This window comes from Dromaius novaehollandiae, chromosome 2, assembly GCF_036370855.1.
Source record: "Dromaius novaehollandiae isolate bDroNov1 chromosome 2, bDroNov1.hap1, whole genome shotgun sequence".
Lineage (NCBI taxonomy): Eukaryota > Metazoa > Chordata > Aves > Casuariiformes > Dromaiidae > Dromaius > Dromaius novaehollandiae.
Window position 1 is genome coordinate 18,084,950 of NC_088099.1, and position 136,782 is coordinate 18,221,731.

General features: G+C 40.5%; 3 protein-coding genes and 1 long non-coding RNA gene across 7 annotated transcripts in view; 1 reads left to right on the plus strand and 3 right to left on the minus strand.

Annotated features, from left to right (window-relative positions):
• BAMBI (BMP and activin membrane bound inhibitor) overlaps positions 1 to 4,061 on the minus strand; it is a 4,382-nt gene extending 321 nt beyond the window's left edge. The window contains exons 1-3 of the mRNA XM_064505862.1: positions 3,779 to 4,061; positions 923 to 1,210; positions 1 to 480 (exon numbers count right to left, since the gene is read on the minus strand). The exon at positions 1 to 480 is cut by the window's left edge and continues 321 nt beyond it. Coding sequence (XP_064361932.1) covers positions 62 to 480; positions 923 to 1,210; positions 3,779 to 3,854 — 783 coding nt within the window. The 5' untranslated portion in view covers positions 3,855 to 4,061 and the 3' untranslated portion in view covers positions 1 to 61. The remainder of the gene's footprint in view (positions 481 to 922; positions 1,211 to 3,778) is intronic.
• A 9,530-nt stretch (positions 4,062 to 13,591) lies between these two features.
• On the minus strand, positions 13,592 to 25,397 carry LOC135327437 (uncharacterized). Its single transcript, XR_010387568.1, has 5 exons — positions 25,193 to 25,397; positions 24,817 to 25,081; positions 24,388 to 24,615; positions 22,098 to 23,666; positions 13,592 to 14,998 (listed from the first exon to the last, which is right to left on the minus strand). It is a non-coding gene; the product is annotated as an uncharacterized LOC135327437 (long non-coding RNA).
• Positions 25,398 to 39,291: 13,894 nt separating this feature from the next.
• Positions 39,292 to 104,269, minus strand: WAC (WW domain containing adaptor with coiled-coil). 4 transcript variants are annotated; one of them, XM_026101646.2, is made up of 14 exons: positions 103,958 to 104,269; positions 103,162 to 103,198; positions 101,541 to 101,736; positions 76,384 to 76,490; positions 75,440 to 75,555; positions 74,903 to 75,015; positions 73,056 to 73,364; positions 62,536 to 62,781; positions 60,185 to 60,307; positions 59,505 to 59,653; positions 54,661 to 54,779; positions 46,864 to 47,050; positions 43,535 to 43,662; positions 39,292 to 40,748 (listed from the first exon to the last, which is right to left on the minus strand). In XM_026101646.2, the coding sequence occupies exons 1-14, from the start codon at positions 103,972 to 103,974 to the stop codon at positions 40,679 to 40,681; spliced, it is 1,917 nt and encodes a 638-aa protein (XP_025957431.1). In that variant the 5' UTR covers positions 103,975 to 104,269; the 3' UTR covers positions 39,292 to 40,678. The 4 variants fall into 4 exon arrangements, with proteins under 4 accessions (XP_025957431.1, XP_025957430.1, XP_025957429.1 ...); XM_026101645.2 differs by lacking the exon at positions 103,958 to 104,269 and adding an exon at positions 103,336 to 103,928 and having other exon boundaries at positions 46,864 to 47,047; XM_026101644.2 differs by lacking the exon at positions 103,958 to 104,269 and adding an exon at positions 103,336 to 103,927.
• A 1,030-nt stretch (positions 104,270 to 105,299) lies between these two features.
• LOC112984068 (microtubule nucleation factor SSNA1-like) lies at positions 105,300 to 105,644 on the plus strand. The gene has a single exon (XM_064508066.1). The coding sequence runs from the start codon at positions 105,300 to 105,302 to the stop codon at positions 105,642 to 105,644; it is 345 nt and encodes a 114-aa protein (XP_064364136.1).
• Positions 105,645 to 136,782: the final 31,138 nt, after the last annotated feature.

Below are 136,782 nucleotides of genomic sequence, written 5' to 3' on the forward strand. Positions count from 1 at the left end.
AGAACCCAAAGGCCTTCAAGAGTTCATAGAGTATGTTTAGCCCAAATTAAAAAATAATTGGTCATACAAATTCCAGCTTCCCATGTCCGCTGTACATTCCCCAGTGGACTAGTGAAAGAATTTTATCATTGCTGAGGTCCGAATGTCTCATTTTATCACAGGTCATGCAGCAGTTCTCGTGACCAGTTACAGGCACCATGCATTCCAAGTCCAACTTTGCCACCTGCCCTTTTTTCGAGTGATGTCCATGAAAACTGTAGTGCAAACGGGAAAGCATTTGCTGTCGTTGATCTTGCAGTCTCTTATTTTCACTCCTGAGCATCCGCAAGGCCAGCATGATTAGGAGCACCAAGATTAGCCCACCAGCTATAGGAACAGCAATTACAGCTGCCCTGAACCATAATTCTTTTGAAGAGGTCAATTCCTGCACCTTGGTGATGAGATTCCTGCTGTTGTCATGTTGATATCTGCTCCCTTGTCCTGCAAAGGGAGAAAACGATGTGAAGCTTATTTCAATTTCAACAACTGCTTTATATTTAAACTACCTCTTAAACCCCACACTGGTTTAAGGAGCCACAGCCACGTGCTCTGTAATTTCTACAGAAATTTCTCCTACAAATGGAAAGACAAGATTCTAAGGGTGTTTATGATGCAGAATTTATTACCCCGCTAGCTGACCTAACTGGGAATGCCACTGCCATTGTTTCTTAAAAGCAATGTCAAGCAGGCAAGACAGACCTCTATTACTAATGCAGACATAAAAGCTATTCAGCTGAGATGCTTCCCTCCATCCAGCCACACGCTTCTCCCGCTGGTGTCTCTAGTTACATTAACAACAAAATCAATAGCAGACATACGAGGTCTTGATTATCACAAGCCTATAGCCTAGAACAGAGATTTCACTGCAACTGCCTGGCCCTACCTGAAGTCTCGCCCCTGGGAGGAGACAGAACATCGTGCAGTCCTCTGTAATTGCACATGTCTTCATGACAGCACTCCAGCGTGGACATGGTGGTGCCCGAGTGGTTTCGTGCCTGTTTCGCTTGGCAGACATCAGCTGTGCTTGCAATAGAGTCCAAGCAGCCGTGCGTAAGTGGGGAATGCGTATTTTGGGGATCCAGCAGTCTGGAGAAGCAGGCACTAAGCTCGGATTTACACATATAGCCAGTCGCAACACAGTGTGCAGCATCACAGTAGCATCTGATTTCACCTAAAAAAAAACAAAGTTGTGCAAGAAAGGTAAGAATTCGGTCCTTTGAAGTCACCTCACTAGCTACTGCTCCCATTAGCTGCAAGCATTACAAAAGTAATCAAACTTAACAGCACCAGTTTTTGGGTACTCCTCTGGACTGTAAGTCCATGAGGGCTGGGATTGTTTCCTTGCCATCACTGTACAGTGCCTACCTCGTTGCAACCTTAATCTCAGCAAATGCCTCGGGGCACTTGTTATAATTACTAGTACCATGGTCCCTTCAATTAAAGCAAGAACATTTCACTAAGCCAGGGATGGGGGGGAGCAGGAAGGTCACCGTGGCATTTTTTTCCAGTCTAAATAACTAACAAGACTGTTTTATAGCTACTTCCACTCACTGTCAGCAGTTAAACCACATTTAAAATTATTTTTTTTAATTAAAGAAATACATACCTTTAATCCTATAGGAAAGTCTCACCTATGCTTTAAATTATTACTATAGGAATAGCATTCTATTTTTATAAAGATAACCTTGCATGCTTTTTTTTCTATACTGGGCACAACACACAAAATCTCTATTTTTTTTTCATTTGTCACACAAATATTTAATCGGAACTGCTGAATTGTTTATTACCTCTCAATACTGTGCCAAGATTTAAGAGGTTTAACTAACACCTTATAAAGCTATTACCTAGCACCATTACCATCTAAAAATCTCCCTGTCGGGAAGGTTTTTGCTGCGTAAAACTGGGCAACTATTTGTAATTTCTCCAGAAAAAGAGAAAATTTTTTAAGTAGCCCTTCATGCAAAAAAGCTTTTTAGTAAAACAAACTGTACAGTTTACAATTAATTTGTTTGCCAAAGTCAATGTTTCTTGACTCAAACATAAAGTTACTAAATGGGCTGAAATCGTGAGTATAAAAGTTGTTCTCCCCCCTCCACCACCAGTTTTGCATGCAATCCAACATGCGGTCAAAAGGGGAAACACTTAGACTGAAAATCCTCTACCGGCTGTATGAAAAATCTCTCAGGAAACCTCAAAAATTTCTGAAGGAAGCGATAAAAAAGTTCCCTTCATAAAACTCTTCATTTTGTGCTCTCCAAACCGCTCTGGTACGAATTACGCATGTCCTGTGCTGTAGGGAAAGCTGAGTCTTTCTAGGCAAGCTGAAACTCAAACATACATCAATTCAAGGATGCAGAGGAAGCCAGGTTTTGGAGCCATCACCTCAGAAGATGTGGACTCAAGCTACTTTAATGTGTTTGGTGTACTCGACATCACAACAGCACCAAGGCTTCAAAAATCGATTAAATTGTCAGATCTTGTCCTTTTACAACTTGCACTCCAAAATGAATCCGTGAGATTCCCTGAAGCCAGCCCATTTCATGGCACTCCCCCACACACACACGCGCCTAAAAGGTATTCTGAAAGATGGGGAAAACCACCTCGATCAAGCCAGCTTGCACTCTTCAGCCTGCCTTATACCTTCCCCAAAATGCTGCTGCAGGCTCCAGGCCTCCAAGTTCCCACTGCTCTTTAATAACTCAGCTTAATAGAAGCCAAATGATGGAGTGTCTCACTGTCTCCTGTCTGCGCTAACGCCCTTGGGCTTTTAGACCGAGGAACCTGATTTTCCTTGGATTCACACACGTTCCCATCCAGCATGCTACAGAAAAGCCTCTTCCTGCTGGAGTTACGCTCAATCATTTTCTGAGCATCCTGCTTTAGGTCTCTCCCCTGCACCCTCTGAAAAAGCATACGGCGTGACAACAACAACTACAAGTTAAAAATAAGATGTGAAGGAGGAACACCACCACAGCTGACACTTTTTTCATGAACCTAGGCACAGCACAGGAGAGAAGTGAAGCACTATGCATGCTTCTTTTTTAACTGTTTATACAAGCCTGCTTAAAATTCTGCATTTTATTGACCTAAGACAATCTTATAAACAAAAGCTGACAGACTAGTCATCAGGCTATTGCAACCGCTAATTAAAACCACATTTTTGGTGAAACAGAATGGACTTTGTATTACTGTATTAAAACTGTATTTCTGTCAATTCATAAAGTTTCTTCCTGTGCTATGCAAAAGGCCAGAAAGGGTATTTAGTATTTTGAAACAGTGAACAATGCCCTTCTGTTCCCTCCTCTTTCTTGTTACTGTATGCGGCTATTAAAGAAAAATGTCTGCTTTTAGTCAAGATGGCTACAGGAGAGACTGCAGGCTTCTCTTAAAGCTTTTGAAGTCAGCAGCAGCCAGAAGTCTGTGATCCCCTAATTATATCATTACCGGGCACATACATAGCTGCAGTATCTGCGACTTCCCATCACTCACTCGCTCGCTCCCCGCTTTGAAGGGCCGGAGGCTCCCTCCGCGCGGCCAGCGCTGCTGCTCGGGGTTAATTACACCCTCCTGCCAGAGCAAACACTCCCCGCCGCCCCCAGCTCCGCGCAGCCCGCCCCGGCCCCGGCCCCGGCCCCCTCCCCGCGCCTCCGCGCACCCCGCGCGCCCGGCGCAGAGGCGGCGCCGCCCGCACAAAGCCCCGGCGAAGGGCTCCGAGGCGGCGCGGCTCCGCCGGCCTCACCTCGGGTCAGCAGCACGGCCATGGCGCACAGCTCCAGCTGCAGCCACACGAAGATGTAGCTGGAGTGGCGATCCATTTACCCGCCCGCACCGCCGCCCGCCCCGGCGGAGCCCCCGGCGGCCGCTCGCCCGCGGGCACCGCTGCGGCGGCCGGTGGCGGCTCCCCGCGCCGCAGCCCCCCGCGCTCCCCAGCAGGCGGCGGCGGCAGCAGCAGCAGTGACGGGGACGGGCGCGGGACGCAGCGGCGCGGCGGGCGCTGCCTCACTGGCCGGCGGCGGCGCCTCCGCGCTGTAAATACGGCCGGCGCCGGGCGCGGGCCGGGCCGCCCCGCGCCGCCCCATTGGCTGCGCCGCGGCGCCGCTCGCGGGCGGGCGGGGCCCGGCCGCGGCCCCGGCCCCGGCCCCGTCCGGCGCCGCTCGCGGATCGTCCGCGCTGCCCCCCCGCGGCGGCGGCGGCGGCGGTGGCGGCGGCGGCGGCGGCGCCCGGAGCCCCGGGCCGGGGCCGGGGCCGTGCGGGGCCCGGGATCGCCCCCGCCTCGAAAACTCCCGTCTAGTGACTTGATTTCAGGGCTCGGCAGGGCCGGGAGGGCGAAGTCCTGGCGGTTACTCAAAATAACCCCGTTACGGGCAGCGACGCTCTGCGAGTTGCATAAACAAATATAATGGCTCTGACTGAAAGTTTGCTGGAGACATCTTTAATGAATAAACAGCACTATAAAAACCTTTCTGCATGGTGAAAGGCAAAGTTAAAACGAAACCAGATTAAATCCTCCATCTCTGGGCTCACTAGCCCGTGCCCGAGGCCCTGCCCTGGGCACGTCCTTGGAGCTACCCCTATTCCTTTCTGCTTCGACACTCACGGCTGCACGAGGATGCAGAGGCGGTGCAATGTCACGGATGCCAGAAGTTGCATTACAGCAGCTTCTCACAAGGCTACGGAAAACCTGCGTTTGCACTGGATGCTCCCAGGAGCTAAAAAAGCCACGTGGTAACTCTGCCGAGCGGCGGGTCCCTGCGCTGGCCTGGGGCCTCCGGCACTTCCCCCCGAAAATCAGTGGTCACGGGGGCTGCGGTGTCCGGGACAGCTGGGCTCCCGCTCCTGCCCGTCCCTCACAGGACCGCTACCCTACCCGTGTCCGAGGTGCAGCAGCAGGCCTGCGGGTTGGGGCACTTAGCAAACACCTCCTACAGCAACGCTGTTTTCCTTTCAACGTTTCCTTTTAGTAACAGCTGTTGGGAATGGAAGTAAGAGGTGATGCTCCATCATCAGACTGACACAGCCAGAAAAAGCTCCTACAGGTCACATCCAGCTTGGACAGTTTTCCTTTGTATATTGCTCCTGAAAGCAGTATGTCCCATAGTTAAAATTTCTTTGCTAACTTAGTTTTCTACTTTCTGCTCTCATTACACATTATAAGACGTGATTTCTACAGTATTTGCATGCCAACTGTTTCCCATTTATGGGCAAAATGCTTTAAATACTTGGGTCTGCCACTAGTATTGAATCTGCTGGACAATGTGTAGATAATAGGTTAATAGCAACAATTATTTTAGAATGTTAATTTGGAATTTTTGTGAGTCTTTAAAGATGGTTCCAGTTCAGGATATAGTATCTTGTGACAGACATTCCTCCCCTGAAAGAGAAAGGAGGAAATATGAAATCTGAGATTGAGATAACTCCAGTTTACTTTGGCAGAGAGGAACAGGCTGGATCTAGAGCTAATTAGTGCTGATGCCATCACGCAGTGTAATGGTTTTACTGCGAGTCTTGCAATTTACGTATGTATAAGATAGATACATGTGTGCTGCACCGCAGTCTTTACGCTTATGCTATACATATTTGCACTCTACCACAAAGTAATTTTCTAATTCTTGTTTCTGTTTAGAAATCATAAAAACAGCGAGATCAGCCAAACCATATCACCCACTCTTGGCACTGGCTATCAGACATTCATCTGCAAACATAAGAAAATATGATTCATGACAATTTATAATCATTATAAGAACATGTGTAATTCTGCAGGTATCATTTCTTCTGCTCCTACCACCAGTGACAAGTGCATTTAGCAGGTCTTATTTGTTACATGTGATACCAACAGACTGGAAATGGATTTATCCATGGAGCCACATTATTGCACTAAGTAACATGAGAGACTCCCTGAATGTTATAAACATCCTGTCCGAGGGAATGTGTACAGACTAACTAGAAGGCAACGTGCTTGAAATCAGTTTTCAGCAGCAAATTTCATTGACAGCTGTCATGTTTGAATCGTGATCTAAAATTTACTGTAAAAAATTGCTAAATTCTGGGTGCTTCAGACATGCTTGAAATGCCACGACTGGAAAAGGAATGGTAGGGATTATTCCCCAACTTTAGTTTCTGTCAAAGCAATTAACTTAAATTCCCTTTTGGGAATCTATGGGACAAGCCAGGATGCCAGGACGGTTCAACTGCCTTACCCCATATCCTCGCTCACTTGAACTTGCTGGTTTTCCACACAGGGAGCTGCGCAAGGATTGCGTGGGGTCCTCTGACAGACCATCATGTAAACAAAGTAATTCAGCTTTTGCAGCGCTAATTTGCTTTTGTTTTAGAAGCAAGAACAAATAGGGCCAGATCGGCCTGTAAAAAAAGGGACAGGAGACAGACCCAGCACAAAGCAATAATAACAACATGTTCTGCAACCAGCAGGAATGTGGGATAATAACTACAAGGAACCAACAAGGGAAGCGTCAGAAGCCCGAGGCTGCATGACGCATCTCCAGCAGCCGTGAGAGCAGCCTGGAGCCTTGACTTGTGATGACTGCACCATCCCGCAAAGCACAGGGCTGCTCAGAAACAGCGAAGGCATCCAGAAAAAGTAGGGGTAGAGGACTTGGAGGGTTGCAAAATCAGCCCCGGCGCTCCTCAGAGCAGGGGACTGCCCTGGGAGGCGTCTCACAGGAGGATGTTCCCTTCTGCATCAGCTCAACACTGTGTCATGCACACAGTGGCTGAAAAGACAAAATTCCCAACAAAAAGAAGAGAACCATTCAAGAGGCACTGCAGGCCGCCCAAATGCCATTTTGGTTCTTCTACTTCATTTTGCAGGCCAATAGTTGCAGGACCAAGTTTCTGCCAGGGACATGAGCACTTCTTAAAGACCAATTTAGAAAAGCATCCAAGGTCCTAAGTTATTCCAAATCCTGACTGCTATCAGGCAAGACACTGCTCAGCACAGGGCTGGCTTCCCCCCCACTTTTGCAATCACATAGAAGAAGAGGCCCACTCCCACATCAGAAGTCCAGCCCTGGAAGAGTTTCCCTCCTGTCTTCAGCTGGTGAAATCCCTCCCATGAAATCCCGGACCACATCCACCATCTTCTCTGGAAGCTCCATTTATTGCAAGACCCAACAGCAGCACAGGAGGGTGGCTGGCATGAGGGGTTTAGTTTTTTCCTAGCTCTAGGAAGAAAATAAAACAAGCCAAGACAGAGGCAGAGCCAGCAGTGCTTTTAGAGTACATTTTTTTGAACAAGAAAAAAGTTCCTCTCTGGCTCTGGGATCCCAAGACTTCCATAAAAATCAACCTCCCCACTTTGTATTACTTCTTTCATATATTCCCTTTCTCCTTTTAACATGAATCAGCATCAGCGCCTCTGCCTGCTGCTGCTCCCTACCACGTATTTGCCACCAGCGTCAATGGACTAAATTAAGCTGAAACTTCAGCCTGCAGGTACCCCTGGTTTAAGGAACTCCCACTAGAAAAGTGCTTTGCAGTGAAGAGTAATTCTTTTATCTGGCAGCTTTGAACATTATTTTGAATTCTTCACCCTTCTTTAAACTTGCCTGGCACGCTGGCAACTCGCCACCGCTTCCCCCAAATGTTTGGATATAACCCTTCAGCGTACCTCTATCGAGACCCAATTGTGCTAACACAATATTCTCTGCTTGTTTGAAACCTTCCACCACGACCACCCTGCAAAAAAAAAAAAAAAGGTTAAAAAAAAAAAAGATAACATTTGCAGTTCACAAATCCACTCTGCATTCCTCTCCAGTCTCTGCATTACAGCAGCCCTGTCCAGGGGAAACCTGCATTCCTGAGGGAGCCCTGGATTTGCATATTTACATATTTGCATGTGCACGCTAACATTTGCCAATACTGCCACATAATACACCGATTTCATCAGCAAAGGAGGATTACTACTACATTTAAGGCATTAAAATTGGTATCAAAAGCAGTGTTAGCACACCATATCCATTCTTTTTTTGCACCTTGCAGTTGTGATTTGGCAGGGAATTGCTCATTTGGAAATGATAGGAAATAAAAAGCATTGAGACTGCTTAAAGCTTCGTTGGAACAACCTTAATCAGAGCAGTATTTTTTAACTGTCCGACACTAACAGATGAACATTTTCTTTTCCCAGTTATTTTCCCACCATTTCAGATATGATACACAAACTAATTCTACCAAATTGCTTTTATTTATGCTAATTATTGCCTTTAAAGAAAAAAAACCATAAGATTTAAGTTAACGTAGCTATGCTCAGCATAAGCTCTAGGGGACAGGGAACATAATGCAATTCCATGAAATTTCCTTAGCATCCCATTCCTGGGACTGGCCAGGGATTTCTCGAATCAAGTAGCTGTTTTGGGAGCGAAGACTCTGCAGAGCCCGAAGCCTGGCTCCTCCGCCAACCGCTCCCCCGGCGACAGACAGGCTGCCGAGCAGGTTCCCGCAGGTTAATAACTCCCAGGTAGTTTTATCCCCCGTGTAACAAGGGCAGTTCAAAGGGGCGGATGGAGGCCTGCTCGCAGCATGCCTGCTCACTCTCAGCAGCAATTAGCATGTCCCAAGTGAAACTCAGTTACCTGCAAACTGGGGGGGGGGGGGGGGGGTGCTGATTTCCAGAGATGCTCAGTGTTACCTGTTCATATAAAAAAAATAGGAAACAAGGCTAGCGCATGCTTCATAAGAACCAGCTCTCCATGCCTGGGGGATGTATCATCCAAGTGGAACCAGTCTGCTTCCCCCCCAGATACAGGACACAAAACAGAGACACTCTAAGGTGCCCAGAAAGTGAAGCATTTGCTGACATATCATCAGTATACCTCTTTCATTTAAAGCTAATCCTTCTCTCTCCCCAAATGAGCTGCACTCCTACTCCTCCAAATCAATAGGACGATTTGCATTTATCCTCCTGGAGGCATCGCTGCTAGGACGGGGGCCAGAGTGATCCAATCGATAGAGAGAAGCTAGAGAAGAAGCAGCAGAGAGATTCCCCCAGGGAGAAATGCAAAACACTGGAGAAAGGCAACAATTATTGTAATTGAAGGTAATGAGGCTGAGGCGCCAGCTCCAGATCTGCTTAACATCATTCAATACAAACGGAGACACACATGAAGGAGACAGCTGGAGCCCAGCTCACCCCGCCACAGCCCAGCCCTGCTCCATGCCTGCAGCCCACCACCAGGCCTGCCCTGCCATAGCCCCAGCTGAGCTTAATCTCCTGATTACAGCCCCCTCCACTACAACCCCCCACCAGCTGTAGCATAGATGCTCGTGGGACAGGTCTCTGTCCCATGCTAATAACTCAACAGCACTGATGTGGACAGATTCAGGACACTCACTCTAGATCTAATTTGTCTTGGGGTTGCAGAGTCCTTATTTTCCTTTCCATAACAGACCCCTGTGTCTGTAGCATCTTCAGTGTATTTATCCTTGCTGTGCACTGGAAGGTCACATACTGAGCACAGGTCACTTGGCCAAGGACTGTGGCAGGGCAACAGATTCAGCCCCAACTTCTTAACCCTCACAGTCCTCAGAGACTGCCTCTGCTTTCCTTCATGCATCCCCCTTTCTGCCATCCCCAGCCCTTCTCCTCTTCAGCTTCCTCAGCATGCAAGGAAAGATGGTAGGAGCAGGATAAATCTACAGGGGAGACAGTGATCGAGGAGTAGCTTCTGCTGCTCTATGGGTTTCTTCTGTGACACTGCCTAGGCACAGCATTAGTGTGTCTATGCCTCTAACACAGTACGTGCCTGCACATTTGCTGGTCTCGGTGCAGAGGTCAGACCAGCTTTTGGTAGGGTCTTTAGAAGTATTTGCATTTTCACCTTTGATTCCTGATGCAGAAATTGCATCGCAGCTTTAATAAAAGGGGGAGGGTTCAATAAACCACTGTGCTGGAAAGATGTCTCTTTAGAGCTTCTTTTCGTATTGCCCCTGCCCAGAAGTACAGCCCTCCAGACCTGGTGAGACCACCCTGGCAGTAGGATTTCTACCAGGCCACAACACTCTGGTTACTGTCTCCTCAACCAAGGACTGTAAGTGCCAGCTGTGCCCAAAGCGGGCTGTCCTCCCCAGCCAGCCCGAGGAGGCTGCTCCAAGGTCCCACAGAGCTTCTCACGCCCAGGAGCATCCTAGCAGCAGCGCCGCAGTGGGAGCGAGGCAGCAGTGCCGCCCCAGAGAGCCCCACAAACATCTTACCCCACTGCCCTCAGCACAGCCAGCTCCTTTCAGGAAGGATTTCTAGCCTGTTTGCATCTGACATTTTCCAGAAGTCACTCCCTTAGATTAATGCTGCCGCGGTTGAAATAGAGGCACCGGAGCCAGAGACGAGGTAACGCAGCAGCCCAGGCGGTGCGTGCGGCGGCGCCCGGCGGCTGCCCGGGCTCAGCGGCGCCCGGCGGCTGCCGCCTGCCGCCTCTTGTCCTCTGCTGGCAAAGCCACCCCTAGCAGGACTGCCGCCCGGCGGCACGCTCTGCCCCAAACCAGCGCAGCCCCTGCGGCAGCGGAGGCACCCAGCAGCATTACAGTAGTCACCAAAGCCCTCTCTTACAGCTAAGCCCGTATGGGAAGATCAGTACAATTTGCCTGGTGCAAATAAAGGTCTAAAAGATGCTAGATAGCACCACAGCTACTTTTGACAAGGGATCAGCCTGATACACCTGCATGCAGGCGCAACAATAACTAATCACAGGTGCCAAAAAAGCTGGAGCACTACATGACCCCGTGGTATAGCAGCACTCGGAGAAACTCCTACTCCCCGCCTGAGTACTGTGCTCAGGAGCTAGAGTCCAGGATTCAGCCATCGCCTTCTGAAATATCCACATAAAGGTGTTATGTGTCAGAATTCATAAACTGTACCTAAAAAGTCCAGCACCATCTATCAGATCTGAGTTATCAGGTGTCTGGAGATAAGACATGGCAAGTATTAGGAATTCACCTTAGATCAGGAGCATGAGAAATCATTAGTTATATCCTGACACTGCAAAGCAGGCAGTCAGGAGAGATGGAGTTAGCTCCGGAATCATGATACAGCCAAAAAAAACCTCTGAAAATTGAACGTCATTGTAGCAGGACAGAATATACAGGTTAAGTAACATTTATTACAAATAGCTGTAGTTTGGACATAGAGCATCTACTGAAACAGTCAAACCACAGACTCTTGAAAAAAGAGCTCATTGCCTTTATAGAGAAGCTAGCATCTCAGGTTCACATTTACATGTGGAAGAGACACGATCCATGATCACACATGTCAGTTCCTTTGAGTACTTTTACCTAGCAGCAAAAACCTGGGATGATCCGCAGAGGCTAGGCAAAGGTATTCTCTGCTCTTGCAAATAAATACTGTCAGCAGCTCCTCTCCCTCCCCCCCCCCCAACAAAACTGCAGCTCTAAAAGCTTTTGATGCAGATAAAGAAACTCTCCAGTGATACGTTACTCAGTATTAGCCAATATTTATTGCTTGACCTCTATTTTCTGAGCTGCATATTTCAGAGACAAATGTCAGAGACAATGCAATCTATAGAAATCAGGAAAGCCTACACACATTATAATAGACCAGTCTCAGCTACTTAAGCAGGCAGTGTTCTGTTACACCAAACTCAGGTTCTGATGGGCATTTGCAAACGTGATAGAAAAAGCCAAAGGGAACGTAGAGCTAGATCTCAGAGCTAAGAAGAGTGGCTTCAAGAGGACATACATGTATTCTGTTAATGCCCTAATAATTCTGCTCCAGAAAGCTGCCAGCCTGACATCTGAGCAGAGAGGTGATAAAAGAGTAAGACCTGACTTCTCACTTTAGCATGACAAGAACAAGGGACAAAAGTATTTGTGAGTTGTGGGACCCAAGCAGCTGTGAGTCAGTAAAGGCTTGTTTAAATTGTAGCGGTGTTTGTTGGTGTGCTCTAAGCTGGCAAGGGAGGCAGCAAAGGGAGAGAGCGGATGCGCCCCTCCTCTGACTCTAGGAGAGGATTGGTAATCACAGCAGGGACAACCTGTAATTCTGATAACTGGAATTTAGAAAATTGTGAAGGGGATTAAAGGGTAAATCAAGCTCCAACAAGCTGTGGCAGATGCACAACAGGCTGGAGGCACAGAAGGCCCCGGCTGCCAGGTAGGACAGTATCTGATGACCCAAACTCACAGTCTCAGGTGGGTCTAAACAGGGAGGGTCAAGGTGGTCATATCCTCAGCTTTCTGCCAACTCTCTGTGAGAAATTCCCATCCTTGCAGTGGGGACTGCAGAAGGGATCATCCATCCCTGCAGTCCACTGAAGCACCTGAGGGGCAGGTGTGGGCACCATCCTGCCACCCTCCAAAGGAGGGGATGATCTCAGGTAAAGGGGAAGGACACTCAATTCTTGCCAGTAACATCTCAAGATGTGACAAGGCTTCATCTGTAGAAGCAAAGAGAGATTAGACAGAGGAAAGTAGGGGTGGAGGGAAGCACAGTGTTGGCAGAAAGTGATACCAAGTGGAACAGAAACACAAATTCCTCACAGTCTGCTGGGAGGCAGTGAGGGGCCAGGACTGAGGAGTGCAGAGAGCTGATAGTCCTGAGGGGGGAAGAAGTTTTCCCCCTGTGTTTTCATAACCACTAAAGGAAAGAGTAAAAGAGACATTAGAGTTGCACAGGACACAGGTCTAAAAACTAAAAAAGTTACAGAGGAAAAGGTAGTCCTGATTATTCTCAGAGCATAATGCTCGTATAGCAGGCAGGACACTAAACCGAGGCCCTCCCCACATAAAAAAGCTTGTGGGCCAGTTGTAAAACATGGAATTTAAATGCCCTTGGGGTGGAGAGTGGGGCCGGGCTGCCCAGCACCCCATACCAAGTGCGATGCAGCCGCCACTGCCAAGCCTTGCCCACAACCACAGCCTCCAACGGTGACTTCTCACCTCCGCGCTGCAAAGCATGGCCAGTGCTTGCCTCTGCCAGAGAGCGCCAGGGAAGACATCATGAAACACGGTGTGAGTAGAGGTGACAGCACTATGAAGACTCCCAGCAATGAGCTGCTCTGTATCAGCAGTGCTGAGCAGAGCTGCCACAGCCCTGCCCCCAGGACGCTGACCCCTGCCTTCCCTACCCTCTGCACTTCCACGGGACTTAGAGTACGCTGCTTTTCCACTTGTGGTGTTCACTACTGCCACGCATTTTGGGAGCGCCTAGTTTTCCTTTGCTTATTATTTCTGCTTGTTGTTTGTAGATACAGTGAAGTTACAACACCGTGGTAACGAGAGGGGCTTGGTTGCAGGCTGCAAGCCAAAGTGAGCTGAGCTGTGAGGATGGAGCTCCTACCTACCAAGTGCAATGACAAAGCTGAAGTATGGACTTCAGCAAAGCTATATAAATCGCTTTCACCATACACTCAATCTGTGCGTGATATTAAGTTAAGTCTATACCCCTTTAGCTCTGCTTGGAGACCCTGGCAGGAAGACTGATACGATACAGAAGGTCCTTCCCCCTCTCACTCACAGATTTTAGACTCATCTTGTTCTAACAACAGAAATAACAAAAGGCCTGATATTAGAAGCCCAATTAAGTGAAACACTGCTGCTGAACACTTAGTGGCCAGCTATTAGCGTGGCAAAAATCAGGCACAACAATCTGCATTAATTGGCATCCCTGTTGTTAGCCCTGGATGCTCACATTTCTAAATAAATGTAAAGAATATTTATCTGGATTGCATTCCCATAAATAAAACTGGGCTCAAGCTACAAGCCACAAGAAAGAGGACGCTGGTGTTGGAGCCCTCTCGTGCCCTGCAGCCGTGCTGCCCCTTTTGGAGCACGGGAGTCGGAAGGGAAAGACAGGCATCAGTTCTGCCTCCTGTGTGACAACCAGCCAGAACTGTTTTATTTGACCTAATCCATTTGCCCTTCCTGAGACCCTCAGGTTAAAACAACATCAGCTGATCCATGATGCAAATGCCAATTGAAATATTTCTATCTCCAGTAGCATGAGGCATCACTTGATTTGGCCCGCAGAGGCCTCACACAGGATTAGTCAGCCTCTCCAGCCTGCAGCTCTGCGCGCACCCCTTTCCACACAGGGCATGGCAGGGAGGCACCCCAAGTCGTCTTGCTTGAACTAGATTACTTTTTTGTATCACGAGAGAGGTATTAAAGCAAAAGGAGAGCACCATAGGACAGTGAAGGAGTCACTGAAATAGGGCAGAAGGAGAGGAGAAGGTTAGTCATGAAGATGTCGGAGCCTGCTGGAAGACGTATCCGCTGCGGCCGTAAGACTGTGCTTTCTGCTGGGTGAGCCTTCCTCTGAGGCACCGCGCTGTTGATTCTCTTTTCTCCGCTCCCTAGGAGTTAGCATAGCACTCTATATTTGAGCACTTACATTCAGTAATTTACTATCAAACAATTGCTTCTCACCTGGCTTACTACTGGACAAATATTCTATGTCGCTACCCTCATGCCTTTTTCTTTTTTTTTCTTCTTCATTTTCTGCCACCAGAGAAATATGTTGAGAAGATCTGTATGATAAAATTTCTGGAGGCTTTCTGTAGCTAACTGGTGCAACACAGATGGCCGGGAGACTCTCCTTTCAGCACGGACACACTTGGCCACAGCAGGGCTCTAGGACTGCCCACAGCTCTTGGACTCCTTTTCTTTCAGTGCCAGCTTTCTGTTTCAGGTAAGGTTGGGGTTATTCTCCCCTGCCGTTAGGAGACAGATTGGGGAAAACGATTAAAAGGTTGCTGCCCTGACAAATGGCAAGCAGCTGAGAATACAAGCAGATCTTTGCACTGTGAATGTCACTCGTGGTAGGAAAGCTTTCCTCAAGGATGAAAGAGTGCAGTGGTCCCTAGAAGCAGTCACACCAAACTCGCCTCATCTCATCTGGTCGCTTTTGTTACAAGATCAACATTGCCTTCTTCCTCTCTCATGAGCTCCAACGTGGATGTTGTGAAGACATTGCCCAGTACTTACTACCAAGCAGCTGCAGAGAAAAGAGAACAGTTGAGACTAAAAATTGGCCTTAGATATTATTAGGGCTCCCCCTTCTTGCTGAGTTAAAGCCCACGCAGCCAACCCTGGCTGCTCTGAATCCCAAACGCTATATAATGCTGTCCGTCTTGCTGGCCTTGCTCTGAACTGTTTTCCATCACAGAACACATTGCAGTGACTGAACTATGCAAACCCCTTCCCTGAGCTGGCTGGTTCCCCATGTAAATCTCCACTCTTCACACATAATCAGCATCAAAGGATCTCAAGAAGATCGCCTCTACTGACTTACTTTTCAAGCCTCTCCTCAAAACCCTGAACTCACCTTCACTTCTCCTCTTGCTCACACTGTTTTTCCTCGTATTTATATCTGCAGCTAGGAAGCAGCAAAGAGAAGATGTACCAAGCCATTGAACAAGGAGGAGCAGAGTGAAAACAGGCCAAAATGGAGAGAAGCCCAACCAGCTTACAGGGAGGAAGCACAAGAAATGAGCCATAAGGATGAAAAGCAGTGAGTGGATCTGAATGCAAACCCCACAGTGAGAAAAGCTGGCCCCAGTACCATGCTGAAGGAACAAGATGCGACTTGCCAGGAAAAAAAGAGGATGTAGTAATGAAGGCTAAGGATATGCTAACTGACAGACACTGGCATCACCCAACATCCACATGTGAGAAATTCTGTCCTTGCTATCCGGCTTTGCAATTTGACAAGCTGACAAGCACAGCTGGGTCTGCAGAGGCACTAGGAGGAACCAGAAATGAGGGGTAGTTGCAGGGAAAGGCACAAAGAAGCCAAGATGCATCTGAAGTCTGAGAAGCAGATTGTCAGCTGGCACAAAAAGGGCATAAGCTTTGCTGTGTAGCACCCTCAGCACATCATACTTCACAGGGACGGTGCTGTTGGTGTCCCTCTGTCTGTGGAAAAGGACCCTCTCCATCATTTTTGGCAATTTTATAATAACACTCTTACTTTCATTCTGAAAACCTGATATCTTGCTCTAGAAATGGGTCATTATTTCCGTCATGCCAAGCTCAGGATTTTTCCCTGTACAGAGAAAATGAGTTTCCCTGTTGCCTACTCCATTCCTTACCATTCTGTAGGAACCTCTGGAAATATTTTACCATGGCTGATTGAATTTTTTCCTTTCTGATTTCAATGACATAATTAAGAAAGCACAAATGACGTGGCTTTTTCAGAAAGTATGCTCCTTCTCTGTTTGCTGGCACATCTGGAACAGTCCTCCACACTGCACTTGTGTCAGAGATTTACTTCATTTGTGTTGAAAGAAGGGGTTGTCAGAAATCTGGAAATGGAAACTATGCCAAGGTCCTACCTTAATCCTTAAAACTACACAGCTGCTTCAGACTCCCTCAGCACAGATTGCTTAAAAATGCTGTGGTACGTAATGACTTGCCATCAACAACGAGCAGGGACTGGCAGATGGTATGCCAGGAGATATCCTTTCTTTATAGAGCATGTTTCTTCCAGAAGATCCCCAAAGCGCAGTACAGAAACCAGTCAAAGTGATTAATTCTCTTGATCTTTGATTAGAACACCTACGCCTTCTCAGCTGTGGTGTGGGTGACAATCCTGAATAGAAATACGCATGCCAACTCTGAAGCAAGTGAAATACATGGTAATTGATTCTCTATAAATTATGAAACATGTAATTCTGTCGCCAGCCCTCATGGCTTTTATCACAATATTAAACTTCATTGGACCATTACCAAGAACAATCCTACAGCTGATTCAGAAAGCACAATAACTCATTCACAAGCTTCTCATTTCTTCCAAACTTAACAATTAAGACTGGGATTCTTCAAAGGAATTTAATAGTGCTAAGTTCCCATTTGCCACAGAAACACCCCTACGTATTACCAAAGAGTGATAGTTACACCAGGCCTGAACATGGCAGACATGGGAAACAGGATAAATAGACGGTACAAGCCATGTAGCACCTACAACCAGGGCCGCTCAGTGTATTTGCACACCCAGCAGTAACACTCATAAAAGAATCCCGATTAGAAAAATCACACTTACTTCAACAGATTGTTTTCTCTCAGCAGAAAACAGTATCCTGAGGATAGAGTGTTATACTATAGAAACTGTAGGAGTCCAATAGACCTCAACACACAGGAACTTCTCTTCTCCTGGCTTTCTCTTGAACAATGTCTTCATGAGAGAAGTGTTAGGAAATATTAGACTTAACCCTATGGAAGTCATCTGATACCATCACGTTTGACCCCTTCAGTGTAAGAGGAAGGGAACAGGAATGAACCATATTTCACAAGCAGGCTTCAGAAAGCATTCAACTATATGAAGTGCTGCCCCCATACTGGATTCCAGCTCAAGTACATAAAATAACGTGTGAGACTTGTTCAGCATCCAAAATTGAAGCCATCAAGTTCTACAGATGTTGTAAGTTCATTTTTAATCATTTGGAAATGACAAGGAAAGAGCTGCAGGCAGCAATAAAGTATCACTACATCCATTATCACTTCAGAACCAGGAAAAAACAAAAGTATTAGGTTGATACCATAAAAATATCATAAAGGAACAGGGCTAGGAAGGCCCTTAAAAGATGATCAGGTTTATTCTCCTTGCCCAGGGCAGGATTAGCTCTCCCTACAGCAGATGCTTGTCCCACACGTTCTTTACAGGCACCCAGTCACCAGGATTGCAGAGTTTTCCAGTACAGCTCTTCCCACTTCTTTACTTACTGTACCTTATTATTAACTACAACCAAAGTCTTCCTTGATGTGGTCTAAGCCTCCTACTCCTTGTACTACCTGCCACAGACACAGAACACATTATTCCTTTCTTCTTGCAACAGCTTTTTATACATGTGAAGGTTTGTGTTTGTATGTTCCTCTCTTTCCTCCTAGGCTTTCTTAGGCTAAGCGACCCCTGTTCTTTCAGTCCTCCATGGTAGGTCATGTTCTGTAGATCTTTGTCACTGTTCTCTGCCAGACTCTTTGCAAACTGAAGTCTACAAATATGGACATCATGTGATACCTCAGGCCTTCTAGTACTAAGTGGAGCAAGGAAATCTCCTTGCTTGATTCTGTGTATCTTTCAGACTAGAACTTGGTTTATACATCTGAGCTTGCTGCTTTTTTTTTGCAACAGCAGCACCCTGGGAGACACCCTGAAAGGTTGTCCTTGTCATAGCAGCTAATTTGCCTTTTGCCAAGGTAGAGGCTTCTCTAGAGGGTGTTTCAGAATAGTTGTCTAGCTAAGGCAGTCCATATTGCTTTTTAAGACACTCCAATAGCTAGAGGGGGTGTTTAAGACGACTGGTATTAATAGGCAACATCTGTGCTTGATGATTACCCCACCAGTGACCGCATTCAGCTTGTGATCCACAAGCTAAACTCACAGACAACCCACAACGACCTTTCTGCACAGTTGTGCCCCCAGCAGTTGCTCCCCAGCCGTTGCTCCCCAGCCGTGTTTCTAGAGTGGGCTATCCTTACTAAATGTGCAAATTTGCACTTTTCGCCAATGAGTTTCATCCCATGGTTTTTTTTCAGAAACCTTCTTCTCATTTTGTGTATGTTTCTTTCTTGTCAAAGAAGAGATCACACCTTAGCCAGCATCTCCTCTCATTGCTTTTCCTGTTGTTCATCAGTACTGAAACCACTTGCACTGGTGCTCTTAGCATTTTGTCTTTTGTCTTTTTTTCTTTTTTCTTTCTTTTTTTTTTTTTTTTTTTTTAAGGATTGCTAGTTCTGCTTTTCTCCTTTTTCCTTTAAGCTTCCTCCCTAAAATTACCTACCAATTCTTAGGTTACTGAAGTCTTTCAAGTTTAGTTTGCTCTTTTCTCACTTTGTATTCCTGAGCAGTACAAACACTATCTTTTATCTTCACATTCTCAACTTGTTTTGTTCTACTGGTTAGAATCAAATCTAGAAGAATTTTTTCTTTAACTACTTTTTCCACCTTCTTTATACATATAAAAAACTCATTTTCCATCTCATTCATATATGTATGTATAAAACTAATTATGGCAACAAGCTCTGGAATTTCTTGCCTTTCTGCATCCCACTCTTCCTTTTGAAGCAGACACACAGATGATTATAGCCCTCCACGAGCACCATGCTCTGTGCACTGGAAGGTGTTGCTAGTTGCTGTTCAGACAGCCTGGTCCACCTGATTTTCATGCAGTAGCACATACTATCACAGCACTCCTTCTGCCTACTTTTGTCATTACCAACAGAGCTAGCAAAGCTTTGTGAAGGCAGTGGAGGTTTTTCTAACCCACTCTTTGTTTCTTCTTTGGTGTAATATCTGGGAATCACACAGAACTTCAGATGTATGGCTTTTCCTTCTGCACCAGAGATGTTGAATCCTCACTTCATGCTCAGGCAGTGATCAAATCATTCTTCCCTGCTACGGAATAGGTATCACCACCAAAACTGTGACTGCTTTATCTTTGCAGAGCAGCCATTTCTTCTTTCTTTAGTGATGGTGCTGCAAGCCTCTAGCTTTCTAGCTTCAGTGCTTGGAGTCCCCAGAATTCATCCTGTCATCCATCCCTGTGACAATGGACCTGTCTCCAGCTGATCCTTCCTCACACAGCTTTTGCAGCCCACTTCTAAAGAATTTCCCTTCCACACCAGATGATGCTGTTCTCCTTACCCTCTCTGGCAGCAAAATGTAGAGCTCAGTGCCTGGAAATCCTGCTGTGGATCCAGGCTGAAGCATGCACGTTTGTGGTGACCACGCAGTCCTGTCCCTCATGGCGGGAGGTCAGGGAAGGTCTCAGCAGTAAAACTGCTCTAGCAGCACCAGGTTTCGTCATTCTTGCTTTACATATTGTGATCTGGTCACCTCCCCAGTAATTAACCTTGTGAAACTCCCTCTTTTTTGCCCCCTAGTTGCCCCCAGCTGCTGAGGCCGAAGGTTCAGACACCCTCACCCAGCCTGGCTGCATCCTGCTCTCTAACTAGGCTGTAAAGAGAGGGCAGATAGACACGCTACCTCTAATTAAACTGGTATAGCTGGAGCAGCCGCAGCAGATGCCTCTGCCCACAGGGATTACGAGGTGGTGCTAGGATTCTTTACAAACTGAGCACAACCCGATCAGTTTTCTCACGATTTGGAGAGACTATGACAGAGAGAATCCTAAAGCAGGTGAAGAGGAAGAATCCTAAAGCAGGTGAAGAGGAAGAATCCTAAAGCAGGTGAAGAGGAAGAGCATTAGAGCGGTGACAAAACCTTTCCGCTGTTCCTGAACAAGGGCAGAGCTTCTGGTTGTCAGTGTGAAATGTGCTGGAGGATCTCCAGAGGGGCTGATGGATTTCAGCATGGGATGCCATGCCACAGGTTGTGATCCTTGGCATCCCTGTCTACTAATGTCTGCGATAGCAGCAGGATGAGGCCATGCTTGCCTCAGAGCAAGGCAAGCTGCACTATCCATAGCAATTCTGGAAAACAGCTCTTTTCACTACAAGATTATCTTGCTGAAAAAGAAAGCTGGGGTTCACTCAGTTGAGCTGTTCTTTCTTTTAAGTAGGCACTGGAGTAGGAGTAAGAGATGCCCAGCATTTTGGACTATGTGTATTAGCCATTAAAAACACTAACATTCAGAAGGAGACTAGTAAAAGGCTTCACCTGCATCAATAAGTTTATCTCATTTCAGCTATTGTTTTTATTCTGTTGAACGTATACTATGTGTCTTCAATACCTCTGAAAACATACTGAGGTTGGTTCTTTCTGTGTTAAAAATTATGAAAGAGATGGTAACAACATCCCTCCCACTTTCTCTACAGTCAGTTCTTCAGGCAGTTTATGTTTTGATCTACTTGAGGCCACCAACTTTCTCCAGTCTAAGGACTGGGTTTAATATTAAAGATATTCCTCCCCAGCCCAACGGTGGCCATGCGGCCCAAGTATAAAGCTAACCAAAACAGGGTCATGCCTAATTCAGTGTTTATCAGTGAATGCTTTAAAATATTTACCAAAGAAACAGAAATAAGTGATTCAAGTTTGTATCTCAACTCCAAGGTGCAGAACACATTTGAAAGAAGAGATTCTACATTTTTAAATACTCTCTAATCAGGATTTGCATTTCTCCCTGGTCCCAAAACCGCTGTTCAGGAACCTCTTCTGCAGGACCTGGGACCTCAGAAGCACTGACCTCTCAGCTCTGTGCTGTGGTAGAGATGAACTGCTGGGGAAAAAGTAGTGGGACAGGAAAGCAAAGGGAGTCTGCAGAGATGTCACTGATAGATAACTTAGATAAAGCTAAGTGGAGATTTGAGGTCCAGCATGCTTAGAAATAAGGAAATATCAGGAAATAAGCAAAAAAAGGAAGTCTACTTCAAAATTCATGACTCAGGCACATGCTTATGTTCTTTCCTTGGAGGAACAAATGAGAGAAAGACTTTTAGAAAAGCTCGCGTACCTAATATCCTAAGTAACCATACAGGCTCAAGCTCAAACTGAATAATCAAGCTAAGATAGCTGCTTATCACAACAACTTCCTCGTTCCTTTCCCAGCGCTTTTAGTTGCTTTTGGTATACCTTGCTTTATAACAGAATGAGGCTTTGTGGAGCGAGGGCCATTTCTTAGTATGTGAAATACCCAAAACTCCTTTGGGAGCTCAGAAGCAATTCTTTTCAATTCTCAACTAAAATTATGAGGATAATTTCCATAATTCTTCCCAAATCTAGATGAGTTTTTGCTCAGCCTGAGCAATTATCAACTGTCTGTGCAACTGAAAGCCACAGAAGACTCCTGAGACCCTTTCAGCTGCTATTGCATGACGATGTTTGAACCAAGAACAAACAGGTAACAAACTGGATCCCACCAAGGTCGCTTGTAGGAAAAGGCTTTCTAAACACTAGTTTATTGTATAGAGAAGGTATTTTGGTGGAAAGAGCAGCTTGTGTAAGAATCCGAGAAGATTTGGGAAGTCAAACATATAGGAGCCAAGCCTCAGCTCTCACATTAAAAATCGATCAATCAGTCAGACTACTTAATCATCTCATTGCAACACTGGTGGTGCTGCCAAGCTGGGCTGGTCAACAGGTTTCCCTTTCCCTCCAATGTACATTTGGACTAGCAAAACAGGCTACAACATCTCACCTCTTGTGGGAGCTGCCAGGGCCTCTTCCTTTGTGAAGATAGGTAGACATAAAACCAGACAGTGAACAGCGCAAAGAGAGCAGGCAATTACAGTACAGCACTCCCATCGTCTCGTGTGAATTTTGCGCCTCTCAGATTGCTAAGGCCTGAAAGAAAACAAGTTTATGCAGGCCTGTAAGAACATTTAGATGGAAATACAGAGGAGAGTTGATGTCAGAAAACAAAGAGCAGTACTGAACTTGAACAACAACGTCCAAGAGAACAGAGCTGTCTCAGCAAGGTCCAAGGGTACAGTCCCTCATTCTACCTAGTGTTGATATTAACCAAAAACACTTTCAAATGCACAAATTAGCCTTTCTTCAAAAAACAAGGAATCCTCACATAACTGCTCTCCTGTATGAGTTGAGGCGCTTCATGAAAATTACTGGGAGTCACTTGGCCTGCAGTTTCCATTTCTCACTAACATTGCACTTAAAAATCATCTTCAGCAAGTATGAGCAGGACCCATGGCCTCACCCTTGCAAAGCCTGAGCACTTCCACATTTTGCCACAAGAATTCAAATGTTACTCTACTGAATGCCTTTGGCAAGGGCGTTTTACCACTATTTAAGGCATTATTGTGTACATTATCAGTGCAGCATCAATTAAAGAAAAATGAAATAAATCAGGCTGATTGCAAAATGAAGCTTACAGAAGAAAAGGGAAGGAGAGGTTCTCTCTCTAAGGTGGTGTAGCTCTGAGTAGAGCTTTCATTCAAAAAAAGTTTGGAAGAAATTGGCTTTGGTGCCTGATCCTGCAAGGTCCTGAACAGCATCGCATCGCCTTGAAGCTGAGCAATAAGCTATGGCACTAATATATAGCACTTTTTGATCTAAGCACATTCCTCTGTGCCTAGATCTCCTCAACATCATGGTATTTTTTCTCTTGGTCAGCAACTACCAGGCTCACGTCACAATTTTTCAGCATGGCACCTCTCTAATGAAACAGGTTGCAGCTGTGCCCAAACATTTTCATTAGTTTAACACAGTGGGAAATCCTGGAACCAGGGGGTTAACATGTCAGAATAACCACAGCCCTTAAACTTCATGTTACAGCCAAATGCAAAAACTGCCAAGTGCTGCGTTCCAATAAAATGCAACTCACACAATCTGTAAGTGTAATAAAATAGCTGTTAACAATTCTGTAACTCTCTCTCTTTGAGCTTGTAAAAGCTTGAAGGTCAGCTGGAAGTCAAGCTGCATTTCTTTGGAAGGAGGGCAGGCCAGTCCCAAATTGACCGTTTTCTGTCCTTTTACCTGATCCTCTTGCGTTTTTGAAGGGAAAGCACTACACCTTGTGGGGTGTTTCTGTCTTACTCCCACCATAAGAAAGCAAATAGAGAAGAAGGGTGTGTTACTGGAGGGTGCCTAAAGGGAGTGGCACTAAACAATCTTGCCATTTCTAAATTGCTCAGATTTGGTTTCCACCAGCAGAAAAATATTGGGCGAATGCCGTCGTTATTCAGTGGTTTGTAAGAAATAAGCTGATGGTTTCCTTTCTTCAGGATTGATGCTGCAGACATTCAAGACCCTGCAATGAAGAGAGAGCTTTGTAAGTTCCAACAACACCTCAAGGTATAATGAAAAATTAAAATTGCACAGTAACCAAGGAGTCCTCACTGGAGTACAAGGGCTGGGCATGCAAACCCAGGCACAGTGAAACGTGCACAACTGAAACGTAAGACCACAGATCAAAGGAATAAACCCACTCTGCCCTGCAAGAAAGTGAAGAAGCAGGACAGATACAGAGAAAGGGAGCAAGAGTGGAGGAAGCAGAGAAAATCCATCACCATTCTCTCGTCATAAGACACTCCATTTCTAGTTTGGCAAACCAAGTATATTTATTTGTCATCTCCAGGGTCAAAAGCCTCCTCATTTAATCAGAGATTTGGAGGGACAGAATGTGTCAACACTTAGAATAAAAACAACCAAAATGAAAACAATGTTTTCCCCAGGAATTTTCCATTTGTGTCCCCAAACATATCAAGTTCTTGAAAGAAAAAGCATCCAGACAGACCAGACAGAGGTCCAAGCAACACCGCCAGAGCAACCCTGAGGAAGTCAACAGTCATTGCAAAAATGGTATAATCAACTCCTGTCAATTAACAGCAGCAAAAGAGAAGGATCCAGCTATATAGTTTTTAATTGTTTTAGCAAATAGTACATAATTGTTTCTATTATATTTCACAGTACAACTCTATTTCTTTCAGCTACAAAAAGAGGGAATCAATGAAAAAAAGAAGAGCACAAACCTGCAGAACAATCCAAGCACAGGCTTCAAGATCAGGCATCTGTTCCAGCATAATTCAGGAGTATCCAAAGTCCTGCTCCTTCCTAACAGGCTTTTGCTTGCCATTATTTTACGGTAGCTGAGGCCAGGGTCTCCAGGGGGCAGATTTGGAGAAGGACACTGAGCAGGAAATGTGAGACTGGATTCGCAGAACACCAGTGGCAGGCACAAGTCTCTGCTGCAAACCCATCTACAAAGAGAAAATTCCGAAATAATAGATACACCTGCAATAGTCAAAGTACTGACAATATATTTTTTTTAAAAAAAAAAAAGAAGCCCCCTTTAGAAGTCCACATTACCCAAAAGATTTTTTTTGCAAAAAGGGTACAGTGGCAGCTCAGATAACAACAGTAAGAAGCACAAAATTCATGAAATGCGTTCAGCCTTTTACCTTTCCTTAGCATCCAGACTGAAGTCTTAAAGTTTAGTTGGGAAACGGGCTGGGTTCCCTGGGATTTTGGTTATGGGAGACCAGCCGTAGCACTGAAGAAACTATGGCACTTTTCTGAAGGGAGTTGGCGGCATTCGTGTCTGGCTCAAGCAATTGGCCACAAAATGGTCCTCTGCATGATCTCTTCTGAGAAATGCCAGGGAAATATGATTTACGGTTTGGTGGTGAAGAAAAGGGGAAACAGCACAGTCGCACAGAAAACCCGCTGCAGAGAGAATGACATCGTTAGAGCCAGCACAGCTCGTTCTTCCGCCCCTTTGGAGAACAAGGGGCGGAAGGGATAAAACCTGGCCCTGAGTAGACCCCATCCACCTACAAGGCCACAGGAGCACTGTGCACACTCCCTCGGCCACAGCTGCACCCCTCCGCACAGTGTCCTGCTTGGACAGCGTGGCAGGAGCAGCTCCCAGTCATGCACAGGGGTTGTGGAGCCTCATCCCTCTCCTAGCCCCAGGGGAAGGCTGTCGAAGCCCGTCTGCTGCTGGAGCCACAGGACGTCCCGAGCCGCCGCGTGGTGCGAGCCTGCGCGGCTGCTAGAGCAGCAGGGCCTGGCCAGACGGTCTCACTGCAACAGGAGCACAGGTGAGGAGATGCCTCAGACATGTACCTGAAATACACAGGCATATACACTTATACAGCCAAAATAACCTGAGCTATTTCTCCAGCACGGGTCAAGCAGCTGCCGCCCCAAAAGAGCAGTGGCATTTCTCTGCAAAGGCTCTGATACTTCTCTTCAGTAAGGCTTTTTTCTGCACCTGCAGCATTGTGTTTCTGGGTCTTGTGGAAGAGAAGAGAAGGGAGGATGGAGAATGCAGCAAGGCAGGGAGGGACCCAGAGCTCAAGAAATTAGCCATGGCATAGGGAAGTCCAACCACTGCACGTCAGCCGACGCCATGGCTCAGGGCCATCACAGGAGCTGTGAGCGTTAGGAGAGCCAAGGGAGGAAGGAAAAAGGGAGGGGGAAGGAGAGAGGGCACTGCTCTTCAATCTAGGCACCCACCTGGGCCTGTTTACTGCTCCCTAAGCACCTGCACAGAGCAGAGCTGGCAGTAGGGAGCGGATGCGCTTGCAACCAAGGACTCAGCTGGCAGCCAAACACCCCGAGGAAGCGCTGCCACTGCCTGGAGCGTGAGCTTCCTCACCCAAAATCGTCAGTGGTGCCTGGCATTGCTCTAGCCGTTCAGGCTATTGTTCAAAGCATCACTCTGTTTCTTTCCACAACACAAAGGAGAGGTGAGCGAGAAGACTGCTGCTGCTGGGCGGAGAAGAGGTCCAGGGAAGAGGAAGAGAGGTAGGGTGAGATGGGATGGAGGAGAGAAAGAGTAAGGCACGGCAGCCGCCTGCCCTTTGCGGCGGAGCTCTCCTGGGCCGGCTGCAGAAAGCTTCACCAAATCCCTAACAAACCACTGACATCTAGCGGTCCTCACTGCCGCTCTCTGCTGCCGCTGCTCTCTGCTTGCACCGCTGCTGCACAGGCCCAGGAGGAGCAGCCCAGAGCTGGGCACTTCAGAGGCTCTCCGCCCCCACCTGCTGCTTTCCCCAAATGATAAGATCCTCAAGGATCTGGCAGCACTTCTCGAGCATCCTTAGGACTTACTGTCTTGCACCCACCTGAAGCGTACCCTGGATTTGCAGCAGAGCAGCAACTGCTTCTTCCTGTACTGTGGTATACCCAGGTCTTTCTAACACTTCTAGTCACTCTCTTCATGCAATAGGAAGTGACAGCCTGCCACACAGCCCAGGTGACCTTGGGAATGACATCTCCCCCTCTAGAGGCCAGCCCCATTTTTCCCATTAGATTTTAATTGCTTAGCACCTCTACACTCCACTAGCTGCTCTAGCTACAGGGCACTAATCAACTGTGAAGGGTTGTGGCCAACCTCTAATATCCAGAGGAGAAGACCAGCACATGGGATACTTTCCAAATACGGGTGCTATTATAAAAGGCTGCTACATGGAACAGGAGACTCTTAAAGAACCACAATATGTTTTATTTCCCGTGTCCCAGCACAGGTTAGCAAGGGCCAAGAGCTGATGGATGTTCACCCTATTTCATACTGACCAACAGTGACATCAGCTTACCTTGGCTTCTCTCTCCCTCAAAGCAATATCATCAGGCTGGAATTTCCCATCATTATAACTGTGAGGAAAGCAAGCTTTAGATAGCTAGAGAAGAGGAAAGTTACTGGTGTAGAAAACCAAATGCTTCTGCAAGAACATTCATTTCTCCATTAAAAACAAAACAGATATAGTGGTAGCAAGGTCCACTCCTGATCTGAGAGTGGGACAGCAATAACCCTTTGAAGAAAAACAGCATGAGGAGCAGGACACTTCTAAAACTCTATGTGACATTAACAGTTCACAAACGAGTAACAGGATAACAGAGGACAGGCCAAGCCTTGTTGATCGTGGCAGGATAGCTGCGATTTGACATTGGCACCACTTGGAAGGCTCTATGCAGTGAGGCGAGGAATATTCAGAAATCTTTAATGCTAAGTGACAAATGCACCAAGTAAGCACGTGAGGTTGGCAACTGGAGATCCAGGGGGTACTTAGCATGAACACACAGTATCATGCACTTCTTGACTGATAAAAGACAGTAGAAGTAATATGAGGAAAACCAAGTGACACTACCAGGAATCATAAGGGGAAGCCCAGAGACTGTATAGTCCCCAGACTTTGAAGCAGATAATGAAGTTAAACTGGAGTCCAAAGATCACCAGCTGTGCTGTTGCCTGCCCACTAAGTCTCCATGCTGGACACAAGCAGGTCTGGACTCCGAAGGAGATAGCAACAGCTACTACCAGTTACCCGGGGCCACCAAGTGAGCAGCTGTCCCCTAGCACAGCAGAGATGGACTGAGGTCTCCAGGGTAGCAAGGAGAAAACTCTGGAAGGACTCATCTTCCTTCTCAGCTGAGGGCATGTGTATACCACATATTGCTGGCAAACGCAAGCTTTCTCTGCTCACACCCCAAGCTGAGGAACGCCACATGTGTACACCAGCGTGGAGCCAAGAAAATAAGCTCTGCTGAAAAGCTTCACCTGCTTTGGCTTGGAGCACAGACAGAGCAAACTCACACTGTCTGCAAAACGCAGCATAAAGCTTACCTGCATGTGAGGCAAAAGTGGGATACTAGTGTTTGTGACATGAAGCCCAAGAGAACTATTCTTTTTCCTTATGCATGTGTCCAGCAGCAAACCAGAATAGGTGATGGGTGAGGAAAGTTTGATGGTATTTCCTAATGCATGCAAAACCAGAAATTGAGCCTAGTTTCTAACAGGGAATATTTCTGGTGCTGCCCAAAATGTTTCAGATACAGAATACCAAAGAATGGTTTTTGTCTATAAAAGCTCACAATTTAAAGGCTGTCAGTCACAAAGGAGAGAAGGAACTATTCTTAAAGTCTAGTATACATACAGTCCACTGAATGCTCAAGAAGAGGTTTAACTGCAGGGTGGAAGGACCAGATGGCAGAAGAACCTTGGTTTCTGTGAGACACTGACCAAAGGAGGTAGCAGGGAAACAAAGGCAAAGGAGGATGAGGCCACCACAGTCAAAACCTAGGCAAGAAGATTGTCACACTACAGTCTGATAAAATCCTACCTGGAAGGAGAGAAATTACATGGCTGAATTATCATAGCAAGATACTTTTGGCACAGGCTTCTGCAGCACACGTGCTGTGACAAAAGATGGAGATTCACTACAGTAGGGGATAGTAGGGGTCTAGAGAGACTTAGAAGTGGGGCTGGAAAGAAAAGCAAGCCTCAGGTACTAAAAAGGAAGAAGTAACATTTTGAATAAAATAGCTTGCATGGTTCAAAATGGATTAAATTAGCAGACTGGTTTCTCAATTGGTTCAAAGAAGTATTTTTAAAGCTGTTGTGACCTACTTCTGCATATGTTAAAAGGCACTAATTACCTCTGAATTTTAGATTAATATTGAAAGGCAGATTCAGTTAAAATTATTTTCCATAATCCCCAAGTCATGTCACTCATCCCAGGGAAGTCTACAAAATGGAAAGGCATTCAGAAAAGATGGTATTATCTTGAAATTCAATCCAATTTCCCTGAAAACTTCTAGTCCGTACAGAATTTAAATATTTGACAAAATGAATAGGCAAATCCGATTTCATTTTTTACTTTTTTTTTCTCCTCAAGAAAGCGATAGGCTTTTTCCTGAATGTAGGATAAGGTTTTAGAATATGCTGCTTATTAAGATATTTTCTCATTCATGTATATACTCTGCTTGACAAATACAAAAAGGATCAAGGCATTACAAAAATACATCACAACTATTTTAGATTGCCAGGTAGAAATTCTACCTCTTGAATAACACTATATGAGTGAATTAAACCCTTCCAGGATAAAGAGAAAAAAATTCGTAAACTGTATTATGAAGAAATTCAAGATATGGGATTATATTAATGTTTCTACTTGTCAAACAAGGAAGCAATTGCTGAAAAATGTGAATAACAGACTTCTCCTTGTAGAAAATCTTGTAATCATCCAATCACACCTGACTTAAACACAGACAGTATGAAAGAGCAGAATGCCAGTAAAAAATGAGAGATTTTTAAACACCTATTTAAAAAATGTTAATAGCATGTTTCCTTTGGGGAATCCTCATGTAAAACTATCTGCAGCTGTACAAGCCTGAGGTAGGTTTAAGCCTCTCTACATCGTGATGTTTCCATACCAGATCCTCCGAAACCTAGTGCCCGTGACTGGGCATACTGAATTGAGCTAAAATTATTCTTGCGACATGAGGCTTAGATTACCTAAAAATACTAACAACTGTTTATATCAATGCATGGTAACGGAAACCGGTTTTCAGAATACAAAATGTTATAATAGGTCTGTAGTATGAATGAAAAAGTCCTTTACTAAGTACTATTCGGTGGTGATGTTTATTATCATAGCCTTCTCTGCACAAGAGGTTTCGGTGAGACTCAGATCACTTCCATATTTTACGAATGCCCTGTAGATCAAGCACTTGAAACTGCAAAAGCATATGGCAGACTTCTATGAACCAGCTATCAAAATGTTGTGTTCTGCTCAACCAACTGCTAGGAACAGTGCTTATAATCCTAAGCAGCTTGGAACAGTTGTTGCCGTTTCAGTTAAAAATCAGTCAGAAATGTACACTTCACATATAAACAGCATTTAATCTTGTATCAGTAAAGGATTATCAATATTGAAACAAGGCACTAGAGAATTAAACAAGTTCAACTGTGTTTACAATGAAGAGAGAAAGGCATGTGTGTCAGCCAGAAGGAAAATACAGAGATTTAGGGGCTGATACCAAGGATTATTCTAAGCTGGATATCACAGCCCAAAGTATGGGAACATCGATTCTGTTGAAAGCAACTCAGGTTTCAATGGACTGGGAGTCTCACCTGGCATCACCAAAATCAGATCTAGGAGCCGGCTGCAAAAGCAGCGTTCGATACAGTTCAGATGAATACTGAAATCCTACTTTTCTATTTAAAATGCTCATTTCAGTAGCTCTCTCAATTCTTTAGTGGAAGAACACTGGCTGGAGCCCTTGTGGATGCCTGAGAGATTCCTGCATCTTGAGCTTCCTACAGTACTAAAGAACCAAAAAACTCCAGTCTGTAAAAGAAGTTCCAGCTGGAGAAGAGGAGGCTTTTTACCAGCTGGAGAAGAGGAGGCTTTTTACCAGGTCTCGCACAAGTCTGCCTCAGCTGAGATGGGGGCAGCAGAGACTCAGCTCCGATACCATGTTCTCCTCAAAGCAGGTATCAAACAGAGCTTCAGCTGGAACAGAAATGAGACAGATTGACTAACGGGAGAGAGAAAGCACATGCAGAGATAGAGTCTGTGTCTCAGCATAGCCACACACGTCAGAGTCTGCCAAACTACCTGAGCTGGCTTGAAAATTGTTGGAGATATCCAATCTGGCAGGCTGACTGCAGATCACCAGTGAGGACACGTGCTTGTTCACAAGTTTCCCTGAGGGGAATCTGCAAAATTTCACAGAACTACTAAGGATTTCGGGAAATGCTCCAAACTGCTCAGATGGCAGATGAGGATAGCTGAGTCGATTCTTCTTCTTGAGAGAGGTTCGGTATCTAAAGAAACCATCAGGGTGAGAATAGTGTCTCAGCAATAGTTTAACAGGGGGAGTCAACAGGACAGGACAGAGACTTGGGGGCAGCTGCAAGATCCCTTCTCCCTCAGATCATCTTTTGGTGGCCCTCAACAACCACCCCAGCACCCAGGGCAGGGGAGAAACAGCCAGGCGGGACAAGTGTCCAGCTGCTGCTGAGGAAATGAAGCCTTTTCATGATGCAGGATCCTAAAGCGGGGGCTTCTGAGAGAGGAGCAGGTAAATCTTTCCAAATCACCAAGGGTGTGTAAAAAGGCCCTTAGCCTTCCTGTTCAGCAGACTGAATTGCTTTGGGGGCTTGCGTTTGTGAGCAGAGAAGGGAAGGATGGAAGTGTGAACACAGAGGTAATGGTAAAGGCTAAAAAAAAAAAAAAAAAAAAAAAAAGTATGGGGCTCGAGTGATCCAGTAGATACACATAGATGCACCTCTGGAGAATCTCTTAAAACAAACAAATCCCACCACTACCACCCTGTACCTATAAATTGCTAAAGAAAAAAACAAGAGCAATAAAAAATATCTACTGAATTTTCAATTTCTTTCTTCAGATAAAAAGCTGGGGCCTGCAATGAAAAACAAGCATTTTGTCTAGCCTCTCTCAAAAGCCACAGGAGCTACTGCTTTCAGCACCCTCCTTATAATGCAAATCTATAGCTTAGGCACTCACAAGGAAGTATCTCTTAATGGTTCTGTATGTAAAGATATGTATCTCTATCAAGGATAAACTTAACACAGTAACATGAAACAGCAGCAGCAATATTCAACTAGCACAACACAGCCTATGCAAAAGGCTCTCAGGGTTTGAGATGTGCATCAGCAGAAAAAAAACTAGACTAAGCTTCAAACTTAGTCACTCTTTTGAACTGCGACTGAAATAACTTCCCCCACCCACCCCATGTTCTTTAATGGGGCAATACCACGTGGTGCAGCTACAGAAGTTTTATACCTAGAAGACAGTAGTTGTGGTGAGGTCTAGCGTGGCAAGGGTCACCTAAGCTTCGGGATCACACATACAGCACAAGAACAGTTCTTACAAGACTGTGAATTAATGGAAGACGAAACAGACTTTTAACCAACATTTTGCATCAAGTAGTAAATTATGAAGAAGCAGGTATGTTTTTAATCGGTGAGGGAGAACTAGCACCCAAAGTTTGGGGACAGGATCAAACATATGAGGAGAGTGTTCAAGGCAGGTTCAATGCTGGAAACAGTGTCTCTTGGTAACATTAAATTAATCTCCTTTAAGGCACTCCTCCATTCATATCCTAAACATATTAAAATGCACTGTTAGCATAAGTCACAACCAAAGAGTCTTTCAAACATCTTTATTAATTGTATATTATGGATCAATTACTTTTTTATTGTGATAAAATTCTCCTACCTACCTGTTAAACATTTACCTAAAAGTAATAAATCTGAGTAAAAGATTAAGCTCTCAACTAACTACCCAATACAACTAAATATTTAATGTAATTTTTATACTTTCTTCAGAGAAGAGCATACCTGCTTTCAAGCTTCAGAAGACCATGTCCATATTACACCTACTGCAGCTTTAAGCCAATCCCATCTGTGGTGCATGGCATACAACAAACTTTCAACATTACAGAGATTTACTTACTGCAGTTGGTCAAAATACACCGTGTGCACATGCCTCCACAGCACTGATTCACAGGCACAATTAGCCACTTGTTATTTTTCATCCTCCATGCCCTGAGCCCTCCTCCTGCCCACGCATCTGAGTTTTAAGAGAAACTCCTCTTTATCATTTGAGTGCCTGCCTGCACATACATTCACTCTGTGGCTATTACAAGCTGTACCTATTTAAAAGAGGGCTTTGGAGCTCCCAGAGAAACAAAGGCTGAAGGACGGCAATCCCGGGTGCAGCAGCATCCCATGCAGTTCCAGCAGAAGCACGTCAGCGGGCACCCTGACCACACGCTTGAAGCAGAAGTCCTGCCTCAACTAAAGGAGCACTGCACAAAGCACAAAGTTTGCATGACAAATGATTTGACAAAACAGCTTACTGCTGCCAAAAGTTACTGCGAGCTCCCCTCTGCACCCTGCCCTTGCCTGGCCCCTTGGCGAGGCCTCTCAGCTTGTGAGCTCAACACACACATTTACCAGTGTTTTCTGCTGGAGCTTTGCTCCCTGAACTGCTTCAGTGCTGGCAAAAGGGTATCGGCAGGAACACAGAACCCAGAGTAAGGAGGGATAAGCATGGGTCTGCCCTGTGTTGCAGGGAACCAGGTGTGTTAGATAAGCTCTCCCATACCGTGAAACCTCACCCTCCGCAGGCAATTCCTGTGATGAAGCAGTCTGGGAATCAAACAAGAGCACTCCTCCTTAGGGATCTTTTCCTGCCAGTATATGCATGATAGATATACACACTCCACAAACACACACACACACGTACATACATATATACCTACACACACATACACAGTCTAACTGTTCAGATGGACACATATCAGCAGAAGACAGAACAAAATATGCAGCAAATTAATTTTTTGAATTAACTGAAATTCTGGTATCACCCTAGGTAAGAGATGAGCTCTGAGAATTTTTAACCTAAAAAGAGAACAGTATCAAGAGGATCAGTTATATCCAGGCTTCTCCTGGCAAATGTTACTGCAAGCAGAAAGGCTGTTTTATTTAGCAAGGGAAGAAAGGAACATGTTGTAAGTAGTTTTATAGCTTTCCCATTATAAAAAGAATGAAGTCTTCTTGTGGAACTGAATCCCTGACAGGAAGTAGAAGTTTGATTAAAGCTTTCAAAACGTGGGAAAAAAGAAAAAGCCTTTACTCTGAGGATGCGGAGCAGCAGCTAAATGAACCTGGACAGATGAGCAGACACCAGAGCCCCTGGTTCCACCGGGCAGCCCAGGCAGGCATGGTCTGGAGCACCATCTGCCACACATTTCCGTCACTTTGCCAAATAACTCTTCCCAGAACACAAGCTTTCTGCTGCTAACAAAGACGCACCTAGCAGAAAAACAGGAATTCCAGTCGAACTCCGACAGCATCCCAACTACACTGACAAAAGATCGAATCACAGGTTTCTGGATGAAGCGGCACATGAGATCTTGAGAGCAAGTCCGCCTGGCCAGACCAGAGAATAAGTTGTTCGAGCTATTCAGAGCTCTGAAAGGTGACATGTTAATAGTGCCAGCTTTAGAAACTTGGGGGGAAGAAAGAAAGAAAATCAATATAAGGGACTTCACACCATTTTGGTTATTGGCATAGATGATAGAGTACTAGCCACAATTAATTGGATGAAGTGTCTTGTAACATACAGTAAAAAGGGAAGACGAGCATAATGAACCAGTCTGAGCTTCAGTAATTTAACATGCAAATTTCGTTCACTGAGCCCAAATCCCCTAACCTCCAAACCAGTGCAGTGGGGTCCAACACCAAAAAGGGACTCATTCATGAGCACTGTGCTGGACACGGATGCGAAGAGCATCCGTTTGCAAATGTTCTGTGGTATCTGTGACTAATGGAAGGCGGCAAAAAGGTAATATGGGACAAATACTGTCACATGCATCAAATGAGTGCTGGGAAGACAAGGCTGTTCAAGCCGTATCTATACCTGGTCCATGAGGCCTGGTATATGGAGCCATGCAGTACAAACAGCCATGTGGACCAGAAAAACCCAGACAGGGCTTTACTGGGATACTCTGACAAAACCTATCAGAATGTTACTAGTTCCACTTGGAGACAAAACTTGACATTTCATCCCTTAGGAAAAGTGCTAGAACAGGTATGTTAGTGGCTTTATTAGGGAGGACAGTTGTTCTTCATGACTTTCAGGTCCTTAGCCAGCTAGAACTCTAATTGATACAAAATCTAAGTCAGTTTTTTCCTTCAGATGGGATCTTTAGTCAAAATCCTTGGTTGGGAAACCCAGAAATTTGTAATGAGGAGTGTCTTCCAGGAACAATTTCTGCTGAATTAACACAGTAGCAGCATCAGCGGCATCCAAGGAGGTTTGGAGAATAGAGCTGGTCAGAAAGACTCAATCTTTCAACATCTGTTGTATGAGGCCAAAAAGACAAAGGAACTTAAAGATCGATGTGACAACAGTGCCATATAACCGGAACTCAAAACTACATCACAGCTGAAAATGGTTTTCTTTAAAAAGAAGTCAATATATATGTGGATCTTACCTGCAAATGAAAGCTTTTGGTTGACTACTTTAACTGCAAAAGATAACTACCAAAGAAGCAAGGTTAGGCTGAGCATAGAAACAAATTTTTCCTATGTTAAAAGCTCAGATTCTAAAAAACACATTATTTATCAGCAGATAAATTACTACTTAAGAACAGTGCTAATACCAGTGAGATGATACCTTGGCTCAGAGTATTCCTCTGCAGGAAACATTCAAAAGTGAAGCCAGTATTCTTAAAACACCTGGAATTGCCTCATAATCATCTTACATCTGTATATGAGCTAGCATGGTTCCTTCTGGCACCCAAGGCAAGTTTTCCCAGACAGGAGAAACTGAGATGTCCAAGGACAGTGAATTCAGGTAAGGATTCACTGTTCCATCTGATCATGGAAGGAAACAGAATAGCATCTGGCAAGTAACAATTCCTTCTCCAACACCACAAAGAGCCCTTCTTGGAAATAGCAACCTGTAATTGATGAAAAAAATAGTAACAATAAATAAAATAGGTACAGTATATGAGCACTCTGCTGTTGATAAAAGGAGACAGTGAGCATGTACAAACTTAGTTCTCTCTCATGAATTTTCATACACTACTATCCTGAAAATTCTGGTGTTGCCTTACTCTAAACCAACCAAATTAGAATTACAGAAGAGTTTCCAGCACAAAACGGTGTTTTACTTTCTTTTGCTGAAAACAATCAAGCTATCTTTTAAAGCATCTGCGACGCTGAAGGACTGAGGCTGTATCGAGAACAAAGTGAAAACCTCCTGCCAAAATCTATCAGTGTTTTTGTGAGGACAAAAAATTATCCTAGAGACAGCTGTAGGAATGAAGTATCCACAAAAACTTCCAGCTCCTACCTCCAAGAATGGACTTGAGATTTAACTATAAATATGCAACAATCAAATATTAATTTAGGGTTAGAGTAAGCAAGTGTCCCATATGTGCAGCTGACTCCTCAGTAACCTCAAAACACAGCGACAGAGTTAGGGTACATCACTCCTTTCATTCAGTCGAATGCGCGATGCTGGCGACTGCAGCCAAACTCCCAGCAATAAAGAACTCTGCTCCAACAAGCCCCTGCAAGTATCATCACAGGCAAGGTGACACTGGAATGAAACAGAGGAGGTGATAAGATATGGTCTCCTTTGACCCACAGACTTACCTAGCTGGCACACATTCCCAGTATTTTCTTAAGTATCTTTGGGGAAACTCCCGTAATAAGATTCCAGGTATACCCCAGATTCCTCCTTAAAAATGAATGGGAATGCTTTTAACACTCTTTGCTCTCAATTTGAAGGTCAGGCAAATGAACCATACCCCCTTTGAATGTGTTTTAACTGCAACACTGAAGACAACACCAGCGTCCACCAAAATAGAAGACTCTCCTACCAAAAGACATACAATTCATAAATCATGTCTGAAAAGCAGAGGACACTACATTGCTGTAGAGTATTTTCTATGCAGGGAAAGGCACAGTAAACCTTGGTATCTGGAAGTCAAGGCCACTGGGGAAAATACACAGATCTTCAAAGATACCAGAAGGCGTGAACAGTAATGAAAAACACATGGTGCAGCTCTAAAAGCATCTACCATAGCAGCCCCCTGGCTCAGTCATGTGGTTTTACTATTAAGTCCCTCTTCTACCAGAGTTTCTTGAGTATGCCACTACAGATGATAAAACATTATCTTAATAGCATGACCTGCAATATGACTGAGCCTGTCCCTTGAAGTAATTCTTAAGTCTCTGTTATAATAAATAGTAGTTTAGCAAATGCATAACACAAAAACCAAGAGCAACATACTACATATTTAATGATTCTTTTATCACTTCTACAACAGTTCTCTTTGACCAACCATATTAAAGGAATTAATATGGAAAACACATCCCACAACTCCCATAAACACTTTCTGAACACCTGCCTAGGAAGAAAACAAATTTTGCCCCAGAAATTCATTTGATTTGACTTGCAGGCTTAGAATGATCCAAAAAAGCTCTGTTCACTAAAAAATGTGAACTGTATTTGAAAAGATAGCATCAGTTTCAGGACAGATAATAAATGATGAACTGGAAATCTAGTAACGGGTCTTAGCGAATCCGCTCATTTCTTTGCTCTCCAGCTTCAGACAGAGATTTGGGAGGAAGCAGTAAAAGCCTGCTTTCTCTCCTCAAGCAATATGCACAGGGCCGGTTCCTGCCTGTCACTCAGGAGAGCCTCCAGATCACACAGTAAGGCTAAAATTGCACTATATGTTAGTGCACTCATTTTGGAGGCCATTAACCCAGTCACTGCCGTTTAGTGGCCATGCACTTTAAAGCAGAGTCTGCAGTCCTCTTCCCCAACAGTCTGATGCTAGTCGAAGTTTCAGTCTGGCAAGTTGGTGTTCCTGAACTGACAAGTGCTGTAGGCATCTGAAGGGTGTGAAGGGGGAAAAAAGAAAGCTGTTACACGATAATCAAATACAAAAGTCAGCAAGCTTTGCATGCCGTTTAATGCTGACAAAGAAGTACTCTTTATTGTATTAGTTAAGGAAGGACATAACCAAAGAGTGCAAGTGTGTATGTATAAAATATATATATATTACTTGTCATATTTTGATCAACAAAACAGGCTGGAAAAGAGACTGTTCTATAAAACTACGAATAGTAAGCTCAACAGGCAGCAACTAAGCATGCATGAATTCATTCAGGCCGGTGGTTTAAAAAATAATCCAAAAAAATTTTCAAGAAATACAAAATTAACATGTGAGGTTCACTGATACAGGATGTTACAGAGCCTGATATTTGAATCAGAAAGGAACAAAGTCAGCTCATGGAGAATAGGCCCAGCATATTAAAAGAGAAGCAATCTCTGTCGCAGCAAGTAACTAAAATGCAAGATGCCAGAACTGCAGACAACCACAGATCACCTATACATTAATCTGTTTCACATACTCTTTTCCTATGCTTGGGCAACCCCAAGAAAATGAACATTACTAGAAATACAATGTTAGGTTCTGTTTCTCAAAGTCTTGTGTCACTTTTCCTTGGCTGTCTAAAGAGGCAGAAACAATGTATGTTAAAATTCATTCAAAGTTATTCTATTCCTGGCTTCTGAGCAAAACCAAACATTTACATGATATGAAACACCACACACACAAAAGAGATTAAAAAGTGAGCAACAATTACAGATTCATCTGTCCTGATTTATAGCCATAGCTAAAACACCATGAACTCAGAAGCAATACAGCCATGATCTCAGACAGCACCTCAAACATGAGCAATGGCACTATTTGTAATCAAAGCCATCTAGGTGCGTATTTTAGAGATATTTACAAGATTCAAGAGCAAGCTGGCACTACAATTTTACTTTCTATACTTCAATACATTGGTGAAGACTGTGATTCATTAACACACAAAACAACATTTACACTGCTATAGCGGAAAGATAAAAACCTGGATCAATTTTTCCCAACACAAAACGCCTAGCTTCAGTCAGGGATGGGTCAAAAGAAATAATTTTGCCAGAAAACCTTGTGTCCGTTCTACAACCATCATTATTGCTGAGACAAAACTATGGGAAGAATTATAAAGTCAAAGATGAACAAGGCCAAACTTTAAGCGTAAGCAGAAATGCCTGCTCTTACAGTTGAGGCTTGCTAACTGTTCTACTGTATTTTAAAGCATTTCAGAAAAGTCAGGATTTTTTTCCATTCTCCTCTAGCTAAAAACAGATATTTCCATTTTCTACCTACCCCCCCCACCCCCACATCTGCTCAGTTAAGGTATTTCAACTTAGTCCATCTGCTATGTCTTGTTAGGAAACAATACTCAGCTTCCAGTGATTAAAAATTGGTTTAAAAATCAGTCTGAGCCCACTCAACATAAGGCAAAAAAGTCAAAAGGGAAAAGAAAAAAAAACCAAGTAGTATTTCTGGTGCTGAAAGACAGTACTTTGTAGGAACAAAACACGTAGCATCACATGTCAATACCTTTACCATTTAGTTCATTTTTTAATCCATCACCTATAAAATAATTTTACTTAATCGAACTATTGTAATGTATACACCTCTGCAAATACTGAGCTAGCAGTGCCATCACTTTTTTGTTGTTTTTAAGCAAAGAAAAAGCCAAGTTTATTTTGTAGTAGCAATAGTTTCTTTTTTATTTTTAATATACTTTAGGAAACAATATACAAAGCTGAGCTCTTCCACCATTTTCAAACGGTGGGTTGCTCCAATTACACAAATTCAGCGTTTTGTGATGGTTAAGAACAGCAGTCAGCACCAGACTTAAACAGTTAGCTACAACACAAACATCCTTCGAAATGAAATGTCATAATAGCAAGACAGGTAAACCAGGAATTAACATATGACAACTGTTGGGGAGGTGTCTTAAATCATCCTTGTTGAATTTTATATTTCATTAAATATTTTATACACAATTTCCTGTTTACAAGTTTTAAACAAAACCTCCCTTGAGGAATTATTTAAGTACAAAAATGTTCAACAAGAACAGTTCTAATAAAGAGTCCCCAAACAGACCAAATTTTAATGTGTTGACCAAAGGAAATGAAAACCAGTGTTTCTTTGTTTTAACATGTTTATTACAACAGATACAATTCACATCTGACTAGCTTTTTTTTTAATCCTCTTTCCCCTCCCACAACCATGTTAACATGTTCATTGGGCTATTTCCTTATATTTGAGCAAGTAATGTACTTTCAGCACACATGCCCAGCAGTACTATAAGTCCATTCTTACAGGGTGCAAATGGAAATACGTTTCAATAATTTATACAAACAAGTGGGTTATGCTCAATCACTGCAATTTTAAGCTACTGTACACAGGAATGAAAAGATTATAGAAAAAGTGCCATAGCAACAGTGCCTTAAGAAAAGAGAAAATTAGAAGCATTAAAAAACTGATAAAATCAGATTTCGGATTTCACGGGGAAATGGAACACAGAAAATGAAAAACATTTCTCTGTAAAACAGAAATGGAGAAGCACTGCTCTTGATTCGGTGCAAGTGTGGAAACAGTTGTTTCATGATATTTTGTACATTACCCAAATTGTTGCAGCCTTAGACACAGATCGCCTGGCGCTTGCATTGAATTTTAGGAAATGCAAGATTTCTGAATGATAAATTAACTAAAAAAAAAGAAAGCTAATTTTGCAGACAGGTTTACATGTAAAAGGCTAGGTATTTAGCCACCTCAGCATTGATTAGTTTTGGATGTCTAAGCTCTGATACACATGGCTTCCCATGGCTTCACTCTACAAAACATATTTACAACGTGAAGAATACATCTACAAGAAATCTACATTTCAAGGGTTTTACAAATCATTCTTGTATCTTTCCCCTGAATTTGACTCCCTCCTGTCCCCTTCCCCATGTCATCTTTTTTTTCTGCCCAGCTCAACGGTCCAAAGTCTACTCAAATGCAGCTCAAAAGTGTTAAGACTGGGCATCAGTTTAACAGTTCCTGTACTCAAAACCATGTGCAATTGTTTACAACTTTTCACACCATGAAGGAATTCTGATTCTTTAGCTTTTCAAGTTCTTTAATTTGTTGTCTCAAAAATAGTATCCTGCAAGAAAAAAATAAATTAGTGTAAACATTTCCATTACATACAGATACTTAAGTATCTACACAACTTATCTCTACAATTTCAGTAAAAGATGCCAAGCTCCTTAGTTCTATTAATAAACTTAAAATACTTTAAATGAACTCCTAATCTGTTAAATCACCTGTGTACAACATATGCAGGGGCACAGCTCTGTGTATGTGAATTTCAAGTTGCTGTATTTCATTATGACCGATACACAATGATGTTTAAGCCTACCTGAACTTAGATTCAAGCAAAAGTGGGACGCATTGGAAGAATATGTTCAGAAACCAAGTATTCTACAAAAAGGTATTATGCCTGTGTCGCACAGTTTTCCCCAGCAAAGTATGCAATAACCCAAAGCACTCAAGTTTTTACCAAATATACTGTTCCTCTGTCCCCAATCCCAACATCCTCAGCAGTTCAGCAAATTTATAGAGGACAAGAGCACAAAACCAAACCCATCTTAATGTGCCTATTCTCAGAGGCGAGTACTGCCAGAAGCACAAGCCATCGTCTTCCCATCCTTCTGTTTATTTCCTCCCCATGTTCTGGAGGATTTTATACTCCAGTAGATCTGGATAATTGTGCAGGCAGAAGAGCTACACATGCTCTTGCTTCCCTAAAATAATCATCAAGACCCACCATAACCTGCCTCAACCTATATTAGTTTAGTTCAGCAATGCATATTGAATGCGTTTAGGACTCTGTGTAACTTATTCAAGAACTTCTGAACTACCAAGTTTTCTTGTAGGCCTAACACTTCTTCCTGATATTTCGTTCTGTGGTTGGTGCAATTAAAAAAAAAATATTTTATATGTAGTCTCTAGTTACAGTAAACTCGAATCTTAAAATGTTTGAATAGAAGATAAAAAGACATCTAAGGAAAAAAGCTGTCACTACAGCTCACTAGGAAATAAACTGTACTGCCAGCTTTCCCTTATAAATTTTTTCTTATTCTACTGATCTGACATAAACGACTATTGCAATTAATGAACATTTGGTTTAGTCCCTGTTTCCAAAAATTTTTAATGATAGTTTTGTAGCAACTTTTCACTATGCTGAAGTGCAATGCAAGCATGTGAATGAATTAAGGAAATGCTAAGGAAAAGCTAAAACATTACACAAATATTCTGAGATTCAGAGAAAGCATGCATGTCAGCAAATTTTTGTAAAATGTTTTTCAAATATGTGACCAGTTCAGTTAAAAATTAATATTCTATTGAAAGGTAAGTGAAAATGCTCTGAACAGACACACTGAAAAACATAATAAAATCAAAACATATAAGTGTATGAAACACCAGTCAATGAAGAGTGCCATTTCACATATTGTCAGTAAGGGTTAAAGCAGTACACTTGCTTTGCCCAGATACAAGGCTGCTTCTTAGAACAAATTTAAATAGTTCTCTTCCCTGAAGAGTACAGAGATTATATCATCATTTAAGTTTACTGGCTTTGATAATCCCACTATTTGCAAAAGTTCCTTTCCCCCTCCCATTCCAGCTTGCTGCCTATACCATATATTCCATGTCTTTGGGATGGCAGCAAAAAATATATGATGCATGTCATCACAGATTCAAAGTCATAACAATCCTTGCCCATTGATGGCTTAAAGACACACAATGTACAAGAAAAAGGGCTATTTAGCTAGCTGAACAATGACATCTGACATGTTACTGCAGATCAAATATGCCTTCGGAGACTGAAATTAAACCTTAGTAGGTTTCATTTCATATGTAGGAAACTAAGCTGTTCATTAAATCCTGTAATTTATGTAATTAAGTTATGGAATAAAATTTTGGAGAGAGCTGACACTTTAGATCCTTTATCACAAAACATTTACAAGTGTTTAACAGCCACCTTCTGACTACAAGGATTGTTTTGCCAACTGCCAAAAAGCAACAGCTTCCGAGATACAATTAGCAGCTGTTTAAATAGTGTACAGCTCTATTTAAACAGCTTAAGATAGTAAATGAGAATCACTGTATTCAACAAACATAGCATGACTTAATAGGCAAGATGAAATCATTCAAAAAGGAAAGTGAATATGGAAGTAGACTCAGCATCAAAGTATTGGTGAAAAGTTTCATCATGTATTATAAGGTTTAAGCTTTTCAATCTTATTACAATAGTCTTTAATAACGCGGTTGCGTACTGCTGAAGCAATACACAAGACACCCTTTATTAACTGATTTAAAAAGCAGAAGTGTACTTTGCCATAATCGTTGTCTCACTGAAGAACTCCAAGATCTTCTCAGATGCCTCCTACCCAAATAACAAACACAATTTTTTTCTTAGCTTGTGATATCAACAAGAACTCTTCAAATTTGTTCTGGTTTCGATGTAATAAATGGTTCTCATACAAACCATAGCATTTAAGACCAGCGTGAACTGTGTAGATGTGTACCTATGTGATCTATGCATCATGTATGGACATATACTTTAGATATACTAAACAATTGTGAGTTGCTCGGTTTTTCCTAACATGCTAATGTAACTGGAAAGATACTTCTTTTCTATCCATGTAAGTGAAAATACATACTCATGTTGCGTACCTGGTTCTATTCACTGGAGACTGTCAAGAAGTATCTGTGTGGGAAACAGGTAAACTGTACACAGGGAAGGTAGCTTTCATACCTGGTAAGCATTAGCATACTTGTATTGAAGTCATCAGTAAATAAACCTCATGCAGAACAATACCAGAATGGGAAGTGTAATACCACCTTGAGAACTACCATTTTGAAAATAAACACAGAGCACACACTTACCTTTGCTCACGCAAAGTTGCTTGAATTTCACATACTCGAACTAAAGATCTTAAATTCTTTAATTCAGTACAAATTTCTGACATATGAACACTTCCCATGTTATGGGCTTCCTCACGTAATCTTGATGCCTGCAATAATTAAATTTAAAAGGCAGAATTTTGAATCATGCATTAGAAACAGCTGGCTATAGCCAGAGGATTGCTGTACATCTTGAGTATGTCTTGAAAGAGCAAAGCACTCTAACTTTAAAAGGGAATATTAAATAGCAAATGCATTAAATTCTCTAAAATAGCTCATTTAGAATCATAGAAGTGGACAGCAATGGATGCCAGAAAATCATCTAGTCCAGGCTCATGCTGAGGCAGGGATGGTTTAGATTTCCTTGATCCTAACAGATGTTTACCCAACCGTCTTGAAGACAGGAAACTTGTTGCCCTGTCACATACTAAGAAATTTGTTCAAGTACATAACAGTCTCCATCCATGCTCTTCAATGGCTAACTTAAATTTCTCTTGTAAATTAAGCCTTAGTGACACAAACAATCGAATGACATCTTCTTTCCAACTAATTTATACAGAAAACATTCATAACCCTTTTCAGATGTTCTCTCTTCTAGACAAACTTCACTATTTCAATATTTCCACCTAGTCAAGTGGGGATTAGCAAAAGTATGAATTTAGAAGGCACGACCTATCCCCAATTTGTGTACTTCTTGAAGGCTGGTCACCAAATTTGATACAAGACTCCAGCTAACTCCTCAGCAGCACCAAGGAGAGTATAATTACTCTGTGGTCCTATGTATCATGCTCCAATATAGAAAGAAGCCTTTTTGCAAGTGGCATATTGAGAAAAGAGTTTATGTTTCAAAGTAGTCCTTCCCTGCAGTATTACTGTTTAGCAATGTTATTCTCTGCTTAAATTCTTGTACACTTGATTTTTCCTTCCCAAGAGACCAAGAGTAATGGTCTTTAGCACAGGCCTTCTCCAGTTCTAAAAGGCATTTTGCATTCTAGTTCCTTCCATTAGGTTTTCTTTTCTAGAGATTGTTGACATTCACAAGTCAATGCAACAAACCATACAAAAATGAAAAAAAAATTTAAGAGGAGCCTGGTCACCAGTAGGACATCATTTCACATGTCCTCTCCCCACAACTCCAAAGCCTCGACACTACTAGCAAACTACTTTTTAAGTATTTTGTTAAAAGTAACCAGTCACACACATTAAAGTAATTTCACTCGGAAGGCCTTAAAATCCTTTCTGCATAAAAGGACCTTGTTAAAGGGTGCTAACAGCCTTGCTGTAAAATGCAATGTAGTGTATATCACCTTCCCGTACAACTGATGCCTGCTACTGTATCAGGAAAAAAAGTCCATTTTTCAATGGTCTGTACTGACTGTTCACTATGAGGATTTTCTTTTCAGGTTTTTGTAAATAGGTAATTTCATCATTTTTTTCTACTGAGATATTGTTCAGTATTTGTAGTACTCTATAGTCACTGAGCTCAGACCATCTACAGTACTGTTTCTCATATTTCTTAAAGATAGGTATCTATGTTGATTATTTTCCAGTCAAGCACGTAACTGGATTATTATTTTCCAGGTTTCCACATCAACCATTTTCCGTGAGTTCTCTGAGACAATTGCTAGTGGTTCAGGAATTGTTTTAACTACTAATTACTGTATAGTACATTTTGTGAAGTCTGACTGTTTTAATACATACCTGCTCTGGTTCACTTTTTTTTTTTTTTTTTTTTTTTTTTTTTTTTACTAAGTTTGCTCTGGTATGTGTTTGTAGGCTTCAATTTCAATTCAAGCTAAGCATCTGGTCAGAAAGCTGACGCAACAAAGGTATCACATATTTCAGCCTCTTTGCTTCAACCTAAGTTACCTTCTTCACTATGTACTGGACCTATACTTTCCTTCATTTTTCTTTTACATCAATTATCTCTGTCCCTTAGGTGTGACTATTCAAAACTGGCCTGTAAACATTATCCTCTGAAGTGAAAACATCCAAAATGGCAAGCAAGAAAATACAGCATATGAAAGTTGGCACAAAGGCAGAAGTATCCAACAGGGTACACAACAGCCTAGTTTTCTTTGATCTACTACTGGTACTGGAGAAAAATCATAACATATCTAATACAGACAACACAGATTTATATAGTTTGTACTGCAATCCAGTACACAGTGAAAATAATACTATCAGTTAGAAGTCTCCAGGCATCGGGCCAGGACATAGAGAGAAGTGGATATGCTGCATCATTCCCTTATGTTTGCAGACATTCCACAGTAATGGTTTTTTGCGGTTTGGCTCTGTGCAGATCAGTATGCCTTAAAATTGAATAAAAAAATTTAATCGTGAAAACAAAACAAAAACAACAAAACCGAGTCCACAAAGAGAATTAGTCTAGATTGTACTTCTAAGAGTCACCCTACAAGCTACTTGCCAAAAGCCACCAATGTAGGCTTCTGCCAGTACGCCACCACTCTTCAGAAGACCAAAGCGAGCTGGGCTAAATAAGATTACTATCTAACACAGACGGACTGTATGACAAGGTTGCCTGTGACAGAAAGGATGTGAACAGGATTTAGTGACCCACGTGGCTCCTTTGAGTAGTATGTTCCAAGCAGCTGACATGCATCCAATTTCCCTATATTATCACAACACAGCATGTTTCACATAGTTAGCTATAAAATAAGGATAGCATTTGTATTAGATTTCCCTCTATGAATTTAGGCCATTTTTACAGTCAGAGCCCTCAGCCTGACCCAGCCCATAACCTACATCACCTTAACAACTGGGTACAACAATAAGGCAGAGTTCCTTTTTCACTGCAGAGCTGAGCTAAGTAGTCAGGGACTCAAACTGAGGAGTGGTCTCAAGTAGTTTAATTCAGCCACCCAATTCATGACGTTTTCCAGATAACAAAAACATAATTACTATATATGTTTAAAAAAAAAAAAAAAGTCTACCAAAATGTATGTTCTTTGTAAATTTCAAAAGAACAGAGGCGGTAAGAGAAAATAATTATGATAATAACTGTTCTTCCAGAGAATTTCAAAAGCGCTGGTACGTTAAATGAGACTGAAAATACTCAATTGCTAAATGAGAGTCTCATGTAAAACCTGCAGGCCTGGCTTAAACCCTCACCCCCGATGTTTTCTAACACTATTTAATGCTTACTCTTTCAGGTTAAGGCCAAGCAGGGTTGGTTTTTTTTTTTTTTAAAGCTATTTTTAATTCCTGGAAAAAGCAACCCATGTAACAAAACCAGACTTTAAGCTACACATTTAACACACTCACTGGGAACAATGCACAAGTGTACTCACTTGCTTTTCCGCATGATCTGCAGGCCAGCCTTGAACATGCTTTATAAGATTTTCATTGAAGTGTGCTGCTAGTGTAGGTGTTAACGAACAAGTAGGTCGTACAGATGTATTCTGCGGTGCAGATGTTGAATTTGACGCACTAGTGCTGGAGGTATGATTTGGACCTGGTGATGGGCTTCTTTGACTACTAGAAAAAAGTTTTTTTTTTTTAAGAAAAGTGAGGATCTAAAATCATACATAAACCTGCAGAGAAACACTTAGAATTCACTACTTCCAGCCACAAACTGCATAAAACATTTAAACAACAAGTGGACATTTCTGGTAAATTAACCCTAAGCCATCTTTCAACAAACCTCCTAGGCATAGTGGAACTGTTTGAGTGCTACAAGTTTCATTACAAGTTTTAACTCTTAATAGTTGTGTAAGAGATATGTAAGTTGTGGCTACATTTTAGTGCTGGATAGAGCATATATATGTGCGTATTTTCCCTCAATACATGTTTGCAAATAGCTGCAAATCTTCTAAGATTTTCAAATACTCATGTGATCAATGGAGTCAAATGGTTTACTTAACAAAATAACTGGCAGTGTCACAACAATCGTTAAGGAAAAAAAGCCATCTCTCTCTCCTGCGATGAGCTTTGAGAAGTTTACCAATGTCAAAACAAATTCCTAAGTGACTTTGTTGATACGGTACATCCTCACTTTCAGGACAACAGAAGCACTAAAAGAAGCAGTACGACATCTGTAGTTACCAACCTGACTGGTTTACTGGAACATACTCATGCTGCCATTTTTCTGGTTGTAAATCAATCTGTTGCTGGAGAGTTTGTTCACAGAAGCACAAAAGTTTGTGGCAACAGAAGACATGTTAAGTTGATCACTCCGTATTTTAAACCAAACCAGAAACTCTGTACCCTGGACAAAGCCTTTGACCATCCTCTTTCAGGTCTCCATATCCAAGCAAAGCCAACATTTATATTTTCTGAAAAATACTCATATACACAGCTTTTCCAATTTTACTATGCAACTACAATTCTTTGTCAAAAATTCTTCTTCTTGTTACTAAAGAACTCTCATACTGATCTTGGCAAAACAGTCTTTTGACATCCACAGGACTCAAGATTATGTTATCTACAAAAATATTCTGGCAATTGCTTTGACAACATTAGTTCTCTCACTGCATACCTCTAATTGTTACCCTCTCACTCCACTCACTCCAAAATAAGTGTCTTTACAAAACATTTTTCCTCTCTATCTCCTGATGCGTGGGAGTGACATACCAAGTTCCTTCTTAAGAACCTTGTCTCTTTATAAAAGCCTATTCCTGCTACAGTAACTAAAAAAGTAGATACTGGTTAGCTAAATCTTTGTTAGGCTGGTAAGTGTGACTAATCTAACAAGGATTCTTGTACCTCAAATTTGCAAGTCCTCATCCATCACCTTATACTTGGACTGTAAGTTCTCTGGAGAAAGAAGTCAACTCTTTCATTTGTATCACCTCACTTAAGAGAACAGTGGCACACAACCTGAACACCTAACATAATGCCCAACAAGCTGCAAAAATTCCCCAAAATAGATTAAAATCACTGATACCTAGATTTACTCTCTCTGTGTCCAGAAGCCCAGGTATCATGGTCAAGACAAACATCATATACTCGTACCAACCACACCCCGTACAACCGCCGGGAACTGCAGCTACCTAGTTCTGCCCTACTGTTACTCTTCCACTTAACGCCATCCCTTGCAAAAACAAGGCCTCTCTTCTCCTACTTCCCTTTCCAATGTTCTTTCAATCACTACCACCCCCTCCTCTCACACATAGAGCAGCTCTGTTCTGTTCTTCTATTTTGCTAAGAAAAGGCAGGAACAATGCTGGTTACAACTTGCAGACACAGACAAGGACAGGTCAGGAAGAAAACAGCCTGCCTCTGGCCTCTCCACCCTTGCCAGCAAAGACAAAGAAAGCAGCAATCCTCAGCAGAACAAGAGTACATCATCACTAGTACAACAGTAGTACCTCACAGTTACGATTTTCTTTAGGCACTACATACACTGAGAAATAGTGGTACTAATTATGTAAGTACAGAGCCATACTAATAAAACACATGTTCACAATCATTCTCCCACCTATGCTGACAGCAGCTTTTAACATAGGCCATAATTTCAGTCTAATTCTTAAATCTTACTTACTACTTGCCTGCAACTAATATAATGAAAAAACAAATCTGAGAGAAACTACCTTAATTCTTCACCTAATCTACTCCCTTAAAGGCTAACGAAACATCTTTGCACAATCTTTACAATCCAGTACCCAGCCATTTATCCTGACCACTCGCACTGCAGAGAAGCATAGCACCGTTCCAAACAAACAGTCAACAGATTAGGTACAGCACATTGCTCCATAGCATCAAAGTATTCTGTTCCACTACACAACTCATTTCATTTAACCTCATTCCTTTCACAACCTCCAAATTTGTTTAAAAGCTAAGGATATATATATTAAAAAAGAAAAAAAAGACCAACTTACAAAAGAAGATTTTGGTAGGCAGCTTTCTTAAAATTTTATGCATAAATTTCCCTTGATTTTGGGCAACAAAAGTTGCAAAAGGGAATACATGGCATAACTGAAAAATAAGAAAGCATTCTCTCTTTTTTTTCTACTTAATGTCTCCCTCATTAATCGGCTTAGCCACTTAATGACACTTAGAAGTGCAAACACTTAACTGTAGAAATGTTGAGCTGATTAGGTTAAAAAAAAAAAAAGGTATTTACATTTTGAAATTGCAGTTGAAAGTACAGAAGAATGTGATGGGTAGCAAGTGCTGTATATCAGCAGCAAAGGAAAGGTTAAGAAACATGTGGGCCCACCTCTGTATAAGGCAGGGGATCCTAGTGACAAAGGACATGAAAAAGGCTAAGACGCTCCATAACCTTTCTTTGCCTTTGGTTTTACGGGTCTGCCCTCAGGCCTCCCACATCCTGGAGCATGTTAGCAGAGTCAATGTGGGTAAAGCATTACCTACAGCAGAGAAAGAAAGAAAGAGGGCGCGCTCAAGCCAACTGGATATAAACAAGTCCATGCAACCAGATGGTATTGCACTCAAAGATAATGAGGGACCTGGCCAATGTCATTTCGAGCCACTATCTGTCACCTTTAAAAGATCATAGGGACTGGGGAAGACTCCTTATGATGGGGAAAAAGGCAAATGTTACACCCATCTTCAGTGAGGTCAATAAAGAGGATCCAGGAACTACAGGCCAGCTGACCTAACCTGAGTCCCTGGGGAAATTACAGAGTAAATCATCCTGGAAGCTCTTTCCAGGCACATGAAAAAAAAAAAGGCAATTTTAAAAAAAGAGCACGAATTTACCAAGGGCAAGTTATGCCTGGACAACCTAACTGTCTTCTATGATCAGATGGCCAGCTCAGTGGACATGGGGGAAAGTAGCGGCATTCTTTACCTTGACTTCAGCAAGACTTTTGACATGGTGTCCCCCTGTATTTTTGACTTGACAGTCCGCTCATCCTGTCCATATTTCACCAGTATGGTGGATGGAAAACTGGCTGGACTGACAAGCTCAAAAGGTTGCAGTCAGCAGTACAAAGTCCAACCAACAGCCAGTGACTAATGGCATCCTTCACTGAACAATACTCAGGCCAATACTGTTTAAAGTCTGTCTAATGACCTAGATGATGGCACAGAGTATTCTTTCAACAAGTTTGCAGATGACACCTAATTAGAGAAAACAGTCAATATCATGTAGGGTAGACTGTTATTCAGAAATACCTCAACAAGCTGAAGGAATGAGCTAATAGGAGCCAAGTTCAACAAGGGCAAATTTGAAGTCCTGCAGCTGGGATGGAATAACCCCATGCAATGATCCTGGAATAATCCCATGAAACAGTACAGGCTGGGTGCAGGATATAAATGCAGATAAAAAGCAGCTTTGCAGAAAAGGCTCCGATGATCTTAGTGGACAAGTTAGGTGCAAGTCAGCAGTATATCCATCCCTATGGCAAAGGCCGCATACTGAGCTATATTAACAAGAGTGAGGCCAGCAGGCTGAGGAAAGCAATTCCTCCCTTCTTTTCAGCACTTGCAAGATTGCATCTTAAGTATTGTGTATTTGGGAGCCCAAAATTGGACAAGACAGACATTGCCATACTGGGGGAGTCCAGTAGAGGACCACAAGGATGATTAGGGGTCTGAAGTACACAGTATATTGGGAGAAGCTGCAAGAACCAAGTTTGCTCACTCTAGAAAAGAAAAGCCTGTAGGAGGGGGGCTGGAGGATTTTCTTGACATCTTCAACTACCTAACAGGAAACTGTAGAGAAGATGTAGCCAGATTCTTCTCAGAGGTGCACAGTGACAGGACAAGAGGCAGGGACACAAGTTTCAACAAGGGAAATTCTAATTAGACATAAGGAAACAATTTTTCACCACAAAGGTAGTCAGACATTGAAAGAAGGTGTCCAGGGAGGCTGTGAAGACTCTGTCCTTAGAGCTATTCAAAAATCAACCGGGCAATGCCATCAGCAACCTGATCTTGCTGGTCCTACTTTGAGTAGGGGCTTGGACTGGATGACATCCGGACATCCCATACAGCATCATCAGACTGACGATACAGAGAAGGGATACATTTATTAACTAAGTAGGATTGAGACATTATCTTCAGTGCTTATGCCTTTGCTGGAAGGGGACCAAAGTTTCTCTATTACTTTCCTCTCCCCCATTTATCAATCTGACTTCTCTGACTCCAACTTAACTTGTAGAAATCTCTTCAATACACCACAAAGGTTCCAGGGAACTAATTAAAATCTGTGGGTTTTTCAAAAATAAAGTTGTTCCTTAATTATGAATAGAACATACTGTCATAAAATTCCCTAGCACTGCTGTTTAGCAGCAGGGGGAGCTGCTAGTACAGCAATGACAGAGGAAGTTCCAAATTGCTGTTGTATTTTTAAATGCTTTATTAAAGCCAGATACCTTTAACTGCTAAATGAGTTAGAGATAGTCTACACCACAGGTAACAAAATGGTTTTAGAAAGGCAAAAATGTCTACACAAGAACATGAAAAAAAGGATGGTTCCAAAACACACTACCACAAACTACAAAATCATACATTCCACCTCACAAAAGGCCCAACTCTCTTTCCCCTAGTGGGTTTGCATTTTCTAGAGATAAAGGAAAGATATTTCTCGTCCTTTAAGGAAATAAAAAGAAACTAGTAAGGATACCTGGTGAAACGCTTTAATTATGGAGGCACTCATTTAGTTCCATTATTAAAGTATCCATCATTCAGGGCACATCTTACAGAAAGCTCATTACACCACAGAGATGTTCAAAACTTAAGTTATCAATAGTTATTCATGTATTTCTTGGAGTTTATCTGGTCTGGTCACATTGTCTATTTGCTTGAAACCTTTGATAACAAGGGAAGCAAAGTAAAGTAAATGCAATTGTGACCAACTTCTGAAAAATGAATCCATATCCAAAGTGGCACCACGTAGAAGGAAAAAAAGAAACCTTAATTCACAGAACTTCTTTTTGGACTACCTGTCCACAATTCATGTTGTTGTTGTTTATTCCTATATAAAGGTAAAGGGAGCTAGTCCCAGGAGTAGTGCCCAGTCCCATTTATTTTTCTGTAGAAGAAAGCAGTCAATCTGTTCTGTATCCATTCAAAAATACTGCCTGTAGATAGATTGACTCAACCTCAAAAGACTTGCCAAGTCTGAACTGGTCCTTTTTTTTCCAACTCCCCTTTACTGAACAGAAGAAAATATCAGACCTTCATGTTTTCCCAAATCACCTGCTCTGTAATCTTGTATTTTTGCAAATGAGATACTTCATAAAGAACTAGAAACTAGTGATGCATGATATATCACTGCCACAAACACATAACGATTTGAGATAAACATAATACCTAAAAGATTTGGTGGTGTCTGGTAAGGACACTGTCACAATATCTGACACATTCTCCTCTACTTGCAAACTGTCTCACCTGCCTCCTCCTCAAATATGACAGGGTGCTACCTGCATGGCCCCTCTGCTTCACCTGTGCAGTTGCAAGGACAAACTCAGCTTACCCCCTCCAGCAAACTGCTGAGGCCAAGTGGAGCAATGGTTTGTAGAGGGCCAGTAGATCCCTGAAGAGAACTGGGCGTGGGTAAGGGTTACGCCAGGATAGCAGATCCTATAACCCGAAAAGGTGAGGGTATGCAAAAGCAGGCAAAATGCCCAGCAGTATCACTTCAAACACACTCCAAGCCACAGTGAATGGTCCCAAGGATAGGTCACTATCTTCCTTAACAAGATTTCCTATGGGGAAAGGTAGACCAGCAAAGGACAAAAGGGAACATTTCTCATTCACAGGCCCCACAACCTTGCTGCTCCTTATTAAAAAGGTTTAGTTGGTCACTAAGAATCAACTTTTGATACTATTATTCAGAAAGATTTAAACACCACCATCCATAACTACTAGAGACTGAAGCTGACCAACTAACAATATAGAGAGGACCCCTAACCACAAAGTAGACTGAACTCCAGGTTAGACATCTGCCAAAGATGAGTACCAAGTATGTGTAAGACAGCCAATACTAAAGACTCAAAAACTTCTCACTTGCTTCTGTTTGTACCCTCACAAACTGATAAATATCATGGTTTTGAGTCTCCAGTGAGGCCATTCACTGGGACTGGGCTACCAATGAAAAATAAAATAAAATTTTATTTTAAATTTTTATTTGAAGAAGTGCTACAATAAGCTAGTATATCAATGAGACAGAAATCAAAGAGGTCCCCTTTATTAGTCCCAAAAAGGGCAAATAAATGACATGACTATTTTATGATCTGGAAAGCTCCACCATGAAGCTTTAGGATGCTGACAAGGAAAGGGATTTTTCTTTTTTATATCATATCCCATGATATAAAATCACTGTAAAACCATTGTAAAAACTAGCTTTTAGAAAGCACAACTCCTTGCAGACCTGGGAGCCCATAGTGAGGTACACTTTTTCAAGAAAATCTACAAGGAAGGGCCCCTTCTCCTGACAAGGTTTTATACCATGACTCCATCACAGAAGGACTGTGAGACAAATCTTAGATGGTATCTAAGATGATAATATCCACAGCACCCTACACAAGGAAAAGCCTATTTCCCCAAAACAGATGTCAGACAAGATACAGATTGTAAACACACCTTGTAAATCAAAGGCTAAACGTTCATATCATGCAGCCTCTGAACAGGCTGTAATGCGGACCAAAACATCTGACCAAGGAAAAGCATTTGTGAAACTTACTTAATTTTTTAATGTTTTCCATTAAGACAGCAAAATCACATGGCAGACAGAAGCTCTTACTTACTAATTTAAAAATCAAATCTACACTACAGCAAGAAACCACAAACATCTAACTCTAAGCAAGTCACACACAGTTAAAGTATTTAATCCTATAACCACACAGAAAGAAACAAAAACTCCAAACTCAGAAATCAACTTTTTCAGAAGAATGGGAATCACTTGTTTCATTAACTCCAGAATGACACAGCAGAAATATGAATTCTATGTTGCTTCTGTGAATAGACCACTAGTAGTGCATACAACTCCTAAAATGGAGAATCTACCATATTAGCTCTGTACTAAAGTTATTTAGCTGCATCCTTTCAGCAGCAGCAGAGCTAAATGATAGCTTTAATAAATATGCCAAAGAAAACTTCACAAATCGTAACATATACAATATATGGTGGATCTGGAGTGAAAACAGAAGACAGTACAGACAAGTATTTCAACATACCTTGAGCGGTGAAGACTTCGAGGAGATGCAGGTTCATGACCTGCCTGCTTGTCAGCTATTACTGGCTGCTGAGGTGCTGACTGGGAAGCTGGTCCTTGTTTAACACCTGGAGTAGTAACCTGAAAAGTTCAAAATTCCATTAGATTTCCTCCACAGGAGTACCAAGCACAAAAACCACAGGAAAACATGGACATTACAAAGTAAAAAGACCACTGGGTTTTTTGGTCCGAAGTCTTACTTAAATTAAAAACAATTTTAATAGTATTTGCATGAGAAACAGGATTAATTTGTGTTATCTCTAGCTCCACAGTTATAACAACTCTATATTAGTTTTTTTTTTTAATTTACATCCATCCAACATTTCAAAATTTTGCAAGTTTATCAGGTAAAATAGTCCAATCCAATTTCAATTTTGCCTATTTCCTCCATCTCAGCATCAAGACCATTTTCAGCTTCAGAAGAGTTATCTGTTATCTAGGACAAATTTCTCACTGAAGTTTTCTACTTGAAAATACATCATTATAGTGTCAAGATTAGAATTGCAAATCTCAGGTTTTCTTTGTTTAAGAACAAAATGAATTAGGTCATAATTATAACATCTCTCTCAGAAACAAAAAAGAAAATTTGAAAACATTTACCGGTCTGCTCACCCCCCTTTTAAATTGTTCTGTCCATTTAAAATTAAGGCACATTAAAAAAAAAAAAATTACCAATAGCTCAAGTTATTTGCTTCACATTCCTGCACACTCATGTATAAGAAATCCAGACACAAGCACCAAGCTACTGTTTTGCCCCCCATCTCCCTCTTTTTTTAAACCCTGTGAACTCCTGAACTACAACAGGATGGAAAAACAACTACAACAGGATGGAAATATCCTAACATCTGCTGAAATTACTTAAGTTACACTATCTAGAGTTCAAAATTTTTTTCCATACTTTGTATACCTCTGTCCCTTTTAAAGAAAAGGCAAAAGAGGAAGCAGCTCCAAATGTTATTTTCCACAACCCCCCCCCCCCCCCACAACCAAGCTAAAAATTTTTAAGGAAGAAGGAAGAAAACCACATTCTAGGGATCCAAACAGATAAAAGTAAATGAGGCAGTTGTCTGGCATTTGCTCGCATCAAGCTGGTGTAGACTACTAACTGGCAGTTACCAGAACTTCCAGAAATTACTGTTTCAGGAACAGACTCCTGTGAAACAAGCCACAGATACCAAATCAGTCTCTACTAAAGCAAACTCAAGATATACGAGTTACTTTATTTAAATACATAGGAAATCTTAATGTAATCTCAAATGCACTTACTATGCCTAAAAGGAAAACAGCCCACCTTTTAAAATTATCTCCCCAAAGGAAAAGAAAGAAAAAAAATAAATAAAGGCTGAATAGCACATGAAAAGGTCTTGCTTCTGGAAAGATGAAACAGTATCACTATAAAAACATTCAGTGTGTTGGATTCAGCAGAATTACACCGTTTGGGGAAACAAAATATTAGCAATCCATAAATCTCTTTATGTAAAAAAAAAAAAAAAGAAAAACCTCTCTATGTATCTTTATGAAATGTAAGACAAAGACCATTGGTGTCAATGTCTGAAGTTCACTCACTCTAGGAGTGGAGGTAACAACTCTTCAGTTTGTTCGAACAGAAGCAACAATTTCAAAAGGAAGGACCATCAGAAATAACATCATCACCCCGCAGGTCTAAACTGGAAAACTAATAGCTCCATGTTTGGTTTAAAAAACCTGGAATTTGTGTAGATTCTGTAATAGTGCTTTTTTGAACTCACAAACTGTTAACTATTCCATATTTCCCAAGTGTTTCAAAGACAGTAAGTAATCAAAGATATCTGGAATGGAAAACAACAAAGGCTATGCCGAAACATTTGGTAAGAGACATTCGCACAGAGCTTGACGGGTCTTTGGAACATATGCTACATTGCTCTACTTAAAAACAAAAAACAAAACACTCAGAACAGTTTCTGTCCATGTGGTGCATAAGATCCTTGAGTCTGTGACAACCTTAGCTGCATGTATATACCTCCAGACGGACAGATCAGCTTGATTTTAAAAGCAATACAGGCATGTTCATGCAGACCCAAGCAACAAGCCCTACTGTGCAAGTGACACTGCACCATTTCTGGAGCCAGCCAGCCCGAGTACATGTGCATCAGGCCCTGGGCTCTGCTTGCATGTTGCCAGCGCAGCCTTGCCTGCACCTGCACAGAAGCACCCTAAGCCAACTAGCCTGTGTTCTAAAATGAACTGTGTCCTGGCCCAGCACTACTTGATTATGCATAATTTACCCCAAACTGGCAGAAATGGATAAGGTAACCTGATTGATAGACATATCTAAACAAGTACTAAAGCAGACATGCTCACACTGCAGCCATAACCACTTAAGTTTTCGTCTTGATATCTTCTTAAGAATTCAATTATATCAATAGAAGCAACTTATCAAAAAAGTTCTTTCTCCACTGAATTGAAAAAGTATCTGTTATTGAACCTTTGTTATTCCTGGAACTAAAAGACAAACAATTGGGAGGTTTTTTTGTTTATTTTTTTTTTCAAAACAGCTGTTGTTAGCACCAGATTTGAGGAACACAAACTAAAAAAGCTCCTGCTGGCAAGCATTGCTACTATTTCTGTTTAGCTGATCTGAGAAGCTGCTCAAGTCAGGTAGAAAACAGAAAGCTATTCCTACAGTAGCTATGGGACAATACATATAATACAATATGGGACATCATAACCGTAAGAGCTGTGATGTCCCACAGAGGGAGGAAGGGTAAAAACTTGCCAATGTATATAATGCAAAACAGTCCACCAAGATTAAGTGATGTTCTGAAGTAGAGACCTTATAGCTTATAATGAGTATCTCAGATTTATTACATTTAACACTTTGATTGCAACTACATTACATGTGCTTCAAAAATAAACCAGGCATGCAATCTCACCTCAGTAAGATGCTGTCTTTGAAGGAAAGGTGGATTAAAATAATTTCAAAATGTGTGTCACAGTATGCCCATAAAAATAGAAATATCATCAGTTTCAAAAGAACTATTAAAAACATACAAATAAATGCACAATACCCTACTTTGAAAATACCAGATGAGAAATTCTGCATACCAAGTCACTAAGTACAGGCAATCACAGCCATGTATGTAAATATTCTGTTCTCACCCCAAAGTCTACAGTAACACTTCTTACACTAAAGAAGCGACTGCCCAGCTGCAGAGAAGCTACTTCTCCCTTGCAAAGGAAGAATATTTTTTATTTTTTTTGCCAAGAAGCTGGCAAAACCACACAAATACTGAGCAACAGATTGATAGACTGGATTAAAACCTGAGGCTCTCACTCTTAAAGATCTGTACAATGAAAAAGATAACCCCGTATTTCATGAAATCAGCAAACCTCTAGGAAGGGTCCAGCTCCTTCTTAACTTCCTTCCATTATTCACAGCCAAAACAATCCTGCATAAACTGCTGGATTTGGGGTTTTTTTTTAAATATTTCTTAAAAGAAACAGAAGTCTTATGCCCTGGAACGCTTTCATCATAAAACTATCTCAAACATAAAAGGTTACTTGGCAGAGGGCAGAAATAGCCCTAGCTTCAGTTTCCTTTAGTAAAAAATTCCTCCTTCATAATAGGTCCTTTAACTCAGTATCTCTCCTCATCCTTGGTCTATAATGTGAATTGCAAGGGAAAAAAACAAAAAAAAAGCTTAGGAAAAGGAAGAGGAGTTCATCTTGAGTGTCTCTAACTGTATCTACTTTCCCCAACCATACGCAGCAAAACAGAGGCTCTGATCTGCTCAGAGAAACAACACAGGAAGAAGAAAAAAAAAAAAAAAAGTATTTATTCATCAATATAGCCTCTTGTAGCATACTGGAATCTGAGCTCAGATTCTGCAAAAGACATTTTTTCCCTCTAAACAGCGATGCACTAGAAGCATCATAAAAATCAAGAGGATAAGAGGCAGCTTTGTGTTTTCTTCAGCAGGTCCATCCACTCCTAGAAAGACCCTTAAGAGCTTACTAATTAGCTTCAATTAATGTTTCTTCATCACTGATCCAATTAAGAAACTCTGAATGAAGGGAGGGAGAGGGGGAGATCATGACATTATTGACCCTGCAAACACCAAGAGCATTTCTAAATCAATTTTGAAATCAAGGAAGAGCATGCTTCCCCATGAATCTCTCTCATTCTAACAATCTTTTATTGGCTAAAGTCCAGAAAACTGTACCAGCCATTGCCCTTCAAGCAAGTTTTTTTTTTTTTTACCATTTAAATATGCTAAAATACTGATCTCTCAGTAATGTCTCCAGACACTACTGTGGCATGTGGTACCTTCTGAAGCAAGCGCAAGCTTTTCTTCAAGAAAAGAAAAGCAAGGGTACTGGAATTCCATGCTTGAGTTCTACTGAAAAAAGACTGCAGTTGCTTCTGGTTGTTTTATTTCAACCTTCTCCAACAAACTAATACAAAGCTGCAAAGATCACCTTTTAAAAGCTTGTGCTCTAAAAACAGAATCAAGGTGAAAGAAGACTGGTAGGCACAAAAGAAGCGAGAAAAATTCTGAATGATTTTTGAAATGTAGTACTACATTTTAATAAGCAAAAATACAAGAATATATTTTCATTTTTAAAATGAATTAACTTACTATTCAACCTACAAAGAATAAAGAACATCAGTTATATATCATGACAAGCGTCAAAGATCCTAGGAAAGATGATGTGCATTTCATCTTCATATATGTAAATGCTAGTAAAAGGATATGTAGCAGTAATATTTAATATTACCATTAATGGTTTCTGACTACAATATACCATAAACCAAAAGCAGCTTACCTTCTGCTGTGATGATACTGGTGGCGTAGTCATCAAAGGTTTAAGAGGAACGGTGTTAGTCTGAGGCGTGCTTATTCTTGGAGATACATATGATCTTGGCGATGAGGCATCAGATGTTAAAGACATTGGAGACTGATTAGATGGCTGAGCTGTAAAGACAAAAAGATAGTGCTTTTATAAAACCATCTGATGTGAACTAGATTTTCTTTCTGGTAGTTGTAGTATGCTGTATTTAATATACGAACAGATTCAATTTGAATAGGGAAAAAAGCAACTGGCATGATCAAATGCTCAACAACAATCCTAACGAAAGAGTTGTATTTTCCCCAAAGAAATTTCTAAAACTCTGGCAGTGTTCCAAAGTATGGGTGAGGAGGAAAACTTTTGGGGTGCGTGCGTGCGTGCGTGTGTGTGTGTGTGTGTGTGTGTGTGTGTAGGGAGGAGTGGGGTGCAAGGATTTTGTGCAATGCTTTTTTTTTTTTTTTTTTAAAAAAAAACATATGAAGAAGTTAACGATTCTCATTTGTGATTCGTATTTTGGAGTGCTTTATTCAATTTGACTGACAGAATGTCACTAAAGATAGCATAGTAGGAGACAGTTTCTGTAAGTTTCAATTGTATCAGCCTTTACAAAATACAAGCCAACAACTTTATGTAAGTGAAAAGACAACTCTGAATACCTTGTGTAGACAGTTGTGCAGCTTGAGAAATTAGGGAAGTAATATTGAAAGCAGATGGTCCAGCAGTAAGAATTTTATGGAGTATAGACTGCAGAGAGGCTTGTGTCACAGCTGCTGTAAGAACTAAAAACAAACATCAAGTTTTAGTGGCAATTCCGGAACGTCAGTTTAAACTGTTCAAACTGGCTAAACAAAACACATTTAAGCTGCTTTTTCCTTTTGATTCTCCATACCTACAATTGACCAAAGGGCTAACAACTATTTTTCAGTGGCAGAAATTCAACTCATGAATGCTTGGCACTTCAAACCAAGTAATTTATTTAGCAGTTTATCTTCTAGGCATACATTTAAAAAAATCCTCTCATAAAATAACTTCAGCTCTTCAGCTTGATCTTACGAACCAATAATGATTGATCAATAATAACTGAATACAAAGAGAGCATCTGTTCAATGTGTTATTCTAAGAAACAGAATAAGTTGTGTGTGTTGTTGTTTTGTTTGTTTTTTAAACTACCAGTACGTTTCAAGAAAACAGTATTATCACTTCAACTACTTAAAAAAAGAATTGTGGAGGAAAAAAAGGTTCCCGGTTGAGAAAATGGTAAAACACTGAAATATTTATCATGGGGAAAAAAATGTTCCTGTTCAAAGAAAAAGAAAAGATCTCTGAAGTTAAAATCAAGATGCTCTGATGGGGGGGGCGGGGGGGGGGGCAGAAGGCCACATACACGAAAACCTTCATTTTTCTATAACTGAAAGAAAAAAAACGATCATTTTCAACCAAGTGTTTTTAAACTGCACTACAAAAGAGGAGCATTTTATGGTATGAGTTGATGGAACCCAGAATCTGAACACCCTTACTGAAAAGGTCTACAGACTGGAATACTTACTAAACATGCCCAGGTCTGGAAAAAACCTGAGCTGCTGGCACAAAGGCAGGCTAACTCTACATCATGCGCAAAGTGAGGGCAGTCTTGCTGTGCAAGGTAAAGTCACCGTGCACCTGCTGCCCAAGTCCTCATGCTATCAACAGTACTAAATAATTTTGCTTCGACACAGAGACACAGCTGCTGCTGGGTTATGGCAAAAGGAAGAGACTGGGAGCCTAACTTTCTAGAAAATACAATTAGAGTCTTTTGACTGGACATGTTGCTTTCCATTGCAATCCACCATGACACTCCTACTTTTTAGTCCAACCTGGTACAATACAGTTTTCAGAGCTTCTCCCAGCACAAAAAAAGAATATCCTATTTACCTATTCGCACTGAATGAACTCATAGTATTTGCTGATTAAACAGAAATTCAACTGACAGCTTTTCTTAAAAATAATCCTAATGCACGATTAGTCCTAAATTTTAACTAATATTTTTAGTATTTTGACTTTCATGGTTTGCACCTTTCTTTAAGTCCATTAAAAAGCCATTTTAAAGGTCATTTAAATTGATGATCAGTGCATAAAAAGTTCAAAAAATTTCACAACACCCTCTTGGTCAGTAAACTCTCACATGCAGACATCATCTGAAATAAAATGTTCAAAATGCATCAATTCCACCTGTTCTTGAAGAGAAAGGCGCTATAGCCAGTTCTAAATTTTATTCTGATAAACTAGGCCTACATGACAAAATAGCTGAGGGATACACAAATAGATCACATACACAGAAAAGCTAACTTCCTGGCACAATTACTGACATACCACTTTTTAAGTTAGGCTTAAAATCTCCAAGAATTACTATTTTTGCCTTGAAGTACTGAACTCGAACCTTCCCAGAGATCAAAAGTTTTCCTCTATGTTCCCCAGCCTGATCCTCAATAATAACATGGAAGATTATTTTAGAGTTTTAAGATACTCTGCGTACATCTCCGCTATCAAAAACTCTCAGAAAGTAACAGGTGTTGCTCATGATTTCCCAACTTGATTCAGAGAGGCCAGTATATGTTCCATTAAAGAACAGAGCTGACAGGCAACAAGATTTAAGAATCACTAAAAGTTTCAGTATTTGAAAACACAGAAAGTAACAAACTACAGAAGACACACAACATCACATGACACAAAAGAGCAAAAAGCTCCAAATTTTGTACAACAGACTAATGCTGACATGGTAATTACGTCCCCAATCTCACTGCAATCAGTACTGCTCATGTACATCAGTACTCACTAGCTTAATAACCTCAAATGTTATTTGGCTAATTTCAACAACAATGACAACAAAAATCACCCTTACTTTGCCTATGTATTCATTTATTCACTCTTTATAAATAAAGTAAGGCTTGCAATTAGCTACAGCTTAATATCCTATAATACATTGATCTGCATAAACAAAAGGTTACATGAACTTTAAAAGTATCCTTACCTTCATTGATTTTGGATATATCTACACTAGAATTATTAAGCTGCAATGTGGCTTGCAGTGCAGGCAGCAGCTGTCGAAGGAGATTTGGGTCCTGAAGTAATGGAGGAATTGGTGATTGTGGGACAGGTGAGACAGGGACTGTGGGAGCAGATGAAGCAGGCGCAGAAGCTGGATTCAGTCCAGAAGCAGAAGATGTGGAAGGAGTTGTGCAAGAATGGGATACAGACTTGTCCAGAGATGCAGACTCTAAATAGAAGACATATGATAATTTACAGTTTTCCCCCAATAAAACCTCACAACTCTCCTCACTAGTAAAATATCCATATTAAATCCAGATGATCAACTTTTTAACCATTGTTACAAAAGAGTTGCATATAAACACAAACATAACAAAAACTGAAGGTATCTGATAGCTAGTGCAACTAAGGCTACTGGAATCTAACGTTTATTAGAAGGAAAAAAAAATTATACTTTGAGGAATGAGACTGAAAGCTGATAGCGTTACAAATAGGATATTTTTCTGGTTTACTGCTAACTTTTAGGACAAAACTGAGCCAAAAATTTCTGATTTTTTCATCTACTGTGCATATATTCATATTCCATTCCTTTTAACCCATAATTCCAATCCTCCGCTGGAAAACATATGATGAACGAAAAACTTGTAAAGTCCATGGGCTTCACTGACAGATAGGATAGTATGTCAAATTTGAGAGGAGGGTATAAGCCATACTTCATTTATTCAGAGACCAGACTATAGGAAACTACAATCTAGCAACATTGCTCAGTATTAAGAGATAGGATAATGAGCTGTCCTATATATGTAAAAAAGAGCTGTTAACATTCCCACAGCAGAGGGGAAAAACATCCAAAATTATATCTGCCCATAATTAATTTCAAACTTGTCAGCTCATCATGAAGCATCAAAACCTGTATCTTCTACTTTATTAATCTCATTTTAGCAAATAACAATGGTTATTAGCCATGTAAGTGTTTAGTAATTAAATTCAGTCATACTGTATGGCAATTTGTTCCAATTAATGTGCATTCTTAAATTAATTTTAAATTTGATTTTCAGTTAATATGAATGTTTCTCCTTCACTGCAGTACTGTGAGAAATTCCTGTGCCAAAAGGATTTCCACTTGCTATTTTTATACCATTAGTCATTTCAAACATCTTCCACACCCCTGTTTAAACAGCTTGGGCCACTATATTTCAATTTAAGCTTCCTTTTCCGCCACACCCATTAAATCCCATCAGGAAAAAAAACCTCCTAAAAATCAGATGAAGATTAATGCCCCTCTCATGCCAAACATATTGGATGAAGAGTGAAGAGATGGACAGGGATACAAAATTTCACCCGGAATGCTTGTCCAGAACATTGAAGACCTAGATTTTTATCCCCACCATAACTTGGGCACATCGTATTAACCTGGATCTTCCCCATCTCATGTAAGAATCCAAATGAAAGCTAAATAATTGGCTATGAATCTCTCACACTAAAGGCTCCCCCGCCCCGGACAAGATGATGAAGGTAGGAAGAGGTTGACTGTTTTAATAAAAAAGAAAAATGAAAGTGTCTTATTTTGTTTCACTAGACAAGAATAAAGTATCACAAATATTTTCTAAATGCTGTTTTCTGACAGCCTTAACTGCAACTCGTAAGCTTGATGCTGATTTGGAGGACAACACGTAAAGAAGATTTAAATGAATATCAATATGTAAATCAAACAAAGTTCTGGATTAGAAATCTCAGCTAAAAGAAACAATGTGTAATTATTATCATGTAACTACCATCCTCTTAGTCACTGGACAGGTTTTTCATTTTTTGGAAAGGGGCACAGGGGCTTTATAATTTTTTTCTGCCAAACTACATATTTAGAAAATTGTATGAAGTAGAAGGGATTCTGTTTCCATGCAGTTAGAGTAGAAATAGTTCATGACAGGTCACAGATACTCCAAAACAACTTTTTTCAGTCAAGCAGCTGAAAAGTCTAAAACAGAGGGAAAAAAATGCAGAACCACCCATATTTGACTTCTTGTGAGGATGCAACAGCAGAGGTATGCAGACTTCTAAAAAAGGGGTAGTCTTATCTAGCTATAAGCTCCTCAGGATAAGGGGTTGTCTGTTCATTGTATTTGAGCAGGAACTCATTGTTTGGCCAGAAGTTTTCACAAGAACTTAAAACTTCGAATAACATAAAGTGACAAGAAGTGTTACAAAGATGGGAGAGGAAAAAAAAACCCAGATACAGAATTCTTGTATTGTTTTCAATGACGTGTGAATGGGACAGCCGATGAGGTATTAGCTCCCCCTTAAAACTGTAAAGTCATCAGTACAAATCTCTGTCATTGAAGTATTATGTACAAAATATTATGATGTTATTGTATTCAAAGTAGACTTACTAGGACACCTGCAAGTCAAGACACATGAACTAAACAAGAATCTTATCATACTATACAAAAACATGTAAGCTTTAAACTGAAACTGGATCTGTCAAAGTCCATATAAGGACAACAAGATACATTTGCAGACAAAAGCAAGGCAGTTAAGCACAATGGGGCATGTTAGTACTTATTAATATAACTCTCCTACCCTACAGTTTTGAGAACCTTTAAAAAAAGATGTCTGCGTTAACAAACAAACAAAAAGACAGAAACTAGGACTAATGTCAAGAAATATTTAATGTAGTTAGACTTGTCTTCACAGTCAGGTTGAGTTATTTTATTGGAGTTAGCTCAGCCCAAACGAGACCATGTTCCCATGACCAATGTTACAAAGGAGGAAATAATTGCTCTAATAAAGAAGCTACTCACCACTATAATATTAATTCGCATAAGCAATACCTGAGCTTCAAACCCCACAAGCACACCAAACAGCTTACATAATTTCTGACCCATGCTGCAGTTTTGCATGCAATACGAAACTGAATCAAAGGCAAACTCAAGCTAAAAATGCAGCAAAGACGAACCTTAAGATTAATTTTAGGTATTTGTTCATTTCTTGAAAAAAAGCACTCCAAATCTGTCATGCAAAAAGAAACTGAATTCCAGTAGGCCTGTAAGAGTACTTTGGTTTGGCTGAACTTTCCTGCTATAAATATGCAAACTGATTTACACAATCCAATTAATTCTCTTCGACAGAATGGAAAATGCTATCATGTGACTGTGTTATTGTAGACATTTCAAGTATGTGTTAAAATATACCTGTGAAAAAATATATTTTAGATCAATCACAAATTAAACAGCTAGAAGAAAATGTGGGGAAAAAAAGTGTCTAATCCTAACATTTCCATCTTTTGAGACGGTTAATATTATAAGACCAACAGTCTAAATTCAGTGCAAGAGTATGTCACTATGATCATGACTTTTTACACATGCATAGTATATTAATAATTCTATGTTATTTAACATCATATAGGATGCAGAGTACAATTCTTAGAGTACCACTGTATTTTGCAAATTAGGTTATTCATAGTGAAATAAAGAGCATAAAATGTGTTCCTGCCAAGTCAAAATTTTGAAATATATTTCTATGGAAGTGCAAATATTTCTGGTTTATATTAACCAGTCTGAATGGATATTTTCTTTTCTATGAAGGGATTTGTGATGATATTTGAAACATGCTAACAAAATATGGAAGGAATTCAAATTAGTTCCATACAATCTTAGCACAATTAAAATCACATTTTTAATGACCTTAATTTAAACTGATCTATCTTATTCCACAGCTTCCAGACATGGAAATAATTCCAAGAAATACTCCCAATACAAAAGCCTCTAAATACTTATACATCCGTTTCTGTGGAGTATGTACTTCAATAGGTTTGAAACATTTGGAAGTGACTGTGCTGATGAGGTCACACAAAACTTGCAAGTCTCCCAGCTGAAGTTAACACACGCACTCAAAACTCCTCATGAAGAAATATCTGCTCCACATTAATTCTCAGCTATCACTGCTGCATGCATTTCTCCTGAAATTTCTACAGATAGAAGCAGAAAACTACTCACTCCCTCCCCCTTTCCTCCCCAATGCCCCTTTGCTGATCTGCGTGAACTTGCCAGACTGTTTCATTGCATGTTTTGCCACCGCTAAGTTTGCTTTTCAATATTTAAACACTATTTGTGAGTTCCTAAAAGTTTTTGTAGGACTAGAAAAAGAAATGTTTAGAATTATACATAACTGCATCATTCTTGAAGGCATTTGAACCCTTGACTGATATGAAGCATCTGAAATGAACATATAATATTCAGAAAAGTCCAGTGTCTTTACAAATTTAAGTCTTTCAGTTTGGCAGCTCTGGTCCGCTGATGTCTGTCCTTGTGCCAATATAACTTCATGTTCACAAACAAGCAATCTACAGTATTATTACAAAATGAGGTTTATCACTAAATGTCAGATACACATAAGCCTATTTTTAACCATTAACACATCAACAATTAATTCTGAACCTATAACTAAAATTTTACAAACAGCAAATGCGAATTTGATCTATGTGTAATACAAAAGGTATTCTAAAACAAAGAAAGAAAAAAGCTTTGTTGCAAGGCCTGATAAACTCTCAAGCAAAAATTAAAGTTGCCTGCTATTGAACAGGGCAAGTCTTCAGTCTCTTCACTGTCAACACCAATTTCTACACAATTACAGTCAAAAGACTTTTTAACCTCACATAATTTCAGCTATTAACATGAAAGTCCCAAGGAAAACTCTTATTAATAAAAATAAGAGTCAAAACCAAGAGCAGAATACATTCCATTACTGTCTTCGAATTGTTGAGAATTTAATTAATTAAAATTTATGTTTTAGCTTTTCCTCTCAAACCACTGTTCCAAAATATGCCTTTGTACCAATTATTTCCTGATAAACTAAACACATTACAGTTTGAGTTTCTGGAGCTTTCAAGAAAACTTCCTTAAAAAAAAAAATCCACTCAGTTTTGTTGTGACAATGTGAAATAAACAGTATGCTTTCTGACAATCACAGAGCAAGCTCATTAGAAACAGCCTATATGTATTCAATGGCAAAACAGAAAAACAAGTTTCTGGCCCATCACATTTAACTGTATGAAAAAACAAGCAAGAACTAAAGCCATCTGGAAATAAGGAGGAAAACAATGTAATCAGATGCCAAACAAAAAAAAAAAGGTGGAGATTAACTTGAAGTAATGTGAGGAGCTATTCACTCTTTTTTGTTAAAATGGCAAAAAATTTTTTTTTTAATAACAAAAATCATTTTTGAAGACCACAACAAACAGGAAAAAGCCTTCTGTTTCTTATCTATTCTGCTAGAATGGGCCTTGTATTCACTCCTTTTTTTTTGGGGGGGGGGGGGAGAGGAACGAGACAAAAAGGTGCGAGGTCCAAGTTATAAGGCAGTGTTCACAATGACAAGAGCCCATGTGACAGAGATGCATCTTTGCTGCAAGTTTCACAAGTGGTCATCTGAACTAAAGTAAATTGGAGGCTACTTCTTGCTCCTGAAACATTATTTCAAGTCAGAGTTGAAACATTACTTTGAACATTCCCAGTCTGATTTTTTTTAAATAAAACCACCAAGTAATCCTTTCAGAAAAAATATCATGGATCATTTTGAGCAATGATGCCACGATGTCCTTGAATTATAATCCAGATAAAAGAAGACTAAAGCCTAGGTTGTCAAAGTTTGAGGCAGTATATTAAAATTAAATGGCTGAATATTGCGGTCACCAACTCTGCCCCTCATAACAAGATACCTTGGCTCCTAAGCAAACATCCAATCCAATAGTAAATCTCACTCTGAAATGCAGTTCTCAGTATGTTAAAGCTAAAATAAAGTTATTCAGATCAGGTTTAGCACACTGGTCTGAAAAACAAAGTTTTCTGAACATTGAGCTACTCTGTCTTGGTAGATGATGGCTAACAAGAACACCTCTACGCTTCTGTCAACCCATGCTAGCTATCGCCATGAGTCAGCTAGTACTTGCTCATTCCCTTCTCTCCCACTGTGTGTTGATTCATGCAGGCGCGTGAGTGAGAGAAATAAATAAGTGCTATGGAATAAGTGCTATGGGAGAGGGATGAATTTTTTGTTCAGTGACTTTCTTTACAGGCTTTCTTCTGACAAGTTACATACTAGTACTCTCTATACCACAAGTACCCTTGTAAGACAACTGTAGATAGTCTACTCTTACTCAGTTATGTATATGAACAGAGGACTTGTTTTAACAGCTTTTTTAATGACATGGAAACTGCCCACTTGCTGTTGACTGGATAAATCACAAGTTACCAATGCGGTCCCTCAAGTATTCCAACAGCTGCTCCTACTGATGTAATTTTTTATGCCATTAAAAACAAAAACAATACATTCAAAGCCCTCTGAATTCAACACTACATTATTACCCACTCAAATTTACTGTAAATGTGAGTTGTAGCATTGCTCTGCTAACAACAGCCAAGCACGTGTGCTCTCACAACTGTGCTCTCAGTGGGGAAAAAAACTGCATTACAAAATTTCCAGAAGGCAATGCCTTATCTCCTCACAATCCTCACCCTCTGCTATAATGATTAAACAACCACCCCATAAACCAGCTAACTACTGCTAATGATTAAGAATCATAACATACTCATCTGTGCTGAAGTATCCTGTAAATGTGTACACCACTGCACATTTGTCACTCAAAGCTCTTTGAGTGGTGACAGCCCCATTTAGCTTTTTTATTCAGTTCAGTTCTATGAAGGTCCTTAAGTCACACCTAAATAAGTACATTTAAAAGCAATGAATTTTATAAACGCATTTGGCCGAATGCAACTATAGCAACAATCACAATTGTTCTCAAATGTGCTCCAATTCTCTGCAACACAAAGTCTGTATTTTTCTCATGCTGGAGCAAGTCACTGAACTACTACAATCTCAGAATTGAAATTTCTTATTTTATCTCTGTACAGTTGCTAAAAAAAAAAAAAAAAAGAAAAGAAAAACAGCAATGCTCAGCAAGCACGTCTGAAATAGCAGAAGAAAACTCTAACAGTCTCTCTAGCGTAATTTTTTCTAACCACTACATGAATTGAGTAATATATTTAAAACTGCAAAATTCGGCCAACAAAGTAGATGCAATGACACCAAGAACAATGTTAATAACTGACTGCTAAAGACTAGAAAGTTTTAAAAGTAATAAAACTATAGGGGTGAAAAGGATGAGGAAGAAGCTCAGCTGCCACTGTCCAACCTCATTGCTCTGTCAGCATCAATGTTATAACCTAGACAAAACTGTCCCGGCCAACTTGCTCAATGTTGACAGAAAATTTTCAGAACACATTGCTGCAGCCAGAAACATGAGTGCTGCCTGATGGGACTGGGAAGAAGGGTGTGAGAAGAAGTATCCTACAGGCGGAGACACTGTTAAGATACGGACAGTATGATAACATTTCATTCAATAACTGAATTAGAAATAGGAAAATATGTGACGTGCCCTAGAGATAAAGCAGCCAAAAAGTAGGAAAAGCAACCCCACACTTTACCTGCATAAAGCACTCACAGTGAGCACAAACAGAAGCAGCAGATTCTGACTGGAACATTCAAATCAAAGGGTAGAGGCCAAATAGTTCCCCAGGAACTCTCCACTACTGCCAGCCACTGAGAGGGCAGAGGACTACTGCTAACAGCTGAGCTAGAGTTCAGCCAGGGATTTTATTCAATCTCCTTGTGGGACTACAACATATCCCTGCAGCAAAAGAGACTGAGCTGAAAAAAGAGTTCTTGTTTTGTTTTTTTTACCTTTTTTTTGCTTTTCATAACTATTACTGCATTAAAAATACACACTATGAACACAGCTATTGAAACAGTAGTACATATATGCTGGTATAAATCCACCAGCAACATATTGACAAAAAGCAAAAATATGTTTAAGCAAGAACTACGGTACATATTATTCAGTCATTTGGACCAAGCTACTTTTATAAGCAATGCTAAAAGACAGCTTTACTTCTTTTCTTTTTAAGGCAAAAAAAAAAAAAAAAAGAGCGAGAGAGGGATGGCATGGCAAGAGAACTGCAAAAGATCAAACACTGTTTGCTTTACTAGCATAAAAATAAAGCTCTCAAATTATTTGCTGACTCTACAAATATTTTTTTTAAAAGACTGTTTGAATTGAATGTCTCAGGACAACTTTTTTGCATTTTGTATAACAACTAAGAACACACACTTTAAAAAACATACACCTGTAGTACTATAGGTTCACAGTCACCTCTGGGAGAATGAGTACCGGAAGAAATCCATCCAAAAACCTCCCATGTACAGCACTGCTGGCAGAATATTCTCCCTTCCTCCCTTCTTTTAAATATACATTGCAACAATAATTATTCCGGTCAAATCTCTCATCAAATGGAAGTCTAACATTCACAAAAAAAGAAAAAGGCAAGACTACTGCACATATCTCTTGATTGATCTTTGACCATAATAAAAGCTGCACTGAATTTTTGTTACTGTAAGAATAGAGGTAATTAAGGCAGCACTTCAAAACTTGTGGTTTCTGCAACTGTAAGCACTCCAAGCCTAATATTCATCTACTTAAATCTTCTATTCTTCTTCAATTACATATATTAACTTTAAAACTCTGATCCACCTTGTCTGAAGCTCAGGAAGTGCTGTATTTGCTCACAGTGAAGTGTCATGAAACACTGAATTACCACAACAAGACATCAGTATTACAAAATCTATCCATTTCACCCTTATAAACTTAAAAAAAACAACTACACAGGAATACAGAAATTAAGTGATTATTAGCATGGAAGCATCCGAGGTAATAGGGAAGAACTACGGTGTGAAGACTGCCCTACAATATACTCTTCACTACTCATATCCACGCTCAGTTCTCAAAGGAGTATCAAATATGTAAAAACTATCAGAATTCTCTGCAAACATCTGTAGCAGTTGTCATGAGGACAAATTCCTTTGACTGTAGCAAAATTCAGTTACTAAATTTTATTGGAAACAACTCAAAAAAAGGTGTGCAGTAAAGCAGGGAAGAATATCAAGTTTGAAATCCGGTCACATACCAAATACATGCCAGAATTGAGTAATACGGGTTTTAAGTATATTTTGAAGATTGTTATGAAAATACAGAAGATAGGGTAAAGGAGAGAACATTTGACATGAATGTTTTGCATAGTCACCTTTAAAACAGTGCATCAACTGCACTCAAAGCACAGAGGCTAGAAACAGAAACAGGTAACTTTACAGTGTTCTGTACAAGAGCCATGCTTAAACTGGTACTTCTTTTTTTTTTTTGTTTTGCTTTGCTAAACAGAAAAGGGCTTTCCAAAAATCTTCTGATCCTCTGCAGTTTATGGTCAAATTTATATACTATTTTATATGAAAGCTGTATAAAGTGTCAAGAAAAAAAACATACAAAAATTCTTTACATATAGTTTTCTTACACTATAGTATTTGCCAATGTATGGCACTGTTTGGGGGCTTTTTGGATGGTCAGGTGCACTTGTCTCTGCAATAAAAGCTGGAATTCTTTAATTAAAAAAAACCACCCCCCCTCAAAAAACTGGAAGGCACAAGAGCACACACAGAGTAGAAGACCAATGTCAGACCCGAGTCCTTTTGGTATTCCTTTTAGGACTGTTATTATTCCTTAACTAGAATGACTTTTAAACATCAACAGAGCAACACGCAATCTTTCAAAAAAGAATTCAATGTCCTATTACTTACACAATATTCTAAATTAATGACAGGAAATTATTTTTTTCTTCTCAAAACCCCCCAAATATTTTCTTACACAATGTTACTCTCTATGAACCATTACAATACCAAAGTATCTCACTATTACTAACAACGCATATCTCCATTCTCACATTCTTCTTCAGCTCTTCTTCCCTAATAAATGAAGTAAATCCAATTAAATATGTGGACTTTTGAAGGGTCACAAACAGTGCCTAGCATAATAAGGTTCTGATCTTTGCTTGGTGTCTCTAAATGCTTCCAATATGTATTATAAAGAAACACAAACTTTCAGCAACTTTAGAACTGAAGATCCAGTGTGTCACAGGACACAGGTCAAAACAGAAGAGTAGATATTATAGACATGTAAAAAACTTTGTTCCTTTCTATAAAAATGGCAGTTATACTTATTGACTACTTTGACACTGGCATTCCAAATAGTAACAGCAATTGATAAGACATACTGGTCCAAAATGACTTTCAAACAGTGTAACAGCAGCTATGTTAAAAGCTCAAATAATAGCCAAGATACAAAAAAAAACATGAAGGGAAAACAAATTAAGATGCTTTCTACTAAAAGATCATTCGAAATGAATATGCAGAATAAGCTAGTAAACAGTATATACTGTAGTGTCAATTTGAAGTTGTGTAAAATACAATAAATGTGGTTTAAGGGAACTAACAATACATCAAAACAAAAGGAGGTTCACAATCAACACAAGAAACATATTTAAATTCTAGAAATAACATATTTGAATCAGCAACTCAAATGCAATCCATCATCTTAAATACCACGAGAAGTTTCATCAGACATACCTTTTCTCTCTGTTTTCTGTGAAGGGATGGAAGATGTGGATGTAGGCAGTTTTGATAAAGTAGATGCTCCATTAGCATCAAAGGATTTCTTTGGCTGGTGATCAGACTGTAGAGAAAATGGAGTAGGAGGAACAGTGCTTGGGGTAGCAGTTGGATGAACCACTGGTTTGATGGGATGCTGTACTGGAGTAGAACTACTGTGAGTCTCTGCTCTTGGCAGTCTGTAGTCTCTGTCATTGTGCCTGCTTGTCTGAGATAAAATATTCTGTGGGAGCATACTACTGGTGTCACTGGAATGCTTGTCTTCCACTTTTTTCAGGATTCCCCAAGTAATGTTGCAATGAGGAAAAAAAGATTTAATTAGAAGCTTGTTTTAAAATCGCAGTGACTGTGATTAATTCAGTAGCACATCAATAGTAAGAGCTGATTGAATTTAAGATTAAAAAAGGAAAAAAAAAATCCTCAAGCAGATCAACAATAAAAAAGGCAAAATTCAATTTTACTCACTGACAAAATGCACTTTTTCTGACCTTTGCTTGATTTAGAGTTCCAGTTAAGCACTGTGCTTTGATGAAAGGCTGCTTTATAATGAGTGTTACAGTCAAAGTTAAGTTTTGAAGTCTCCTAAAAAAATCTAAACCAAAATCTATTATTTCCACCTTGTATTTAGCGTGAATAGACAATGCATGTCATTTTCCTTTTGTGCATTAAAAATCCCAGACAGGTAGAATTTAATAACTTCAAATTCTTGCCTTCATGGAATTCCATTTCAAGTCACTTGAGTACTAGTACAAGGAATTTACTTTCAGTTGAATTAATTCAAGATCATGAGTGGCTAATCTGTGTTTGTCACATGCTAATGGACTTTGAAATATGCTACCCAAGCATATATATACTTCTCTTCTTGGTTCCTAGATTTTCACCTGTCACAAAACAAAGTTACTGCAATATGCAATTTTTTTACGTTTTGTGGCAGACACATCTTGAAGAAAACACATCTTTTGTCCTCCACATACTGAAATGTTGCTTGTCCTTTTTTTTGGGGGGGGGGGGTGTTTTTTTTGGTGATGAAGTAAGTCTTTTGTAAGTCTCTGCCTTGTCAAGACCATGGGGGGTGGAGGGGAGAGGAGGTAAGAAGCAGACGCCTCTGCTTCAGCTTTTAAACGATCCCGAGGACTACACTACAAAGCTACACAAACTACATCAGCATACAGAAGGAAACTTGCAGTACAACTGTTTCCTAGAACTAACTGACAGATTAAAGTTAGGAATCGGGAAAAAGAATTAAAAAAAAAAAATTCCAAGCAACAAAAAATCATAGTCTGGGAAAGGCTTTGCTTAACGGTGTTGGCATGGTAAAAATTTTGTTTAAATAACACACACAAGACTCTGAAAATGCTGATGACAAAATCCATTAAGTTAGCTGATTATTATTTTCAGATGTGAAATCAAGGTTTTAAAAGAGACTTTTGCATCTCTATTTTCATGCTCAGAATATGACATAGATAGGCCTCACAAGGATTAAGGCATTCCAAATATATGAAAAACTGCAACTTTTTTTCAATAACTACCTAAAAAGATCATTAAATTAGCCAGTAAAAGCTGAAAAAAAGAAGCATTACCATGAAAAGCATTAAGCAAGTGTAATACCAGTAACAGCTAAATGTTACTTTAAGGATCAACATTTGGGAGAACTGTCTGTGTTACTATCTTTGGCCTTTTTGTATTAAAAAAGGGGGAGAAAGACAGCTAGGAAAAAGGAGCATTTTTTAGTTTAGAAAAGAAGACGGTCATACAAAGCAAGAATATATTACTGTTAAAAAAAAAAAAAAAAAAAAAACACCTACTTCCACTGGCAAACCCACTGGCAGCTGTCGCCTGCATCACCTCTCTTCTGTAATCCCTATCTTTTGGGAAACTGTTAACTGACATTTTGCTTGCTTCTTTTTGTCTCTGCTCTCTGAACAAAAGAAAACAGAAGTTAAGTAAAAACTTACGTCATACAGTAATACTCTCTAAGGGTTAAGTTACATGAGATGAATTTAGCCATTCTAGTAGCTTGCTGCTACAGACTGGGGAGACGAACTCTACCCATGACTTCCCTTACTCCAGTTCCCATGCTTGTCCAGCTCCTCAGTAAACCAGTTCAGCTCACTAACCTAGCAGCAAGCCACAGTTTTGTTTTGTTTTGTTTTTCCTTCTGGATTAGCAAATCAAATTGAATTAGGAATAAAATAGGTGTCAGAAGTCATGCAAGAGTGGGGACAGAGTAGACTTGGACCATGCAGTCATCTATTAGGTTGGCTCAGCTGCTCTTTTAATTATCTACAGTAAACTTTTACCTTATACATTGAAAACACACACACACACACCCCTACACCTACCTTTCCAGCCACTCTTTTGGTTTTTCCCACTGTGAAACTTCTGTTCGGCAGTTGTAGTAGTACTTTTTGCCTGAAGAGCTGATGTGTTCAGACCAGTCATCCGCAGAATCGTAAGCCTGTAAAATACGAACAGTATTGGATTAAAGACTACTTGGGAGTTTTAATATACAAGTTTAAAAGCTTCCATCATTTTTAAAGTTGCATGGTGTCCTCATATGCACCCTAACCACTTCTAAATGCCTATTCCATCCGTCATAGTTTAAAGATGTGGACCACGACATTTCCACTGCATTCTACAAGACAGTTTCTTCTATTTTATTCCTACCAACTCTGAAAAAAATACATCTAACAGTATGTTTAGTAGGATGCAAAAATATCACTATTGTTAAACTTTAGATTTCTGCATCTTAAACTTCCTCAAAATACCCGTAACTAAATACCCAAGCTATGGCTTCTGTCGCATTGTGATTATGTATTTAAAAAACTGCTATATTAAATTTTTTCTATACTTAAGGAATTTATCTATTCTGTTTCCAGTGCAATCATTAACAAAATACCACCCTAACTACTAAAATTCAAGTAATGAAGTGACCGAAGCTCTTGATGTATAGTACATCTTAAATAAGTAAATCTAGACAACACAGTATGATTTTACCAACACTTGCAGAAAATATTTCTCTCCACACCTATTTTTATTTAAATAACCTAGTATCCTAAATTCAAAGACAAGTGTCTGAAACCTCTAAAAATAATCAATTATAATAGCTTCACAAGATATACCAATTGCAGTTTGGGTATACAGGGTGTTCATACAATAAAAACTTTAATGTTAGAGAATTCAATAAAGCAGGAAATTTATATCCCCTGTTTTTGACAAAAATCATGAAAATACAGCATGTATGAATGGGGTGACCTAAGGACAAATACTAATCACAAATACTCACTGCATCAGAAGTCTTGCTTGGATTACTGCTGGGATTAGAAGAATGCGAATTTGAACTATGAAGAGCACTGTGGTTATGTGAATTTTCTTGTGGAGAGTAACTGGTCCCTAAAGAAAAAAAGAAACATGATTCACCACACCCATTTTCATACAAATAAAAGTATCTGCATTGTAAGGATGTAGGGGCGAAGCATCTTATTTCCTAAGCAATCTACCTATTCAGACACCTTTTCTAAACTGTATTTCTGCAAAGTGACTTAGCAACTTAGTAACAACAATCACTTTCCTAAATGTAGATAGTTTACAGCCTGGGCACAACATAGCTGAGAAGCAGAATTTCAGGAGGCCCACATGGATATTTACATTGCACGCAGGGTAAAGTCTACTTTGCCTTTCTAGTTTTAATAATGCAGTATGTCCTTTATTCTCATTCATGGAAGGGCTTACTCTCAACCTCATTTAACTACAAACAACGTATGTACCCTTTCTTTTTTTTGGGGGGGGTGGGGGTGCTGGAGCAGTCCTAATATGTTAATTTATAAATCAAGAGACATTTTCTCCTCAGCACTGAGTCAGAAATTTCAAGTGGGTTTATCACCAGCACATGCAGTTTGATGCTCAGGGTTAGGTGTCAAGTTCACCACAGCAATGCCTCTTTTTTCTTAACCCTTTTAACAATATTTGTAACTGTAAACTAATTCTGTTTATGCATGCAGATCAAACGTATTTTCCTGCAGCTCAGGCTCTGCAACATAGGTACCTACGTTCAGAACACTAAAAACAGCATTTCCCAAACTGTCACATGCCTCTGGCTTCCCTAAAAACTGCTTCTTCAGGTAACCTGTTTTTCTTCCTCACCACAAAAACATTTAAACACAAAAGAACAGCTGGAAAAAGAGAAGGGAGATAATTCCCAACACTTTTTAAATTTAGATTTGTGCCTAAGCTCAAGTCATGAATAACACCTGAACAGTACTAATTTCTACTTAAACAAGCCCACCAAAAAAAAAAAAAAAATAGCCCTCCTACAAAGCCACACAGAAAATAGCTCCTGGCCCAAGGTTACAACTCAAGTAGAGAGCAAGAGGCAGACACAGAAAGCAGCACAGCAACGAGAGGTTATACTGACCAATATATTTAGCATTCAGGAAAGCAGATGCTGTTAAGTTTTTCATAGGTAAAACAGCAAAGTTACCTTCCATGAATAAAGGCATTCCCATAAGTTCATCTCCTCCCTGTGATTGCTATCATTCTTAAGAAAAGGGTTCAAAGTCACCAGCACAAATGAGCAAGTCATAAACAGAGCAATAGTGAAAGTCATTCTCAACAATACATAGGAGATAGGTAGCTTGGGATATATTTACAGGATGTTTAAAAGTAAACCTGAATAGGTTGTGTTTGACCATACCATCTTCCTCATGCTAAAGTAACAGAAGAGCAGACAGTTTTTTCTAGGGGTCTAGTTCATGAAACTGACTCACAGCAGAATTTGACCGAGAGAGCAGGCACAAAGATACCAGCTAGACCATAGCAACACTAACTTAGGTCAGTTAAAAACCGTCATGGAACGTAGTCTAGTAATTTCCTGAGAATTATTTTATAATACTGTTTACTATCACCTATTAAGCAACATTCTCAATGAAGTGAACACTACCATTAGAACCTAACTAGTAGTGTTATCAGCCAGCAGAAAAGCAGACTGTTTTTTTTGGAAGAAACATCTAAGCGAGCAGAAAAAGCAACAGCAAAACTTATAGAAAAAAAAGCAGAGGGAAAGAGATCAGCTCAGCCACATCGCAAAGAAAAAAATGCCACGAGTTTAAGCAGCAGGTTCAAAGGAGAACACGAAATAAAACAGGAACTGCAGGAGATGAAAACAGCCTGATCACGAGATTAGGTAAAGACAAGGCTTTCAATTTTTAAAGGGAAACAGCGTTTAAAATAGAATGGCAGGCAAATACTTTATCATCGCTACTTTAAGTAGAGAGGTGATTACCTGAGAGATAACACACTACTTGAATAGCTGAATTTAACACAGTTTTGCTCTAACATGAACTTTTAGAGGTTGTATGTTAAGCAAAACAACGCATCACATAAAGGTTCATCTCTTTTCAAATTAAAACCTGCTCACTATCAACTATAAGAGACTACCGAAAGAAGGGCATTAATTTCTGAATAGGACAATGCTCCCAGATTTTACCCTTTTCCTTTTGTAAATGGAAATTAGAGGTCTGGGGAAAAAGCAAAGGTGTTAACCACCTAGATGTGAAATTTAAAGTCGCTGGCAAATTCAGGTCTTTCTTTGAAGTTTTGCCTTCTTTTCTGCCTATGTTTGACCCAAAATTAAATGTGATGCCTAAAGGTTCTCCTGAAGCCTAAATCTACTGCAGAGTCAGGAGAAAACTGCACATTCCCACATTCTCACTGAGGTATATCGTTTCATCTGTATTCTCCAACAACTGCAGCCCAGCATAACTAACCCGCACCCACATCCAAGTTTGACTACTGACCAGAACCTCTGTAAAGCACAACAGAAAGTGCTGAATTTAAAGCTTGCTCACACACCAACACTATTATGAAATAAAAATGCACTGAAGTACATTTCAGAAAACAGAAAGACCAAATTCTCAGCTTCACTTACAAGTGCAGTATTATCATAACGATAAGCTTTTTGAAACCACTGAGACACCAACAGAACAACATATGCTTATCACTGCATGAAACATCCAGAACTGGCCAATATTATCTAGTAATGTTTGTCCCCATAATCCAAAAATGAAAGAAAAAGGTTTGCTACTGAATATTCAATATTAGTTTGCACAATGCCCATCCTACACATGCACAAAGGGTAGATAGATGGATGACAGAGGTGCAATCTTGTTTGAAAATGTCCTGCTCTTAAGGCCTCCCATTCCTTGAGAAATTGTAAGCAAATAAGAAAAAAAATATATATATTTTTTCATTCTTCTTTATCTGATTTCCTCTTCCCAGGTTTTAAATGTTCATATAAATCATGTCAAACTAAGAAAAATAGTTTTGTGGACTATATTCCAAAAATATGCCAAATATGCAAACACTGACTCTGTCTTTATTCTTCCTCTACCTACTGATGACAGTTTGTAAATACCCATGGACACTACATTATGAACTACTAGCTTCGCATACTCTGTAGCAATCTAAATATGAAGCCACAAGGACCTCTGCCACTTGCAAAAGACTGACTCTTACGAGCATCTATAATAAGGTATGGCAGTCCACTGTTACGGGCAGGGAATGAATCCAGCCACTACAACATTTCATCTTCGGAGCCTTGTGACTGTGTAAGCATTGACAAAATTACTGTTTCAAATTTTCTTTTTCCCCATTCACAAACAGCTCAGAAAAAATAGTCAATTACAGAAACAAAGATGTACACTAATAGGTTTAGTACCTTGTAAGGGATAAAAGCTGATTTGCACATGCATGAGTTATTGACAACCTGACCTGGCAGTAGCTCTGAAATTTTTCCTATATGATTTTGGCTAACATCCATATGTCATTCACCTTAAAAATCTGGGAGTAAAGAAAAGAAAAAGGGAAAATGCAGAAGCCTTGACCACAAATACAGCCTTTCAAAAGCAAGACAATCAGGCCTACACTAATACTATCTTCTGTGCTCAGAGCCAGGTGGACTCAAAGTTATCACTGAAGTTATCACTTAAGCTTGTCAAAGCAACACTCAAAACATACATGCTTGGTATACACATGAACAACAACAAATAACTGAGCTTATAGTGAATGATGTGGCCTTACACGTTACACAGTTAGAAAACTCCCAAATTTACACTTACAATTTTTTTTAATATATTTTACACACACACAGTCAAATACCCTGACATGTATGCATGAATTATATAATTACAACACAGTATTCCTCAAAGAGCCACACCAATTGAGTCAAAAAGGCAGATAATATTACCTCACAGTAGAAATGAACAAATGTCTGCAGAAGAGCTACATTATAGTTGCAAACAATCCACAGAAACATATGAAGAAATTTAATAATTATGTTATTCTTGCAGGATTTCAGAAGGGTCTAGTAAATAGACTATTAGCAGAATGATTAATACAAAAATATTTAACAGCTACCTCATTCCATAATCAGTATCTGAAAAAAAATCATTATCTGCCTTTTTAAGGGGAAAAACAAGATGAAAATTTACCAGATGGCTTTTTTAAAAGGTTTTATATTAGTCACTTTAACACGTAAGAAAACACCAACAGAGTTAACTCACTTGCAATCCCCGAATATGGTTGCAGTTATTTGCGGTTATACTACACTTTCTTCAGCATAATGAAGATGTGGTTGGTGACTGTAAATACTGTAGTGGTCTAAATACACAGCCAAACTGAATCTAGCCTAATATGCATTTTCCAAATACAAATAGGACACAACAACCTATTCATTAAAATAATAAAATCCTTCAGTGCTGATTCAATGCAACCCTTACATACATCCCTCAAACTGACTGACCACACTTTCAGCCTCCAAGTGGTCTGACAGCTCGGTATCCCCCCACCATTTCACACTGTTGCCTCCCGGTCTGCTTCACAGCCACAGTACTGACTCACAAAGCACCTCGAAGCGTGTATGGGAGGGACTGCAGCAGTCACACCCACCTATAGCTGGCCCCGATAGCAGGAATGCCTGCTGTGCAGCAGTTTCCCCATCAGGAGCCGCTGGGCCTTCTCCATGCTGAGCCACAGTTCTTTTCGCAGAACTCCTAGGCTGCTCCCGCTTGGGCTCGTCCCGAATCAGCGCTCCTGCTCTACCTCTGCTGTCCCCAGCTACATAAACAGTGATCACAGCCACTCCAGCAATACTGACCGGCCCGGGTTACCGCAACTTTTAAGCTTTTCATTTCAGGCTTTTAGAAGGGCCATCCACAAATACGTATCTTGGTGGTGCGTAGGACAATTATAGGTACAGACTTCCTCTCCCCACCCCCCTCCATAACTCCATTTTATTTTACGGATAATACTCCTTCGCATTTGGATAAGTACCAGAACTTCAAGAGAATGAGAAAGAACAGGCTGCCAAAACGATATTTGCTGCGGGAAGCTTCCAAGACTGAAGCAGATGATACCTTGGAAAACAATAGTTTTAGGCACTTCCTACAAAACAATTAATGGCTTCGAGATCATGTGTAAACAATAAAACCAGTATTATCAAACTTCCCACATACTAAAACCTTGAAGCCTCAAGGTGGGAGGGGAGGGGGGAAGAGAAAGGGGAAATACATACCTATATAAAAATCACCTAGAATTTCGACAACCCAGCCCAGCAAACCTTAAGAGCTCAGATTGCCTGGGAAAGCTGTTCGGGATCTTCAAAAAGCCACGTTAAAAGGACATGTGGAGAGCAGTCCACAAGTGGAGACCCTATAAAGGGGGGCCTTTCCCCCTTAACTGTATGCTAGCTTTCAAAATCAGCAGTGCCTAACCCAGAGCCACTTTAAGGTGGTTGTGACTGTTGCAATCAGCTCTGTCTCTCTCAGCTGCAGGCCTGAGAAGTAGATTGTAAAAACAGTCAAAAGATAGGATCACTGAGATTACTTCATATCCCAGAAACAGGCCTGATATAAGGTAGATAGCATTCTACTACCCCTAGAGATGTTCCCTTAATAACAGCACTTCCCACCCATTCCTCTTGCAGTCACTCTCCTTGCTAGTCCCACTGTCTTCGACAAAGCAGGATAAAAAGACTTGTTATTTAAAATGATTATTAGCACAGCTTACAATTTAACAATTTTAAACAAACATCTTTGATGCACCACAGAGCAATTTATATTGTTTTAATTCTCCCAAATTAGTTAGAACTCCTCATAGACATGACTGTTCTCAACTTACTCAATATTTTGAAAGCAGTTAAATCTGAAAAGAGCTATTGCTAATCGAAACCGAAAGTGGCCAACAATGGCATTGGTACTTTAGTTTTACCATATAAAACTAGTGGTGCAACTGCGTCAGCAAGCCCTCACTATGTCTAGTTATGAACAATATGCCTTTTAGTACAGATCACAGTTAATGTTAACTCATTATAATTATCTTCAAGTAGCTTTCAAAGGAAAATCACATCTTCACTAATGCCTGACAATCAGGAGGACGTAAAAAAAGCACAGTTCTGGAAACCAATTCCAAACAAACTGTGATTTCAGGCCTACTACTGATCTGAGCCTCTGCCATGCCAATATATACTTTAACAAGCTATTTGTAAGTACTCTCCTGATCCAAACTGCTCAATCCAAGACAGTCTAAACAGCAGTGAAGCTTCAACACTATTCTGGACTTGGAAGACATTACAGAAGGTAAAGTAAGAATATTACATTCAGAAAGTCTTTCCCAGTGATTTTCACATTTAACTGAAGTTTCCACTACCACTGGAAACACCAATTCAACTCCATGAAACTAAGAAAAGCTGAGATTCACAGTTGTTCTGTGATAAAAGCAACTATTTTCTTTCCCTTCCTCCCTCCCACCTTTCAAGTGAAAGCTGAGCATCTCTCCTTTCCAAATGCTGTACACCTATACTAGCAACTACAGCAACCACTTGTGCCCAGCTACACCAAGCCCTCTGACTGCTTAAAGGAAGAGTCAAATATACCACCCTGGCATCCAGGTATCTTAGCTTAATTAAAACTCACTTTAGCTCATAACATTATGCACTATCATAAAACATAAAATGCACAACTGATATGCACAAATAGGAACACAAAGACACACTACAGTTATCTTCAAAACATAATCTATAAACTGGTTCAGCAAACAGTAGGAAAATCCTATTTTTCTCCTGTTCGAACACATTTTTATTGAGAAATTAGACAATAAAACAAGATATATGCCTCCACTCGCATCCAAGATTTTAGCCAGGAACAAATAGTAATATTACAGTAGCTGCAATAACTACTTAAGCTATTCAGTATTTTCAATAGCTACACATTACAGTTATCTTTATACAGTCCAACAACATATGCAGTGCATGTTATATCCCCTTCTTGGTCAGACAAGCAACTAGCTAATATTTTAATTTTTCTTCTGTCCTTAATAAAAAGTATCAATGCAGATTATACAAAGGGAAGTTTACAAAATGCTCACCAGCTGGACAGAAAGCACAAAAAAAAAAAAAAAAAAAAAAAAAAAAAAAAAAAAAACTTCTTAGCAATAATCAGTGCTGTAAATGGAACTGGAAGTCCTTCCCTTAACTCTCTCCAGAGGTGACAGAGACTCAGAAGAGGCTCTGGGATAAACTTCTATTCTCTGCTGCAGAAACCAGCATAGGAGAAGAAAAACTGGGCAGTAAAAAACCAAGGAAGTCAATTCTGCTAACTTATACTCCATAGCTAGTATTTTATGACTTCCCTTTCTCTTAGCTAACATGTAATCAAGTTCATTAAACTCCAGACAGTAACAGAACTTCCTCAACAGGACAAATACAACCGAACTCAGAGACACTAATTACCTGTTAACAGAGAAAATTTATCAGCAAATAATTTATGATAGTAACATTTTATGGGGATAACTAATTAAGACTTCTTTAAACAGTGAAAATGATGGGAGCCTTATCCAGGCGATACATTTATGTCTAAAATGTATTTCAGCTGACATTGTGTTTTAAAAAAAAAAAAAATCTTTGTGCAGAACACTTTCTAAATTTCTGCAGATGGGAAGAAAAGTACCAGCACAACAAGAACACAATACCCAAGGTCTTAGCAGTAACTGAACAGCCTATCATGGCCATTTATATTTGCCACATGCAAAAGTAGTAAGACAAAAAATTTTACTTCAGTGTATTTGTATGTGGCCTGCTGTATTGAAATAAAATATGGCTGCCTTCCACAAGCAACCAAAACTGTAAAAATTTGCCATTTTTCTAGTAGAGCCTCAGAGAATATACCAAGTGTGCAGTAACATCTTCCAGAAATTCATAATATACTAGAGTTGAGTGCATAGTGCTCTGCCAAAGGTAAGAAAAAAAAACTAGCCTGATCACTGTACTGCCCAATCTCATACTCATTATGCCCCCCCCAAACAAATCTGTTTTATACTCGTCAACAAGTAATTCTATGAGCAAAAGAACTTACAAAGCCTCATTTTCTTTCCTACTACCCCTCCTACCCATGACAGCAGACGCTGTGCTGTTCTGTAATGTTTGGCTCACAGGATAATCGTCACAGCAGTGAAAGTATTAGATCTCATCTTTTTCACCAGTTATCTTTTCCACAAAATTTCAGAGAAATTAATCCCAACCTTAGTATAAACGGACCAAGAGCTGTATGTAAATGGAGTGGGACAATGGACTGACAAAGGATGCAGAGGATACTACAAGAATGTGGTTTTCTTCAGAAAACAAGATTAAAAATAGTACTGACTTTCTAAAATGGTAGTGTGAAACTGACACTTCAAGAAGGGAAGGGCAGAAGCAGTAAACCAATTAAAGCCAAAGGCTTGTACTGTTTTACTAATGAAACACTCCAAGAACTCCCAGATATTACTGATTATTAAAATGAAAAAGATTAGCCTAAGTTTTTATCTGACATATTGCATAATTTAACACCAGTTTGCTATCCTCTGCTTACATTTTTATTTCAAATGAAATCAGTTCAATTTTTACTTCATAAACTGAAGTTTAATTTGGGAACGAACAGTACAAACTGTTCCAGGAAGAGGACCAGTTACCTATCCATCAAAAAGAAAACAAACGGCAATAACTAAAAGGCTCAACTTAAATTTGAACCTCCATTCTGAGACCTCACATAACAGTTCAGTGATTTTCTACTCCAGGAGTTAACAGGCAGACTTTATTTTCCGAAGACTGTACTTTGGTCTGTATGGACACAACAGCTTGGGTTGCCATCACTGGCCAAACAGATATTTATATCACAATGATAAGCCTTTGCCCAACCATCCCCTCCTAATCTGCTCCTTTCCTTGTTTTAGCTACAGTAAATGGTTCAGTAAATCTTTTTTTGTTTTTTATTCCTCCTTCCTCCCCCACCCACCCCCAGGTAACTGAGAGAAGTCACTTTCCAACTCACACACAACTTGGAAAACGATCATGTTCACTGAACAAAGTCGACCGAATCCAGTGAGCTCCAGAAAGATCCATTCCCCAATTGCCCAAGTCATGTTCTTGGAGAAAGACCAAGGAAAGAAATACGCATTTCTGCTGCACTCCAGAAAAATATATAGATATCAGAAAAGGGGAAAAGTCATAGCACTACTACAGTTAAAAACAAGCCAGCAGACAAACCGTCTAACTGCACAGTGTTTTTCCTACTTTTTTCTCCCTCTTGTACTACGTGTTAGTTTACAAGTAGAAGGGGGTTTCATTAAGATGCTTTGCAAAAACATAGGGAGTCCCTCTCCACCTCAGGGTGGAGAAAAAGAAGATAAACAACTGCAAGTAGTTTTCTACATGCCATTTTGCAATAATTAAGAGGCTATCCATAGACAGACAGAATTCAGAGCAAAGGAACAGAAATAAAGAGCAATTGCTAGAAAATGCGAGTGTCTCAAGTTCCTATTTTCCAAAGATGACAGTATTTTTCCTTGTTTTAAATGAGGCTCATTCATGCTGCTAAATTCAGAGTACAGCAGACAACAGATCCCCAAGTCTCCACACAACCAGGTTACACATATTTCAAAGATCTTTCTCTTGGACCAGCTTGGAGTTAATAGATTTAAGATGGCTATCCACCAACTCAGATTTCAAACTTTTTTTTTGTTTTTTTAAGAAGTGAGAAATCCAATTATACAGGTACCACCTAGGCTAAGACTGTGATCCAACAGATCACAGCTGAATGGAACGCCAAAATGCAGGTGTGTAAATCCACATAAAGACACCTGTATACATACGCAAATAAAAATGTAATCATTTGGTTCATTTGTGCAGATCTTTCACACCAAACTATAAGATGCCTTTACAAGAAAACGATGAGAATCTTCTGGCCCATAAGAAGTGTTCAGTTAGCATGTAACATGCTTTCCAATACACTGAGGAACTCCCTAAACATGAGGGAAGAGCAAGGGTCAAGCTGGATGAATTTTTATAATACCTTCTAGTCTCTCTTTACAACCTCTTTCCACACTTATTGTTATGTGGCCTCATCACCATGCAATAGATATGCTATTAGTCAATGACAGCAATTACAGATATGACATACTTTTGTCATATAATAATAAGCATCTATGTGATCTATCCAATCAAGGACACTCCTTCTCTCCACCCACTTTAAAGGAAACTTAACTACAGCCCAGCATGCTAACAAATGCCTTGGCACATAGTTCATATTGAAGTGGGACAAAAAAAAAAAAAAAACAAAAAAAAAAAAAAACCCACCCAATGTTTCTGTTGGTAACTACTACAAATTTTTCTTTGGAAAAAATCAATCTCCCAGCCGGGAAGTTTTAGATTCCAGCAGAACTGAAATGTTTGTTTCAAAATTACTAAGGCTTTTTTTTTTTTTCCTAAATGAAATCTATCAGGAGATTCTCTGTAACATGAATTTCAAACAATAATTATAGAGAAGGAATAAATAGTTTTAGCCGTTGTGACTCCAGAAAAAACAACAGCCAACAACATCTAGTAAAGAAACAGAAGGTTTTGTAGCAGAAATGGGAGCACTCTCACTTAAGCAAAGCTGGATCAATTATAAAAGTTTATCAGCTTTACATAACAAGATAAATTAAAATCTCTATCCAGCTGTACACAAAACTAAAAAGCCTATACTAAACATTGAAGACTCTAAATCATATTTATGAAGATTCTTTTAGGTGTTAATGTGAACCACTATGTATCACTTACAACTGGAAATATACTGTAGCAAAGTTACCACACTTCGGTCTTCTATCATTGGTTTATCATCTGGACTACCAGGTAAGTGGAAAATACAACATATGTAGTATTAACCAACAGCATTAAAATTTAGGAGTTGCATAAATGTTTACTGGAAGCCACATCAGATCAGTAGTTCTTTATTTAAATAAACCATGGTATTTGCTTTTCAAAGCACTAATTACACCTCTATTCTAATATGTAAAGCAGCCATAGAAGTCTCTCTCTCCCTTCACAAACCTCTGCTGGCTTTCTTCTTTACAGAAAAACATTATATTGGCAGGTTTTTTGATACATCTCAACCATTTGAGCAAAACCAGGCAACAGAATGGATAAATAACTTTATCACTACCTATAAAAATGCTTACATTTGAAACTGTTTCCTTCTGTGCAGATGTAATCAATATCACGTGAGACAGTTTTCTTCTCCTGAAGAAAGACCATCTCCAATTGGCTTCTAAACTCTTCTTAAATAAACTGAAATACTCTCACAATCTACAGGTTGAATTTAAAGAAACATAAGAATTACAGGTGGGCACCAAATTCCTCAGATCTATAGGTCTGCTATTCCTCCCTTTAGATTTTGAACAGCAAATGGAGAAAAGTGCTAGCAACTTCCTCAACACCACTTCACAGGTCCAAGGCACCTTACCTAAGAACAATCAACTTATAATCAGCATAAGCAATTTTACCCACAGAAAGTATGAAAAGGTACCATGAACTTCAGCAATGCAGAGTCATATTCCTAACTCTCTAGCTCATGACCCCAGATCTCAATGTGTTAAATAAAAAACAACCCCCCAATTACAGCATCACTGATGGCAGCAAATTCAGAAATCTGTTTAATTTTGTGTCACTTTTTAATATTATCACATTTTTATTCAGTGGAACACCCCTCTAAAAAGAAATCAGAGGTACTTGAAAATAAAGCAAAGCCACACTTTCCCTCCTGGTTGTAGTCCAGAAAATATTTACATCTCTGATACAGCGTGAGAGAGCGCACAAGAGAGGCTCTTCTGTCCTGAAGTAAGTAGTTTATAGAGAAAAGACTTTTACTTATTATGACATGCAAAATAAGAGAACTGTTAAGCTGACAGCCCGAATTCTTACCAAGAACTAACAACAGCATTATCTTAACTCCAGTGCGGATACAGAATAAGGGCAATAGACCAAGTTTCCCCCTTCCCAGTCCCCCTCCCAGCAACAAACCAAGAAACACAAGTGAGCAACCCTCCCTTGAAAAACATACTATAATCTAGTACTAAGAGATTCAAGTTCTCTAATGGAAGTCTCACAGCACTACAAGCAGGTACCATCTTATCTCAGGCAACACCACCACCATAATCCTGGTAACTCAGAGTAAATAAAAAAATACTCTGTCACTGGTTCATGCCTTCACTCTTGCGTTGGGGGGCGGGGATGGGGCTGATGGAAGATTCAGGTTCCATGTCAACTGGGATAATCCAATTAAAAGCATTCTTCCTTTAGAGGTTTTAAGGGTGGGGGGACACGACCCATGAATACCAACAAGACTGGGCAGAAAACAAATCCGACACACTTTTCAAACCAGTGAGAGATCAAAACAATAAGGAGAAAAAACATTCAATAAAAGTTGGTACACAAATGCTGAGGGAAAAAATACACAAAAACTTATCACATCTGAAAATCACTTGCTGGTTATCATGACCAGCAGTTTCATGTCCTTTCAAGCCTTTCAACTAAAAACACAAAGTCTTGTTTCTCCAGGAACAAGAAATGACAGCTTAGAAATCATCCATCTAAAAATTAATATAAATAGTATTAGGATTTTAATACCATGGATTTATAACCTTACTGTTAAGCTGAATGTTTAGCATGGCTTAACAAAGATATTGTGCAATCGCATTCCAAATATCTAAAGCACGCTAAATGATAATTGTCCTCCCTTCACATTAAATGATTCTTAAATATATACTTAAAATTCAACCAGTCATTCCTGGATTTTTCTTAATAGAGGAAAATACATCTCTCCATAAAAGCTACAGCAACATTTACAAACTGAAAATATATTTTAAGATTTGATGACTGCCATTCTAGGTATCTCATTTTATTTCTTTAGTTAAGTAAACACTTCTATAAGGATTACACAAAAGAGGCTGCAATCATTAGAATGGAGTGTTTTGCTAGTTTAAAAAAAAAAAGTCAATTTTACACCACTTGAATTAGAACAGGAGAGTATTATTTTTCATACTAAACAAGGTATAAATAGCATTCTTTCTAAAGTGAGAGGATGTGAAAATCAGGTCTCTGTTAACCTGTCAGCTCTAGGTGCCTGAAAAAGCAAACTACTTAACTAAAAGATATCTAGACTCCTGCTAATGTTATTCAAGGGTGACACCTGACATGTGAAAATACATCATAATCCAGAATGTAACTATATGAAAAAAAGCACAATAGAAAAAAAATAGTTAAAGTGCATTACCTAATTTGTACAGAAGACTTTATGCATAGACATGTATTATTTATAATTATTTCCTTAATAAAAGAGCATTCTTTGTTTCTTCACATCTGCGAGTGAATAGGTATCTTTGAAACAAAACAGTAAAAAAGATGAGCAGGACAGATCACAGATTTCCTTTTCCTGTTTTCACCATGGTTAGAAATGAATATTTTATAATTCTGTTACTCTGACAAATTCAGTAACACATCTACCTTTCTATGGAGAGAAAAATGTTGAGAAAGACTGATGCTTTGGAGCATAAAACCACGTAGTATTTAAGAAATTTAGGAAGCCATGGGAGACTCCACAACTAATATGTATGACAGGGACTGAGCTGTAAACATTGCTTCTTGAAAGTATTTTCAGAAATCCTGACGTGCCTTCTATTTTCCTAAATATATCACAGAAATATAAAATGTTTGAAGTACATTACTCATTGGAAAATAGTAAGTAAGTAGATAACATAGTAAACTGAGGATGCTACTGTACTCCAATAACACCCAAACTTTTTTTTTTTTTAAACAATGAAGAGTGATTTGCTAGTATTTGGGATTAAAACACATACAAAGATTAGACAGGAGATGAGCCTCCAAGCTCTACTCTTTCCACATAACCTTGAAAACATGCGGGGCTTTAAGCACCTGCTCATGAGAAGGCACAGAGAAGCCACGTTCTGCTTGCACCTCAGGTAGTTATCTCTTACTCTAATAACAAAAATATGAAGAAGGAATTTCAGGTTATCAAGTGAATCGGACCCACAACAAAAATACACTGATTTTATAGTAGGAAGTTTCTAACTCACAAAATCATATGTCTTCAACCACAGTCTCCTAAAACCACAGAAGGTATGAACTGACCAAAAACAGATAGTTTTCTAACCAAAGTTCAAAATACTGTATCATTCTGTATATTTACATAACATCCAGCTTTAAAAAAAAAAAAAAAAATCACAAATATTCCAAAAATAAGAAAATGCAACTTCACTGCACGTTTCTCAAAAAAGCCTTTACATTTTTTCCTCACAATAAGAAGCTGTACTAGTTCAACTGTGATCAATTTTTCTATTAATATTGCAATAATTTACCTACGTTTTATACAAAGAAGATATGTGAGCTATTTCAGTTCAATATTGGCTTATTTAAATCAGTTTTATTTACATCTTAAAATAAACAGGAGTAACCTAGTTTATCCCACTTCTCATCTCATCCTGTACCCATCTTAGTCTCTAAGCCCAGATCTGTTTCTCAGACTCACAGTCAAAGAAAGCTAGAGCTAAGGACAGGAATTAGACAAAAATGGACAACAAGGAACCAGCTGTCACTATCAAGCCCTCTTCCTTCATCCAGTTAGTTTTTTTGTTTCCTTTAGGGTTACAATAAATAACCACAAAAATATCCAGGTAGGTAATTCAGCACAAATCATCTAGAGACAAGGAGGGGAAAGACAGCAGTTTCATTAGGATATCTGAATGCATATTTTGACTCTGTCATCTTACACATTCTGAAAGCTATGCTGGCAAAGAGAGCACACTGTTTAAAGGAAAGTTTTATTTAATGAATGTTACAAGTTCTTTTCAGCCTAAACCGAGCCTCTTCAAGAAATTCTGCAAGACACAGTAATCATTTCTAGTGACTGAAAACTTTTGTATTGCAATTCAGCAAAAATTACATTCTGTTTTAATTCTCAGTACACTTAAACTTGACAAAGTAAAAACCTAACTGTATTTCAACGAAGGTAACTGGAAATGGAAACACTAGAATTTGATAAACCTAAAACTGGCTTGTAATTATAACCTCATACTTTTGAAAAAATTTAACTCCAATTATTCACCAAATTCACTTCAGATGACTGCAAAAACATAATCCAGTTTAAGGAGTAGCACACTCCTCTATTCCAAACAGAAAGTGTTTATATACAGAACCAACCTATTACTTTCCAAATTAAGTATTATCAACACTAACTTTGAAAACAAATGTATGTAGGGAGGATGTACACTGGAGGGTAGGGGAGAATGCAAAGGAAGGACATTATAAATCTTTCTTTAAAAAGGATGTTAACCTTTCTGTAACAAGTTCTTCTGGCATAAAAACCAAGTAATTTAAGAAGAATTTACATTTGTTTTCACATGCAACCAGGTGAAGCTGTGTGGTTATGCCCAACTCGAACTAAAACTAAATCTGATAAATATACCCATCTATGAAACAAACTAAAACTGTACATTCGTTAAAGTGTGCAAGCATCTTTGAAGAAATAACATTTTATGTCCCAAGTCCTGTATAAATTGCACTGAAGTGCAGATAAATTCTAACTAATTTAGCTAGCAAGATCTTATCAGAGATCAGATACCTAGATTATCACCAATGCTAAGGACAGTTTTTAGGACAGCTAAAAAGCAAGTATGTACTGATAAAGGGCACAAAACAAACTGTATCAATGCAAAAAGCAGCTGTAAATACTTAATTCTGCTGCTGATAGATCTGTCAAAGTTTCACCCGACCCCAAAACAGCACTCAAAAGAACATATTCTCAGAGACCAAAAATCCACAATGCAATACCAAACACACTTACAGGATCATAATCCTTCATATACTGTAAGTCAAGATTAACCAATTTTTAAAAAATACATGAAGAAAATTATGTACTTATACCCTATTTCCCACATTCACCAAAGTATCACAGGAGTGCTGCTTAAAGATAATTAACAATTCTTAACCTCTCTCAATTTGAATAGGCCACTAATCTAAAACATCTAAATTAGAAATGCTCATATTACTGTATTATGAACGGATGTTTTATAAAATAGTTCAACTTTCTCAATAAAACAAACAACAAAAAACAGTTGTCTGAAGTGAAGTCATCCAGTGTTAAAATTTCCAGTTCTGGAAAAATAATCCTAAATTACTCCAATTGTTACTAACAACATTAAAAATTGTGCCAAATCCCTACTTCCTGAATGTTTATGTTTAGTGTCTGGATGTTGCTGTACCTTTACTTGCTATATTCAAGAAGTCTTAACAAATGCAATTTCTTTTCCCTGTTACTATTAATCAAATAAACCACTAATGCTTTATTCGCAACTACACTGAGAGACAAGTTTCAACTGCAGTCATTTTCTTGCCTCTTCTCTGAAAATCTTGTTTTGCATCCTTTATGAATGGTGAGACTCAAACCAGAGACTTTATTCCAGCAGCTGTCATACCCACCCTAAGAGGTAATCTCTATCTAGTCCTACTTGATATTCCTCTGCTCATATATTCTTTCTGGCTAACATTACACTCAAATTTTATGCTCGGAGTAGTGCATCAGGAATTTCATGTCCGTTTTAGAGTCACTGCTGTACATGTATCTCCTTCCTGTGAAGTCTTATACTCCTTCCTGTAATCTCCTTCCTGTATAGTCGTACACAGGGGACCACTCGTACATGTACCTGTAAAGAAATTAGTATTTTTGCTTTGGCTTAACTTAACTAAGCCTGTAGTATCGAACAGTTTTTATTATTTACCAGTCTTAAATTAATGATAATTTATGAATGAGCATAAACATTCACAGAAGAATGTTACTACTTCGTTCAAAGAACAAATCTATGTACACTAAAAATATATTCACCTGATAATGACAAATTTTGTAATTTCAGAATCTATCAGTTATCAGTGTTTGATCCATAAAACATAGTGTAAATAATGTTTTATATTTAAAGATCTCAAAATATTTTATTCAGTGGATAAGAATCACTGATTTCATATATACTTGAGACAGCAGGACACAGAAGTTGGTTGATATGCAACAAAAAATTTAGGTCAAAAGCTGAGACAGAAAAAAAGACCTCCTGAAGACTTCTGTTCCTGTAGAAGCAAAATTAGGTATGTTTTAAAAGCGGGGCTGAAAAACTACAACATTTTACCCGTACGTATTTTTCCTTTGCAACTCTTCTCATTACAATAGTCACAGTAAGGAAGACAGACTATCAGAAACTTATAGTGGGCCTAATGAACAAAGGTGTTTAGGTATCTTGTTTGCCATTCATTTCAAACACAATTTAACATTCCTGCATGCATGAAATCACAAATCAAGGCCTCAAAGGCTAACCAGACATCTCTTAATCCCTCTGATAAAAAGAAAGAATGAACAGTGAGGTCTGCTGCCAGCCATCTGCTCAAAAATCTAGGTCCCCTTTGAGTAATCTGGAAGACAGGCTTTCCAACTGGACATTGACTCTAGGTGCAGAATTCAAGGATACTTTTTGTATTAGCCTCTAGTCAGCAGCCAACTGTAATTTGTGCCTTAAAACATGCACCTCAACCTCACCAGCTTGCAAGTAGAAAGAAAAATTAACTGCTTTCTAACAGGAAAAGGATGGATGCAAAAGCGTATCTTGTTTTCCTCTTTCAGAGCTGCTAGCGTGTTGCAAGATGGTGGTAGGTTGCCAGTATCTGTCCACCATGCTCTCACTTGCAGGTGATCTTCCCTCAACAGCATTTCTCATGAGACACTCATCTTTCTCCTAGAAACGAAGAAATTCTGTACTTTTTCACTAATGAGCAAATCCTGGTGAATTTCAGTTCTGCTCTTCAGAATTCTTTTTTCCCCTGTTGAAGTTCTGAGAAAAACTTTCTGCTGCAGCAGCAGAGTTTAAATGGATTTCAGATTCAAGAGCTGCCTATGAATGATTTCAAAAGTTTATAAAATTTACAGCATTAGCAGTTTATTTTAGAAGCTTGCACTTTGCAGAAACTGATGCAATTTTTACTTATGTATTCATTAACATAGATCTTTCCACTTACTACAGACGGATAAATTTCAAAATACCCTTCTCTGAAGCAACACTTCAAACAAAAAAAATTCTATGAAGTATAGCATATAGTATAATTCTAATATTATTACCTGAGCATACAACTTCAGATAGAAAGCTCAGATTTCAGAAAAGAGATAAAATACTTCGCAAAAATTTGGCAAGCCACAACTGTTCCGTTTAGTGTTTTTTCCACAAGGAAAAATACTGAAGAAACACAGGTTTGTGCCAAAACATAGGGAAGAATTCCCCGTATCATTAGGCTAGTGCCTTTGAAAGGAAAACATTATTGATACATAGGAACAGCTAGTGAACGTATATGCTTTTTCTAAGGTAGTTTTACTGTAAAAAGCTAGAGAGTCTACTAAAGGTCTTCCAGAGAGGAAAGAGAATTTGTAATACTGAAGTTACACCAGAGAACACTTTATGCAGTCAAGTACAACTAAGTTTTGTGACTCTTCACAACTCCAGAGAAAACACCAAGAGGGTATCCATCTTGCTCAACATAAAAAACTCTTCTCTCTTTTCAAATGCTACATTTAAGTCCAGAAAGTATTTATTTTTACATTACAATCAATTGCAGGTAAAGCAATTTTTTAAAAGTATCAGTGCTGAGAACTGTCATTCAACATCAGTACATTTTTCCTTACTAAAGGACTATGCAAGAAACAATTTCTCACTACTTTATAAGTGAAGATTTCCTCTGAAAGGACCCAAAAAAACTTGTATAAAAGCTTGACTTAATAAACAAATGTAGTTAACACTAGAAGTTGAATATTGTTAAATTATTGTTTTCCATAGCAAAGCTATAAGACCATATTGAACTAGAAGATGCCTTGTAGATGGCCAATTGCACTTAAATAAATTAGCTTCTCTCTTAGCCCAAACACCTGTTAAAAACTAAGAGACAGAGCTTTCTCTCACAGGTCTGCATAATTTTAATGATAACTGACTTACTCAATACTTCATCTAGAGTAGAAAGAAACAGCAGGGAAAACAAATGTAAACTGGCAATAAACAACATGTCTCTTCATAGAAAACAGCCATCTCAAACAGCAGTTAAGGAACTAACTTTAATCAGGGCCCCTTAGACAGCACACAGTAATTTCAGTGTGAAAAAAACCCAACTATATAACTTACAATTTGCTATCTTAACTATTGTATAGTATCAGCCAGCTCTTCAGAAACTGCTAGTTTTCATTGCTTCTTTTAACTTTTAGAAGAGTAACCCAAAAATACCTGTGTAAAAGCCCAAGCAATAGCCTATATAAGCCACTTCTGCAAACTCAAAGGCTGGAAGTATATATTAAGGAGGCATCTTGCTAAGTAAACTAATCACAAGGGAATGCTTTTCATGTACTAAAGGAAAGCAAATGTGACAAACCTTGTTTATAGCCAATATTTTTCCATTTTTTCCAAAATGTAAGCTAAGCTTACACAGAAAAGCTTACCAGATCTAGCTATTGAAATTATCTAAACACATTACACTTACAATCCAAGAATTAAGTTTATGCATTTAAGACATTTAAAGATGCATGTTCCTTTAAAGAGACCAACAACAAACGGAAACCTTAAAATATAGATCTGTAAATACACCAGCTCATATACTAGCAATAAGCAATAAAGCAGAACAACACTGAAATTCTAGAAGTTCCCAATATCAAAATCCTAATGTCAATGGATTTTAGGAACCAGCTACAGCAGCAGACTAAGAAAGAACAACGTAACTTGTTGCCATGCACTGCAGCTACTTATTTCTTTACTGTGATTTTATGATTACACACTTTCCAATTTTTTTCTATTAGAGAACCTCACAGCAGAGTAAAAAAATGAATGGCAATACAACTGATCCACCAAAAACTAACTTCAGAAGCATTGCCAAAGGTACAGAACAAACTTTAAGTTATTTTCTATGTAAAAATCCCAAACATTTAACACAAACTCTTGTTAAAATTAACCTCTCCCCCCAAACTGAATGTACTAGTACAAGTAATGACTTAAAGAAACCTTTTATTCAAACTTAGATATCCACAGAAATCCCCTTTTTCCTTTCTTTTGTTTTAATCCACAGAAAAGCTTTTCAGAGTCGACCGATCCTGGAAGCAACTGCATTTTTCTACCAAAAAAAGTGGGGAAAAAAAAATCATCATCTTCAGAGCCACCCACAATTTACTTTTAAACAGCCAGTATTCAAAGAACCAGGAGAAAGGTGTTTTTTAACATTTTAAACATTTGGATGTTAAGGAAAAAAAATTCTTTCGAAGCATGCTTCATGGACAGTCTACTCTCTCATCTGTGATCACAGATGTCTCTCTTCTCAGCTTTTACAATACAACTAAGGCGAAAAAACTGTTTTCATAGTAACAAATGATTACTTTAATAATAACAGCACATAATGCTGGTCAAATGGCTAGCATCCTCAACCCTTCACTGCACTTTAACTAATCTCAGGTTCCCTTTTTTCCACCTGCCCTGTAATTTCCTCTTTCCCACACATACTGCCCAGCCAGCTTCCCTTCTCTTGTACCTGTCCTAATGCCATGTTCATTTCTGACAGCTGGTCAATGATCACACAAATTTAACCAGAAGTTAGCTTCTTGTCCTCCTCTACTGTAAGGGTCGCTAGAACAGGAAAAAAAAAGCTGGCTCCTTGTTTCCAGCTGTTCAGTATGCCTTTTACAATGTGGATTCTGAACTCTTCCAGGTATCACTGGAAACAAAGTAAGCCAACATTCCATAACAGAAGCAACTCTGTAAGACTGGAAATTCATGATGTAAAATACTCCATTCAGGCTCTGATGGAGCAGTACGATTTTGAATCTTAGAACTGTATCAGGAATGGCAGAGTGGTTATTGACAGCATTCTTAATTGCCAATTAAAAAAAATCCATGAAGAAACTTATATTCATTAAAGTTTGGTTACATTTTGGAATCTAAATATCATGAGTTATAATCAAATTTCTATAAAATAGCACACACAGCATACAATCCAGCTAAAGATTTCATGCTGTGTATACTAATGCTTCCCATTTGTTACTTTAAACAATTCATTGAGATCATGACATGAAGCAAACACACAAAGTCTCTTAAGCATAAATGTAGCAAAATACTCAGCATCTTCTTCACAATAACAAATAACTGAGTACATGTTGCAAAACTGAACTCCAAACTCTTTTCACTGAACTCTTAACTTTTTTTTCCTCTTTTCTATTATTGGTTGATCATTCTGCCCCATACACATAAGCAGCAAGAGACAATCTTTCCACCCCTGCCCCTTTTTTTAAGCAACGGGCTGCATCTTACAAATTTTACTCCCAAACAGCATTAATACCTCCCTCATAACATTCCCAAAGCTACCCTATTTGACTCCCTTGCCTCCTCTTGCCTGTCTATAATTCTTTTACACCAATATTCTCTCACTCATTCCTTTGAAAAGAGCTACTAGGATGATCTACCCTCTCAGTCTGTCCATCCTCAGGCACAATAATGCTACATCTTTGTACTTTCCTTTTTTCTTTAATGGAAACACTTCTCTGCATCTACAAGACCCTTCAAAGTTCTCTTCCCTGTAAACAATGGTAGATTTAAGTCGCTATTTGTTACTGTTATGGAACTTCACACTTCAGTTGGTCTCATAAGACCGCTAATCTCTTCAAACTTCGTATCTGCCTATAGGAACTGACCTACAAATAACAGATACACTAAGTGGGGGTAGCTACTCATTAGGTTTTAAACTCTTACAGACAGAGACACAGCACACAGGGACCTGAATGCAAGTACAAAATTTTTTCAGCACTTTGGTATGTTAGATGTACAATACTCTTTGGAAACCAGGAACATGACAAAAACTTGAAAGTACTCTACCATGTTTAGCCCAACATAAATTTGGAAGTCTCCCCAGAGAAACTCTCTTCTTTATGCGTAGCCTTTTTCCAGAGAAACCATGCAGTAAGCAACTCTGAAAAAAGCTGTTTGCACTGTATCACACACACTTTAAGAACTTAATTGAATGCAGTAAAACTTCTCACCATGGATGCAGTTCTACAAGCACAAAAGACTGACATGAGTATTCCAAGAATAAGCTATAATATAACAAATACCTTTACGCAGGTAGTAAAAGTACTCACAGTAGGAGGTTCTATCACTTCTGAGTCACTCATTTGAAACCAATATTTACAGGTGTTACATTTTATACACATATACATAAACCTTCAAGTGACATTTAGCCAATTTTGTCTTTACTGCAAAGAAATGAACCAGTCATGACTAGATGAATCCCAAACACCAGCATGCTACACCAGTGGAGCTTTCCATTTCAATTAGGAGTAAAAATCAGAAAGATAAAAATAGGAGCGACTCTTTAAGCACTAACTTGAAAGGAAGAGGATCAGGTTAGTTTAGCTTCACATTCAGCAGTAAGGCTCCAGATTTGGGGATTCTTTTTCTGAGGGATGAGAGTAATCGAGATTGTTTGTTTGGGGCTGTAAGGGAGTTGGGGAGGGAAATAACACTGGAGATTTTTCAATACCATTGGTTTTGTTAAGTTCAGGTAGATTATAGGAAGGCAAAGTTCCTCTGCAGTAGTTCCAAATCAAGCACCACTAATTTTATAATAGTGAAATGTACAGCAATTACAAAAAAAAAAAAAAAAAAAAAAAAAAAAAAAAAAAAAAAAAAAAACACAGAACTAAGACAATTCAGAATAGATCACTCAAGCAGTAAAAAAATGGAAAACTACAGTAGCATCGAAGCCAATTAACATTAGAACTTCAATAAAGACTTTTCGCAATTATTTGTGGTATGTATCTATTCATTTAAACAAAATTTGCTTTTTTTTTTTTTTTTTAGAGCCATGAAATGAAAAATGTAAAATGACCTCTATTCCCTGCATGTCCACATTTGCAAAACTATGGGAATATAACAATAAATAGCACTTTAGTGTAATTCAGGTAGACAGAGGACAGGGTAAAATTATCTTCTTTAGATATTACCAATATACAAGTGTCCGTAATACCCACAGCATTTCAACTACATTCTAACACCTACCTTCAATTCATACCGACAGAAAGATTCAGTAAATCTTGACAGGACATAGAAAATAAGATGCAATGAACCGAAGCTTGCACATAACTACTTTGAAAGACAAAATTGACATGCTCCTGCTCTAATCAGCTCAGCTTTGGTTTACTGTATACAATATACAGGATTTAACGCAACTTTAGTTATTCTGAGCAAATTGGGGCCAAACCTATTTTATTAACAATACAAAAAAAAGTACTTCTTCATTCCATTACATAGTACAGAAGTTCATTTATTTAAATTAGCAGCTTCCCCTCAACTGTGTAGGACTACTTTCCTCTCCCACCGTACTAAAATAAAATGTACATATGAACACTTTCAGATCAGAATAAAGCAAATTTTCCACTGCGCTAAAAGCCTGGGAAAGTAGAAGTAACAATGGAATAGTGTTCCTTCTACTTACAAAACTATGAATAATTCACTCATTTACTTCCATCATTCCTGTACACATCCATACATCAGGACATTCACCAGTTATTAAAATACAGCTGGACTCAGTGAGAACTTCAGAACAGCTTTCCTATCTTAAAAAGAATACTCAAAAACATAAATATTCTCCTCATCCTCCAGATGTTTTCATATATTAATAGCTCCACTAAGTGCAGCTTCACTGAAATCAAAAGAATTACTAGTTGTAGCAAAAGTAAGCATAATTACAAGAGTATGCAGGATTAGTATCTTTGGACAGCTGAACAGGAAAGAATAGACAGCACAAAAATATGAAATTATGATACCTTGAAATGTAGCACAGAATAGCAGCCTACTGGCCTTGCACATGTGTTTAAATCTGAGTACTACACTTTCAAGTATGATTGAATGCACAAAAAAAACAGTGTATTAACATAAGATGTATGCTTTTAGCATCCTTTTACACAAGAGTATCACATTATTAGTGATCTACAGATATTTCTGTATTAACCCAAAAAAGGAAAAACAAATAGGAACTATAAATACACTTGGATGCCGTAACTATATTTGTGGTGTGGAGTGAGCCTTTCCTAAAAGGTACTTTAAAAATGTTTTCTGTATTTTACTTTAACTATCTATTATAACAAATAATGATAATGCAGTAACAAATGTATCTTTGCATCAGAAGTTGTTAACTTTACACAGAACATCAAGAAGCTCTAATTTAAAGCTCTATCTTTAAATTCTCTATTTGAATACTGTGTTTTATAACTGCATACAAAGACAAAATACAGTACTTACAAAATACAAAACAGGCTTCAAAATTCTGTCAGTATTTGGGATTTTTTAAACTGTAACCATTGCCATTTTTAATTAAAAGGAAAACCCTGCTCTTTTCTAACATCAGCTAAGAAATCATTGAACATATTATTACTGTCTACAATATCCTATAAAAACACAAGCTAGCTGACTTAACTGTGAACATTTCTCCTCTATGTTTCTGCCAAGAAAGACTCCAGTAAGTGCTAACTTGGATTGTTATTCTCTGATTGTTAAGCTCTACACAGCAGCTAAAAATGAAGAAGCCTGTTTCCATTTTTATGGGGTTTAGTCTATAAAGTGCTCAACTACATAATGTATCATCAAAATACAAAGAATTATTAAAAATAATAGCACTATAATAGTTTTTAAAAAAGCAAACATTTGTCAGTGGCAAATCTAGAACACCATTTTGTATTATTGAATATTGTAGTATATCTAAATTAAAACTAACTTAGCCATACCAGTTAAAAAAAAAAAAAGACAAGTTTATTTAATCTTTGTGGCTTTAACAAAAACTATCACACCTGTAAAAATAGAAATTTAAATCATTACTTCCAACGAAACTGCCATTTTGGTTTCAGTGTAGTCTTCCAAGCATGGTATTTGGCACATCATACAGCTCTCCTCATGGCAGTGATAACTGCTAATTTATAATATTTCTGAGAAATTAGCAATTGCTTAAATAAAGGTTAATTAAAGATAACTCACCACCATCCCTCTCTCTAACTCTGTGAGTATGCACACTTTTTGCTTTAGCGTGCCCTGTGTTGTCACCATATTTGTTTTCAGGGCTATCAGATCGCCGCAACATTTTATTTGGTGGTGAAGGATCTGTGGTGTCTCGCATCTTGTCATGACGGTGATCACCACCACTGGGGTGACCCTTGGATGAGTATTTAAGAGTCTGCAATACACAACAAGAGAGCAGGCATTTACATTAGATTTAAAGTTACAGAACAGACCTTAAAGTGATATTTCTAAATTTTAGATCTCTTTCCAGAATACATTTTGAAGTTAATTAATTTTAATTTCCCATTTCAATAATAAGCATTAGCCTTTCTGGTTTTAATTACCTACATTAAAGCAACAAGTTCTGTAATTAGAACTCAAACAATTTTCTCCCACTATGACATTCAACATAACATTTGCTGCTAATATAAATCTAATTTATTTTTTCACTGGTGGACTGCATACATTCAGCAGTAAGTGGGCCACAGTACTTCTGACACTTTTGGAAAAAGCAGAAGTCTCTAGTTAATATTAAAACGATGAACAAAAAGTTATAGCGAATCACTGTAAACTTTGAATATGTCCTCCATCTTGCAACAGAAGCCACTTAATTTCACCTCTACCTGGAACTTCTGCAAGCTTTTTTTCCCACTATTAGCATCTCTGTAACAAAAGCAATAAAAAAAGTAAAATTCTGGGGACTCGCAACATGGAATATGACAGTTAATTTGGAAATATTTACCAAAAATGACACATTCTGCATCTCTTTGACCTGCTTGATTTTGCAGTGTGAACTTCTGAGTGGCAACCGTTTACATGTACATGAACTGTCACTAACAGCTGCCTTTGACTGTCAGGTTACATTTCACAGTGATACAAATACACAAAACGTAATAAAACAACAGCTCAATTATGTGCCCTAAGGAGAGCAATACTACAATATGCAAGCGTTCCCCAGATTCACACCCTCAGAACTAAATTTCTCAGTAGGCAAGGCAGACGAATGTAGTATCCCTTACAGAAATTAAGGTTCATCTCGGCAGTTCAAGGATTTGATAGTGGTTTCTGACCACGGCTAGCAGCTGGCGACTACAGAAATTAAGCCCTACTGGCAACCCCAGTTATTCAGTGTCTAAAATCATGCCGTACTCAGGTTACAGTCCACACCAGCAGTTTTGGGGAGAAGAAAGGACATGGGGAGGGGGGCGGGGGAAGAACAAAATGCCTTTTGTTTTTAAAAAGAAAACACTCACCTCCCCCTGGATCTCCACTTACTGCAAGTGACCCCGACTCGCTCTCCCGCCCCTCCTATCCAACCCTCCCCGACTCCTAGGCCCAAGCCGTACACGGGCTGGACTAGGCCTCTCCTCCTCGCCCAGGCCCCGCAGGCCCCAGACGGGAGCCGCAGCCCCGTCCTCTCCGCACGCAGCCGCCGCCGCCTCCCCCGGCTCCCCCCGGGCCCGAAGCGGCGCTGAGCGACGGGGCCAAAGCGGCTGTTGCACCGCGGCCTGCGGCGGCGGCCGAAGCCTACGCTGGAGTAGCTGCCCCCCCCTCCTCCCCTGCTCCTCCTCCTGGGCCTAGCGGCCGGCGCGTTAGGTACCTGGTAGGGCTGCGAGTCCCCCCTGCGGTCGTGACAGCTAAAGAGAAAGCGAGAGAAAGAGAGAGACGTTAGCGAACAACCGTTACCGGCCGCCAGGGAAAGGGGCCCAAACATGGCGGAGGGGAGGGGGAGACCCCGCGGGGCAAGGGGCCAGAGGAGGAGGAAGGGATTTACCCATCACTGAGTCTCTGCTGTTTCCTCGCATACATTACCATCAATGCCCGGCCTGTGTGTGTGAGCGTGAGGGGACCAGGAGGGGACGGCCGCGGCCGGGCCACAGGCGCCGAGGGGGGAGGAGGGGGAGGCAGCGCTCCGCCTCGCCGCCGACCGGGGGCAGGGAGGGGGGAAGGGAGGGAGGGGGCGGCTCAGGCAGCTCGGCTGGGAGCAGCGCTCACGGGCCCATCTCCTCCGCACACAGCGAAAGGGGAGACGCCAGCAACTCGGCCCCGCGCGCGCTGAGACCCTCCGGGAGCACGGACTCCGCCACCGTCGCCGCCGCTGCCGCCTCCTCCCCCCGCTGCGCCCGCCGCCACCGCCGCCGCCGCTCCTCCAACTACATCCGGGAAACTCGGGCGACGCCGCGCTCGGTTAACGTCGGCTCTTTTCGGCTCTTTCCGACACGCTCCGTCCCCTCTGTCCCCTTTGCTCTCGGGCGACTCTGCCTTCGGGAAACATCGGCTGTCTTCGCCAAGCCCAACGCCCTTCAGTCTCTCCCTTCGGCAAACATCGGCTCCTTCCGTACCTCTCTCCCCTCCCCCTTCGCCGGCCCGCCTCGTCCCTCTCTCGCGAACGCTACCTGTCTTCGGAAAACATCGGTTATTTCCGTAGAGAGGTTTTCACGCTCCCGTCAGGGTGACGCCGCTTTCGGAAGCGCTCGGGTATTTCCGTGACCCCTCACCCCGCGCCTCTGCGGCGCTCCCGGCTGCGCCCGGCGGAGCGGCCGTTGGCGGGGCGCGGCCGGCTGATTGGCCGCGGGGAGCCCGCGCCGTCTGGGGGACCGCGCCCCGGGGAGAGGCGGGCAGGCCGGGCCGGGAGGGAGCCAGGCCCCTGCAGGGCCGCCGGCTTTCTCGGTGGGAACCGCCGGGGCGGGAACGCCAGGCAGGTGGGGGCAATAGGGGGAATTGCGAGAGGAGCGGCGGGGGGAGGGGGCAACGCCCGGCTGCGAGGTAGGAAAGGGAAGGCCTCCTCTTACCTCCCCCCTCCTCCCCTTCCGCCCGGGGATTTGATGTATAGGCAGGAGCCATTTTGTGTACGTTTCGCCTTCTACAAGGAAGCGCTCGGCGGTAAAGAGGATGTTAAAATGTCCCTGGGGAGGCGGCGCGGGTCGGGGCGCCTCCCGCTCGGCGCCGCCGGTTTTGTGTGGGACGCGGCTCCGCTCCCGGCCCCTGGGGAGCTGCGCGGGGGACGTGGCCCCGGCCGCCGCGGAGAGAGGCGCCGACAGCCCGGGCACGCTGCGGCCGCCGCTGGGGGGGTGTTGGAGCGGGGGGCGCCTGCGGCAGCGGCCGCCTCCCGGGAGCGAGCGGCTCCTCTGCGCTTCGACAGAGGTGTAAAATTACCGTGCCTGCGCCCCAGAGGGCCCAGCGGCGCCAGACCTGCTTGCTCCGGGTGGGCCCCGGGTAGCTCGAGCGGAGTGGATGCCTGGCGCCCGGCTTGCGGAGACGGTGCCCTCTCACCGGGCGGCTGAAGGCCCCGGTGGTGACTGCTCGGTCCTGCCTCCCGAGAGAGGGTCGCTTGGCTGTTTCTGACCAAGCGCCCGACGTTTGAGGTACAAAGTAGCATATGTTCGGGATGGTATTAAGATCTTACTTAAATACAGTAGAGGTAGCTTGTCACCCAGAGTAGAGCATCGCCATGTTCTACTCTATATCACAGAATGAAGGGTGAATTTTTAGTGGAGGTAAACTTGTAGAGTTTTAATTTTGCCCTGCACTCCTGCCTGGGAAGGGAAGAAACATGGCACACCTCAAAACTGGCATATTAACCTTAGAGCATCTTTCCCTGTGGCTTTGTTTCTGCTAGTGTAGGATTATTCATGACAACTCTACTACATATATTTTTTTTTTAATTGGCGTGCAGAAGGCTGTTGCTGAGAGGGGACTTCGGGGAGCAGTGGTAAAGCTGAGGGAGAGCCGTGGAGGATGACTCAGCAGGGAGCTGCTCTGCAGGGTTACAATAACGAGCTGGTGAAATGCATTGAAGACTTATGCATGCAAAAAGAAGAGCTGAACAAACAAATTCAGCAAGCGGAAGAGGAAAAAAATAAACTCCAGCATCAAATCCAAGTCCTGAGTGAGAAGCTGGAGTGTGTATGTGAAAACCTGGCCCAAAAGGTAGCTTCACGGAATGAGCTTGATAAAATTCTTGCTGAAACTGAAGCTGCTTACATGAAGATTTTGGATAGTTCTAGAACTTTGCTTAATGTCTTGAAGAAGGAAGTGGGAAGCTTAAAGAGTACGCCAGAACTGAAAAGCCATGTAACCTGAGACTGTCAAATGTTTGGACTCCATAGTTCTGAAATTCCACTAGGTGAGAAATGTGGTTAACCACAGAAGCCTCCAACAACAGTATAAGTGGAAAGGGGCTCTCTTCCAATTTTTCCTATATGTTTTTCTTGATTTTTTTAAAAAAAACATTAAAAATCCTGTAGAGTATATATGAAATAAAGCTTTTTTGCTTAAAAAAAATTATATACTTACTTAAATTTCCACAAAACTATATTGCAGATGTATAGGTAGCTGAGGCAGATTTGAGGTTGTTAGTTTTGATGTCATGATGCTTCACAGCTGTTTTGAAGATGGGGGGGGAGAATACTTTTGTTTTACTAATCAGACTTTGAATGGTTACCATTGAATTCCTGTTTGACTGAATAATATTTTAAGCCTGGAGAGAATGCTTGCGGTTTTTTTTGATTGCTCTTTTACCCAAAGCCATGTTTATTGCTTCTCTGTGAAATGTGACCCCCTCCTGTTTTTATTTCCCCCCCCCCACTTACCTCTTTAGAAAGAAACCCACTGTAAAACTAGTGGATCTGTGTAGATCAGATGCTCCTTGTTTTCACTGTACAAATATTGTTGTTTATTTTTAACTGTTGGGAGATGTATAGAAATGAACTGTTTACCTCCTTCCTTTAGCAGTGTGTTCTCCATTTGATACATGCACAGAGACAAGCCCCTGTTTACAATCAACTCTTAATTAGCTGGAATAATGAAGTGATAAGGTGAGAAAGTGACACAGCACATGGCATCTTAATATACATAAGATATAAGACTACATACTATTTATTCATCTTCTGAAAGTATATTCAGATATATTCAGAAGCCTTCTTTAGAACAGAATCGCACTATGGTGAAAAACAGGTTTTGGCACAAGTGCATGCTTTCCACTTCCAGGGTACAATGCTGCAGGCATCTATACTGTGTAAGCCGGGACCAATTAACCCACTTACAGATGATCAAAAGATGATTATGAATATTTAAATAGCTCTAGAAGCCCTGAAAAAATATTAGGATTTAACCAAAGTATTAAGTGTTAAAAATAAAGCGAAAGAAGATAATTTTAGCTAAAAGCCAATAATGGAACTGCTAAAACTGTATTTCTAGTGCACTTCTAGCACTGGTCTACTAAATATTTGTGAAGAACCTGAAATGGAGAGAAATAAATACAAACTAAAGTAGAAAATGAGATTAGAAGTGCTTGTGCAGCTGTCAGGTGTTGTTATAGGTGTGGTTAAAATAGAATCTAGTTTAGAGATTGGGGAGGAGGTAACAGCATGGCTGAAATCTCAATTTAATCTTGTTTTCTATTTCTAGCACTTAACCTCTGTGTTTGTATATATGCATATGTTTTGCCCTATTCATTCAGGTGCTATAGCAGTAACTTTGTTTTGAAGGAAAATTAAAGATTTGACTACTAGTCCTAAATCTTTATTCCATACCTATTCACTAAATTTAAAGAAGGGTAATGTTGATGATCTTAAACTGTCTGCCTCTCAAGTGCAAACGTAAAGGGTGTATGCATATGAATAGTTTCTGTCAGTAATAGCTCTTCACCAATTATATGAAGCACATTTTATATTCTTCTGATTGGCATGCTACATCTTTTGAATAAATTTCCATAAGGGATGACCATGACTGGGCTAATCAACAATTTACTTGCATAGTATTTCATCCACCTTACCTTCAGTAGTGCGGGAGCAATAAAATCAGATGATTGCAGGGTTATTGCTATTGTTGCAGCCCTGCTGTATTCATGACAGTGCTACTTGCACAGAAGTAAAAACAAAAGCAAAAGTGTTGATATTCTTTCATAGCAAAAAGGCGATTTGACTGGATGTATCGAGGTATTCTCACTCAGTCTGATTGTAGTCATAACTAATTACCATCAAAATAGGAAGTTTTAGGAAAACTGTCTAAATAGCGCAAGGACTTTGTTTTAGAGTTGAGTATGTAAGCTGCTTCATCTTATCTGAAAGGGAGCTTTAAACTGTCTTACTGAAAAAATTGTATTGTGGAAACTTTGGTTATAGAGAGCTTGCAATACAGTTTTATTCTTGTATTGTCCTTCTCTGTTAGTCAATAATTACAGGTTTGTTTGTCTTAGAATAATCAATCATGTTATGAATAGTGCCTCCTCTTGCTCTATTTAAGTAGTTAAAGTAGTGCTAAGAGAAGCCTTTTAATTTGAAGTCTACTTCAGAACCTTTATTGCATCTAAATCAAGCTATTACCACGTCAAAACTAAATGACTTCAGATATTTCATCTTTTTTAAGTTACAAAAACATGGGAAAATGACTGTTGTCTAGTATCTAAGTATACCAGGCCTCCCACCTTTCAAATAAAAAGCCAGTGTTGTCAAAATTCCATTCAGTAATCAAAGTCTGTAAAATTTTTGTTTAAACTCAGATTCACAAATGGAGAGCAATACATGGCCTATCTCTAGGTGTTGCTATTTGTAGAATAGCTTCTGAGCATGGCACTCATGAGGTAAGTGCATCTACAGAGTTGTTATCCAATAGTTCTTGCCATTATATTCTATCTTGACACAAATGAATTTATTGTATCATTATTCAAGTGGTAAACCTTTTCTAGTGCTTAGCTTTTCTGTATTTTTTTCAGGCAATGTAAATCCTCACATAAATAGCTTTTCTTGAACAGCTTCAATTTGCTTAGAAGATGTACGGACTAAAATTAATACACAAACATTGATAGAGCAGAAGCGATAATCTGGAGATTACAGCGACTCTGTAGGGCTGGCCTACAAAGGAAAGTTTATCTGATATAAGGCAGGTTATAAATTTAAAGCATCATACTTATTTCTGACTACAACTTCTATATTGATTTTTATATATGACTCTCAGGATTAGATCCAGCAAGTTACTTAAGTGTTTGCAAGCTAGAAGCCATAACGACGAGGTTCAGGTTAGCAGAGTGCTGTATTGGGTGTCTTGTAGTTTATTCAGAGTTTGAGGAGACATTTTTTTGAGACTGTTAAGTTTCCAAAACATGTGCTTGATTCAAAGCCTCAGTGAGCTGCATCCAGAGCACCAGACTCATTTCCTGAATTAACGCAGTGGCACCTGCACCTAGTTTCCAATTGACTATATAACTGGAGGAGAGGTGATGATTTTCAACTCTTACAGCAGTACCTCTCAAATGTGTACATAGCACATGTACAAGATCAACAGGCTTTTCAAAACATTTGAGTGTTGACTCCTGCCAAACTAAGTTTGTTCTGCATAACGGAGTTCTGTGGTGGTTACTAAAAAAAAAACAACCTGCTTTTGATGACAAGTTGAAAGTGATTTTTTTGAGTGGAGGTGGTTATGTGAACCACTGGGTAAATTCCTACATATGAGTAGTCACGATCCATAACTGTCTCAGCAGAGGTGCTTACCCGTTAGTTCAGGTACCTCCCTGTGCAGTTTCTGCTAATCAACATACAGTAACAGAGGACCCATGAGATGGGTCCTAATTTGTGGGATGGAGAATTAAGTGGGGGCATGGATCTGGAGCCCTTGTTTGGGAAGAGCAGAACATGAAGGTGTGAGACAGGAATGGAGGTGGGTATGCTTTTAATTTCTGTTTCTGCTTGGAATGCGTTTGTATTGAGCCACTGCCCACAGCTCCTGCTGCCCAATGAAATTTCAGAGATCATCTGAGGTTAACCAGCGGTGAGGACTCTTCCCACTCCCTTCAGTACACTAACAAGCTACTGAGGCAACCTACTTTTTGGTTTCTCTTTCTGGACTTTTTCCAGCCACAAAAGCTGGTGTTCTCGGATATGCTGTGGCCAGCTCCGACAGAAGGGGATGCAGAGCACTCTGCCCACAGTAACACAGGACCCAAATAGAGCAGCGTCTCATGAGGAGAGAGCTGCTGCTTTGAATCCTTGTAAACTGAGAAAGCCCTCAAAATCAGTGTCTCCCGTTTGCCAAGTAAGTGCACTGCCAGGTTCACACAAGGCACGTTATCTTTGTTTACTACCTCAGCAGCTCTCCAAAGAAAAGGAATCAGTAAACAACTAGGTTTTGTGAAGAACCCAAAATACTGCCAGTGTGTTGGATGCACTCAGCGTGTAGGTCAGATTGAACCCTGAAGGAATTTAGACAGGAATGTCAGGTTTTTGGCTCCTAACTTGGCAAACGCAAGACACTTGTTTCCTCAGACCAGGTAGAATTTCAGACACCTGAAGGATTGTCCATTCAAATGATGAAGCATCATGTAATCTAAACCCAGATGACTAGGTCTTAGACTGCACTTTCAGAATTAAATACCTCAGTTCCATCTAGCTCTTGTTGTAGTATAAGTGTGTTTCATCCCGGATGAATTAAATGGATAAAGCTGAGTTGGAACAAGACACGCTTATTCTGGAACAATAACATTCAAAAGGCTGTTAGCAAAAGGATCAACTGTCCGTAATTAATTCCTCATGTAGATGAGTCCTGTTCAGAAGACCCTCTTCTCAGATATCTAATTCTCTGTAGAAGGTTCTCCTTGTTAGGAAAAATTTGAGTTAGAAGACAGGGCTTGTGGAAACTGCTGAAGTTATCCTTAGCTTGGAGCACATCCTGGACCCATGGTTTTTTATGTCTGAGGCAGATGCCATGGTTTTTGAGCAGGTGGGGTTGTTTTTTTTCTTTTAATAAGGGTTCCTTTTTCTCTCTGGGGAGCAGAGCAAAGCCAGAATTTTATTTCTTTTTTTTTTCAGTAATGAGTGAAGAAGTATCAATAAATGCTATAACTTTGATTGCTCTGTGTTTTTTATCAGATACATGATTACTTAAATTTCTCTAAAATCAGAGAGTTCATTTAGCTTAAGTGTGTGTGTGTGTTTGAGTATGAATATAGATTATTCTCTTCCTTATTGGGGGAAGGACACATTAGCCTTTGGTTCAGCCTGTTTTCCACTTGCTTTGTCAGTACCTGCTGATTATTGTGCAGGCAGGGGTCAGGCACTGTGGCTGCTTCTCAGGTGACTGAGCTACCTGTTTTCTAAACTGGGAATGGGTTGTTTCATTCTTTGCCCCTCGCTGCTTTATAAATCTGTCTTTAATTTCAGTTGCCCCAGAGTGATGCCTGACTGTTGTCTTTCTCAATTGTTTTTTGAGATAAAGTTTCATTTTATATCTAGCTTTACTAAAAACCAGATGTGTGCAGGTGGCACAACTTACTTGCAGGTTGGCTATTAATATAATAAGACAGAGAGGTTCAGACTTGCAGAAGAGGGAACTATGTATCAATTGGTCATTCATAGCCCTAGCTTATGGGATTTGTGTGAAAAGTAGTCAGGTGTTGTAGTTTAATTTTACAAAAATACGATTCTGGAAGAAGTAGGACAAAAAAACCCCTTTCGTGCTATAGTAGTTTTGAAAAGGTCAGCAGAGGGGAAAAATGGCATGTGTCTTTCTTGCATAGTGAGACCGTTTGAGGTGAAAATCTGTGCAGTTATCAGAGTCCCATGATGCCTTTTCTATGTAGTTAGTATTCAAGAGTTGAATTATATTCTAAGAGTAAGATGTTTAAAAACAAAAAAGTAGGAGGAATTCTTTGGATGCTTCTTTATGCAGTTGTTCATTAACAAATCCTGTTAAATTAAAGATTTGTGCTGCTTATTGTGCAATAATAAGTGAGATTACTTGGTGTCATTGACAAACCCAAGGTACTTTTTATTAAATACTGGTCCTTCAGTAGGAGCTGTTGGCTAGAATGGAGGGAATGGATACTTCATCATGGGTGAGTGGCGAGGGGGATGCTGTGTCTAATCCTTCAGCCTTGTGGGAAGTTTCGTGAACCCACTTGTTAGTTCAAATGACTTGCAACAAATGTTGCTTGCATGATTTGGAGAGACTGCATTATGATGCTGTTATTAATCTACTTTTGCATTTGTTTAAATGATGTATTCCATTGAGTCCTCCCATGGCATGTTGCTTTGCTGCTCTGCGTACATGTTCATGTCACACGTGAATTTACATGTTTTCTTCAGAATGTCAGGGAGGAGCTACCTCTACGGCAGCAGTTTTAACTGAAAAAAAAAGTAATTTTATGCCATTCTGTTTTTTTTAAATATATATATTGTCCTTAAAACTACTAACATATGAATAAACAAACAGAAATAGTACTTCCGATCAACAAAGTACCTTACAGTGAATGTTATTATCTTTATCACATTTGATGGACTGTGATGCTCTGTAGCAATCTACCCAAGATCAGGGGCTGGTGTGGGAATGCAGGCTTTGTGATGGGACTGCTTCCCAGGATTTCATGTCTCATAAACTAACTGGATTAGGCATTCTCAACCTGTGTGTACTGGGCAAAGTGATAGAAATAATTGAGTAGATGCACGTTTTTTGCTATTAATCACATTGCATGCAGCATCATGTTGGTACTTATGGTATTACTCATTTCTTCCCTCATTACACAGTATCCCTACCCCAGGACAGCTGCCATCACTTTCCAGAGCTGCTTTCTCCAAGCCTGTGTGCACAGGTGTTTGGGAACTGGCTGTGTCCTGTGGCAGATGGGTCACAAAAAGCTGTTTTAATGATAGTGGCTGATAGATTACCTTCCAAAAGCCTAACCTTGTTCAGATACCTTGTCTTCAAAGACCACGTCATTTGTCTAATTTTTATCAGACTTCTTATTGGTCTATGTTATTGTGACAGTTGTGGGAGGGGGGTTTTTAACTGTCAGTTACACATGGAGATTTTCCTGCAAATGAAGACCACCAGGTATTTGCACAAAGATCCTCAAAGGGATTTCTAGACATCAGGGCTCTTTGGTGTTTAAATATGGTTGAGGATCTGGATTTTGGTCAATATTTGACCAACAGACTGCATGGTTTCTGCTTTGGGCTAATGGTATTGAAATAGCGTGGCAAGTCAAGAACGGGAGTGAGATGGGTGGATGGAGCTCTTCTATAGAGAGAAGTTTGATATAGAACAGGTGACACCTGACAGCAGTATTTATCTTTTATATATGTGTGTGTATATATATGTATATATATATAAAGTACACATCACAATAACAAAAATATAAAAATTACATTAAAAATATTAAAAAATTGAAAGTAAAATATAAAAAAAAGTATAGGCTGTTCTTGGTGGAAACCTACCTGATGTTTCAATACTGTCTGTCATTAGAAAGGACAACTTAAACAGGTGGGTCATGAAGAACTTGGATTAGACAGCGTGCCTTTCAATATATCCCCACACCCTGTTCTCCTATTCCTGCTGCAATAGCTTTTACCAACTGTTATCTCACTTCTTCCTGCAGTTATCTCATTTTCCAACCCCTTGCTTACCATCTTTTTAGTTATCTTAAACTGCTGACCAGAAAGTTGGTATTCTGCCACTTGTGTCAGAGATAATTTCCAGTATCTTCATACTCTCCAGACTTGTTCTGGCACGCTTAGACTTTGCTTGCAAGGATAAGCAGAGTTCATTCAGTTTGCTAGTGCCACAAAAAGTTATGGCTGGACAGGGGTAGAATGTCCCACAGTAGAGGAAGGAATGGACATTTGATCTGAGAGGAGTTGCATACTATGAAAAACACATCCTAAAAAGACTAGATTTTAGGTTAAAGAGATTGCTGTATCTTGTTGTTCACCTTGCTTCCACTTTTGTTAATGGCAGGTGAAGGTTATCTAGTTGTACGATAAAGACTGATAGACTGTTTCTTTTCATCTTCCTGATCTACTGTGAAGATTAAAAACTAGAAGTTTATTATCTGTTTGTCAATGAGAAAATCCTTGTCCCAGCATATTCAGTTCTCATCTGTTGTTTTTCACAAATAAATAAGGTCTGTATGGGATGCTGTAATTTAAGTAGTGTCGCTAGCATAGCGATAGTGTCGGAGTGGCTTGAGTTTGTTCTAGGAATGACTGTACCTGGTCTGAGAAAAGACTATAACTTGAATTTAGAAAGAGGAAAAAGGAGTATAATGCTGGAGCTTGCAAATCAGTGATCTCATTGAGGAAGCCATTGTAGGTCAGCTATGTAGATCTTCAAAGCTCTGAGTATGACCTATACTGCAAAATAATCAATGCATGCTAAGATGGGGTTGGAGTGTATTCACAGCAAGCTACTTATGAAAAGTTGCATTAAGGCATCATATGTATTCCACAGTTTTCTTTGTAATCATGCTCTATTTTACAAAGATATTCCCCAGTAAGGTGCACTAGAGGTAAGCATTGCAGATGCCTTCAGCAGCAGAGAGGATGGAGAGGCAATTAAATGTTTGCACGCTATGCCAACAGTTTCTGCACAGAATTTTATAACATTTTAAGGAACAATTGGTTTTTGTGCTGTCTATGTTAGGCAAATGCAAACAGTTTTTGAAAGAGGACAGTTGCTCAGTTTTTCTCAAACTGGCTAAAATCCTGCCGATTGCGTATGGGTTTCTATTTTTATTAACCGATAGCAAGATCTTGGTGATAACCCGCCTGCTTCAAACCAGAGAAAATTCTATTTTCTTTTATCAGCGTGCATTATTTGGGCTCTGACAAGGGAGACGCAGACTTCTGACAGTGTAGGGGAAGAGTCTGAGGCAGAGCAGTGTCTGGTACTGGCCTCCATCAAACAAGAGGGAAAACACAAAAGGACAAAACTGCCTGCCTTGATCTGAATTGAGCAGGCTCTCTTGTAAAAGCAGCAAGTGAGGGGGTCCTTTTTATTTATTTATTTATTTTTATTCCCTCCCTCCTATATCATCATGGGACTGAGCAGGGGGAAAGAATTCTCTTTCTCTTTAAGGGTATGAATAGTAATAAATGGGATAATCTGCCCTGAGAAAAGCCAATTCCACATGGGAAGCAGGCAAAGCTGCCCTATGGGAGCTCTGTGTTTTTGCCTTCAGAAGGCCAATTTCGTCCTGCACATTCTAAAAGCTAGCAGCCTTTAAAGGGGAAGGGGAAACAAAATGCTGTGTTTTCATGTAATTTTGGACCAATTATTTTTCCAGTAGCTCAACTCCTGTGTGCAGTTCCTTGGTTGCAAATATTGCCTTTCCAAAACTTGAGTTTTGTCTTAGATATGTTTGTTTTAAAACACAGCTTTTACTTCAGAAGAGCTTGATAATGAAGTGTACTAACAAGTGGTTATATAGCTACGAAATCTAGCCATACCTGTTAATAAAAACCTTTCCTCATAGGCTTAGTAAAAGACTGTGCCTGGTTACACTGATGTAGCTAGAGCAAAGCTTGGCTCTCAGGCATTAAGATGACCCTTTTAACTCATGTTGCCAAGGTATATTTTATAGTTTCAGACGTGGGCGGCATCAACAGCAACCGACCACAATGAGGTGTGAATTTACTTCTGCTACTTCAGTATCTTCCCTTATTGCCTTGCATGAAAGTTTTTGTTTTGAATAACTTATGCATGTGATTATTTGGTGGGAAACGCACTGCCAAATGTTTTACAGGGGTCTCAAAAATCTTGTATTTGGGCTAGCGGACCACTGGGTGTGGAACATTCCTGGGTGAAGCGGTCTTGCTCCTGCCTCCCCCCAAACTCCAGTCAGTCCATGCTTTTTCCTGTCTTCGAGACTGCATGTGCCCTTGGTTTGGCCCCAAAACTGAAAGAAAACCTTTAAGAAAAAGCAGTTGGATCCAAATATGGCAGTAGATGTCTGCTTGTTAACTTTGCAGTAGTTTTACCGTTCAAAAGGGAAGTCTGAAGCAGCCTAGAGGCCTCAGGTGATGAGCACGTTGCCATGTTTGTGCGTATAGAATCATTTTTCTCCCATTTCTGCAAGTTTTTAGCTACCTGCAGGATTCAGGTACCAGGAGGGATGCTAAGCAGGGTGTTTGCAGAGTGCAGCTCAGCTGCCATCCCCCAGATTTGTCTTTCACACTTCATATTAACGAGCTGGGATTTCCGCCCAGATCGCGGTGCAAGCTGCCATCTGGTGGATGTTGGTAGAGAGCAGAGGATTTAAGTAAATGAAGACTAGACAGGGCCTACCCAAACACCTTACTCTGAGGCAGTCGAAAGGACTTGGGAGTCTCTTCTGTTTCTGCTTTGGATGAAGTAAATACGTGTGTATGTATATACGCATCAATAAACTGTTAAGCTTCTTGGTTTGATGCTACCTGTGCTCTTTGATTCTATTGCATCAGGAACTCATGGATTAATTGGTAGTTAAAATAGTCTCATTAACACAAGCGAAACCCCTAAAAACAACAGAGAACAAAATAGCTGTGCAGTGTTACTGAATGTCAGACTGCTGAATTTCTGCATCTGTAACAGCTGATCCTCGTGCTGTTTCCTGCATGATAGCGGTAGTAAAACATCTATGGCGCAAAGAAGCTAACAAAATCAATTTTAAAATTCTGGAATGATGATTTTTAAGATAATATTAAGAATTTAATGAATGCCCATGACTTTTATACCACAAGGCTCACTGAAAGTTAGTGAGTCTTGTGCTCTGTTCACCCGCTCCCTGGACTTTACTGTAAATAGCAAGATTTTTGGTGCCTTTCTGAAAGGCCCAGCTCCTGAAAGCAAGGTATTTTCTTTGCCCTTCTCTCCCCTCCTTCCCCAAGTTATATTTCTCTTCCTTGTAAAGGAAAACACAAAAGCTGAAAACATAAAAGCAAGTAAACCTGCAAGGCTCAGAAGTAAAAGTCAAATAAAATAATTCTAGATATTTTTTGTAATAACTTAAAGACAGCCTAACACTTCTTGTTTGGCCTGATGCATAGTTTCTCGAATGCTGCTCGTACTTGATGTCTCGCCGCAAATTCCACCTTGCATTATGCTCCAACCAAAAAAATGCCCTTATGACGGCTTTAAAAAGGCACCCTTGTAACCCATGGTTATAAATGGGTTACAAATAAATTCCTTTCTCGACAGCTGTGGTGCCATCACCAGGTCCTGAGCAGCGGCGGGTCACTCGGCTGCGGCAGGGCAGTTCCTTCCAGTGCAGCCCTGCGTGACCCCGAGGCGGAGGAGCGTGGTTCGGTTCGGCAGCAGCACTCTGATGCTCCCGGGCCGGTGGGCGCTGGAAGCCCCCTGTGCTGGCGCGGCAGCCTCGCGGCAGGCTCCTGGGCAGCGCGTGCCCTGCGGCAGGACACGGCCTCGCTGCTGCCAGCAGAGACCTCGGCCGGCGCTGGAGCGTGGGAGCACCGAGCCAGAGAGAAGCAGGGCCCTTTTGGGGGCCAAGGTGACGTCCCAACATGACGATATATGGGAAGATGACTGAAGAGAAGGTTTCTTGAATGTGTGGGGAGCTTGCTTTAGAGTCCAAAAGGCCAAAAATGTGATCACAACACATATGTGGAGACCAAAGAGAGGATGTAGAAATGGAATAATTGATCAAACCAGAGCTTACTGGAGAGTAAAAGTAGAAACATGCTGTGTAAAGGGCAGAGTAAACATATCCCAGTAAAACCGATGTTGGAAAAGAAAGGAGAAGTTTGTGAAAACATCCAGAGAGATGGAGAAGAATTTTCCTGAGAGGAGGATGTCACAAGAACTGCCAAAATTGTCTTGCTTTTTTATTTTTTTGACTGAAAAACATATAAATTTAGTACCTAACACAAAGAATAAATTATCACAATAAAATAAAATCCTCATCAGCAAAATGCAGCTAATTGTTTATGCCATTCCACAAGTATTCTTGACGGCTGTTTTTAATTTGGCACAAACAATGGCAAGGGGCTTTGTGGGCATCCCAGCAGGAGCTCTAGAGCTGGGTGATTCATTTCAGTCATCGCGGAGAGGGGACAATAGGAGGGAACATGATGAAAATACAGAAAACAATGAATAGGGCTGCACATAGTTGGCTCTCATAATTTTGTAATAAGTCTCGTGGTATTTCGTGGTTTGCTTAAAGCCTCAGCTCCCAGATTCATGTAGTAAATGAGAACTGTAGCTTTCATAACAGAAAAACAAGTTTCTAATGTTCACAACTGCTAAAAGACTGAAACTAGTACTGAACAAGAAAAGAAACCAGAATGCATCATTCTCAGAGCCAAGTTTGTAGGAACTGTGACTCAGAAACAAAAATCTCACTCCAAAAATAATCCAGAGGCGTAAAGCTAGGACTCGAGCCTACTGTCACGGCTCAGGTCAGGATTGTATTTAAAGAGCATCTAAACCATTAGTTGCTTAAACAGGCATTGCAAAGTCTTTTATCCCCATCTTTTTCTGTCCTTAGCAACTTTCCTTTGGAATCTTGAACATAACATGACTTTTCCTTGTATTTCATTCTGTTTTTCCCTTCAGCTGATGCTGATTAGACCAGACTGATTTCAGCTGAGTCGCTTTCTGGTCTGGAGTAACTCTGCCTTGTTCCAAGTAACGCTGCTGTGTGCCGAGCCACCCCACTTTCCTCCTGACGTGGTAGCAGAGAGCAGAATCCGACCTATTGCTCCGGTGTTCTTCTTTCCTATTTACTTCCCTGTCTCTGTAAACCAGCGGGACTTGAAGCAGCAGGACACAGCTCTCCTCACTAGAATAATTCGGCTGATTTACGAGAGAGAGCCAAAGTGAAGGAGCGCTCACCCTCTGCAGCGTTTGCCGCCGGAGCCCAGGGAAGCCGCGTGGCGCAGGGGGAGCTGGGCCTCCCCATATCCTGGGCTCCTGTTCCTGGCTACCCACGCAGGCTGGGGAGCCTTGCACTGGTGACTTAATCTTTGCTTCTCAGGAGCACCTGGAAGATGTACGGAGGGATTATAGGAATAAACCTTTTTTTTCTTCATGTGGCATTCCCCACAAGTAAGTTGTTCATTCCAAGGTAATATTGAAGGTCTAAATTGAAGTAATAACAGTAAAGCAAAGAGAAAAAATTCCCTTTTGGACCCTTTCTCAGCATTTACTACTGTTGAGTTTTGGCCTATAAAATGCTCCTTGAGCAGGTTCCCTGTGTCGCTGGCCTAGTGAGAGCTGATGCTGCTTTGCTCTCCTGTGCCATGAGGGTTTTGCATTACTTTTAGGAAAAACTTACGTATGAGGAGTCACTGAAATTCCCTTTTTTCAGGGAAAATGTTATGAGGGTCTTTTTTATTCGTCGTTCTTTTCCTTGCTATCTTCATGGCAAAACACAGTGTGGACTTGGGAGTTCTACTGCACTCTGGAAGGTACATTTAAAATGCATGTAAACATATTTAAAAATGCATTTAAACTTTAAAAAATGTTTTATACAAGCAAACTTTTAATAAAAGATCACTGGCAGTTCTGTCTGTTATATTTCTGCCAGGCACCAGAATCAAACACCAAACTTTCAGAAGTCCTCAGCTGCCTGCACTGCCTGCTGTGATGTTTATCATCGCCTTTACAACACGAATTGTACCCATCACGTCTTTGATAACAGGATGGCATCTGTAGTGCCTGAAAGGCAATTGAACCATTTTCAAATCAACTCGCAATACAATAATGAATATTTTTGTTCATGGCAGACTGATCGTGCCAGAGTTTCAAGAGTAGTTATTCATATTCAGTAGCCCTCCACATCGTAACAGTTACTGCAAACTCTCTGAAAAGCACCGATGAAGCTGAGAAACTCGCCATGTAACCCAACCACAGAAATGAAAGCAATAAACGAATGAAGTATATGGTATAAATTGACATGAAAAAATCTTACAGCAAAAAAATCTTATGGAATGAATGTCTCACACCACCCATAGCCTTAAAATGTCACAAAAGCAAATCAGAATCCAACTTTTTCTGCTGCCTTCACATTGTGTGAAATGCTCTCGACAGCGTGCCCTTGGCTGGGTAACGTGTTTGCCTCTGTCTTCTGCATGTACGGAGAAGCAGCACACAGCCCAGTTGCACCCCACCCATGGCCTCGCACAAAGCCTCAGTGTGTTCTTGGATTAGCAGATTGGCACTTCTGACTGGCACAAAGTTGATTCATTTGGAAATCTACCCTCTTTTTACAAAATTGCATTCCCGAAATTGAGCAAGAACACTCAGTTTGTAAAATGGGCCAGATGTGACGACTGTAGCCTAGACGGGATGCTTTGCAGCCAGAAGGAAAACTTCGGTAGTTACCGATACCTCCTTACTCTGTGTTCACCAGGAAACATAAAGCATCTAAAAACCTACCCAAGCCACAGCCTTATGTTTGGCTTCTTCAGAATTTGGTGTTTAGATACTGAAATACACAGCCTGATATTTTTTCTTCTTCCAGACACAGTGGTTTCACCGATGGACTTGGGGCACTGCTGCAGGAGGAGCTCAGTATTAGCGCTGCTGTGTGCAAGGGTGATCAAGGTGGAAGAGACACAGCTATAAGATGGAGGAATGGTTAAAATCCTGTACAGCGTGCTTCTCTCTTGAACAACCATACTGTGCTTGCTAAGCTTGCCTCTCTCCTCTCAAAACTGCTGCCTTGGGGAGGTAAAGAATTACCAGTGCCATAAATTGTGATCAAGATCAGATGTGCTAAGGGAAAGGCCTTGCTCAAATATCAAAGGAGTCTTAAACTGCCAAAACAGAGCAAGCCAGTGAAATCTCAAGGGAATCAGAGCTGTAATTTATGAGTGACCTTCATTTTAACTGGGAAACGCGTGCTCTTGAGCAGCAATGCTCCCGTGAATGCACACTTTGTTTCATTTCCCGTCGCCGGGAGCCTCTGCTGCAGCGCTATTGATCCGAGCTGCCGAACGGCGAGCGCAGGCGGGTTAATCGTGTATGCATTCCTGGAGTATTTTTCCGTGCTGAACTCTCCGGCAGTGACAGTGCCCTGCTTTGTGGTTCCTCTGTGCCGGCCCTGCCCGCCCTGGCTCCCAGCTTTATTTTTGCATCATCAGTTGCCTAAATAATTCCACATTTTTGGCATTCTCATAACCCAGTCATTGTCTGCATTTGGGGGCAAAGGAGATAAGAACTCTTCAAGGGGATTTTTGATACCAGCAGAGCATTTGATGTCAGGAGAAGCTCTCAGTCAATTAAAAGGACAAGTATTACAAGAAAAAACAGGCATATTACATCTTTACAGTCTAATGTGAGACTACAGTGTCACAGTGCCTCAGCCTTGCATGTGTTGCCTCCCTTTCACATTTTACAGAGTAATATTTAACCAGAGACTTTCTACACTTCAAAAAAGTTTAGATGCAAATCTAGTTCCCAGCTTATCTTTGTGATGGATCCAAACTGCACACTGAACTTTGGGGAAATTCGCATCCACATTTTCATCCGTGTTTTATGGCTCGGTTCCAGTCATAATTTGAAGCAGGGCTGCTTAGCTGCTGTAAACTGAACTCAAGTATTGTGTTCCCCTGGCTTCCCCTCAGATATTCTGTATCAAGTCAAATACTCATTTTCATCATCTCAGAATCATGTTCCAATTTCGATGCCGATTAAACAGTTTGATTAACATGCTCATTTTCCACCTTACATTTAACATGAACTGCAAAGAATTACAGTGTTTAGTAGGCACAGCAAAAAGAAAAGTTTGTCAGGAAACCCCCCACAGTTGTCCATAATGAAGAAACCTTTTGCCAGTACTGGCATTATTTGTAAGATACACAACTTCTTGTCTGACAATGAGAAAAATATACTCTTGTCATAAAAGTCAGAACTTCGTAGCTTCCCTTCTCAGCTCCCTAAGGGAACAGCTGTCAATATGTGTCATGAAACTCAGTTTAAAAACAGTCAGGTTTGAAGTCTGATGCAAAAGAAACCCTCAAACAGAGCTTTTGCAGGTAGAAAACCTCTTGGAGTTAATTGGATGGCAGTATTTGGATTATTTTTCATCACTGCAACATGTTGTTTTGCAACACAAAAATATGTCCATTTACAGTAAATACAGAGATGTCTGCTATAAATTAACTTCAGAGTTTCGGAAACACAGATGGGATTTCTTGCACTTTCCCAAAGGGCTACATTTGCTCTAGAGAAAGCAGAGAGTTTTGCTGTTTTGTTATTTTTAGGAGCTCACTCATCCCTATCATTTCTGCTTCACTAAGAAGACATACAATCTGATTTATAGTTTATCTGCAATCAAGCAAGGAGATTACACAACTTATTTTGTCACTTGCAATATGTTTCTGCTGCCTCCAGCATTTAATTAAAAAAAAATGTACGTTGGTAACAAATCATGAGGTTATGTACTCTCCAAGGAAAGTCTTTCAATAAATGAACTTTCAATACATTTTGGTAGGAAAAAATGTGCATTCCTGATGTGACGCTGTTACTAACTCCACTGACAGCAGCAAGACTACAGCCGGTCCCTCGAGTCCTACCCTTCTCTCCTTATATATGCACTTATTTGAAAAGCCGGCGGCTCTTGTGCATGCCGCAGCCACTGCCTCCTGCCGCGTTAATCTTGTGGATTAAACGTCCGGATGCGGCACCGAACCGCGCAGGGCGCCGGCGGCGGCGCTGCGGGGGCCTCGCCGCGCCTCGGGGCGCGCTGCCTGCGCGCTGCCGCCTGCGGGAGGCGCTGGCGGGCCGCGCCGCCCGGGCAGCCGAGCCGCAGCGCGGCGGCGGGGAGAGCGGCACCCGGGCGCCCTCTGCAGCCAAGCGGCGGAGTCATTCGGCACCCGCTACCGCCACCACGAATCGTGAAACGGTCCCCACCCGTAAGGAGCTACTGTAATCATGCATTCGGATTTTTTTTTTTTGGGGGGGGGGGGGGCTGTGTCATCTGCTTTCATTGTTAAAAATGTGATACAATATAATTTTGTCTAATTGTGATGCTTAACTCATTAAAATCAAATACTATAAAATAAAAATCAACACTCTTTCATTTAGATTTAGTATAATGTAAAAACACACGTAAGATGACTTTTAGATGTTAAGATGCCTGTGACCACCTGTTAAGAAGAGGAATATTCCCATAGCAGAACTGTCATTGCTTGGCTATCAGAAACTGCAAATGAGCCCCGGAAGGAATTCAGAGCAACATAAACAACCAGAAGGAGTCAATTTTCAAAAAGGTCTCAAGCCACAAAGTGAAATTCTTGCTCACAGTGGACCAAGTTCTGCTCTCCTGCATCACACATCTGATTTAACAATGTATATAATAAGCAAATGGCAACTTTGCAGGCAGATACTAGGGCAGGAGGTGACTGCGTGAAGCAGTTGCCGCTGGCGGAGCCCACAGTGCCTCCTCCAATGCTCTGCAGGTTCCTTTGCAGTCTGGGATTTGTCTGGCCTCTCAGATTTGACACCTTCCTTGCTGTTGCTGGGATTAGGGCAAACACATTTTAAACAGTCATCTTTTGCAGCTCAGCGCCTGTGCTACTGCATGTGCCATTTGGCTCAAGGCCCTGATCCTAAAGGATCAGGAACCGGCTTAAGGAATTTGGTCCCTGATTCATGGGAACTTTTGATGGAGGCCTACCTGTATATTTAGGCACCTAAAATCTTTTAACCATCTGGTCCTTGGTTAGGTCAGTCACTCTTTTGTTCCTCTCCCTGACTGATGGAGGATTCAACCTAGGTTTTCATATCTGCAGACAGCCTGATTACAGTATCTTGTGTGTATTGCTCAAAGGACAGTCTTTTTCCACAGGCCCAGCATTTTTTTGCATTTGAGATTTTCCACCTGTTTTATTTTGTCTTTTCTTGTTCTGTCCACAGAGGAATTTGCTATTTCTCCCATTAAACAAATAAAGCAAACAACCCAGCAGCTTGCCATCATTCTCAGACATGTTCTCTGACATCCTCAGAGAGCTGTGTGGCACTGCCTCAAGTCCTTACTAATGGCAAGTCAAAGGCTGCAATGCAATGAGCTGGATGGGTAGGAGAGAGACCAATCTACCAGTAGAGCTGGTCCAAAAGACAAACAGCGTCTCCCATTTCTTTCTCTGATGCAGGCAACCATTCTTCAGCTGCTGTAAGAATGGTTGTAAGAACATGACCTATAGCTTACAGCCAGTGAAAGCAGGGGCAGATCCCTTAAGAGGTAAAGAGGTAAACACCATAATGACCACTTTAAGAAATATTTTATTATTAGAGCCATGCCTACATTGCAGGCCTGGCTACAAGCACAACTGGGAGATAACACCAGAGGAGAGGAAATCAAGGACAAACGGCCACTGCATGAACCCTTTCAGTCCGGACGTGCATAGTAAGGCCCACATGTCCAGAGTGCATCAGACCTTACTTCGTCTTTCTGTCCTCTGCACATCTGCCAGCCATCAGGACAGTGAATTCGACACTTCCCCACAGTCTCTCTCAAGGCATACTGAGGCTTTTACATTAACCTTCACACAGATTCAGGCTTTCTGTCCATGGAAGGCATAACCATATGGGGAAGGGGGTGCTTCTGACACTTTCTGGTGCCAGTCCCAAATCCTCAATGCCACAGCCTGTTTGCAATGATCATCGCTTGCGCAAAATTCAGCATTGCTGTCCTTGGCAGAGGTGTAAATCAGAAGACATCATTCGCTTGCCAGAGAGCTGTTCCTTCATATTTCATGTTTCCTACAGTAACACATAAAGACACTAATTTTCTTCACAAGGTAACTAGCAAGTAACTGGCAAGCAGTGCTACATCCTCATCCCACTGTCACAGACCTGTCAGGCTTTACGCCATGCACGCGACACTCCCCTGTCACAGTGCCTTGCCAGAAACCTCCCCGTCTGCTATATGCCCCTTGCTCTCAGAGGCCATGCTGGGCAGTGGATTCTCTGATGTGCTGATCAACATCTGGTGGATGGAGTAAAGGAGTGACTGGCTCTGGGGAAGGGGGTGTGCTATGCTGTGGGGCCCATGCTTGGATGGCCTGGGCAATTTACAGGCTTCCCAGCAGCAGCAGAGTCCCTTAACTTCTCCTCTGTCATGGGACCAAATGCATCCGTGTCACGAGACCTTATCTCTTGTGGGGTCAGATCTCACTGTGTCTCCTCTCAGAACAACTCTGAAACGCTTTTGGTATAGAAGTGAACCTTGAGATAGGCAGTTTCTCTTCTGATATTTACTTTCTGGTTAAGGCAAGCACCTGTGCCATCAGGAGCTGTCGTGAGGAAAGAAAAACAGCAGGTAGGCAAAATGGCAACAGGAATTCAAAGAGGAAGTGGTCAGCATTTGCTCCTAGCATTTGCATAGCATATTTTCTCTTGGTTCCCTAAGTCAGGAAAAATATTACAGCAGCTAGGAAAGGTAAAGAGTTCTCTCTCTCTCTCTCTCTCTCTCTCTCTCTCTCTCTCTCTCTCTCTCTTTCTCTCTCTAACCATAAAAACCAGATTCCCCATCAGCAACGCTGCCCAGCGCATTTTGTTCAGTGGTGTGTTTAGGCTGCAAATGTACATTGCACCAGAAGCAAAATACATTATTTTGTAGGAACCTGCATACGGGCCATGTATTATTAGTTAAGTCCCATTTATCTCCTACTTTGTGTAAACTCCTGTTTTCTTTACAGAAGGGTAAATTCCACTTGTGTTTCATTTCCTTTTTCATAAATTAGGAGTTTGTTGCTTTGAGGATGTGGCTGGCTTCTGACAAAGAATGGTTTGATGATGAGTACAACCATTAGGGAAATGACAATGGCAGAAAGATGGAGGGGGGACATGTCTGCCCAGAGCAGGTCATGGTATGATACTCTGCCCCTCACCAAAGAAAAGGGGGGCTGAAAACTGGCCAGACACTGGTTTCAGTAACCTGCCCGGACTGCCCGTCCCTGGCCTGTTACAAAGATTCCTGTAGCTCAATGTGTAGCTAGAATGACTTTTTATGGAGCTCCAGCCTGTTTATGACAAATGTCAGCTCATGACAAATGTAAGTCCTTAATTTGTTTCCTAACTTTGAAACTAGTGGGAAAAATCTTAAAGGGATAGTGGAAATCACCAAATTTCAGATCTGTTTAGTAGTGTTGTACCTCTACAGTTGAAAACAGCATCTCTGAAGTAGCAACAATTGAAAGGAAGAGGAAATGTTATGTTTTTGTGTTTTCATGGCCATGTCTGTGCAAAGATAATGTTCTTTCCACTTACAGTTTCCCCCTTAGCTTTCCTTTTTTCTTTTTTATTCTTGTGGGCTGAAACTGTGGTTGTAAATATAGAACAATTCTAGGGGGACCTGAGGGCACAGGGAATGCCAAATCAACTTCCTATTTCAGGCTCAAGTCCTCCTTTAGCTCTTGCTTGCAAATGTTTTCCAGCTATAAATCTGCCAGTCTCCACACTATAATAATTTCATCATATACCTTTACGAACACTTTTTCCTACTGACTATAAGATAAAGTCTGTCAATATGTTATTTCCTTGCATGAGACTGGATAAACTTTGCCACAGGAGGGGAAATTTCACAAATTCTCACTTGAAAATTCCTTTTCCTTCTTGCCTGTAAGGAATGGAGACACAAAGGCATAAAAATCCAACCTCCAGCACTCAGAAGGCCCAGGGAAGTTTTCAACGTCAAGAACTGCATGCAGAAGTGGGGCCATTGTCTTTGCAATTACTTTCCATTCCCATAAGGGTCTTTCAGGTGCATCTTTTCAAGGGCAAAAGGCCCCTCTTGGCCTTGTTCCCTGTGGGACCAGAGACCGTTCCAGAGGGAATAAATGTTTAGCTCTCCTTGGGAGAAAACTGTGAATTTGGTGGCAAGAAATGTGTGAAGAGCTGCTACCTGCACCATATCATCAGAACTAAAGCAGTCATGCCATACAGGGCATCCAGCCTCCAGCTTCTGCACACTGTACAGGATAACAGAGGAAAGTTGCAGAGACAGGAACTGACACAGATGAGACCAGAGCTGCTAAGTTTTGCTTGTGGTGGAAGAGAGGACTATCAGGCTCCCTATCTGGAGTGCAATACAACCTCGCTGGGAGAGGTCCAACAAAGAAACTCTACATGCCTGAAGCAAATCCTGGGAGAACTTGTGATGCCTCAGCCCAGAAAAACAATCACAAAAAGCCCCGTTTATGTGCCTGAGTTTGTAGGCACCTGGAGCACTAAGGTGCCTACACCTAAATTGTTTGTATCCAAATTTCTACTGCCACACTTGTCCAGAGATGCAGCCACCTTGCTGAACAGAGTGGCTCTGTGTCTGCTTCCCAGCTAAGATAGCAGGAGCTGTGGCCACTTCCATTTCAAAGCACATCAGGGAGTATCTTCACTTCACCTAACAGCCCAGCAGGTCAGGCTCTTGCTCAGGAAACATGAGACCACTTAAATTCCTTCTCGCCTAGAAAGATTTATATCAGGTATTCCCATGAAAGTCAGTCAGTAGGCTACAACATGATGTGGAAGGGAACAATGTCCATCTCTGTTTTCAAAGCCAGGTCATTGCAAGTGCAAGGCTAGAAGGAGAGGAAACATAATGGAGCCTGAAGCTGTAGCCCAGAAGTTAGGCACTTAACTGGGAGTGTAATCTCAAAGCAAAAGGGGTATGGGACCTAGTCCCATTAAAATATATAAGGTACATCTCTGTGGCCTTTGGCAACCAGATGTGGGTTTGCTTTGTAATGCACAAAGCAAGCTCCCTGTTTAAAGAAATATTAGAAATGATTGACTGGCATTATATGAAGAGGTTAGAAACTCTTCAGAAAAGAGGATGTAGAGTCTAAACCAGCTTTTTACTGCAGAGTTCATAAACACCTGATCTAAGGAGTTCATTTTCTACCAACCATGTCCTCCTTTCATTCCTTATAGGCTCTGCAGTTATATTGCTGCAGCATTCCAGTGTGTAAAGTCCATGAGATCCCAGTCTTGAGAGCAGTTAACCAAAAATTTCAGGCTACTGAAAGGCACCAGCATTAGTGAGGACAAATTTAAAATAAAAAAAATAGAGTTTCTAGATCAAGCTGGTTTTCATTTGCAACTCTCAAATCTTAAAAATAAAATGCCTGAAAATTTATTTCCAAAAAGACTGCACGTAAGGGTAGGATGAAAAGTCAAACTGGCTTATCATGGAAAAACACCTATACCCTCCCCCCTGTGTCACTGATGAACCTCCAGAATTTGGATGATGTATTCGTAGGTAAAAACATACTTATTTTCTCAATGAGAAACTCTCTACTAGCCCATACTTTTCTTGTAGCTGCATTCCTGAGCTGCTCTGTTAATCCTCAATCACATGCTACTGATGAGCATGGAAAAGAGAAAAGGAGGGCACTATGGACTTTCATCTTTCTTAGTCACAGCCTGACTTCATGAAGCTCTCGGGTCTGTCAGACTGTACCCTTCCTGGGGGCCTCAGCACATGCTGAAAAACTTTACAGTCCTCTCTCTGAACTTCTGCCATCATTTGTGTTTTATTTTCTTTTAAAATTACAAGTGGGAAATTAGCTGTCCTTCTTTTGTAACTTCTTCCTGCCTGTTGTTTCTGGGGGAGGAGGGAGCTCCTTTGCAGAGAGGTGCAAAGTGCTGCCGCTATAATTCCCCTCGCTCCTAATGGAGCAGAAGGACTGAGATCCAGGCAACCCTTTGAAAATGCTCTCAATGAGGCTAATTAATGCAACATTCACTAGTCATACTGTTCAAAACAGCAGTTCTTCCTTTAAAGCACAGACTTCTAAAATACAAGGGATGTAGTAACGTAGTCAGAACACCTCCAGCCTGTTCTTTGCTCTGAAATTCTCAATTGCGCTTAGTGAGTGTCTTGAAAAATTTATTCTAACCATATCTGGGGTATTGGATAAGGGAAAGTTGCTTTAGAGTTGTGAGTCAAAGCCTTATTTGTTTTTCTGTCTGTGGCAGTGATGAAAAGTGATCTGTGGCAGTGGTGGCAGATAATGAAAGCTATATCTGTGACAGCTCCCTTATCAAAGTGCTGGTGTTATTGTACTTCCTATAAATTCATAAGAAATAAGCGTTTTGGGGAGGTTGGGTTGTTTTTAACTGCAGATATATTTGAACCAGGACATTTCTGCTTCTCTTAGCTGCCAGTTCCTGAGAGTGAAATTCAGTGTTTTTCTTGTATTTGATATCAAATGCCTAATCAAAGCCTTCCCTGCTCTGTTGTAGCTATTTCATTATTTATTATGGTAAAAGTAAGAATTACTGAACTTTGATGTTGGCAGGTAAGTGAAAAGAGAATGAATTTTCAACTCTTTGGTTTCTGAAGGTGCATAAATCTGATGGAATTCGCACACATGGCTGCATGGTGCTTCTCCCATTTACTCTGGCACCACTCCACCGGCTGCAGCACGATTACTCCAGGGTCCCACTTGTAAGGTAGGGAATTTGGTAATCAGGGGTCTTAGACAGCTGTAACTTTTTTCACCCCACTTTTCCAGTTTACTTTTTAAAACATAAAATTTGAAATAATATGTTCAGAAGAAAGGATTTTTCTCCTCTGGGTAGTTAAGTGGGACTTGATCAGAGACAGACGGAAAGGAGCTGTTACTGATGCATTGTGGCTGACACTGGAAGAAGGAGAGGTTAAATAACAGTATAAATACCCATATCCTCAAGCTCTTGAATCAAGTCAAAGGCAGCGTTTCTCCGTTATAATTCTTTTACACAATGCCCTGGCAATAAGGAACTCCTTTCTAACCTGGTTTCCCTAGGAAATGTGGTGTTTATATTCACACTGTCTGTCTGACACTTCTCCTATCCCACCACCAGTAATTTTTTTAACTTACTGGTATGTGACAGAGCAAGTCTGAAAAGTAGGAAGTTGCTAAAAGTTTTGTGAAACTCGGTAGCTGAATAAAGGCGAGAGACTGAGCTCTTGGCCTGCACAAAGGGCAAAGCAATGGCCGCTTGTCCTGGTGCCTGCTTGGGAGATGGCTCCACCAGGAGCCGTGCGTGCCCCTGTCCTCCAAAACCAGGGACACCCCAGGGCTGCCTGAGGGATGGGAGAGCCGGAAAGAGTGATGGCACTGGGACGCAGGAAGGAACTGGGAGTGTTAGGGGAATGTGGGACAGAGATCTGTAGGAAACCAGGCTTCATTAGTTTCAGCGTGTGCAGAAACACAGGCTTTCATGGGAACAGTGTGGTTAGGAAACCTAACAGCTGAGCCTGACAGGAGACAGGCCCTAAGCTAAAGAAAATCCTTTACAGAAGCATATACATTCTTTCCAAAGTATCTGCTGATAAAATAAATTTATCCAAATTAATTAAGCTTCCATGTTGGCATTCAACAGTACAGTTCAGTCTGATTTACCAGTCTGCTTAACAACGTAAAAGCAGCATTTTATAATTGGGGGTGTTTGATTCTAGTGTCATTTGACATATTGTACGCTGATCTCTACTTTTAGAAAGCAGGGAACATGAAGGTGTCTGCTAGCCTTTGGAAAAGGAAATAAATATTAACTTATCTGCACAACGTGTGAGCGGATCTAGCTCTGTTGCAGGAAACTCATTAATCTCACATGGAAAATAAATAAGCCAGGAGAGAAAAGGATGGGTGGGATTTTAACTTCCTCTGCTTCCGCAAATCATTATTTTTTATGAACAAGTGCATGCCAAAGGTTTTTAAAAGGAAAATTGCTGCAAAGGACAAATAAGTTTGCTGAATATTTTAAAAGCTTTTCAGTGGAGGGTTAAATTGAGGTGGTACTGGGAAAATCCACCTGTTAAATGCTGCCTGATAATTCCCACTCTTAGACCACATTTTTCATTACTTATAACATTGTCAGACTTGAACCACCAGCAGTAACATTGTCCATGGCAGGTGTCTGCCTAGGGCCAGATACGCGTGACATATGTGTGTGCATGTGTGTATGCATGTATCAAGAATATGCCTCAGGCTGTGTGTGTATGAAAATTTCAGCCAAAATGGTTTTGCTGCTTCAACAAGTATAAGAAAAAATATGCTGTTTCCCTCACATAAAAAAAAAGGCAAACCTTTCTTTAGAAAGTCCCCAAAGCCTTATACTTTGGAGGAACAGCTTGAAATGTGGCAGGAAGACTGCTTTAGCCACTCTGAAAACCCACTTCAATCTGTCTGAGTTACAGGTTGGAGAAAGATCTATCTGCTTTTGTTTGAGCTTCAGAGCTCTGTATTTCAAAGATCCTGGCTTTAGTGACTCTGCCCTTGTCTGGGGCTGACCAAGATGTTTTTCCTCAGCTAGTTTCTCCTCTGCTCCTTTAGACCCTGTTGCTGATCACAGGCAATACAGAAGAACTAGTCATGTGGGATGGGGACAGGCTGAAGGAGAGGTGAGAGAACAGAAGAAATTAGGGATAACAGGGCAAGGACTAAGAGTCATGGAAGGAAGCTGGGGGAGTATGCGCCACTGGGTAGACAGAAGATGAGATCAGATGATGGATGAGGACACATCCTGCACAAGAGACAAGGACGGGGGACTAGAGTGTTAGAGGGACACTCATGGCTTTGTCTAACAGATCTGACAGAAAGCCAGAGACTGAAGAAAAGAGCTAGTTAGAGGTACAATGAGATGGACAAGTGACCTTGAGAGGAAAGCAGTCTCAGATCCTGGTGGTGGTGTGATTCATTTAGGCTGGCTTACAAGGGAAAGTGAGAAACAAAGAACACGAGAAAGACCACAGGAGAAGCTGGAATGGACTGGACAAAGCCAACAAGGAACTGGAGATGCAGAAGTGAGAGAGAGATGGGGTAGAGTGCTGGGACCAGGAGTGATGGTGGAAAAGACTGGGTAGCAGCTCAGAAGGGGACCTTAGAGCTGTCTAGGCAGGGTGCATGGGGCCAGTGAGGAAGGGTAAGACAAGAAGCCAAAGATGGTAAGTTAGCAGGGCTGGTGCAAAACCAGGATAGAGCAAAAGAGACCTAGCTTGGGAGAAATGGATCCATGGGTCTGTGGCTGCTGCACCAGAATCAGTGATGACCTGTGTGCCGCAAAATAAGATAGCAGGTAGTTTTGCTTGCTGAGAGGTAAAATTTAAGTGGTCACTGACAGCCCACTCAGACTTACATAATTTTAAGAGTGGCAGAATGTGCAGTTCAAGCTCATTTTCAGCCATGGAAAGGTTGGACTTTCATGGTGTAGCCATATAAAAAATAAGAAGAGTTGGGAAATGCACCCAATTGTTCCTTATCCTGCATAAAAACAGGACTTTGTATCTAAATATAGCCGCTACCAGTGTTCTTGCTCTTTCTTCACAGGTAGGAGATACTGTTGCTTAATGTCGTAAAAATTCAAATACCCACCTAATGCCTTTATATGGTTTTAAATGCTGGTCTTTCCCAAGACAGACGTATGTGACAGGGTAGTCAGCAGTTCCACAATCATCCATATATTAGTCAAAACATTTGCAGAATTCTAGATCTGATCTCACACAATTTGGAAAATTAGAAAATGAGAAGAAATGCAGTGAATATTATGTGCAATGAATGACTACCAGATCTCCCTCTGAACACAGCAGTCTATTCTGTGATCATTAAAGCAGCTTAAAACTGCATAATTTTTGTAGTGTTCACCAAGACTACCCTGCCAGGATGTAGTTCTTTCTTCAGACTAACTCGTAATTTGTGGCAGTCTGGAATTTTTCATAGTAATTTCTAACAGTGAGTATTGCTATGAATATTCTTCTTTCAGGAATTATGACATCCAAAACACTGTGCCTTAAGGAGCCCAAAAGCTACTTGTCATAATATGGAGTTACATTTCTATAAAGATGTAAATCTTAGGAAAGCAAGCAGTTCCAGAATATTTATGGGGATCAGTAAAGAGTAAATTTAAGGTAAGAACATTAGCCAATTTATGGTCATAGGGTGGGTACGCCGCTAACTCAGATGACTGTATTCCTGATAAGAATCGGGACTGGAAAAGGAAATGAAAGTAAGTGTGAAAGAGACATGGATATAGCATATGACCACAGGACAGTTTTTCACAGTTGAGGAGGCATGAGGTACTTGAGTTGCTGGTTTGGATGGCAAATACACAAAATCCAAATCAGATTGCATAAACTTGTAGAAGCTAACTTGGAACAAGGAATGAAATTTGAGGGGTGCTGCTTGGGGAACCTGGGGATAGCACAGGATGGAAAGGAACGGAAAGGAACATATATCATCTTTAGCAATCCATCCTTGCCTTTATATTGGACAAAGAAATGGCCATACTATGACACCCTCTGTACCAGGCATCTGTATTTTGACTCCCCATTGTAGCAAGTTTCTATCCAGGCAAAGCGCTGAGGGAAGCCTTTTTTATGGCTTGGGTGTTCACAGCTATTGCTCGTCCAAATTGATTCCCTGACATCTGGTAATAGTTGAGCTCCTGCAGCCTTTTCGTGTGAAGTCACCAGTTTTGGTTTCTTTCCTCTACCAGCTTCCTGCTTTTACAAACACAAAATTGAAACTTATGTTTGAGTAAATTGAAACTTATCTTTGAGACATCCGTCAACTCTGATTGAAACTGGCTAACAAATCCAAGAATAAATGGAAAGACAGACAGTCATATAAGCCTTGACTCTTTAGGAACAAGACAAAAAGAAAAGAAGCTAGAATGAATGGAAGAAGAAAGGAAACTAGACACTAGAAAATCTCATGATATTTTGGATGTACTGAAAAATAGAATTTGGTTAATCCAAGCATGTCAAAGGCTAAGAGTCTTCAGGATACCTTCAGAAGTCTCTGTAAAATCCTGCTCCTCCATGCAGCTATTTCAAAGGCTTCAACATGACAGAGACTCCGCAGCTGTGGAGCACAGCCATGACAGGTATTGCTGCACTGGGCAATAATTTTCTCCATGGTGATGGGAATGGAACGGCAAGAGGTAGGTCTGAAGCCCAAGGTAATGCAACCAGTGAATCCTGGCCCCAACAGATCATCTGCCTGAAAACACCGTATTTAAGCAATTTGTAGCTGTTTGTAGCACCAATGTATCATTATTAGTTTCTGCTTTGATGAAAGCTACTTACCCAAAATACCCACACTTGTCAGTCTAAAGTTAGTTTCTTGGATTTTGCAAAAACGTTTCAGAGCCTACTCCTTAATGTCTTAATATAAGAAATGAGCGTTACATTACCTGGATGTAGTTTAAATTAAGTAATATAGCTTTTGTTGCTCTCTGAGGTGGAAGAATGAAAAAAGAGTTATTCATCTGCCTCAATTGGCTATGACTGCTCTTGGGTTAAGTTATCTGTCTTTAATTTAGAAGTTTAAAAATGAACTGAAACGAAATAAACTCTGTCTCTAAGTTTTTTATCTCTATCTTGAGGATCTCTGTGAACAACACATGACAGATGTATAGTGTTTAGACCCACAACAGAGGAACTATAACTTTTACTCAAGGGTGCATAGCTCTTTGATTCAGGCATAAATGTTTCCTTATTTATTAAAAGTTGGCCAGGGGAAATCAAGAATTCAGGAGAAGAAATTATACATATTTCTGATCATGTTGATATATGTCTGAAGAAGAAATTATTATTCCCAAAACAAAAATGGGTAATTAGAAGTTATGTTTTGTGACTCCAGAATTTGGAAAAGAAAACCCCACATATGGAATCTAATTAACATCTATATCATTGCTTTCATGTCCTTTCTCAGGGGTAAGATATTTATAGGCATGTACAAAAACAAGAAAAGGGCTTCAGGGAACACAAGCAAAACCTTACCACCCAGCACCTTAACTGCAGCATCTGCAAGCGAGCAGTCATGGAATACTTGATGAAGTGCTTAAGGCTAGGAAGGCTGATAATGGCATTTCTTTTAAGTTCACAGTTTGCACATTAAAGGGACTCTGCCAAGCTGATTCTGAAGGGGAAAAAAAATTACATATAGCACAAACAGACTGTTTTTGTTTTTTATTTTCATAGAAGAGGTTTTTTTTTCATCAGCCTTTGTTGACATCTAGAAAGAGAAACAGGTTCAGTAAGCAACATACTTGGTCCACAAGTTCTCCCCCAGTGTTTTTGAATTTTACTTCTCTACTTGATAATTTGATTCAGTTACGGTTCTGTTGCTGTGTGTCTAAGTACCCCAGAATGGAGAGTGGATCTGAGCTCCCACCAGACCAGTGCAGAAAGCAGGAGCCCACTGAGATGCTAATTTAAACAGAATATACCAAAGGACATCTGCAAACCAGGACACTGACTGTATGCAAAGTGCTGTCAAATGCACAGAGGAAACAAGCTGGAAACAGATAGTTCCCTCCCCCCCCCATCTTGTTCAGCAACTGTAACCATCAAGTTATTTGCTGCAACATCAGGTTTGGCATTTCCAGAGTTATATGTGAGTTATCTAGTTGAAGAAAAGTCTAGCTGACATAGGTGAAATCTACCTTTAAATCATTTTTTAATAAAATGAAATAATATTTCACTGGTGTAGAAGCCTTGTATAGGGCAACTATAACCCTTCTTGCAGAACAGCATAAGTATAGTCTTATGCTTATCCTAACACAGCTGTTTCTAGTAGTTTCTCTGCAAAAAAAGTCCCTTAGCTCTTTCTGTTAGGCTTCCCTGCTCTAAATGGAAGTGGTAATGCCCACAGGTTCCAGGTGCCTGCATAGTCTAGTCCAAATTAGCACAACTTTCCTGTGTTTCCTACCTATTGTAATTTTGTCTCAACAATCGCTTGGAAGAATAAAACATGAACTGACACATAGGTAAAGCATGTATATGTATTTGTATTCAGAAAAAAATATACATTCAAAGAATAATATTAATGTTGCACAGTCAATCATTAAAACTGGGAAAGCTAAAGCTAATTCTGTTTTTAACTTTTAGCATAGTTTTTACTTACAAAATTGCATATTAGTTTTTCAGTCCTGCTGTGGGTATGAATCGGTTTCTGAACGAAAACATTCTGTTGTCTGCCAGACCCTTGCTCCTCTTGTTGCTGAAACTGGAAAATGAATAGCGAATGACACAGGCGACTGCATGAAGAAATAGGATTGTTTTGCAATTAAGGTAGCAAAAGAATGTCCCTGGAGAACTGGAGTCTGCCCTGCTTCTGCCTGAGAGTTCTTGCAACTCTTATTGTATTAGTCTGTAATTTTATATCCCTTGTTCTGGGTGCCTGACTTGATAATCTAGGATTTGATTTGCAGACACACTTACAGAGCTGCAACTGAGATATGCAGGAACTGTTCTTTAAAGTTATGCAGTGTTATTTAACTCCAGATATTACCAGCAAAGAACACATCCTAAGCATCACAGACTGCAATTAGTAGATACTTCTAACCTACCTTTATATGCAGGTTTGACAATATATCACTGTAATTGCTACAGAAACTGGAAAAAGAAATGTTAGCCCAGGCTGCCCATCTTCACACCCTGTATCACACTGCAGAGCTGGATTCCCAGAATAAGGCAAAAGCTACTGAAGGCAGGCAAAGGTGCCACTTTAACAAGCACTGCCCAGTGCTCTCCTGAGCTGCAATTATACATCCCTCGAGCTGGCTCTCCAGGCAGAAGGACAGGCACCATCCGTGGTGTGCCCTGGTAGAAGGACTGGTGAGTGATATTCTGACCAATTTCCTGCCAGAATGAAATATCAGTGTGATTACATTCCCTATGTTGAAAATGGAAGAGAATAAGAAAACTGTAGCTGGCTTCACCTCAGAGTAACCTAGGGCACCATCTGACATGCTGCTCCACTGGATCAGGACCTCAGTCATCCTTCCTCGAGGGGTATTTATGGCAACTGAGCTGTTACTCTGATGTGAACATTTCCATGGCTCTGTAGGACACAAACCCACCCTGAGAGCATCCAGAAGAATGATTCCTATAATGCTCTGAGCTAGCACCAGCCTTATTGAACATACTTGTTAATGGTCTACCAACCACCATATAAGTGATTCCTAAATGCTGATGGTATCTGGTTGATATTAAATGACAGTAACTACTGAAAGATTGTCAAGAACCCAGTGACATGACTAGCATATCTCTACAGAAAGAAATGAAGATTAATCTGCACTACGCCCTAGACTGTGTGGGTTAACATGGTTCTGCACACAGAAAACGTGGAGACAGCTGGAGGTTTGTCAAATGCAATGAAGGTAAGAGGATCAGCCTAGCCTGAGCACTCATAGAGGAGCATGTGTTGGTCATGCTTATTGGTCAGAGGAGGAAGATAATCCAAATTAAGCACAAGAATCTACCAAAGAAGCCAGTGCTAAGTGTAATAATCATTTGCGACTCATTTGGTGAGTGCTGTGGCCCATGGCAGATTTCATCCATAGCAGATTTCATCATTTACATCTTGCTATGACTATTATTATTGATAGATTAAAATCAATAAATGCCATATAGCTATCAGTGATAGCCAAAACCGCTCCACCTAACATCAGGCATCAGCATGCAGCCAACAGCCTGACCACCAAGTTGTGGCAAACAGAGCAGTAAGTGATAGCACTA

Coding starts and splice junctions, on each gene's coding strand:
- WAC (XM_026101644.2), bottom strand. CDS start 103,376: ATGGTAATGTATGCGAGGAAACAGCAGAGACTCAGTGATGG. Junction 103,199..103,335: donor CAGCAGAGACTCAGTGATGG/GTAAATCCCTTC, acceptor CTTTCTCTTTAG/CTGTCACGACCGCAGGGGGG. Junction 73,365..74,902: donor CAGTGGGTTTGCCAGTGGAA/GTAGGTGTTTTT, acceptor TCCTGAAAAAAG/TGGAAGACAAGCATTCCAGT.
- LOC112984068 (XM_064508066.1), top strand. CDS start 105,300: ATGACTCAGCAGGGAGCTGCTCTGCAGGGTTACAATAACGAGCTGGTG.